Source organism: Apodemus sylvaticus, chromosome 10 (genome assembly GCF_947179515.1).
Source record: "Apodemus sylvaticus chromosome 10, mApoSyl1.1, whole genome shotgun sequence".
Classification (NCBI taxonomy): Eukaryota; Metazoa; Chordata; class Mammalia; order Rodentia; family Muridae; genus Apodemus; species Apodemus sylvaticus.
In genome coordinates this window covers 94018822-94163000 of record NC_067481.1, presented here as the reverse complement: position 1 = coordinate 94163000, position 144179 = coordinate 94018822, and positions in this window count along the sequence as shown.

Here is a 144179-nt window from a genome sequence, read left to right as displayed (position 1 = left end):
TGGTAATGCCATGGCCTATGGGTTCATGGTGGGGGACACCGAGCTGGGAGGGAGAACTAACAAGAGTCCCATGAGTGCTACACTAATTCCTTCTAAGGACAATAACTTCCCATCAGGCCTCACTTTCAGATTCACCATCCTCAGGCTCTGTTCCTATACATGAACCCTTAAAGTACATACACCAGCCATAGTCTTTAAATTGCAACAGTCTAATAGCTCTGTCTCCTCTTCCTCCTCCTCTTCCTCCTTCTCTTCTTCCTCCTCTTCCTCCTTCTCTTCTTCCTCCTCTTCCTCCTCCTCTCCCTCCTTTTTTTTTTTAATTTTAGTTTTAGAAATACAGTGTCTCTGTAGCCCAGGATGACCTAGAATTTTCTATGCCCCTGCTTCAGCCTCCTGGGTGCTGGAGTTACATTTGAGCTCCTGAACCCACAGTCTCGCTTCAGCCTTATAGCATATGTAATTGATGCTCTCCTCCAGGTGAGAAAACTCAATAGTAGAGATGCATATAACATTTGCCCAACATCACCTAACCATTTAGCAGCAGAGCGGAACTGTGTGGTTCTGGTGTCTAATGCTCAGAATTGTTCAGTTAGGCCGTGGATCAGCCTGTTGTCAATGCTCTCTAGAGAGGGCAATGGACATGTGATTGGTTGGGCCTGTTTGTCATAAAAAGTCCGGATGAGGGAAGAATCTGATGGCTCGGCAGGCAATCATGAGGTCTTGAGCTCAGATCACCAGAGCCTTGTAAAGCCAGATGTGGTAGCAGGAGTCTGAAGTCCCCACAGAGAGTGAGGCGGCAGAGATGGAGGGCCATCAGGAAGCTCACAGGCCAGCTAGCCTGGCCTATCCAGCAAAGAACAGCAAGAGACTCTTTAATAAGTTAGAAAGTAAAGACTAACTCCAGCTTGGTCTTCCTCTGACCTTAACAAGTGTGCAGAGGCAAAAATGTCAAATTCACAATGCAGCATACACACACATACATGCACATACATGCACATACATGATATGTATAGCTCCCCCCACACACACACAGATTCAGATTCAGAAATTCAGAGCGAAGGATGGATAAATCTGTGACCCCTTCTTTTTAAAGGTGTCTGTCCTACAGATGAGCTCATCCTAATTTCATTTTGCCTCAAGTTTCGGTTGATGTGAGCCTGACAGTAATGAGGCGCCCAGTCATTGTCATATGGTGAGCTTACTTTCTGGATGACATGTTTGACAGGGACGGAGTTCAAGGTCTCAGAGTTACCTGGCATCAAGGTAGATGAGAGGCGCACAGCACTGAGAGACAGGAGAAGGAGCCATCTTCTCTGACACCGAAACTGCCCTGTTGAAGGCTTGACCCCACCTTCCTGTCTCTGATTTCTTCTGTGGCCCGGGTCCTTGTGAGGCTTCGTTCGCCCCCCTTTCTCCACACGCCTCCCTAGATCTGGTTTATGAGGATCACAGAGTTGGTCACAACAAACCAGGGAAAAGCTTTATCCAAATCTTCATTTCTTCAGCATGTGGCTAGAAGTGACCGACTCTAGGGAGTCAGTCTTTCACTGAGGCAGTGGACACCTCAGATAATCAGGGGTAAGGTTCATTTCAGCTCGTGGTTTTAGAACTTTCAGGCCAGTTGTTCCATTGTTTGGGACACTGTGTGCACATGTGTGCATGCTCTCACACACTCGTGCATGTGGGTGTGTTTGCACATGTGTACAAGTCTGTGCGGGGCTACAGCCGTTGTGAATTCATAGCTGCGGCAGCCATGTTATAACTAGGAGACAGCACTTCATAGCACCCCTCCTTGTCCAGCTCTCAAAATTGCTTCACCTTTACAGTGGCCTTGGGCGGGCCAGGATGCTGTTCTCTGTCATGTCAGACTGTTCAGCGTTCCTCCCAAAGAGCATAGCATGTCTGGCTTCTGGATCATTCTCTGGCCAGATCCCCCCTTCCTTGCAATGTCTCTCTCCTGTCTTCATCTGGTAAGCCCCTATTCAGCCTCTACCACCCAGCTCTGGGTTACCATCTTTCAATATCACTTTTGCTCGCAATGTTGAGTAAATGTATCTCCCCTATATAGACAAAAAGTGTCCATGTCCTAGAGTCTAGCATTCGATCACACAAACAAGTATTACAGATTTTTATTGAATAAATGAAGAAAAATAGTCACTACTTTCTAGTCACTGTGAAGTTGAAAATGAGATAATATATGAAAATAATGCATATTTTCTCAATAGTAATTGAAACGGATACTTTTGACTAGTTTTTACTGTGTACTTTCTTATATGCCGGCCATTGTTCTAAACATCTTACATACCTTATATTGAACTCTAAAAATAAAGCTGTATGAATAAGCCAGTAACTTATTTATTCATAAAGCAACAGTGATCAAATCTCAGGGATTTAAACACGATCAATGCGTGTTTAATGTCCTTTATGATCTGAAGGGATCTCTAGGCACTGTAAGGCAGGTTGACCATCTGGTGGCTCAAATACCCAAGGTCTGTGCTGTGTCAGTTAGCTTTCCACTACTGTAACAAAATCCCTGAGCCAATCAATTTACAAAGAGGAAAGTTTGTTTTGTCTCAAGGTTCTGGAGAATTCGGGACACTTGCTTTGGGGCTGCAGCATGGCAATGCACCGTGTGGGAACATCCGTCAGAGGAACCCCGCCCACCCTCTGGCTGGCAGTGAAGGAGAGACTAGGGGTCACCATAGCTTTTGGGGTCACACTCTCTGTGATCTAAGGACTCCTACTAGGGCCCCAGAGCTCCTAATATTACCAAGCTGGGAACCAAGACTTGACTCACATCCCTTCGTGGACACTTGAGAGCTGAACTACATAGTGCACATCTGGGAACTCAAGTTCTGTCTGGAAGTGACTCATACATGCCCTGCATAGTTCCTATATCCAAGGTACGGCAAGTCACAGAGCCATACCTTTCCAAGTACAAAGGTCAAAAAGTGAGGGTTAAGTAATTTAAACATGGCTTTTGTAAAGTAGGGCAGCGACCATTGATCTGGATCTCTAAGGGGTCTAGGAGTGAATATTTAGAGTTGGAAGCTACAGCCACTCGCTACAGGCAAACAGCCCCAGACAAGGTATAGATAAGCAGGCCTGAGCATACTCATGCCACAACTGCATGGTAGGTCCTGGTTGGTCAATCCTTACCTGAGAGTTCTTTGCTCTTGACCTCAAGGTCACCTGAAACCTGGAAAACTGAGAAATGAACTAATATGCATGGTAACCGTTCTGTTAAATACCCCTCTGATCAGCCCCCCTTCTGGTCAGGGTTAAAGGATTTGCATAGACTCCAATGGGTCACTTCCCTGTCCAGCAGCCCAGGTCAAGGGTGACCGGCCTCTCACTGGAGCTTGGCTAATTATTACTCTACAGGTTTAAGAGAGTGAAAGACCTATAATTCTCTTCCTAACAATGACAACAGAAGCCCTAAGCACTAAACAAGCCACTGCTGACCCCTGTCAACTACATGGCTTCTAATGGCACAGCTACCAAGGGGCCAGTGCTGACGGGCCTGTGCCACCCAGCTGGTGAAGCCAGTGGGAGCCTCTGGGCCACACAACCCAGACCTTGTTTGTCCAGCTGATACTGCTTGTGTCAGCTAATTCCTGTTTAGAAATGCATTCCAGGGCAGCTGGGTCTCTAAAGTCACACTGCTTGCTCACCAAGTTATTCAAACCCAATGGCTTTGCGATAACAGGACTGGGAGATTGCTGGCCTGGCTTAGAAATTGCTCCAATGCCACAGAATCTGGATTTCCAACTGGGAAGGATGAGGCCTGGAGTGTGTCTGTGGCCTTGTTGTTCCTATGTGACTCTAGCTCTACAGTGGCAAGGCTGTGAGTTGGTGTCAGTGCAGGAGAAAATGGAGGCCAGGATCTTACTGACTGCCACGCTTCTGAGAGGCATCCTTTACCTTTACCTTTACCTTTACCCTCACCCATCCCTCACTAGCTGGGCATGCCTCCGGCAGCCTCAGTTTCCACATGAGGAAAACTAAGCCAAGGCCAGTGTCATATGGTGTTGTCAGGAGGGTAGCAATGTGTGGGCCTCTAAGATCTCTCTCTCTCTCTCTCTCTCTCTCTCTCTCTCTCTCTCTCTCTCTCTCTCTCTCTCTCTCTCATACACACACACACACACACACATACACACACACACACACACACACACACACACACGAATCAATGGCAGCCATCATGGAAGCAGGAAGGCCTGAGAATTAATCAAACTAAAAGTAGCTGGCACCTGGCTGTGGGGGAACTGGCAGAATCCTACCTAAACTGGGCTTCCCAGCGCTAACTGGGAATTAATTAGGAGAAACTATATGCAACTTGGAAAGTGTGGAAAAGCAGCTGGGGGAGCCAGTGCTAGGCCTTGCTAGGGCACTGGTCTCCCCAGGAGCCTGCAGGGGATAGGGCCACTGAGGCAGCTGACTGCACTATACAGGGAAGCTGAGGTACCCACCAGAGGCCTGGGGAGACCCATGGTGGGGCAGCAGGCTAGGCCATGGGGTCCCTGGAAGGGCTCACGTCAGCTAGCCCATGGGTCCTCAGCAGCTGAGTAGTAGTCAGAGGCCTGGAAGTTTACAGCCAATAGTTTCAAAAGCGTGGGTGGGCTCTGGGGACTCCATGAGGATTTCCACCCTCTTTTTAGATTAGAAAACTAATCCAGCCCACCTGCTGTGGTTTAGTGATAGAGTCATTGTCACCTAGATCCTACTTCAAAACCAAGACCGGACCATTTACAGTCACATAATTAAAAGTGGGTCATGGTTAAGTAGACCATGGTAAAGACGGTAAAGCACTCAAAGATCAGAATTAACTCAAACCAAGTGAGCCACCGGCCTGCGGCGTTTCTGCCGACGCCAGAAACACCTCGGCTCGGGTCTGAGACCGTGTGTTCTCAGGTTCCGTGTTCATACTGGGTACAAAGCTTTCGTCTCTCACACGAGCAAAATGGTTTAAGTAAACAAACAAACAAACAAAGAAAGGCTTCAGACGTGCCCCACCACCACTCAGCATGCTCAGAACCAATCAGAACAGCTCTGGCATGCACGCAGCCAATCAGAACAACTCTGATATGCACGCAGCCAATCAGAACAGCTCTGCCTTATGAGCGTTTGATTATAAAGTTTGCTATTTGAGTTACATTACACCTGAATTTCTTTCTTTCTTTCTTTTTTTAATTATTCAATGAATTTTGTCTTGGGTTTAGGCCAGAATTCCCAGCAAGCTATGAAATAGCCCTAAACATTCTTCTGCCTTGTTTTATTAACAACTTGTGTGGATTTTTGTACTCACGAATACAAAATCAAAATACCGACCAGCTCTGAACAATACTGAAGGGGCTCTGTATTTCTTGGCATCAGCACTCCAGCCGAGAAGCCGTTTTCTATGTAAGAATACACAAGCACGTCTTTAAGCAATGGAAAGTTGTTTGTGTATAACTGGTAAGAATTGTTTTAAAATAAATTTACTTATGATTTATCAGTAAATGCTTGATTTTTAACCTAATCTATATACCTAGGGTTTTTGCAAGTACAGGGGTTAAAGGGATGGCTCAGTTGTTAAAATCACTCGCTGCTCTTTCAGAGGACCCAGGTTCAATTCCCAGCACTCACATGATAACTCAGAGCCATTCCTAACTCCAGTTCCAGGAGATCTGACACCTGCTGACTTCTGAGGACACCAGGCATACACACAGGATACATACATACAACAAATCTAAAATGTGTGTTTATGTATACACGAGTGTGCACATCTGTGTGCACCCCCAAAAAAGAGGGCAAGTAGGTACTGCATTTGGAAGGGCTGTGGCTATAGTTAAACAGAAGGTGGAGGCAGTGTTCAGAGCTGCCTCCAAGGTGGAAGCCCATTGGTCCCTCCCCTCCAATCCTAGACCAAGCCTCTCTACCCAGAGGGGAAGTTCGTCTCCTGGGCTGGAAGACCAAATACAAGCATTGTTTTTGCCTGACTTGCTTGTAGAAAAATGTCAACTTCTGACCCAGACATCTCCTGGCTGTGTGTCCTTGGGGAAGTCACTGCTCTCTCTGAGCTTGGACTGCCACTCCCACTCTCCCAAAACTGAAACTAGGGTAGAATTGGGAATCTTTTTGAAGATCGTGAAGTGATAGATGGGTGTAAGGTTTTAAGCAGAAAGATATTATTTACTTGTTAAGGAGATTAGGACAGAGAACTCCGAATTGATAACAGGTATGTATGTCTCTGCTACTCTTCAAAGGACAGAGAGAAATCACCAGCAGACACCACGGGGACCTGGGAGCCCCTGGTTGTTCATAGCTTCACTGTAAACAGTCGGCATAGGTCAGGTGCGGTCGCTAAGGCTCTTCTGAAATGTGCGGCCAGTTGTGTTCCAGGCAAACTCAACAATCATTAGCCATGCACTCTTGTTTATTCTGCCCCAGCCTGGAATTTGGCCTCTTACAAAACCTCAGCTTCAGGAGAACAGGTTGGGCCAAAGTGTGTGGAGGTGACCTCCCAGGAAGATGCTGCGCGTTTGCTCAGCAGCCGCCAAGCCGTGCCCAGCACGATGAGCCTGTTGACCTCTGTTGACACCTATCTGAGAGCTGGGATCGACCCCCAGGACACCCTCCACAGCTGCATCGGATGGCAGGGTGCCATGGTAACCACAGCGGTTCTTTGGCTAAATTGCCTCTCATTGAAACATCTCATGCAAACCGAACTGTGGAAATGGAGCAGCCGCCTGCCGAGTTCACCTGCCACGTAGGGCTTCACCCTCTGCCCTTCCTTGGGAGAACAGAGGCGGAACATCCAAGGTCAGGGATTTAACGTAGATTTTGAGGGACATGTGCACCGCTGGAGGCATATCCGTGTTCTGGCATGGAAAAAACCGGCTCCCTGCCTACCCACGGTCACGTGACCTGCTCGGATTTTTTTTTTTTTTTTTAAACCAGGGTGGGGAGTGCAGCCTCGCTGCTGAGTCAGCCTGGCTCTTGAGCCTGGCTGATAGAAACTCTCCCAACCCCCGCGTGTCTCAATGTTCAGGGTTTGGGCAAACTGGTGTTTTCACACTCAAGGGCTAGCTCTGACCATCTGGCCCTTTTCTGACTACAGTGTTGGGTACTGCGCCTTTCTAATAAGGCTGTCAGGGCTGGGCACTCAACCTCAGCACTCAAAGGCAGAGGCAGGAAGATCTCTGAGTTCAAGACTAGCCAGGCTACAGAGTAAGTCTCTCAAAAGACCAAATAATAATAATAAATCATAAAAAAAAGAATAAGGCTGTTGGTCCCCAGCAAATGTAGGACGTGAGAATATTCATATGCTATCGGGGTGAATAGCTGAGCCCACTGGAGTTGAGGGATAACAGAACAGGTGCCCAGTTTTCCATCTTTCCAAGGAACAGGCATTCAGAAACCTCATCAAGGCAATTTTGCCGGCAAGTTCGGTCTCATTTTATGAAGCTAAAGCTAGGTAGATGCTTTGTTCAGCGTACAGTGTGTTCAGCTGTCTTCACCGGGCGGCTGGAAAACAAGGGGCGGCCGGGACCTGCTTCTCCACCTGTGGCATAAGCCTTAGGAGGTTTGAGCTAGAACCCCTAAGTAGTTGATTTTTTGTTGGGGATTTTGTTGTGATTCTCTTTGCCTTTCTTTTCTTTCTCACCATCTTTTACTGCGTATAATCTGCTCTGTGCACCCCCTGCTCGGTCACCGCCTGCTAGAAATGTCTCCCTGGCCACATCCCAGCTTAACTGGGTCAGATGCTGGGGCGAGGCCAGCAGTGTGTGGCAAGCGTTAGTGAAGAGAGAGAGAGAGAGAGAGACAGAGACAGAGACAGAGAGACAGAGACAGAGTGAGAGAGAGAGATAGAGAGACAGAGAGAGACAGAGACAGAGAGACAGAGACAGAGTGAGAGAGAGAGACAGACAGACAGAGACAGAGACAGAGAGAGAGAGACAGAGACAGAGACAGAGACAGAGACAGAGACAGAGACAGAGAGAGAAGCCTGTGGTCTCCAGACACAAAGGCAGGAACATCACAACCCCCATTCCTCATGCTGTACAAGAAGCAGCCCCCACTCATGACAATGGATCCTGTGAAGGCAACAGGGTTAACCCCACACTGTGGAAGAGGAACCCAAGTGGGACCAGCCACAGAACTGGAAGGCTATCGCGAAACCACTCAAGGCCGTTGTAGGAATCCAGAAGGAAAGTGGCAGCTGCTTGCCCAATGCAGTTCCATCTCATCGTCAGCTCTCTGAAGGTCGACAGCTCAACCCGCAGCTCTGCTCCTGCTTTCAGGAGGATGCCTGCATCCACTTATTGTACCCTCCCATCCCAGATCAGGCTCCTAACCCGTGCCAGGCCCTAGCTGGGCATCGAGACTATCAAGGTAACTAAGAAGTTATTGTCACTTGCAGGAAGCTCATGCAGTAGTCACCTTGGGCCTCAGGGAGAGACGCAGCAAGACAGGGACAGTCTAGATTAGGTGAGCAGAGGCCCTTGGAATCCTTGGGAACCAGGTGGGAGTCAACTGCCTTAGTAGACAGAGGTGTGATGGGATTTTTTCAGGGTTGCAGCATTGTGGTTCAACTGCCCCCCTTTCCTCCACTGCTGTTTCTTCATTGTCGGTTTCCATGGAAACCACATTCTAGACACTTACTTGAATACTACTGTGGTCTCACTTCCTTCTAATCAGCTGAGCTCTGATAGGCATGGGGGAGGGGGTGATTCCCCGAGTCATCTCTAAGGGATGATGATGTCAGGATGCTTTGGGGGAACAGAAACAGATCACATAATTTTGCAGGGTCTGCTAGCTGTGGAGCCTCAGGGTCTACCTGAGCCTCTCGCTCCTTGAGCAGCCTGGTGTTGGATCTACTAGGAATGTCTTTGGCTGCAGGTAGCTGAGGCATCACCTCATTTATAGCCAGAGTCTAGAGCAGGCAGCCGGTAGCCTTGCTTCGGGGGCGTACAAATGCCAGGCCGCTGACTCAGATTCCCTTGGCCTCTTTCCTCATATTTATCTCTCAGAGCCACATGTTACCAGCCAGGGATGCCTGGTGGCATGAGTAACCATTGCTACTCAGGACGAGGTTGAGAATAGCATGTTCAAGGTCAGCCTGGGCTACAGTGCAAGACAGGACAGATCAGTGAAACCCTGTCTCTGAATAAAAAGCAAGAAGTGCTGGGCTGGGCATGGGGCTTGTGGGTGGAGCGCTGCCTGGGTTTGTAAGGTCCCTGGCAAACAGCAAAGACTTCAGTGCCCTCTTGGCACCCATTCCAGGCAGGTTGAAGGTGGGCGTGTTACCAGCGCAGGGCTAGTTTTTAAAATGAGGTAAAGAAAAACTTCCCTGCAAGCTCTCACAGCACACTTCCTCCTGAGCCCCACTGGTCAAAGCTGTATCACATCACCTTAAGGGATTGCTGGAGGAAATAGCAGTGGCAGGCAATTACCTCCAACTCACAGATTCACCAGCAAAGCTGGGCCTTCCGCTGTTGCTAGGGAACAGCAGCTGTGGCAACCGCAGAAAGCCAGCTCTGGGCACTCCGCCCACCAGCACCACCTCTAGCATTGTCACGAGCTAGCCCACACCTGTGCTGTGGTGTGGCCTTGTCTACATGGCCGAATGGTCCCAGGTACTCAGTGCTCTAGCTATTCTGTGCCACTCTGACCACAGGAAGAAGGTTGTGAAATCAAACGGCCTGCCCAATGACGCTGGCTCCAAAGTGGGCGAAGAGAGAGGTGGATGGGGGCTGTATATTGCTGGGGCCCTGCTAGGGCTGCTTCAGGACACTGACACAGAGGGATGGGTGTGGCCAGGAAAAAAGCAACCGTGTGACACAGCCCTTGGTGGGTTGTTTAGGATACTACCTCAGGGTTCCCAGCTGCCATGTGGTTGCACCCAATCTATCCCCACGGCAGTTCAGGATGGATCTGAGTTTTATTTTCCACCAAGCATGTTCATGAGTGGAGTGGCTTTAATAGTGGAAGTTGGCGCAATAGAGGAAGAGAAACCACTTCCCTGGACACACCCACCCACCATCTTGCTTCCTCTTAAGTCATCCCTTTCCCATCTCTGTGGCTTCCTCCCTCCTTCCCAAGTCCTCAGGGATTTCATATTCTTTCCCCTCTGTGATGCAAACGTTGCTATGGTTTAGGTGTGACCAGACTGTACCCCAGGGGTTCTTACATTAAAAGCGGGGGTGGGGGGGCAGAATGAGGACATTAAGAGTCAGGGGCCGGGGCGGGGAGGTGTCAGAAGGAAGCAGGGTACTTTTTGATAGTTTTTGTGAGAGTGAATTGTCCCTCCCTGTGCTGTCTTCCTGTCTGTCATATGGGTCCCATGGCTGTCCCAATGACAGGGACATAGCCAGAGAGGCTGTTGTCAGCACTGTGTCATTCATACTTTCAGCCTCTCCACTGGGAACTCAATGAACCTCTCTTCTTTATAAAGTACCCAGATCCCATCCTTTCCTCGTCGCGGTGGTAAATGGACACGGGCAGCATATAGTAGCAGCTGGTGTTTCAGATGGGTGGAAACCGAGGCCATGATTCTGCTACATTCTTCATGTTGTAGACTGCCTGGTCTAGTCTGGTACCCAGACGGGGGTGCTTGGTGTCATCTGGCTTCTGTGCACAGTGTGGCCTCCCATCACTTAAATCCACAGTTCTCAATCTACCCTCACTAGTCTTTCTCAGGCACTCGGGCCCCACGCTGGACCCGAGGTGTCTCTCATGCTGTGCACCACCGCCCTCCATGGCTTCTTCCTCCTACAAACACTGTGCTACAGCTCCTGCACCGTGGTGGTCGTGGGCAGCGGGCACCCGCTTCCCTGCTTCCCTTTCTGCCCTGCCAGGGCCATGTTCTCAGCCTCTCCCTGATGCTTCTGCCTTGCCCCCTTCCAGAGTCCCCACCCCAGAGCTGGAAAAGCCAGACCCTGTGTGGCTGGTTAGCCTTGTCATCCCGCTGCCGCCATCTTCTCTGAATGGCCATGATGTGGAGGGTTGGGGCACACAAGAAGAGCAGAGCCTTTCCCCCACCTCCCCTAGCTCAGGACTTGCCCCAGGTTGACTCTCCCCCTCTGTCCTGGGGTGAGTTTCCACCAATGCTGTGGTGTGAATGTGTCTGTTCTCCCCACACCACCCCCATCCCCCACTCTGCCCCGTCCCCACTCCACAGTCATGTGGTGGAAGTGTAATGTGCAACAGGCATTCACGGTGTCTGGATGTGTCACCTGTGAGATGAGGTCATGAGGGTGGACCCATGATGGCCAAGTGCAGGAAGACACACCTGGGTTGGCATACCTGTCTGATTTATGTCACTGAACCAGGAGAGCTCCCCACATGTTAAGTGGGTGCTGGTGCCAGGCTTCTAGACTTGCAACTCCGAGAGGCATGAGCCAAACGAACATTTTTTTCTTTATAAATGGCCCAGGAATTCTTTCACATCATCAAGAAAGGCAATAGGACAATAGATTATAGCCAAATAACAACAACAAATCAAAGAACCCAATCGGACCACTCTGAAATGGAAGACCAACAAATAACATGGTGTAAAGGATGCCTGGTTAATAGTTTCCTTCTGACAAAAAGGAAGCAGTTGGCCTAAGAAACAATGATTTCCCCTGAGCATGCTCAGTGGTGATTATTACTCTGTTAACTACCTGTGCAGTTAGCTGTGGACGAGGTACAAACACGGCACCATAAACACACTTGGTGTCTGCTTATAAGCCTGGTACTTCAGGCCATCCCCTGACCATTTCCTTTTCCCCTTCTGCCTGGTGACCGGGCACTCTCCCCATCAGACAACACATCAAAGTAAGTCAACACTGAACAACAGCGAAGTTCTACTTTGGCCCATTCTGACAAACTGCATCAAGTCCTGACACCTGTTGTGTGAACCCATTGACAAGAACTTGGCAGGGAGCTGACAAGAATGCTCATAGCCCTTGCCCCCCCCCCCCCCCCCCCCCCCCCGCTGGATGACCCGGAAGTAATTCCTGAGAGGAAGAACTGTCAGGCGGATGTTTGTTGTAGCGATGCCTGTGATAGCTCCAAATTGATAGCTGAGAAATCAAATGACAGGGAAGGGTGAGGGAGATTACAACACCTGGAAGCCAGGTGATGTCATGCAGTCATTAGGAGTTATAAGAAAAGTAGGCAGTTGCGAGCGTCGGGGTGCTTGGAATGTGGTACTTAGTTACAAAGGCGGAGAGTACTAATTCTTCTTGCTACAAGTTCTCAAACCCCCTCCACTTCTGGCAGCCAGATCTGTCTTCATGATCCAGGCCTGTTCAGGCCTCACAGCTTGCTGGTCTCGTGAGATGGAGTCCTTAGTCCACAACACTCATTGGTGGACATGCTCCCATCTGGCTCTGTCCACATCTATTCCCTGCTGCCTGGCACTTAATAAAGACTTGCTAAACTCAGGAGTCCAGGGCAGGAGGTCAGCCACTGTTCCATGAACACCCACTAGACAGCCTCAGTTGTGACCAGCATAATTCTGCATGTATGATTTTGCATTATTTTATCCTGGAATAATATATGCAATTGATACCATTGGTATTCTGCTCATATTCATGAAAACCGGAGCTCAGAGGATCTGTCAAAGGTTCAAGTTGGTCTAAATTCGTGCACTCGTTAAAGGGAAGAGAGGAGATGGGATCTGAATCCAAGTCTGATCAGGTTGAATTGCTCTATTTCAAGCTGCCTTTCTCACGAGCTTCCATCCTCCTTCCCTCTGTCTCCGTGTGTGTGAGTGTGTGTGTGTGTGCTTGTACACCTGCGACAATACTGAGAGGGAGAAAATGTGGCAAAACTAAACTTGATATTTTTCTTTTGAGCAAGAGGGTAGATTTCCCCCTTTTGTATTTCTTTAAGTGTTAGGGTATGCTGCAGAGAGAAATAGCCAGCTAGGTTCCGAGGCTTTGTGGAATTCCAAGTAGCACTAAGTGTCTTAAAGGAAGAGAAGCCATGTTGGTCATTGTGATGGTTGGTATAGGTTTGCCCCCCCCCAGACTCACGTGTTTGAATGCTTGGCCATAGGGGGGGCACTATTAGAAGGCATGTTTGGGTAGGTGTGGCCTTCTTGGAGGAATTGTGTCACTGGGAGAATAGACTTTGATGCCCCCTACACTCGAGCTCTGCCCAGTGTGGAATCAGAGCCTCCTCCTTCAAGATGCAAAGCTCCCTGCTCCTTCTCCTGCACCTTGTCTGCCTGCACCCTTCCCTGCTTCCCACCATGGTGACAATGGACGGAATCTCTGAAACTAAAAGCCAGCCCAATTCAATGTTTTCCTTTTATAAGAGTTGCCTTGGTCATGTTGTCGGTTCACAGCAATGAAACCGTGCCTAAGACAGCCATTTAACGCCCTTTCTGTCTTCTCGTCAGGGCCCAAGAGGACATTCCGCCCCAAGATGTGTTCATGGGTAAGCGAGCTTGCTGCAGACCAGGCCTTTGCACAGGCACTGCCCCTCTCACAGGCAAAAAAGTTCTTACTGCCTGTGGGAGGCTGTGCTGTGCTGTCTGGAGCTGGCTGAGGCGAGGCACGTGAACTCAAGTGGAGGATGTGCAAAGCCACTGTCGTTATGGAAATCCTGGCGCTGAAGGCTAATGCTGCGTCTAGATGAGGCGAAATGAAATGCGAAGAACACATCCATCACTCAGGTTCACCCTGGCTCAGCCTCGCATCTCATTACTGTGCTGCTCTGCCTATGTATTATGAATTAATAGAGTTAATAAATCCTGTAATTATCCTGTGAACAGTACACAATTATATTGCTTTGTGTTTGGTTTTCAGTATTGAAAACAAGAATTTGGTAAATGTAAATCTTTAAAATTGGCTTTAATTTTCCAAAACTTTGCTTAAGCATGCTTTTGTTTAAAAAAAAAAAGATAAATAAAACTCTTCTTTTAAAAATCTTCAAAACTTGAAGAGCCCCAGACTCTTCAGATCTTGAGGAATGGAGATGCAGGATCCAAACTTGCCCAGGTCACATGGGGTGGATCCTACTCTTTATACAGAAAATCAAATAAAAAGAGGAAATCTGAAAAGAAGATGTAAGAAACAAAGCCTTGTTCCAAAGGCAGTGGGGAACTTCTATTTAAAAACCTGCTTCTTCCCTAAACCCCACAGAAATGATCATGGGATAGAAGCGGGGATACATTTATAAAGACAAAGAACATGGGGGTGTAGCTATGCCAGGGAACTTCTGTAAAGGGGGAAGCAGGTGGCTGAATAATAATGCATTTGCTGACTGGAGAAAGCAGTCACTTAATCTCTAAGAGAATAGCCAGAGCTGTCCAGAATTTGGCAGGAGGTAGGAGTGCCAATGGTTTGTGTCAGGGTGGGGAGTAGGAGACAGCAGGGAGGGCGGAAGGAGCAGGAGCTACCACCACCATCAGCATCAGCATCACAGTCATCACAGCATCAACATCACAGTCATCACTGAAGCAGCAGCAGCACCCACAGTCATCGCAGCATCAGCATCACAGTCATCACTGCAGCAGCAGCAGAAGCAGCAGCACCCACAGTCATCACAGCATCAGCATCACAGTCATCACTGCAGCAGCAGCAGAAGCAGAAGCACCCACAGTCATCGCAGCATCAGCATCACAGTCATCACTGCAGCAGCAGCAGCAGCAGCACCCACAATGATCACAGCATCAGCATCACAGTCATCACTGCAGCAGCAGCAGAAGCACCCACAGTCATCGCAGCATCAGCATCACAGTCATCACAGTAGCAGCAACAGAAGCAGCAGCAGCAGCAGCAGCAGCAGCAGCAGCAGCACCCACAATGATCACAGCATCAGCATCACAGTCATCACTGCAGCAGCAGCAGCAGCAGCAGCACCCACAGTACCACCATAATCAACCACTGCTGCCAGCTCCACCATAATGGCTGCAGGTTCGACCCCTAAGACTACTGCCACCACCATCTCTACTACCAGCTCACCACCACCACTGTCACCAAATCCATCATTGCTGCTGGCCCCATCAGTATCACCTCCATCAGTATCAACACCACTCGGACATCACTCCTTCACCCTGACAGGGACTCCAATCACATGTTCCTCCCCTATCACACTCAGATCCAGGATGCCCTTCCTTGGGAAAGGTGAATTAATGGTACTAGGAGCCATGTTGCATAGGAGCTATAAAATCCAAAGCTGTCTTTCACAGGACCATAGAGTGAAAGTGTTCCCATGGGCTGCCAGGGGAACAGATGCCAGGCAGGAGCCTGAATAACTCCTTAGTAGGGAAACTAACAAGAACAAAGCCAGCTCGCCATGTTTTAACCCAGTCGTGAGACTGGTCAGCCAACATGCCCACTCAGGAGGCAGTAGACAGCTCCTCCACTCCCAATTAGAAACCTCAGCCAAAGTCAGTAGATAATCACAGCCTCCGTGAGCACCACCACAGCAGTGAGGAAACAGATGCAGAACCCAAAGACAACACAGAGGATTTGTGGAGCAAAAGAAATCTCCCAAGGAAACAGCCAGCTAGTTACCCGGGTCAGGAATTGCAGAAGGCTGGCTATTATATGTGACCTAAGGCCAAAGCTATGAAACATTAAAGACAAGTCTTCGGCATGCGGGGCTCTGGGCATGCTGTGTTTTCGTGACAGCCCTGGATCTAAAAGGGAATGAATAATGTTTTTGTAGTAAGTGGTTGCTGGGGCTCTCTTTCAATTTATAGCAAAGTCGCACATCAGCTGTGAGGGTGCTTGTGCCTAAGTGACAGAATCTCACCACTGCATCGCTCCAGACCTTAAAGCAACAGCGTGTGTGCGTGCGTGTGTGGGCGGGGTGTGGGCTGGGAAGAAATCTCGATGCTGGCTTGGCTGCTGGGTGGCTCCATGCGTAGGAAGAACTCTCTGCAGAATGGCAAAATTCCTTGGGTTCTGAGCAACAGGGAACTTTAAAACAGCTTTTTAAAAAAAAGATCCACTCTGTCCTTGCAAAACGCTAGCTTGGCTACTTTCTGTACTCCAAACCTTTGAGGTGGGGTACAAGGTTAGCTATAATCTTTTTTTAGTTATTCATCTTATAGACCAACGACTTCTCTTCTTGTAGAACCTCAAGAAGGCTCTCATTTACATAATTACAATTTCCATTCTGAGTAAGGAATGTGCACAGAAAGGAAGACGTGTGTGTTCTTGCCCCCCTCCCTACCCCTCCCCAGGTGCAGGCTCAGGGGAAGGAGAGAGGCTCCATCCTCTCCTCTCTCATCCTTACGGCCCTTCTGGTGCTCTTGGTAGCACAGCTGTGGTAGACATGATACACATTTGTCCTTCAACCTACATGGAAGGAGAGGCCATGTCGGCATAGGTCAGAGAGGAGATGCCATCTTACAGTTTCAAAGAATCGAATTGGCTGTTATTTGGGAGATTCTTTGTTTAGAGGTGAGTTTAAGCAAAGGCTGGGAAAATCATTAGGTACCTGTTACTAGCACAGATTGGCTATCAGGGCTTGAAACAATTTGGCAGTCCTAGGACTGGATGAATGGATCCTAGATGTGGTGCAAAGACTGAGATTCCAGGTGTGGTGCAAAGGCTGACCAGGTAGAATTTGTTGGTGTATTGACTGTGAGGTGTGAGAGAAATAGAAAATAAAAATGGTGCTAGTTTTTTTGTTGAAGCAATGGGAATCTCAGTTGCTGGGTGTGGTGGTTTGAATAGGCTTCATCCAAGGAGTGGCACTATTAGGAAGTGTGGCCTTGTTGGAGTGAGTGTGGCCTTGTTGGAGGAAGTGTGTCACTGTAGGGGTGGGCTTTGAGACCCTCCTAGACATGTGAGAGCCAGTCTTCTCCTGTCTGCCTTTGGACCAAGGTACAGAACTTTTAGGTCCTCCAGCCCCATGTCTGACAGGACACTGCCATGCTCCTGCCTGGATGATAATGGATTGAACCTCTGAACCTGTAAGCCAGCCCCAATTCGATGTCCTTTATAAGACTTGCCTTGTTCCTGGTGTCTCTTCACAGCAATGGAAACCCTAACGAAGAGGCTGGGTGTGGCCTATTGATTTGGTGTATGCTAGGCTCATCCATCAGAATGTTGAGTTAGTAGACATCTCTGTGACATCGTTGAATAGGAGGATAATACTGAGTCCAGAATGAGGAGGTGGCCAGGGTGTAGACAGGACAGTTCTGGAGGCATTTGTGGTAGGGGATGACAGAAGGCTCACTGAGGTCTCCAGAATGAGTGGGAAGAGAAAAGAGGCCATTGCACCTTGGAGTTCAAAGGGCAGGCAGGCAAGGGACAGCCCACAGGGAGGCTGAGAGGTTGACACTTGGGGGGGGGTGGGGAGTCAAATAAGTGGTGTCCCTGGGGACAGGTGAAGGCAGCGTCTCTGGGAAGAATGATCAATTGGGACAGCTGAGGCGTGCTCGTTAGGCAACAGGAAGTCACTTCAGGATTAGAAAGGGGGCTTGACTTGCACGGGACAAGACTACAGGCTTCCTTCACAAGTAGGCCCCGCTGGCTCTGTTTATTCCAACAACTGTAACAGGGAAGATTTCACCTCCATCCTGTGTGTACCATGTGCAGGTGTGGGGGGTCTCATGACTACCTTACAGGGCACTCAGCAGCCATCCCAAGAGACAGGAAGACCTGCCTGCATTCATGTGGGAATCCAGAATTCTCCCCCTGGAGGTCTGGCTCATCCTTCTCTCCCCGTCATATTCTCTCTCTCTCTCTCTCTCTCTCTCTCTCTCTCTCTCTCTCTCTCTCTCTCTCTCTGTCCCCCTCTCTCTTCCTTTGTAGAAAGGATGATAAAAATAGCCTCATCCAACATGCAGTCTGCCACAATGACTGTCTCAAATGTGGCTGGTGGTGTTGGCGTACCCCATGCTGTGCCCCGACCTGCAGAACTTCACGGTGCCACCATCAACCCCCAGGCAGCTCCTCCTCACTCCCTTCCCCGACTCGGCAGCAGCTGCCACTCCGTTTTCTGTCTTTAGGAATCTATTGTAGAGACTTCATTTAAGTGGAACAATGCAGTTTTGTCTTTATTTTTTAGAGGAGGTTCTGAAGCCACATAACCCAGGCTGGCACGGAACTAGCTATGTAGTCCAAGGTGCCCTTGAACGCACCATTCTCCTGGCCCAGCCCTCCAAGTGCTTGGATTAGAAGCACACACACCACTGTACCCATCTGCTCTTTGTCTGTACACTGATTGACTGATCTCAGCATCACATGTTCAAAGCTCAGGTGACTGGGTCTTATGGACGGCAGAAGCCATTCTGTGTTTTATTTCATTGCTGTTGATGGTCACTGACTCACTTCTAGCTCTGTGCTCTTCTAAGTAGTGATGCTGTGAACATCTGTGTGGAAGTATCCGTCAGGGCTTCCTCTCTTAAAGCATTTGTTGTTAGACACCTTGTGTTTTGCCGCTTTAGCCACATGAACTTATTTTGCTTTTTATTGTTTTCAATTCACTCTCCCTCTCTATCCTGTAGTCTAAAATGTTTTTAAGATTATTTATTTATTTGTTTACTATTTTCTATTTGTTTTGAGACAGGGTTTCTCTGTGTAGCTCCCACTGTCCTGGAACTCAATCTGTAAACCAGGCCAGCCAGGAACTCAGAGATCTGCCTCCCTCTGCCTCCCAAGTACTGGGACTAAAGTCATGAGCTACCACACCTGGCTAGTTTGTTTGTTTTTTCTCATTTATGTGTATGAGTGTGAACCTGTGTGAAGGTATGTGCATCACATGCATGCAGTACCCTCTGAGGCCAGAAGGCGGCATAGGGTTCCCTCAGGAAATGGAGTTATAGGTAGTGCTGAGTCACCTTGTAGGTGCAGGAAATGGAACTCAGGTCTTCTGCAAAAGCAGCAAGGTTCTTACCTATTGAGCCACCATCTCTCCAGTCCTGCCCTGTGGCCTGGTTGAGTATAGGGATCATGCCTATTTGGTACATAATTATTCTCACAGCACTCCAACAGTTCACAGTTCCTGTAGTTGCTCAATAAATACTTTTCAAATGGATGAGTGAATGCTAGGATGTACAGGCCATCAGGCCTGGCCGTCACCACCTGCCAGCCGAGGATATGTTTTAAACCCTGGAATACGTACACTGTCATCGCTTTAAATATTTTTCCTTACCAGATTTACTGCAAAATGTACAGACTAACAGGTGCTCCACAGTCTGTGGGAATAAAAGGTAACCACGCAGTCACGAAGCCACAGGAACCAGAGAGTGAGGCCAGATGGAGGGGAGGTCAGAAAAAGACTTCCCAAAAGTCTATGTGCAGCTTGCCAGGTCATGTGACGGTCAGAGTGCCTGAGATAAGGGACCGGTCTTGGCCTCAGCCCACGAGAGAACAGATCTGCGTTCTTTGCTGGGCCTGACCACTGCGACTGCTGTGAGGAGAAGCCTGTCAAGGAGACACAGCAGCTCCCAGGCCTGATGAAATGCCAGCGTGCCCCTGGTCCACACTGCTGATCGGTACAGTAGGCCAGCAGCAGAGCTTAGACACTGAGGTTCCCTCTGTGCTGATGTCTGTGGTGGGGACAAGTGAGTGACAGTGACCTCTTTGCTGGTTTTCCCCCCTGCCTCCCACCTTCCCAACCAGTTTCCTAGATATTGTGGTATGCATGTGTGCCTGTGTGCACTTGTGTGTGTGTGTGTGTGTGTGTGTGTGTGTATACGTGTACGTGTGCATGTGTCTGCTCTGTGTCTTCTAGTTTGTTTTGTTCTTGCTGTGATTAACTCCTGTTCAAAATCAGTGTAGGAGAAAGTGTTTATTTGGATTACATATCCAGGCCATAGCATATCACAAAGGCAGGACGGGAATTTAAGGCAGGAACTTGAGGCAGAATGCTTCTTACAGACTCCGATTCCTCTCATTTATGTTCAGCTTTCTTACACAGCCCAGACCCACCTGCCTTGGTGGCACTGCCCATGGTGGGTGGGTTCTCCTCTATCAGTTAACAATTCATGGTTGCAGGCCAGTCTGACGAAGGCAACTCTTCAGTTGAATAAGTGGGAAGCACCAGGAGCCACACTCAATGGCAGAGGACACTGCATTGTTGGTCAGCAGGAATCAGGACTGACTCCAAGTGGCAGCTGACTGCTACCCCTCAGCTCCAGAAAGAATCCTCAGGCTCACCACTAGCTCGAGACACAGGGAACATTCATAGTCAAAGGCAGTTTTTATGGAGTCCTTATCATGGTGGCCTCATTTTAACATTGAAAAAAAATCATAGCCTTCAATAAGTTGGGCTCAGCCAGGTAAATAAATTACAAACTTCCCACTAATGGATTTGGGGATGAAGCAGATTAATGTGTTTAAGCATTCCACGTGGTGCCTGGCAGAGAGCAAATGCCAGCAAATGTGACCGCCACTCATATCCTCTATAGGGTATCACGCAAAGTCCTCGAGGAGAGTCTGGCTGCCCATCTCCTTGATGGCTAAATAATGTATGCTCTGCTTATTCAGCTGAGGGTTGTTCAAGGAGGAGATGCTGGATGAAGGGATGGTATACCTGTCTTCTCGCTGGCTCTTCACTGTGGCCCCGTGAGGCTGATTTTATGATGGCCAGCTTAGAGATGAGACGCCCAAACCTCCGAGAACAGCAGGCCGCACACCAGGCACAGAGCAGAATTGTTTTGACTCAGGGCCCAGGGATATTTGACTCTAACACCATAGAAGGCCTGAGATAGCTGAGGAGGGAGGAGGGTGCACAGTCACTGCGGACCAAACACCCTGGAGAAAAGAGAGGAGGATGTGAGACTTGGAAGCACACGCTCTCAGGGAAAAGAGGGAGGTAGAGGATCAAGGCTGAAAAGACAGTCACAGAGGGTCACATGCGGCCTGAGAAGCAGAGTGGAGGAGCTTGGGTTTTAAACAGGAAAACAAGACAGGCCAACTCTAAGTCTGTGTGAGCCCTTTTTGCGTATCCAAGAAGCAAAAGCCTAGAGCTACCAAGGAACATTCCAGAAGGATTAGCTACGGCCTGGCCTGGGTAGCCTTCTGAGAGGGTATCCAAAGAAGCTTTACTGGGAGTAGCCTGTACCCTCACACGACCAAAGCCATATCTGGGGCGGGGGCATGTGACACACACGCAGGATTCCTGGGGATGGAGCTTCAGGGTCTCTCTTAGGAGAGAGGCAGGGGCGGGGATGGGGGAGGAGTATAGCCACTAGGAGCACCTGCAGGCCTCAGAAAGAGCTGAAGGCCTTCCTCCATGCTGTGTGCCCCTGCCTGCACTTTCTCTGCTTTAACATTAATAATATTCTAGCCTTCTAGAAGGTTTTCAGTACAGGTTGCCGTCCTGTCTCCAGGAAAGTGAAAAGGCCATATGTTTTCCTGGGCCATGCGATGGAGGGAGGTTTCCCTGGGACTGGGCAGGGGGTGGGGGCTGCAGTGTCCAGCAGAAGTGTCCAGCAGAAGTGGCCAAGATATGTGTTTAACTCAGCTCAGATCCAATCTAGCTGTGAGGGCGACAGTGGGCAGCAGGGACCCTAGGGACCAGGCCTTCAGCAGCGCGGCTGAGGGAAGCAGTGGCCTGTAGGTGAGATTCAGGGGTAGATGCCAGACAGTTCTATTGTCCTGAAGAAGGTCCTCTCCACCTCTCCCTCAGGGAGGGGTATGCCTGGCCCACATCAGCAGGAATGTCACTCAGGGTCACATTTCTTTCAACCTCCAGGAAATGAAGTAACAGTAAGGTGGCATCTCTGGGACAGTTGGGTGTGTAGAGTAGATTTGTAACCGAGTATTTCTTAGTTGGCCTTATATCTCAGACCTTTATGTAATGTTTGCTATAACAGCTTAAAGCTCAGAAAAGGTCGCAGGGCAGAACAGCTATGCGGATGCAAAGCACCTCAGGGGACAAGAAGGTGCCAGACTTCAGGGAAGACAAAGGCGGCTCTCCTTATTCTTTGGGGGTCCAAACTGTTTCAGTTTCCTCTGTAGACTGCACTACATCACAGCCCCTCCCCCTCCGGCAGGGATGCAGCCTGGAGTTGAGCGTTTTAGGGCTCAGCACCTTTCCAGCCCTCCACCACTTCCCCTGGAGGAAGCACAACAAAGGACAACGATGAGGTGTGGCTCATCACATCTGAACCAGCCACTGCCCTGACAGAGGGGACATCCTCAGGCAACCCCCACCTCTGCACTGAGTAGGCACATGTCCTTATCACTGAGCCACCCAGGCTGCGGACTTCACACTGACATGGACGCCAGACGGAGGCCCGGCCAGAGCCCAAGCCCGCGTCTTTGCTTGGATCTTACATTCTTCTGTGTGTCGGCTCTAGGAGACCTTTCTGAACCTGTGGTATGCAGCATGTCCGCCAGCAAGACACAGCAGTCCCCTTATGGGCGCTTGCATGCACCTGGTGTGAACATGGGTCTGTCTCATAGGTAATAAAGTATTCTAATGTTTATTCCTTTTTTTTTCCCTTGAAGAACAGAATTGTAGCACAGCCAGTTTCAGGAAAGGGGTCCCCATAACAATGTTTTCTCTACATTAGAGTGTCAATCAGACCTGACAGCTCAGACTGACATAAGTCAGGCTGGAATAAAGCACACGGGAGAGTAAGGGGTCAGCAAGAGTGCTCGGTATGCCCTTGTCACCAGGGGCTGTCCCTGTCTAATTGTTCTGGTCTCTTGGTTTAAATTCTTCAAAGGCTTCATATCCTTGAATTCCATAATCAGGTGGGCTAGGGGAAGGCTGTTATGAAACAAACAGGACTCACCTTGGGGCTGCTGAGAGAGCAGAGGTGACTGCCAAGAGGGTAGGAGGCCTGTGCTGGGTCATCTGCCCAGAACAACCAGGAAGAGGATTCTAGATGCCAGAACTAGAGAGGCAACTTTAGACATTTAGAGAAACACAGTGTCCTATGCTGGTCATCGGTGAGCTAAAGTGGGGTTCCTTTCTCCCCAGCCCTGTAGGGACAGGAGGCCTGCTGGGTGGGGAGGGACACCCTTGACACACTAGCCCTTCTACCTTCCAGGCCTGTCCTCCAGACCTATGACATACCTCACCCTGTAAACACTCTGGAATCCCAGGCTGCAGGAAGCGCTGGCCTCCTGGCCTTTCCCATCCACCCATCCACCTGTGCAAGCAGGCTGTGCCCACTCGTTCTAGCCCAGCCGGTCTGCTGGCCACAGGAATTCCTCCTCCTTACCCCGTGACTGCAGTAATCTTGACCCCTGGGGGAGGCCTTTCACCCTCCCCTCCCCAATGCCCCTTCCCCTGCCCAGAGTCTGGTTCTCTCAGAGTTCCCCATAGGACAGGCCAGAGGAAGATCATGAAATGTGGTTTCTAAGATGGAAATCTGAGAGTCAGAGAGGCAAGTGACCAGACTAAGGCCTCTCAGCAGATGGCGAGACTCCTCCTTCAAAGCCACTTCCTCCTCTGCTGTGCAGGGGGACATCAATCTGAGTCAGCCCTGGACTCCCAACACGTCCACTTTGAATAGCTGCCCAGCCTTCGCTCAGCCAAACTGCCCGTGCTTGAATGCCAGTCCAGGCCAGAGTTCTCTTTAGTCAGCCCCGCCCAGCTCTCGCCTTCTCTCAAAATTCCCCATTACGCCCCGCCCCCGGCGCCCCCTCCCCGTTTTTCTGCTATCTGAACACATCACCCAAAGACTTCCTATAGCTCACTGAGGCTGAGTGCCTTTCGCAAGAAGGAAGTAAGAGCCCGCTATGGCGCCAGCAACTTTGCATGGAATGAAGGTCTAAATGAAAGAGTGAATAAGTGATGGATCTCTCTGCCGAGCCTTCGATGTGGCTGACAGGATTCATCTGAGTGAGAAGACACAGGGAGGACCCAGCACACAGCTAGGCAGGCGGCCCCAAGTACTCAGCGACCGGAGCAACCTGAAGCAATGCTACCCTCCACGCCTACCTGCTGGCACAGCTGGTCTTTAGGCCAGATACCTTCACATAGGCCCCAGTGGCCTGATGCCAGGGGACTGCCCACTGGCCTCTAAAAAGAGCAAAGTCTGCCTCCCCAGCTAATCTGCCAGCTCAGCTGCATCTGCACCACCTACCCAGGCTCCCAAGCCTGCAGTGTAAGGAAGAGAAGGAGGGAAATCAGGTCAAGCCAGATGGCAAAGCAGTTCTCGTGGTCAGTGCTGGGAGAGGGAGGTCCAGCAGCGGGATGTTCTGCTGCCAGGCAAGGCAGAGGGGCTGCTGGGTAAGGAGCAGCCCTGACTCGGGGATTCCAGCCCTGGTCTGTGTGTTGTGACTGGCCAGCGAGGCTCCGAGGCTTGGATTGGCCACAAGCCAGGACAGTTAATCAGCAGACAACAGCAGGTCCTCCATCTCTGGGTTGTGGGTGAACCTGTTTCTATTTTATATAACATATGCGTGTGAGTTTGCCCTTTGTTCCACAGTGGGTCCAACCAACCACAGACTGGAATGCTATGAAAACCAAAAGCGGAATCTACATTTAACATAGACAGACTTTTTCTCTGTCTCTCTCCTTAGGTAATCCTCTACAACTATTTGCATAGCATTTGCCTTGCATCCCCACGATAAGTGATGTGGGTATGCCTGGCAATGTATAGGAGAATGAGCCTCAGACGTTCTATGCAAGCCCGAGGCCACTTAATAGAAGGGGCTTGACCATCTTCAGATGCTGGTACCCATAGAGGGATTTCCATTCATGGCGGATACAGTGGGACCCAGTAACTACTTGTCAACAGAATACAAAAATGAATAGATGAGTTGCCCGACAAAAAGAGAGTGGTCTTCTGGCCTCTTCCGAACTGGAGCATTGAGAGAGGCACAAATGAAGCCCTTGGAGAGCTAAGAAAATGTAGGTAAAGTGTGGACATCATCAGGGCTCACTTGGGAAAGTCACTGAGTAGTTATGTTTACACTGTCCCTTCCCTTCTGCCCTCGCCTCCTCGGGACTGCCTGGCCTCTCCAGGGCTGTCTCTGAGCCCTGCAAGACTCCTGGCTTCCCACCAGGCTTTCCCTACGCTTCATTAGGAATCTGCTGCCTACTGAACTTCCCCAATTTACTCATTTTTCTTTTAGGATATCAGGGAGTGACCTGGCCTACCTGGGGGACAAGGAGAGGCTTGCTAGGCAGGGTTTGCTTGCTTTTATGATCCCAGGTCATAGTTGGAAGAAGTCTAGGTTGAATGTGACGGTTCCTTTCTCAGTCACTGAGAAGCTCAGATATTCCGTTCTGAGGGTCGCTATGGTAGGGTAACCTGGGAACCAAAGCCAGTTAGTGGCGGATGCCCACTGGCCAGGACCAGACTCAGCAGCTTGTGCCCAAGCTTCAAAGTAGTTTCCAGATGTGAAGGCCAGAAAGGATTGGACACAGATTGTACTTGAAATACTGAAACCAAGAATCGGTTTGCGTTCCCCGGTCTCACCATTCAGCACCTCCTGGCCAGGGTCAGTGGGGCTCTGCCCCTGGGTCCTGCATCCCAGAAGGCCTTGCTCATATCTATCCAATGTCAGGAGTCAGGAGTCTTAGAGACGAAGGGATGTTTCCAATGTGTGAACTCTAAGCCCTGGGGCTCTAAGGATCCAGTTCTGATGCTGTTTTCCTCCTAGGCTTTCCCAGTGTAGGCCACATAACCCAGAGATGCCCCAGGAGCAGGCCCCGGTCAGGGGTAGTTACTCTAAGGAATGTGCACAGAGCTGTACTGAGAGTTTGGTGTCCAGCTCTTTCCTGGAAGTCAGTGTAGGTTCCGGGGGAATGAAGCAGCTGTCTTCTGGTGTGGCACCCCGAGAACTGAGCAGCACCACTGGGCTCTGGGTCCTCAGGAGGCTCTGTGGAGAAGCTAAGACAAACCACGTCTTCCACTGTACACTTGGTTGCTGCCATTGGTACTGTAGCTTATGTTCTCGCTGCTCCTGGGAGCCACACACGGTCCCAGCACAGAAAATGGAAAGAGAGGACCTTGTAGGCCTGGCAGAGCATCATGTGGGGCAAGCACGCTATCCCATAGCGCAGCTGTGCTCACCCTAGACCTGGGGCCACCAGACTTTTATAAAAAAAAAAAAAGATACATTTACTTTTAGTGTGTGTTTACCTACAACTAGTCAGCGTGCATTCCTGGTGTCTGCAGAAGCCAGCAGAGGTGTCGGATAACCTGGAACTGGAGTTACAGATGGTTGTGAGCCTCCATCTGGGTGCTGGGAACTGACCCCCAGGTCCTCTGCAAGAGCAGCAAGGGTCCTTCCTTAATCACTGAGCCATCTCTTCAGCTCCAGGTCATGTCACTTTTGAAGCTGATAATGAAAAACTCTGACAAATCCAGCTAGGAATCTATGGGAAAAAAACATGGTTTTCACGTGTCTCCTGATGATAAGTTTGAAGTGTCAAAAGAAGAAGGGAAAGAAAGGAGTTTTAACCTGGGGGTGGAGGTGGGCACGGCAGGGATGTTTGGGATCTGTAGCCTTCCTCGCTGAACAGACTTCAACCACTCTGCCACATAGCTTGCGTGGGTGGAGGCTATGCTCTGTCTACTTGACTGTGGCTACCGTCCAAGAGCCAACCGCCATCTTAACTTCTCAGAAGAGACCTCGATTTAACAGTCATGAAATAGGCTCACATAATGATTGTTTCCTAGAAAGCCAGGCTCCCTTTACTCCTCCCAGGAGGCTGGAGTCCTCCCAGAGTCTGTCTCAGAGGGAAGGGGCGTCTCATTCAGGACACTCCATTTTGGGAAAGAAGAGGTGATCTGGAGGACTCTCTCAGACCTCAGCGTTCCTATTTGGAACTTGTAAACAGTGGTCTCGCCGCTGCCCCAACGTCCTCTCCCCACACCCCAGTCTCCACCTAGCCCTTTTGCACAGCGACTTCTGCCAAAACCGCCCTTTCCCTTTTTACTGTCAGCTCCTCCCAGGGAGGCTGCTGAGTCTTGGCTTATCCTGTTTCTGTCTTCATCCCTAGGATGTCTCTAGCTTTGGCCTGCAAAGGATTCTGTCTTTCCTCCTGTGCTTCAGCCAGTGTGCCGTTCAGACCACCAGAGCTCAGGGGCATCCAGAAAAAGCCTGCTGTGGGCGGACTCTCCTCTCATGGCATAGCCTTCAACCAAGACCACCCTTGTTCTCCTCCAGCTTCCGGGGCTACCTCTGTGGGTGTGCAGCCATGTTGAGCATGGTCAGGGGGGATTCTGCTGACACCTTAGGCTCAGCCTCTTTAGTTTCTGGTCTCTGGAGCCTGACTGGGGTCTGTGCCAAGCTGTCCTGGTCTTTGCCTGCCTGAGTGGGGACAGGGGCAAGACAGCAACACGATGGTCTTGACCTTTCACCGGACTTTGCCCTGGGCAGAGAAGGACTAGGCAAAGGAAACACTGCAGAGAGAGTAGCAGAGACTGGGGCAAGCGGTATTTCTAAGCAGAAGCTGGGCAGCCGCAGGGACACGGAGCAGTGGGAAGCAGAAGGAAGCTTTGTTGCAAAACCAAGCATTTCTGCTGAGTCACGGTCATGCGGCACAAGGAGCCTCAGCTGAGGCGGCAGCTCAGGGAGCTCGCCACTCTGACCTCCCTCCTGCCTTCCCCACTGGAGGCCATCACCGCAGGGCACACCTGATGTTCTTATTTGCCCAGCACCCCACCCTGGGTTTGAGTGTCACACCCGTATTTCCTAGAGAGCCCTTTCCCCCACTCACAGTCCATTTGTGCTTAGGGTGAGGTGGGGGCTTTTCCTGCCCTCTGCCCTGGCTTCCCGCTTAGATGGACACATGACCCAGGCTTAGCCAGAGCCCTTGACGGCCTCTAGAACTGGAACATTCTGGAAATAAGTTTCCTGACCATCAGGAAAGCTGGTAAAGACACTTTTTTTTTCCATTCCTACAAGAAATCCACTAGGCCTGGGTGTCTGGGACCAAGGTAGCTGTGTGCGGGGATTAACTGAGAATGAGACCACCCCACGGTAGGCAGGAAGACAAACCACGAGCCTCTGACCTCTCCAGCTATCGGGCTGATGCTTTCTCTGCTTAAATACATTTCAAGTTGAGTTTCTCTCATTTCCAAACATAAGACTTTCGCCCATATTGCCAGCATCCCTCTCTCTCTGTGTTCTCCCATTGTCTGAGACTCGCTGCTGCCTGAAGCCACCCGCCTTTCCTTATTTTACAGACCATGGCACAGAACAGAGAGTAGTGGCCAAGTGCCACCATGTGCACATGATCTGTAGCCTTTACATGGCCTTGCGAGTTGCTAATCCCATTTACTGAAGAGACTGAAGGCTATGGAGACAGAGACTTTCTTTAGCTTGGTTAGTAAGCAGCAGAGCTAAGGTGCCACTCACTCAGACCTTTTGATGCCCCTTGGATGCTTCTCTGAGAGCCACCACCCACTGGGCTTGCTAGTGTTGCTCCCTCTTGGTAGCACGAGTGTCACATAGCCTGGGCTTCAAGGGGACATCTTTGGTTCTTTGTCTTTCTCCTTGTCTTTTCCTGTCCATGCTCATGGCTAACATGGCGATGCATTTCCGACGCTCAGGCTCAGCTACTAACCATGGCTGGGCCCCTCTAGGGCAGGAAAACCATCTGCTCAGGTTACCTTGGGACAGTGAACCTGTCTGATATCTTGGTTAGTCTGCTTAAACTACACAGAATTGGCAGGAGCAGGGCAGTGATACCCCAGAGGAAACCACAACACTGTTTCCAGGAAGGGTACCGGCTGCCCTAGCCCTCACCTGGGTCTCCAGCATCCCAGACAACAGTCCTCTGTGTGGCTCCTGGTGTGCTGTGCCCTAGGCCCGGTTGCCGGAAGGGCTCAGAGAGAATGAGCACAGCCTTGTCCAGGTGCTGGTGAATCCCTGATGTAGCTCCAGAACGCATGGGACCCTGAAAAGTCAGAAAAACAGGGAGCATGCTGGGAGCCCTCGGCTTTCCAATGAGGTGCGGGGGTTGGGGTGGGAGGCCTGTGGATGGGAGTCATGCTAAGGATGAAACATGGCAACTGGGCTCCAAAGAGTATGTCAATTTCTACAGGACGAGACAGTGGGAACACCATCTCTGCCGGAGGCGAACAGTGCTGCAGGGGGCAGGGAGAGGGCACGTGTGTGGGGAAGAGAGCGTGGCTTAGTAGATGATGCAAGGTAGGAGTGGGAGGGAAGACGGGGCTTAAAGGAGAAGAAAAAATAGAAAAGCAATCTTCATGAGCTTTCATCTGTTTCTGGCTAGCCAGGGGAAGTTACCACTGCTTGGCCCAAGGCTTTCCTTGGAAGCAGAAGGGTTAATTCAGAACAAGAAGAAATGCTTGGGGGGAGCAGGGGGGAAACAGGGGGTGTGGGTGATGCAGTAGCAGGGGGAGGGGAGCAGGGACTGAATGTGCAGGGAAGACAGGGCTGTTAGGACAGGAGCAGCTAACTAAGGGGCGGGTCAGCAGTCAAACCAATAAAACCAAGCTTTGCCTCACATGGACCTTGGAGTCCAGGGATCGGGCTGGCTCCAGCCCAGGGACTTGAAGTTACTTCCTGGAGGAGGGGACACTACAACTAGGTTTTAAGGGATGGTTAAGAGTTTGCTATATAGAGATGGAGATGAGATGCTCTCAAAGCCATCCCCCCCCCCCCCTTCGCAGAGCTGGAGAGCACTATGACAGCTCACCAGGGACTGTGTGTGTTCTGCCCAGTGTGTGCCTAGGGTCTCATTTGTCTTGTTAGGTCGCCTGCTGTACATCAAGACCCTGTTCCTACTTCCATGAAACAAAAAATCCCAGAGACAAACAAAAGCTAAGTTTTAAATAGCCTGTGTGGTGGCACACTGTGACAGTGATCCTGCTTTGGGCTGTCACTAAATTCTTATTAAAATAAAATAAAGGTCAGTCAGGGGCAGCCTTGGTATCGCCTGCAGGTCCATCCAGCAGGGTCTCAGAATTATCTTCATGGAAAGAGGGGGGCACTGTGCCTCAAGAGTGTCAGGCTTAGAGTTTGTCCTAATGCATGTGAGAGGGCTCAGTGCCAGGCTCACTGGAGGGCACCATGGGCAGAAGTGCTGACTGGGGTGCTGGGTACAAGCCAGGGCCCAGGAGAAACCTGGGGTGCCCTCTGAGTGGTCTGGATTTTCTCTTCCCTGAGAGAAGTCCTGCGATGTTTATTTGACATGGCTGTTTATTTGACAACTATTTATCAAGCTTTTACTATGCGTTAAGGGGACTCTGTTCTCCCCTGGTGTCTGCCTCTCTGCAGGAAAACAGAGGCTAACCTGAAAGCAATTAAAAAGACTGTCTTCAGCAAGTGAGGAAGACTTAGCTTTTAAAAAGTAAAAAGCAGGAGCAGGTAAGAGGCGTAGGCAGGGGGCTGGGAGGAGAGGAAGTCCATCGAGGTGAGGGCTGCCAGACATGTGTGGGTTTCAGGAGCACAGTGACTCACAGTGGCTGCCACACCAGACTCTACCTGTGTCTCACAGAGAAGTGCCGGCCGCTTCCAGGTCTAAGAGTTGATCCCAAGAAATTATTTCCATTTCCTTTCTCTCCCTCTTGCCACTTTAATAAAGAAAAAGAATCACGTGTTTCCTACTGCTTTAAAAGTCCATGTCTATAGTTAGCAGTGGCATACTGTGTATTTCAAAATAGATGGTGGAGGGAGAGGGAGAGGGTTTCGAAGGCTCTCATCGCAAATGATAAATGTTTGAAGTAATGGATAAGCGAAGTGTTCAAAGAAGATGATGCCCTGTTTACAACGTGTGTGGGAGCGTCCCACGGTGGACATAATAAGCGAGGACAGTAAAGCTCGTGTGACCCCAGAAGATGATGCCGTCCTGACACACGACTTTCTCCATCCAGGAGAATGAGGCATCCTGATGCTTGCAAACACGATGTTTGTGAAGGAGCTTTCCCTGGGTGGGGAGTGGAAGGAGAGCTGCTGTGGTCTGACTGCGACTTCCTTCAAAAGTTGTTGGTAGTCTCAGTCCCCATGGTGACACAGTGGGGGTCAGAGCCTAACCTGAATAGCTTAAGTCACAGTGCTGTTTGTTCCTACAGAACCGATATTGTTCTAGGGTTCCCTTGCTTGCTTTCCTTTGAGTCTGTCTGTCTGTTTGTTTGAGGCAGAATTGTGTTATGTAGCTCAGGAAAGCCTCCTGCCTCAGCCTCCCAAGTGTTGTGAACTGGCTTTGTTCTCTGTGGAGAGGCGTGTTAGAAATTGCATCTTTCCATCACGTGTTTTTAATGTTTGTTTTTTCGTTTGTTTTTTTTCCTTATTATGCATGAGTTTGCTTATTATGCATGCTGCCTTCTACCACATTAGCAATCAACTACAAAGAGCCAGGGAGAGGCCACCAACAGGCTTTCAGACTGCCCAGCCTTCAGAACACAAATCGAATGCCTTGGGCTTCTGTGTGGGTGGAGGGGCACTTGTGTTTGTATGCATTGTGCATGTGTGTGTGTGTGTGTGTGTGTGTACAATATCATGTATGTACATGTAAAGGCCACACAAAGACATTGGTTGTCCTGCCCATAACTCCCTACTTTCTCCCCTTGAGACACTCCTCTCACTGAGCCTGGAGCTCACCACTTCTCCACTAGGCTACTGGGCAGCCATTTCTAGGCCTCTTCTGTGTCTTTTCCCCTCCTTGGCCACAGGTGGACACATAGCCAAGTCCAGCTCATTGTGCAGGTGTTAGTGTTTCAAAGTCAGGTCCTCAAGCCCTCTTAGACGCTGTGCCATTTCTCTGTCCTAACTTCTATGCTTTCTAAGTTTGGGCTATTCTGGCATAGAGGTAGACTGAGTTAAAAAAAAAAAAAAAAACCACCTCAGATGACTTGCGCATCAGTTGGCAGACAAGAGGATGACTCTGGGAGTAATGGGTATTCAACGCTAGAAATGGCCGCGTGAGGATACCTCCTCTCCTACAAAGAAAGGCAGGCTAATTTAAGAGCAAGCATTGGGTTTCCTGAATTTCATCTCATGAGAGATTTGGGACAAGATTGGAGATACCCTTTGGTTAATAATTACTCTGGGACAGTGGTGAAAGAGATGTGTAGGGAGGAGGCTAGAAGCAAGAACACTGGGAAGAGCCAGCAACACGATCCTGAGGCAGATGGTGTCATAGTGAGCTTCAGGTGTTTAACTTTTCAACTGCTGTGAAAAGACTCCATGACTAAGGCAACTTATAGAAGAAAGAGTTTATAGGGGACTTGCGGTCAAAGAAGGTTAGAGTCTGAGCAGGGACCATGGTAGCAATCTGTCATGTTGCAGGAACAGTAGCTGATAGCTCCCTTCTTGATAGACAAAAGGCAGAGAGAGAAAGCCCACTCCAATGACACACCTCCTCCAATAAGACCACACCTTCTAATCCTTCCCAAACAGTTCCACCAACGGGGAATTAAGAATTCAGCTATATGGACCTATTGGAGCCCTTCTCACTCAAACCATTACAGTTATCAACTTAACCCACGTGGGAAGACAGAACTTCAATTGAGAAATTACCTTCATCAGATTGGCCTGTGGGCACAGCCCATTGTGCCTACAACGGAGGCTCAGCCCACTGTGGGAAGTGCCATTCCTAGGCAGGCAGTCTTCAGCTGTGTAAGGAAAGTGGCTAAAAATGTACGTGGGTCTAAGCCAATAAGATTGCTTTGTAATTGTTGTGCTTTATAAAAAGAAAGAAAAGCCAGGGATATATTTGGTGGAGGAGGGGTATGGTGTGGGGGAAGGGGGTGCCTCTGTGAGCCTGTGCTTAGACCTTCTCTGTGAGGGACCAACCACATAGAGTAGAGAATAGAATTTATTCAGGGCATGGGGCGGGGAGCTGAGGAGGGGGAGGCTGGCCATGAGCATGTGGAGAGAGAAGGGAAAGGGGAGTGTGGAGAGAAAGGGAAAAAGGCAAGGGAGCAAGGGCAAGAGAGTAAAAATGTGAGGAAGGGGCAAGAAACCCCTTTTATAGTGGGTTAGGCACACCGGGCTGTTGCCAGGTAACTGTGGGACCGAGTCTAAACTAAATGTCAGGAGTAATCTCTGTGTCAATTTCTGCCTCTGGGTTCCTGCCTTGGGGTCCTGCCTTGGAGATAGACTGTAAACTAAACGTCAAATAAGTCCCCTGCCTCCAAGTCAGTGTTTATCACAGCCACAGAAACCAAACTAGGGCACATGACAAGCTCTGTGTAGGGACAGTGATGGAGAATTATCACTAATGATGAAAGAATGAGAAGTCAGTGCAGAACGTCAGGCAGGGCCTGCTGGGATGTAGGCCCTGAAAATAGCTGCCAGAATGGGACACCAGGCCCTCTGAAGCTGCCACCAGGTGAGCCCAGGATGACTCCGAGGTTCTTCTGGGGGTTAAGACATTCATTCTAGCAGTCTGCCTGCAGTTCCTGTTGGCGATGCCCTCACCACAGACTCCACATACTCACCGAGTCATCTGTGCCTTGTGGCCCACTGAGTTTGATGTGGTTTGTCCTCCAGGATCTCATGTCTTGGGGGGTTGGTTCATAGGCTGAGTGGTGGGACTCTGTAGGAGGTCACTAGGGACAGAACATTCTGGAAGGAGTTGAAGTAGTTCTTGTGTGAGCAAGTTGGTTCACAAGAGTTCCTCTCTGGCTTCGTGCCTTGCTCTTCCTCATATATGTTCCTGCAGCTGTGACACCATATGCCACAGGTAAGGAAGGTGTGTGTGTGTGTGTGTGTGTGTGTGTGTGTGTGTGTGTGTGTGGAGGCGGGAGACTCACCAGGGCTGGTGATGTGCCTGCTGTTGGGCTTTCAGCCTCTCAACAACTCACTATATGGACACCCTCTTTTTATTTATAACATACCCAGTCTCGAGTATTGTATCATAGCAACAGAACACTGACAAATACCAGAGCCACGGAAAATGTATTAAAGACAAAAAAGCACAGCCTCTGATCTATGGAGAATTTTATGAGTAGTCAAAGTCACGTCAGCCCTGGTCACTGAGCAGTTGTGACTTGGAGTGGCTATGGAAGTCCTGCTTGGGTTTGGGATAAATTACTGTAAACAAAGAAGTTATGACTGTGACTCAGCAAAGAAGGGAAGTTGATTAGCTCCGGAAAGTCTCCCTTGATATAGATTGTGAACGTATACTTATTTGTGGGTGTTTGTTTGCTTGTTTTGAGACAAGGTCTCATGAGACAGGCCAACGTGCAGTCACTCTCTACGTATGACTCTGACGATCATGGTCTCCCCGCCTCCAATTTCCAAGCGATGGGGTCAGGGATGTGAACCACTGTGCCTGGCATGCATTATTTCTGCTTATGTTGCTAATTAGGCTGGTTCCAGTTAATCCAATGTTCCACCTTTGGGACGGGTGGTGGCACGATCCTGAGTGCTGGAGAACAGAATAGACCCAAATCCCTCCCCTTACAGATTTCATCCATACACAGCAGGTCAGTTGTCCCCTGGGGTTTTCTCATGTCAAGCCAGCTTCAAGAAACACCGGACAGTTAAATGTGCAGCTCAAACCCACTAACAAGTTACACTTCTTATTTCTCCATGAGGAGTGAATAATCACATGGACGTTTGATCTATACTTGTGCCAGGCAGCCAGAAACCTACAAACATTAGAGAATCTTAAAGGTGAAGTGGCAGATAAAAGGCCCAAGTGCCCTCCTCCCTGGCAGGCATGGTTCATGTTCTGTCACACCCACTTCAAGACTGTGTTTGTCACAGGTTCTATGAGCATCTCATGGCAAAGATGTTAATAAGTACAGGGTCTTGGTGGAGGCAAAAGCACACTGATTTCCTTGCTCCATACTCGGCATGCTGGAAGGGTTATTTAATTAATGAGTAAAGTTACAGGACACCCAACCAAATATTAATGCAGTATTTGTGACATACTTATAATAATAAAAAAATTGTCTGAAATTCTGAACTACCATGGCATTCTGCGTTTCATCCGGTAGCCCCAGAGGCAGATGCTGTTCCCACATGGGATCAGTGAGGCTCCACCAGAGCCCTTCCCCACCTCGCTGGTCCTGGCGGGCGGTGTGTGTGTGTGTGTGTGTGTGTGTGTGTGTGTGTGTGTGTGTGTGATTCCTGGATCTCACCTTCAGAGTGCAGAGCATATGTACTCCAGGGAGGTCAGAGAGGAGAGAAAGCAGCGGATGCAAACGGTGTGCCCTGCCACAAGGCTGTCCAGTGGAGAGCTGGGCCAGGAGGGCTCTGACGCTTCCTTGCGATTATTAGCGCCCAGCCAGCCAGCGGGGCTGGAAGTGCACAAAGCCATCTGGAGCTGTGTGCTGAGTCACAGGGCCTGGAGGAAAACAAGAACATTGTGACTCCAGAGCAGCTGAGAGGCATTTCCCTAGAGATGGCAGTGGGCACCAGAAATAGAAACTGCTCCTCGGACATAACACTGGGAGGTTGAAGTCTCTAATAATCCTTGATGTAGTGACCACAAGGCCTCACTTCAAACCTTAAAGGCTTTGACTGAATTGGTGAGAAGGCGGAGCCACCCCCCTTTATGCAAAGGAGAACTGTTACTGTTTCTATGTTCATGGACCCTGTCCAAACCCTAGCTCTTCATTCTCCTCACACTTCTACCCTTGGGTTGTTTCCAGAACATCCTGCCTCTGTGTTTCTTCAGAGATAAATATTCTTGTCTGCTCAAGAGAACAAGATGGGGGACCCGAGAGACAGCTCCGCCTCTAAGAGCAACCACTGCTCTTGCAGAGGACCTGAATTGATTCCCAGCACCCAACAGGTAGATTGCAACCACCTGTAACTCCAGCTCCAGGGCATCTGACACCTCTGGCCTCTGCCCAAACCTCCACTCAGGAGCATGTCCCCCACAACCACTCCCCATATACATATAATTTAAAATAAAAATAGAACTTAAAAAAGTAAAGATAGCATAAGGGACTAAATAAGTCCTGCAGAAAACCCTCTTGCTCCCACAGACTGGCGCACAGGATGTAGCCAATGAGTGGCGGCTCTCAGTAGCCTAGGGATACTAGGACATCTCTCTGGTAGGTGAGTGTGATTATTATGTGGGACCATCCATCTTTTTTCTCCAGTGAGCATTAAACAAAGCTCCCAGGAATGTCTGAAGGTGATGCTGGGAGCAATCTATATGTTGAGGCTACACACACACACACACACACACACACACACACACGGATGTTAACAAAATAGCCATTTTCCTATCCCACAAACACTTCCTTTCACACAGAACATTTCTGCTTGAATGACAGAACAAAGTTAAGACCAATGTCCCAGAGCCATTACTTTATTGCTTTTCTATATCTTAATTATAATGTTTAATTTTTGAGATTATGTCATTTCCTTCCGCCCCTCCATCTAACTCCGCCCATGCACCCCCTGCATGTGAATTCATAACCTCTTTTCTTTAATTGTTGCTACTTTTAAATACATGTATACATAATTATACACATAGATAGTATTAGGAGTTGTCAGACCTGTTGTTGCTCCAGGGTGGATCCCTGGGGAGTGAATGGGACCTCAGGAAGCAGAGTCTTGCTGGAGGAGGTGTGTCACTGTACCATGACGTAAACCATGATGTAAACTGCTGTGTTGTACTGTCTTCCCATGGTGAACCAAAACCATGAATAAAGTAAGTCCTTCTCCCCCCACCCGCCTCCTCTTCTCAGTCATCCGTCCAAGCATTCGTGGGGCAGTGTAGGGAGGGAAGCTACCACCACACTCCTACTCCACCCTCTGCTGTGATGGGGTCAAGCTTTTTAGTTTCACCGCATATCATATACATGTGCTGAATTATCATGCTGTGTCCATAAAATATGTAACAAGATTATGTCAATTTAGGTTGAAATGTAGCTCTCGGCCTTAAAACTAAACTCACCAGATAGCAGTGCCCAGCAAACAAACTAACCAAAACAAACAGGACTGCATAGCTAAAGAAACAGAGTTTACTGGCAAAAGCAGAGGCTTAAGCAAAAATAGGGTCCAAGCTGGAAGTTCTACAGACCCAGCCTGAGCTCAGGGCTCAACTGAAGCCCTTACAGCTGTGGGGTGACCTTCCCACTTGGGGGAGGGCGGGGCTGGGCCTGTAGCTCCTGGGTGCAGCTGACTGAAGGAAGGATGATGTGCCTGGCACAGAAGGCACACAGTACATATCTGCTCAAGTGATAGAGGCATTTGCCTTTGGGGAATGGGACTTGGAAGGTGGTTTGGCTGATCTGACAGTTTAGTAGCTGTGAGTTCTTTGTATGACAATGTTAGAGTCTGTGCTCTATCATTACATATCATGTGTTGACTGAGTGTGGGCTTTGAGGCCAGAAAGAAGCTCTGGGATCCACCCTATCACTTGTGGCAGGAGCCTACTGTATTAGCTTCTCTAGAGGAACAGAACTAATAGGTTGAATCTATTTTATATATATATACATATATATATTACATATATATTGTATGTATGTACATATTGTATGTACATATATCTTACTTGTGTTGACTTTTCAGGTTGAAATCTAAAATTCAAAGTACTCCAAAATCTAAAGGTTTTTTTGAGCACTATCATGATGCAACAACAGCATGCTTGACTCGCACGATGAAGTATATACAAATTTAGTTTTATGCATGAAAGTACCTTTAAATACTTGGTAAAATTATCCCAAGGCAACATATTTTTCTTTTCCTTTTGTTTCGTAAAGTATTCTGACAAATACCAACTTAAGGGAGAAAGGTTTACTTTCACAGTCCATCATGGTGGGGAAGGCAAGGAAGGAGGAGTTTGAGCTACTGATCTTATGGCATCCACAATCAAGACGCAGAGAGCAACAAATGCACGTGGCTGCTCAGCTCCCGTCCGCCACTTACAGCATCCTAGGGAATGGTGCCGCCCGTGGTGGGCAGGTCTTCCCGCTTCAATGGATGCAATCACAATAACTGCTTAGGCGTACTCTGGGGCCCGTCTCCCAGAAACCTTAGGCTCTATGAAGTTAGTGATTAACGCTACTCACCACAGGTTGTGTTGTGCACAGAGTGTACAGGAAGAAACATATGAAAATTTAGTCTTTGGACTCCATCCCATCTGACAAGTTATCTCAGCAGTATATGAAAACAGCAAACCTGAAACAGTAGTGCGGGTAAGGGCTGCTGAGAATGTGTAGGCTGTTAAAAGGGTTTAGAGAGAAGCACAGAAGTGTGTGAGGAACTCAACATAGAGACTCAATGAGCAACAGATGCCACCAATAGCCTTCCACCAGCATCATCACCACCGCCACCGCCACCGCCATCACTGCAGCTGCAATAGCTGCTCACAGGAAATAGACGCAAATGCACTGGGGCCACATTTTATTTAGAAAAGAGACATCTGGACCCAGGAGCAGGGTCCTTTGCCAAGCTCAACACTAGATCTGTTTCTTTTCCATGTTAGGAGGTCACTGTTCAAGGTCATGTGAAATATCCCCTAGCCTGCTCCAGTGTCTGTCTCTGACTTACCTAATAAGCCATCTTTTCTGTTTCAGCCTTGACATCTTCTCCAGTGAGTGTTGCTTAAGCCGCTCTTCCTCAGATTTCCTATCCTATTTCAAAACTTCAGTTGTTCAAAGCCATAGACGATTTTGCCATAGCTGTAAACCATATGGTCTAGACCTTGGTTTATTATTTTTCTTTGGCTTGTCTCACATCGAAAACTTAAAATACATTTCTTCAAAAGGGAAAGTTACTCACCACCACGAATAGAAAGCCAGTACCACCTACTGTAGATAGAAGCTGTCCATAAAAAGAAATAGCATTACATTAAAGCAATGTTATTACATTTTGGAGAACTAGGGCTGCCCATCAAAGACTCTGGGCTTAGGGCCTGGACCTGTTTGATTCCCATTTAAGAGAGAAATTTGGAGAGGTACTGTGTTTTTCAAAAATGTTAAAAATGCGTCAGAACCAAAGGGGAAAAATTCCTCTTGATAAATGAGAGTTGAAAGAAAATATAAACAAGAAAAGGCTGTTTTACCACAAGATTCATAGTTTTTTCTACTTCATTGTCTTCTTTCTTTCTAGAAACTTCTCCTTTTCTCCAATTTAGTTTTTTACTGAGAACAACTAGGGAGAAAATTACCAACCCCTGCTCACTCTCAGGAAGACCCGTGCCCTGCTTTGAAGTGGGAGGGCTCAGTTAAGAAGCATTCTTCCCTGAGTGTCTCCAGGCCCTGAAGGACTATGGGCTTTCATCTGAAGACATGTTCTTTATAGCCTAGGCCCCTTTGGGCTGCTGTCACAGAGCCCTGCAAGTGGGTGAGTGTTTGTTTTAACAACAGAAGTTGCTCTCTCAAAGCTCAAAAGCTGAAGACCACCATATGGACAGACTTGCTGTGAAGAGGACTCACGCCTGCTGTTCAGACACACCCTTTCTGCCTTTCCTTTTTAAATTTTTGAGACAAGTTCTCACTGTATAGCCTCTCACTCTCCATGTAGAGCAGGCTGGCCTTGAACTCACAGAAATCTACTTGCCTCAGTCTCCCAAGTATTAGGATTCAAAGTATATGCCACTAGGCCTGCGCCCATAGATGCCTTTCCTAGGCAAGGTCCTCACAAGGGCAAGGCTCTGGAAAGCACACTGGGTCTCTTTCATAAAGACATCAACCCCATTCCTGAGGTTCCCCATCAGGAACCAACACCCTTCCCTTCCTTATAACATTACCTAGGAGTTAGGCTTTAGGCAAATAATTTGGGGGAAGGAGACATTAGTAATAAATGATCTCTCTGCTTATGAAATTGTCTTGCTGTTACTTTCCCAATGCTGAGGATAGAACCAGAACCTTGCAAGAGCCGGGCCGACACTACTACAAAGCTACATCCTCGGCCCTTGGTTTGATTGTGTTTGAGATGGGCTAGCCCTGATCTCACTATGTACTAAGGCTAGCCCTGATCCAGTATGTAGCACGGTTGGCCTTGAACTTATTCTGTAGTCCAGGCTGACCTTAAACTCACTAACCTTCTGCTTCTACTTCCTGAGTTACAGGAATATGCCACCACACCTTGCTGGGAGCAGGGATAACATACCCAAAGAAAAGGGCTGGGCTGGGCCACTGATCCTCACAAGGCCTGAAGAGGTGGGACTCATCACAAGGCCACCAAGAAATGCACATTTTTTTTTCCTGGAGGTGGATTTTCTGCCTGCTGAACAGAGCAGATGGCTGTGCTTGAGATGGGAAAGGAAATGGCTAACCCTGTCCTCTGGCCTAGAATCCAGGAAGAAACAATTGACTAACTCACCAGGCTGGGCTCCAGCCCCTCCTCTGCAGCCTCAGCAGACTTCTCTGCTGACACTCTGCCATCAGAGAGTCTTCGAGGAGCACTGCCCCTGATTCCCTTCTCCTAAACTGATAGGGCTATGCCTCACCTGTGCACAGTACCCAGATTCCTCAGCTGCCTTCCCTGAGCCCCTTTGATCTGTTGTGAGCAGCAAGCCTACAGCATCTGGGCTGCAGGATTTCTTTCCTTGAATTCTCTCATTCTGTCCTGTGGGCAACCTGGCACATAGTAGGTGTAAAGACATGTTTTCAGCTTGCTGTACACACACACACACACACACACACACACACACACACATATTTATTTCTAGAGTGGTTGAAGTGAACAGAGCTTCGTCTTCTGTTGGCACACATTAGCAAAATGGCATTGTCCTGATTGGCCTGTGAGCCTCAGCAAAACAGCATCATTGGGTGGCATCCTGGAGGATTCCATATGTTCATCTTTATGGCTCCTTCACATCATGGAAGAGGATGACATTTAACAAACGACTCCATGAGCAAGCAATCAGCCTGACCTCTGGATTAGTGCACTCTGCATTCAGTGACTTGACCAACATCTGATGGAAAATGTTCAACAGAAACTGCATTTGTACTAAAGATGCAGCCTCTCCCCTCCCTGACATTGCTCCCTAAAACCACAGCAGTGTAACATCAGTGGTTTGTCTCCATTGGATGTGAGGGATTTGCATAGGGAGCCTGGCAGTGCGATTACATCTACACAGAGGCATGGAGGGTCCTGGAGGAGGTATGACCTACTCTGACTGAGGGCAGGACCACTCCACAGGTGGGGTGCTGGACTCAATAAAAAGGGGGGGGGGGAGGAGGAAGCCAGGTGAGTGCCAGCATCTGTCTCTTCCTATGTCCTAATCGACCCAGATGTCAGTGCACTCGCAGTGCTGCCATGATAGGCTTCATCCTCTGTGCTGTTCTGTCGGGCACTTCGCCTCAGCCATGAGAGAGGAACTGATACAGTTATTCTAACCACAGTGCACCGAGATGAGAAGCCAGCCAGCACAGGGGGCGGCGCCTTGATGAAGAGGGACAGAGCTTGTCCATCTGCCACAGAGTGATGAGCCCAGTGAACAGGAGGCCAACAGGACAGACAGCCTCTTGTCCCCGACCACGTGACACTGCTTACATGCTAGGCGTCTCAAGCACCAGAAGCTCTCTCTGGTGGGTTAAATAAAAGTCTATTGGAAGGACACTAGAAGGAACCGCTGAAAAACCAGGTCTTGACACAGAGAGAAACACTTGTTTCTTAGGAAGTTGGAGATGGTTAAGATCAAGGCCAGGAACAAAGAGCTCCCTTCATTCTGTTTTTATAAACCTTAGCTGCAGCCACCCAGTGCCCTTGGATTTCTCTGCCCAAATTTCTTTGTGTGTTTGGTTGAAGATTTTAAAAATAGGATCTCATAGCCCATGCTAGTCTCAACCCTAAAATGTATCAGGAGGAAGGCCCTGAGTGCCTGCCTCTACCTGGGTGCTGGATGACAGGTGTATGCTGCCACACCTGCCCCTGCCTAATATATTTATTACAGGAAGAGAGAGTTTGGTGCAAATGCTTGAGTCCAGTGCCAGACCCTTAGCAAGGCTAGAGAGGCACGGCACAGTCCTCAGAAATCCTAAGGCTACTTGTAGATTGGATCAGATCTTTGACCTCTTCAGAGAAGTGCTTTTGTTCAGTGGACCATGGGATGTAGAAACACACAGTGGGTTAACACGAGGAGACTAAGCCACTGTGAGGCTCTCAGCCACAAATGGGAAGCATCTCAGAAAAGGGATGGAAAGATTTTAAGAGGCAGAGGTCAGGGAGGAGCACAGAGGACACTGCCTTCTGGGGATGACTGGACCACTGGGCTCATGGCGGCCATGGCTCCCTTCAGGAGCACTTAACAGGACCAAGCGTGGTGTGGGAGGGGTTCATGATCCCCATGCCTCAGGGGCTATGGACAGCTGATGGCTGTGGGAGAAGGGAGAGTCAGTTTCCCTCAAGGGTGTAACTCCTGGGAGGCTGGGAGGCTCCAGTTGATGTCCTCCCACACCGGAGTAGACAGGTGTCACGCATTGGAGTTGACGGGTTATTAAATTAAAAAAAAAAAGGATAGAGAGGGAAACAGATCTGAGAGGAGTTAAGGGGAAAAGATGGAGTAAACATCACTAAGGGCACTGTATGGAATGCTCAAAGGGTTAAAGAAATGAGGAGGGGATGGAGGAAGAGGAGGAGAAGGAGAAGGAGGAGAAGGGGAGGGATGGAGGGAAGTAGGGGGAGAGAGGGAGGGGGAGGGAGAAAAGGAGAGGGGAAGAGAGGTAGGGGAAGAGATAGAGGAATGAAGGAAGGAAGGGAAGGAGGGAAGAAGGTAGAGAAGGAGAGAGAAAGGAAGGAGAGGGAGAGAGAGGGAGGAAGGAGAGGGAGAGAGGGAGGGATCCCAAGACCAGGCAGCAGGGTGACTCATGGCGGCTTAGCCTGACAACTGAGGGAAAGGTGCTGAGATGGAAGCCTCAGCTACCTCCTCCTTCCTCTTCCTCTCAAAAGCAGTCCAGGACCTTCTCCATGTCTGCCCCAGGGTCCCTGCCTTCAGAGTGCCTCTCCACTGGCCTTGTGTCTGGAGCACTCTTTTGCCAGAGATAGCCCCATCCAGACAGCGTCCTTCCTGGGCACGTGTGGATCCATCCAGCCCAAAGGCCTTCCTGCTCTTGTGCTCTTGAGTGGTCTCTTAGCCACTCAGCTGTCTCCTTCATGTGTGGGGCCTGCTCTCCTAGTGAGAAGCAGCTGGCTTTCCCCTCCAGAACACCTGAGCATGTGAGGAGACTGTGATGTGAGGCTGTCACCTTAGAGTAGGGAGTGCTACTGTTCTCAGGGGGGGACACTGCTGAACATCAGTCATGCACAGGACAGCCCCCATCAGACCCTAAATGTCCTCAGTGCTGAAAGGAGAACCCTCCACTCAGGTATCTCCCTCACACCCCTGACTGCCTTCTCCTCTGGGTGCTTTACTGTCACCCCCAAATGACAGCATTTGTTTGGTACCTGCTTGGGACCTTTGCCTGGACTAGAAGAGGGGACCTAAGTCATGGGCCTCACTCATGGTCAGCTTCCCTAGTACACAGTGCGTGACAGAGTGAACAGGTGCTGCTCAGCTAGTGTTGATAAGGGAGTGGCTAAGCTCCTTAGAGGCCAGGGGTCAGGGAGCAACAAGAAACCCCGCCCTTGTTGGTCTGGCCATGCTTACATGAGGCAGCCTCAGCGTCTGTGGATGGTTGTCAAATGTCATAAGCGTCCTGCACCAGCCACTGCGCCTCTACAGTGAGGCCGTCAAGACCAGTCCTCTTATGGGGAGCTGTAGCACACAGCAGATAACCCATTGGCTTAAGAAAATGCCTGATTTGGAGGCGCCTCAGCAAAGGCCATGTGTTCTCAGCAGCGTTGTCAAGATCTGCTGGGGCAGACAACGGGGATGAATGAAGGGGCTCTGGGCTACTACCCAGAGACTGGGGGATGAATTCAGTTTGCAAGGCCACAGCTGCCTGCGTTGGGTTTGGCCAGCTCTTGGTCCAGCCGTGCTATGAATGGGATGAAACCCCTCCCGATCCTATCAGCGAGCATGGAGTGAGGGTGGCACTGTCCCTGAATTACAAAAGCAGGGGAGGAAGCCAAAGTGTTCCCTTGCAACAGACATGAGCCATGGGAGGGAAGGGGTAGGGCTTGGCCAGAGAGGAAGCATGCACCTTTCAACTGGCCACTCCTGCGGGCCCCTGCAGATCTAGAGTATTCTAGGATGACTATAAGTAACTTGCGGGGTGGGGGAGGGGGCTCCTTCATCCCATATACAGAGAGAAAGCAAGCCCGAGTTTGTACAAGCATTTTCTGTGGAACAACCTGAGACCTTGATTCTTTGAATAGTATTATTTCTTTACTGACCCCAGACAAGGCCAGTGACAAACCCTGTCCAGTGACATCGTGGCTACAGGCCTTCAGAAGACGCCTGCAAACAGATACCATTATCTAGAACGAATTCAGGGCTGGGCCCAGAACTTCCAGGCATGTCCCCCATGCTAGTCTGCCTGTGAGCCCCTGAGGCAGAGTGGGAATTGTCTAAAAGGCTGGCCAGGAACCATGAAATCTCTTATTCTCACCAGGCCTAACTTTCCCTCTCTATAAAACTTGAGAAATAACAGTGTCTGCCTCCCAATTATGCATGTACATAGACATACATCAGAATTGCTTCTTATCCTCACCATGACACATAATAGATGGTTTTTAAAAAATGAAGTACTGTGGCAAGAATCAGCTTTAACACCAGCCTGCCCTCTGGGCCTTGAAGCCCTAAGGACAGTTCCTGTCCATGGATTTGCCCTTTGTTCTTGGTGTGGCACCTGACACCTGCTAGGGCCTTGGTAAATGGCACTGGCTAGTGGCTTGGGGCTGGAACCCTTAGGGACACCCGCTTCTTCATCAGCACCATGTGACACCACGGCATTCTGCCAATAAATGCGTGTGACTCTTTGTCACTACTTTGGACTTTAATCCTAAATGCATAAAGCAACCCTCCTGTCCAATAGTGAAGTAGGCCCAGTATGTTTTCCTGGCTTTTCTCTGCAGCAAAAAGCCTTTCCCCAATCACACCATGGGCAATTTGCATTTAAATTGGTTTTTGCTCATTACAGAACTCTTGTAGGTCAGCTGGCACTCTCATTCTCCAGAGGCAGTTTGGACTCTCCATTTCCCACTTGAGGGTCCCTCACACCACCTCCCTCTCTCCCAGACACTGAGATGGACTCACAGAATCTCACACTGGAGACTAGATAGCATAAGCATGCTTCTCAAATCTCACAAACACTTAAGTAAGTGAAGAGGAAGAGGCCAGAGGATCCTGGATTTAAGAACTCCGGTCTCATTTCTTTCAGCACTGTCCACAAAGTACGATGCTGAGTCCTGGGCTTGCTGGAATAAATGGGCACAACTGCTGCCCTCCAGGGGCACCCTGTCTAGTAAAGGAGAGAGAACAAAGGCTCAAAACCAAAAACATCACCTTCTATTCAATGTATTACTTAATAAATGCCGGAATGAATTCCAGCCAGACAACAGGCTTTCAGAAAGCATTGATCATGAATGGTAGTAATGTGCACATCTCTTCTAAGGCACTCCTAAGTATCTTCTAAGACAGAGCTCCTTAAATTCTCCACTTAGAACCTGTCCATGCCCAAGAAAATTTCACACAGTGGAAACACACAGAAAAACAATGGAGATCCACAAACCAAATATTTCCTGATAATAAGTCAAACAGAAATATATTTAGAGTGATTCTTACATAAATATAGTTTTTTACTTATTAAAGACAAACTTAAACTTGCATGGCAGAAGTGAGAGGTGAACTTGTTTATTGGTGCATACAAGATTGACTCTTGGGCGAGTAGATGTGGAAGGGTGGACAGTTAATTGATATTTTTATTCCATGATTTTTGGTGCAAAGAATGGCTCTTGGCCTAGATATGAAGCACAAAATGGCAAAAAAAAAAAAAAAAATGTGTTTAGGGCCACGTCCAAAAAATGTTGGGAATTCTGTCCTCGTCCCAAGCTAAAATACATTGAACAAGGCTTTGTTTTTGTTTTTTGTTTTGTTTTGTTTTGTTTTTACAAAACTCGGGTATGTTAACTCAAATAGAAAAATTTTTTAAATCAAACACGGACACAATCCAGTCCAAAGATGTACTAACACATACAAAAATAAGCAAAGTCTTTGTTCTCCATAATGAAACCTCTGTGTTTCTATCCAAGCAGACAACTTTGTATGTACAGTGAAAACACCGTAATTCATAACTGTACTGTCTGGTTTTGTGTGTCAACTTGACACAGGCTGGAGTTATCACAGAGAAAGGAGCTTCAGTTGGGGAAGTGCCTCCATGAGATCCAGCTGTGGGGCATTTTCTCAATTAGTGATCAAGGGTGGAGGGCCCCTTGTGGGTGGTGCCATCCCTGGGTTGGTATTCTTGGGTTCTATAAGAAAGCAAGCTGAGCAAGCCAGGGGCAGAGGAAGCAAGCCAGTAAGAAACATTCCTCCATGGCCTCTGCATCAGCTCCTGCTTCCTGACCTGCTTGAGTTCCAGTCCTGACTTCCTTTGGTGATGAACAACAATATGGAAATGTAAGCTGAATAAACCCTTTCCTCCCCAACTTGCTTCTTGGTCATGATGTTTGTGCAGGAATAGAAACCCTGGCTAAGACAATAACCTTTGAGAGTCTGAGCCCAGGTGTGTAGGTTAGTGTTTTGCAGCTCTTTGCGGCATGGGACATGTGCAGTGCAGAGTGCATACGCTGTTAAGCATGCATGGTGCAGAGGGCATGGGCTCTACGTTCAATACCAGGGCTGCAGGGCTGCCGCACTGAACAGGAGTACTAGTTCTAAGGTACTTCTTGAGACAATATCCTAAGAAACGTTCCACACATGTGAATATGCACATTCATGTGACACTAACTATATGCATATACATCAGCTTGAAGGACACTTTTCTGAAATGCTGAGGAGCAACAGTGTTTTAATTTTGGTTTACTGGGATGGGCAAATAAACAAACCATGGTGGTGTCAGAAATTCACTGAGCTGTGTGTGTGTGCTCATGCACACATGCTCAGAGAACAACCTTGGATGTGGGTCCTCACCTACACTTGTTTGAGATGTTGTTCACTGCTTTATAACAGGCTAGCTGGCCCACAAGCTTCCGTTCATTCACTGGTCTCCACCTCCTGATAGAGTCACACTAGGATTGCAGACCATGCTGTGTCCTTTCTCACCTGGGTTCTTATGTTCTAAACTCAAAGAGTATCAGGCTGTGCAGCATGCTGGCTGGTTTTTATGTCGACTTGACACAGGCTAGAGTCATCTGAGAGGAGGGAACCCGGATGGGGAAATTTTATTAATCAGTGACTGATGAAGGAGGGCCCAGCCCATTGTGGGTGGGGCCATGCCTCGGCTGGGGATCCTGGGTTCTGTAAAACAGCAGGCTGAGCAAGCCATGGGGAGCAAGCCAGTAAGCAGCAATCCTCCATGACCTCTGTACCAGCTCCTGCCTCCAGGTCAAGCCCCATTTAAATTCCTGTCTTGACTTTTTTGGATGAGCCAAATTAACCCTTTCCTCCCCAACTTGCTTCTTGGCCATGGTGTCTTGTTACAGCAATAGAGACTCTGACTAAAGTGTGCATTAAAGCACTTTATCCATTTAACCATTTTCCTCAGCCCCAGGTCACACTCTCAAACTCTCAACATTGTTAGCTCAAGGTACCGCTTTGCTATATAGATACCTACTCTCAGGTGTTTCTCTATGGGCATGAAAATGGACTAAAAATATCTCATCCAGAAGCCCAGGCCCTGTAACGGCTGGACTGGACCCCCTTTCCTGGCACTCCCATTGCTTATAAATGCTGCAGCATGAGGCCTAACACCTTCTCATTGAACTCCACAGAAACCCAGTGAGGGAAGCAGGTGCCATGGTGTCTTCTCCCTGCCCAAAGAGCCTCAGCTTGTCACTGCCTTACCCACAGTCCTCTGGCTAACGAGCCTCCAAAGTTTGGAACTCAGACAGTCCATTCTCAAAAATTGGGCCATGGTCACCAAACCAAGCTCGTGTTAGCCTAACACCCAGGCTGAGGCTGACAACTTGAGCCTGGGCCCGGCACTGCAGCAGGCAACAAGCAAACGCAACGTAGACACACCCGTCCAGTTTCAACCAGGTTTAACAGCATGAAGGAGTTGCAGCTCTCAGAAATTCTGCTATACAAATAGGTGTCTGAGTCACATCAGACGAAGTATATATGTGCATCTCTGAAGGCATGGCTGTCAGAGAGTACAACAAGAAATGTGAGGAGACAAATATTCCCCAGTGTTTACTCTGCCTGGGTCAAACAAGGGCTTGTGGGAGCCTTGTCCCTCTCCTTCTGCAGAGTGTCACATGGGGAGGAGCCCAGAAATCTAAATGCCCTGTGTGTCAGTTAAGCCTCCATATCGTTGTGACATAATACAGGTCAAAAGCAAGGTAAGGAAGGGTTTATGCTGACTTGCAGGTTGTGAGTACAGACTGTATGAGAACAAGGAAATGGCGACAGAAGCCAACAGCTGCCAACAGCTGCCCACACTGTGTCTGTGGCCCAACACCAAAATGATGGGCTGATAATCATCTGTTCTGGGCTGATAATCAGTGTGTGTTCTTCTTTTTATTCAGTCCAGGAGCCCAGCTCATGGCACTACCCACCTTCGAGGTCAATCTCCCCTGCTTTGTTAAAGCTTTCCGGAAACATCCTCACGAAGACACACAGAGATGTGTTTCCATGGAAATCCTGGATTTCATCAAGTTGTCATGAAGATCACCTGTCATACCACGAGAATAATGCTTGCTAAAGGGAGTCCAGGGCACACTTAGAGTACAAGGCAGGGATACCTGACTTGGCCTGGCCACAGGAAGCTAAGATAATCTAGGGGGCAGAGTAGTGACCAAAGGTGTTTCATACAGAGGGACCAGTATTTTCCTAGACACAAGGGACTAGAAGAAGAAAGATCACTTAGCAACATTCAGCTGGTAGTGTCAGGGCAGGTATTGGGTGAACCTGCCACCAACCAGGCAGCCTGGGTCACTTTGAAATGGAAGTCACCCCATTCTTAGCTCTTCTATGCAAGGAGAACAGCCTTTGAGTTCTCGATGAAGCAAAATGCTTGCCAAGAAGGTGGTAATGCCAAGAACACTCTGCCAATGCTGCATTTTGAAGTAGCAAAACCAAAAGATAGCACAATTATTTTATCCTTTTAGCCATTGATCTCGTCCATCACTGTACCATCTGTCCTGTCTGGTCTGCACCATCCATCCTCACTGTACTGCCAAGGACCATCCTTGGCTTGGAAAGGGATTCTAAGGAAGGGGTGTTTGGGAGCAGCAGAAAGAATGACTTGAAGTGAGTCATGTGGTACAAGCTGACAGCCTTGTGTTTTGCTTGAGACAACTCTCCAGAGATCTTACAGATCAAAGCCCAGTCTTTTATTTACATATCAATTTCATTGTCCACCCCAGGTTTCCTTTTGATTATCCTACCAATCAGCATCTTTGTACCTTAGCCCTTTGATTCTTAGAAAAGGACAGCAAGTACATTTCTTTTTTAACATGGCAATGAATTTAGAAATCTGTCTGCCTTTGTAAGCACAGACAATAAGCTAGCTAGGTGGGATCCAGCTCTGAGATCACCATTCCTTCCAAGCCTAGGTCTAAACTAGCTCTGTCTCAGGCTGACCTTAAACTTAGAAATCTGCCTACCTTTGTAAACAAAAACAATAAACTTATCTGGGTGAGATCTTGCCCTGTGATCACCAGTCCCTAAATCACTTGATCTCCTTCCTTAGTATCTTTCTAACAAGCTGGCTCATATTGTAGCTGCCTTTGTTCTTTTAGATCTGTGAGGCTCCTTATACAACTCATATTGCATACTTATATTTTGCATAGTTGAGAAATTATATGTTCTTAAAAATCATGCTTTTAGAGTTCTTTCTCACAGCCTTAAGGGCTGTCCTGAAGGTCACAGTGTTTAGCATTTTTTGCTGAGAAACATAGGCACACCCTTACCTTCCAGACTCATGCTGTTTCTAATTTTCATGGAGTCATTAGCGTTGGCAGGGAGAATATTTCCTGAAGGAGGAATATATATTATACAAACAAGCCCTATGTCCAGCAACGTCACCATTCTTGGAAGCCCACATCCTGCTGGATCTATTCCAGGGGCAGGAAACCACATCACACTGGCCCTTCCAAGGCCATGCAGGACTTGGCACTGCACCACCGATCCTGTACCACGCCACCCATCCTGCACTGCCCCATCTAATCCTGCACTGCATCATCCATCTGGCCCTACTCTGCACTATCCATTCTTCCCACACTGTACCCATCCATCTATCCTGTCCTGCTATGCATTATTCATCTTGCCTACATTGCATCTATCCATATATCCATCCATCCATCCATCCATCCATCCATCCATTCATCCATGTATCTATTCATCCATCCATCCACCCATCCATTGGGTGCCTGCCTGCCTGTTGCATCCATCCATCCATCCATCCATCTATCCATCCATCCATCCATCCATCCATCCATTCATCCATCCATCCATTGATCCTACCTGCCTGTCTGTCTGCACAGGCAGAACTTAAGTACACTTGTAGGAAGTGCTAAAGGGGGCAGCATAACCCCTGTGTATAACATAAACATTGCCAGTTCCCATTCTGGAGCCTCACACTGGCCAGTGATGTACTTAATGTCCTGTGGATTCTGTGTTGCTTGTCCTAGGGGAATCTGAAGCTCAGAAAGTTCAGGCATTGACTCAGGACTGTGCCTTGAGGAAAAGAAAAGAGTTAAATGTCATCTTTTAAACATCTCCTTTAGCTCCCCCAGCCATGACGTCATATAACTAAGAGCATAGATTTCTGAAAACATCCCCATTATGGTATATGTACTTTCTTACAGAATAAGCTCTGATAATTGACATGTCTTCCCCAACTTTACACAGCTTTTAAAGGAGCAGAAGGAGCTTTGAGCCAAGGTCTTATATTGCAAAATCAAAAACTCTTTCTCTTTTGTCTGGAGTCCCAAGTCCACAGCAAAGAACACAAACAACACTAACACTGCATACAAGGCCTTCAGACATCAACTCATGCTCTTCATTTCTGCATTGGCAGGTATTCATCAAGTAATCAAAATACAAATACCTTGGTGAGCAGAGCGTGCCAGGCACAGCCAGTGACATCATAAGGAACAGGTTGTGCCAAGACGAAATGTAATTTCCTCCAACAAAGTGGCAGGCTGGGCAATAAGACTAATGCCACTGACGTCCCTATTACTGAAGGACATGTCAGATCAGCTTAACAGGAAGAACTGGGTGTAGGGAGGGGGGGCAGGTGACACAACACAGTCCCAGAGACGCAAATACAAGGACATTTGCTGACGCACAGGCACAGTAACACACACACAGAAAATCAAAACACAGGAAATATACGCACACAGATCCAAATGATCCCGACACAGGTGCAGACCCACAGATACACAAACTTCCACAGATCTACAGAGAGCATGTATGCATGGCTGTACATGCAAATCCTCAGGTGTACACATGCACACACACACACACACACACACACACCAAGTATAGACATAGAGACATACAAGTATCTATAGAAATGCACACAGACATCCATCATGTGCAGACATACCTTGAGATACATAACACACACACACACACACACACACACACACACACACACCAAGTATGGACATAGAGACATACAAGTATCTATAGAAATACACACAGACATCCATCATGTGCAGACATACTTGGAAAAAGATACACAGGAACACATCCTCAGCAGTAAGCAGGTATACCCACTGCCCCTTGCTGCCAGAGGGTACTGAGTCTTCCCCTAGTCTTTGCTGTGTATACAAGAAAGTGTATCCTAACAGGAGACTCTGGAGGGAGGGGACATGATTCCTCTAGGCACCCAGGGTCTTCTTTTAACCCTGCCCAGCCAGTAGCGGAAACAGCCTTGAGAGCTGTGCGTGACGAAGAAGGATGAAGACTGTGGAGTCAAGCTGCCCTGTGCTCCTGATGAGTCTGTGCTGCATGCAGCTGCGGGGCCTGCACAGGTCTCTCAACTGCTCTTAGCTTCTGGGTTGACATCTTATCTCTAGAATGAGGTGGTAATTTTGCGATGAGCCCTACAGCCTAGAAGGCGTGAGGGTAAGGAATTGTTTATGCTACTTTTCCTTGGATGTCTATCTGGGACATTGCCTGAGTAGGAACATAGTGTGATGCCTAGCAGCACGTAGTAGGTGGCCAACAAATACCTGTGGCATGCATAGGGCCTGTAATAAAGTAACCTCACATAAACTTGACTGAGAAAAGGAATACACAAGAGTCTAACCACAGCCACGTTCAGACTCCATGTCAATGTACCCGGTACCACATTTCATCATTTCCATACTGTGAACAGGACATATGTTTGAAGATGGCAGATGGTATCCGGAGGAGTCAAAGATTTCCTAAGCTTACCAGCTTCCTGGAAGTAGTCAAACCTAGGCCTCTGGTTGATGAATCCACACTCAGGGCGTGACCACCCTGGGCTCCGTGAGCATTCCATGTGCTGGTTGCTTTTTGTCAGCTTGGCACAAACCTAGACATACCTAGGCAGAGGAGATCTCAACTGAGGCACTGCTTTCATCAGATTGGACTGCCAATCAAAGTGGGATAGCCAAGCCTACTGTGGGCGGAACCACCCCTAGGCAGGAGAGCCTGGGCTGTGTAAGAAAGGTAGATGATTGTGATCTGGGAGCAAGCAGTGCACAGTGCACCTCCATGGTCTCTGCTTCTGTCTCTGCCTCCAACTCCTGCCTTGAGTTCCTGCCCTGGCTTCCCTACGTGATGGTCAGAGCTGTATGCTGAAATAAATTCTTTCTTTCCTCGGGTTGTTTTTGCCCATGGTGTCTGTCACTGCAGCATACACTAAGACACTCCACCAAATAAATACTTTCCTAAATGACATAGCTTAATGAATGACTTCCAAGCTGGCCGCCTTGTCCAGATGGGAGAGAATTCCTTCTCCGTGTGGAGCATGAGGACCATGTGGTTCTGTGTCAGGTGACATCACATCCTGGAGCCCCACTGGGGCTGCATCTCACAATCCACAAGCTCCTCAGTCTGATCCCTCTCAGCTGACAAAACTCACATTGTGATAAATAACACCTCTTCTATGCTATTATGTATACCATACTGTATATTGTGAGAGATTACACATTTTATATATTGAAATATCCTCTATTGCCTATCTATCTATGTACCTACCTATCATCTACCCATCTATCTACCTATGGCACATATCTATATCTGTATATATGTGTACATGCTGACATATATATGGAAGATATCTATGCAGGTATAAGGTCATATATGCATCTGGCAGTTATCTCTCTATAGGCGTGTACATGCTGATATATGTGATAGATATCTATCTATATGCATGTGCATGCTCACACGTATGTATGACAGATAGCTCTCTATACACATGTACATGCCGATTTGTTTCAGTCTGGGGTCATTCTGCCCTATGATTTTTTTTCCTGGTTGTATAAACCATACAGCCCTACCCATAGTCAGTCAGGTCTATTTTTCTTTTGTTGCAGTACAATCCCTGGTTTTAAAACTCAAACCAAACTGCGTGCCAATTGAACTATTTTGCATAACAGCTGCACCTCGCGAAGCCCTCTGCAGATCCCAGGAGGCGCCTCTGCTGGCACCAGTGCACCTGTCTGCTTCAGGCCTGACAGGGAGGTATTGAGAGTCTGCCTCTGCCTGAGGCACACAGAGAATGCAGGGCACAATCCTTCTTCACAACGGAAATGAGAACATCTAAATATAGTGGCCACCTGGTAAGCAGGGACGAGGGCAAGTCACTGGGACTTGTGGACATGAGAGGGGGGCGGGGTTCTGTGCTCGCTCTCAGGCACACCCATCTCTGGAGCAGAGGAGAGGTAACCGGGTGGTTGCTGGTTTTTTCTCTGATGGTCTGCACTCAGAGGTAAAGCTGGTAGCTTTCAGAGACGTTCCTCTTGAACGGTTGGTTCTCCTACTTTCCAGTGTGTGAATGACCCCATGTGCAGGGTAAATAAAAATGGGAGAAACAGTCGCCCTTGCCACCTCATGCCCACACCCTACCAGCAACGTGGGCCTGAAATTCTACCATTAGCAACCATGGGGCTGGACCTGCTGTCCTCAGGGGCACTGTTCCTAGGTTACCTAACCCAGAGTGAGAGAGGACAGGCAGGTGCTCGCTGTATAATGAGGAGAGCTCCCGGCTCACAATCCAGGGAACACCTGACTACTCTCCATTTCAGGGGGTCCCGAAGGTACATTGCAGGGGCAGGAAGTGAAGGAGGTCACACACGGTCACCCATGTGTCCTGAGGGATTTGGCTACATCTCCTTGTTGTCTCAGGAGCCTTCTCAATCCTCCTGAAACACTGCCAGGCCATTCTTTTCATACAGGTGACAGCTAAAGGTCACCTCAGGTGCCTGTGGGGATACACTGAGGGGGCAGACCCTGAAAAGCACAAGGTTCAGGTCGGTGAAACGTTTGTCTATGTCCTGAAGACTTGGGAATATAAGCAAGACCAAATGCGATAGCAAGAGGATCAAAAGTTTACAGCTAAGGGTGAGGGTGGCGGGACAGAGGAAAGGACCTGGGCCCTGAGCTAGGCTGCCCGTGCGCTGCGAACACTGTCCATTGAGTGTTCTAATTGTTCACACTTCATAGCAACTATTGGCAAGCTCAGAAGCCCTAGACTTTTGAGGCTGCTTCCTCCCTCCGTCCCTCCGTCCCTCCCTCCCTCCCCTCTCCTTTCCCTCTCTTTCTCTCTTCCTCTCTCTCCCTCTTTCCTTCTCTCTCTCTCTCTCTGTACACACATGTACACACCTGTGCACATGCATATGTAGATGCATGTAGGTGTGTGTACAGAGGTTGAAATTAAGTACCTCGCCTACTGCTCTCCACTTGTTTTGGGGGTCAGGAGCCCTTACCAAGCCTAGAGCTCACCAACTTGCTGGACTAGTCGGCCCCTGAGCCCCTGGGATCAGCCTGTCCAACCTCCCCAACGCAGGGACTGCAGGCATGCATTGCTGCACCATGCTTCTTCTGTGCAGTGTTGGGGGTCAGAACTCCTGTGATAGGGGCTTTTTCTTCTCTAGCATCTTTAGGTGAGGTTGAGGATTGCAAAACGAAGAAAAGCAAAATTCACAGGCTCCTGACTCCAAACTAAACCTGAGGATGAACTCTGTCTTCTGCCTTGTCTGCCCTGTCCTTGGATGGCCTCCTGCAACGACACATCCTGCTCTTGCCTGGACCCCATCACCCCAGGCTGGCCTCTCTCCTCCGTTTGCTTGAAGGCTACAACTGGCTCTTTCTCCCTGTGGCTCTTTCTCTAGCTCATCCTCCCTGTGGCCCAGGGAGAACCTTCCAGAGCGTGAATCCTCTGTATCACCTCATACCTGAAAATCCTCCCATGCGTTTATATTTCCTAAAGATAAGATCCGAATGCCTCAGTGTGACACCAGGACACACAGTCACCTGATTCCTGCTCACTTCTCCAACTTGATCCTCAGCTATGCTGGGGACACAATCTGTGTCTCCTTCAGACAGACACACCGGAGTCGGAGCCGCCCAGACCTTCATAGATCCATACCCACAGGTCGGTCGGCTCCCCGGCACACTGGACCTCACCTGGCTTCAACCATACGCCAGGTTCTGTACCTGAGCCTCAATGCTCAGCTTACGGGTGTGTCTTCTCCAAGCCTCACATCCTGCCCAGCGGCTCTGATCACACAGCTTACACATTTGCCTCTACCCCCAAGGCTGCAGTTGCTGAGGACCGACAGACACCAAGTTAACTTTTTAGGACATTTGTATTAGCACATAGTAATTATTGATAATAATGGTTATACATGATAACCATTATAGTGGATTTTGTTATGACAGTTCCTTACCCGCTCTTCTCTCTCTCTCTCCCATGTTCCCTAATACCTTTCTTCCCATTTCCACTTACCTTTCTTATGTGTTCTCTCTCTCTCTCTCTCTCTCTATATATATATATATAGATATATATATATTGCATATGTGTGTATATATAAGAACATATATACACATATATGTATATGTGTGCATGTGTATATATGTATATTCATACACACACACACACACACACACACACACACACTGAACCAATATAATCCATTATGGATCCTAATAGGTGAGATAATGGGTAAGTGTTTATAGGAACATAGATGCATTGCTACTGGCTACACCACTGAAGAAAATGTCTCTCCTTTAACCTGAACATAAACTCACAGGAAGGGATTGGGCTCTCTACCCCCTCCCACTTTGACCTGGACTCTAATCAGTTGGGTAATACACTTAACTATAGAACAGGGATTGCCCTGAAGCAAGGGAAGACCTGAGTAACCATGAACTAGACACATCTGCCCCTCAGGCTCAGCCTTCTCCTGCCTCAGCATGTCCTGATATATTCTCCCTTTACATCCAAGAGCCTGTGCCCGTGGTAACAAACCAAAGGCTATGGTAGAAATGACAGAGCCTTCGCATTACTGGGGGTATCTGTCTGCTCAACAATTGCCTAATCTCCCTTGGTGGAGAAGGTGATTAATAAAATGTAACTGCGTGTGTTTGGGGGAGCAGGACTGGAGAGATGGCTCAGCAGTTGAGAGCACTGGTTGCTCTTGGAGAGGACCATGGTTCCCAGCACACACATAGCCACTCACAACCACCTATAACCCCAGTCTGTGGGCACTTATTAGCCATGAACATGGCACAGACATACATGCAAGCAAACATACACTCAAAACCAAAACTAATCTTTTTTTAAAACTGTGACTGGAAATCATTGGGAGAAACTTCTAGTAAACACTTTTCAAAGTGCTGACTCCTCTGAGAGGCAACCCACTGTGTGGTTTACCTTCCTGGGGCCTGGAATGTGGGCATGACAGCTGGAGCTGCAGCATTCTTAACCTTGTGATGGCATTCATGTTGGAAGGCTTGTCCTGAGGACAGCAGGACACCAGGCAGGAGGATCCTTGGCCTCTTGGAAGAGATGACCAGAAAGCCCCGCTTTAGTCCCTGACTGGCTGCATCAGGACTCCTCTCATAGGAAAGAAGTGCAGGTCCTTGTCTGGATCTTTGTGTGACTCATGCCACTGTCATCTGGAAATGGACCGTAGTCCGGAGTAGGAAGCAAATCCTTACAGCTATGTTTAGGATTCAGGAATTTTATCTTCAAATTCCCAGGATCTTAGATTCCCTGAACATGCACTTTGTACCTTCTAAGTTTAAAAACCAAAATGTAGCCCAGGCAGTGGTGGCGCACGCCTTCAATCCCAGCACTTAGGAGGCAGAGGCAGGTGGATTTCTGAGTTCGAGGCCAGCCTGGTCTACAGAGTGAGCTCCAGGACAGCCAGGGCTACACAGAGAAACCCTGTCTGGAAAAACCAAATAAATAAATAAATAAATAAATAAAATATAGGCTGGGACTAAAGTTCAGTGGTAGAGAGCCTGCGTGCATGCATGATGCCCTGGGTTCAGTGAAACACTGGCTTAAATTCCAAGTGCTCAAGAAGCAAAACGAAACCAAAAACATTACTATGTCTCTTAATTTGGTTTCTGGGACTGTGACAGACACCAAAGCCAACTTGAAAGAGAGGGGTTTATTTCATCTTTCAATTGATTGATTGAGTGATTGATTATGTCTGCACGTTTGGGCAGCATGCATGTCTGTGCATCATGTGCATGCCTGGTTCCCATGGAGATCAGAAGAGAGCATTGGTTCCTCTGGGACTGGAGCTATAGATGGTTATGGACTGTCATGTGGGTGCTGGAAATTTCACTAGGGTCCTCTGCAGGAGCAGTCAGGGCTGAGTCGTCTCTCCAGCCTTGAAGCCTTGAAGCTGATAATCAGGGCCAGAACTCAGCGGCAGCACCTGAAGGCAGGAACTGAAGCAGAGACCACAGAGGAATGCTGGTTATTGGCTTGTTTTCTATGACTTGTTTAGCCTGCCATCCTATATACAGGACCACCTGCCTAAGCGTGGCACCATCCACAGTGGGTGGGGCCTTTCTATTCCAATCACTAATCAGGAAAATGCCCCCACACATGCCCACATGCCAGTCTGATGGAGGCAGCTCCTCAGTTGGCAGCGCCTCTTCCCTGTGTCTCTAGTTTATGTTGACTTGTGAAATACAAACTGGCATATGTTATGTGTCCACACAGACTGGAGAGTCACAATCTCCAGGGCTCTGGCCTGCCTTGCAGGGAGATGACAAGTCTGGCCAGCCAGGTCTACAGGTACAAAATGAGGCCACCACACTCTGCAGGCTTTGTGTCTGGAGCTCTGAGTCCCAGTTCAGGAGAACTTTAGTCAGTCTCTCACTGCAGTGACAGTGAGACCTGTAGGTCAGCTCCACCCATCTGTCAGACAGTCCACTGGTAGCCATTGGCCGGGGGGCGACAAGACAGGTGGCCCGCAGGCTGGCTGGCTCTGCCTAATTCATGTCATCCTGTTGAGTGCCATCTGGCCCTCCGCTTCTTGATTCTCTAACTGTCCCTCCTCAAGGACCCTCTTAAAGGGACAGATTCACTGGGAGTGTCTTTCAAGGACCTATACTCAGCGTTTCTGGGACAAGGCTCACAAAGAAAAGAGCCAGCACCAAGCCGGCATAGGGTTTCAGGAGCCAGGCAGCCTCGGTGAAGTATCTGAAGAATTACCTGTTCTGAGCTCAGCTCCCCGCCCGCCCCCACCTCCCCTGAAATGACGGCTCCTCTGTGGGCCTTGTGGAGCAAGAAGGCTGGCCTTATCTGGTTTGTGATTCTCCTTTGCCCCCCGGAGAGACTGGAAAAACACTCTTTCTAGGAGCTGATGGGAAATTAACCCACATTAGCACAACACTGGACGGTGCTGAATCGGGGACAGGAAGGTCCATTTCAAAGAGGAAAAATAAATGTTCTTTGTAACCAGGCCAAGGCCAAGCACGCCTTTTCTCTATTGGTCCAGATCTATGCCACCTCCCACTGCATCCGTAGGTGTGCAGAAAGCAGGCTGGGGACTTTTATAGAGACTGTTGCCTTGGCGCTGAGTGCTGGACTCTGCGGTATCAAAATGTCAAAGGAAGACAGCATAAACACAGGGCCTTTCGATCTGCAGGCATTGCTGGGTGCTTCTATGTGTGTGCCTCTGCATTCAATGTCAGCAGTAATACGATCAGCCGGGAAAGCTAGCTCCTCCACAGGTCTCAGGGACTCACAGCCCCGCCGGCCCTACCCCGTGCTCTGATTTCCCTCACAGCACTATAATCCCCATTTTGTCCGTTCAGGGATTAGGGGTGCAGCTTGTCCATGTGCATCCAGGGTTTGGGAAACAGAAAGTGTGGGATTCTAAGACAAATTAATGAAAGATCTATTCCTGGAATCTGGGAGTGAGCCGAGGGAGACAGCAGAGGAGGCAGGGCGTCTGGGGCGAGCCACAGAGAAACCCTGCAGCCAGCTGTTAGCTTACCGGCCAGGACCCAGAAAGGAAATATCAGATCCCAGAGCAGAAGAGCAGTGTGGAGGGGCCTAGGCCTGCAACTGGCCAGGCTGGGCTGAGTGGCTGCCTCTGCTCTGGGTTCAGAGGTTTGTGCTGGTGAGGGTTTGTATTTCTGATGCTTACACCTGCCAAGTGGGCTGGGCTGGGCTGCAGACCGAGGTCGACTGTGGGTGGGTTTCTTTCACATGCTCTCTGTCTTGACCAACAGACTCGCTTCCTCGTGGTGTTCCTCAGTTTTCCATCTCTGTGACAAACAGTTCCCCCTTCCCCCGCAAAGAGAAAACTTCATCTTATCTCATGGTTTCAGAAGCTACAGTCTGGGGTGTCTTGGTTTTTATCACCTGGGGCCCATGGGGGACAGCACATTACATCATGGTGACAAAGGGCACATGGAAGAAGACAGGGTGCCTCAGGACAGATGGGAAGAAAACACAGAGAAAAAAAGGTCAATATCCCAATAACCACCCACCCCAAGGGCGTGCCCCAATGTCTTAAGTTCTCTAGGTCTCACCTCCTAAGAGTCCCACAACTTCCCAAGAGCCTTGCAGCTAGATGGCAAGTCACCAACACAGGAGGTTTGAAGGGATGTGTAAGATCTAAACCAAGGTCGATGGGATGGCTCACTGGGTAAGGTGCTTGCTGCTAACCCTGGTGATACGAGTTCCATCCTTGGGACCCACACCTTGAAAGGAAGAACTGACTCCTGTAAGTCATCACCTGACCTCCACAGGTGAACCATCTCTTCCCCACCTTTCCCTCTCCCTCTCTGTCTCCCTCTCCCTCTCTGTCTTCCTCTCCCTCTCCGTCTCTCTCTCTCTCTCTCTCTCTCTCTCTCTCTCTCTCTCTCACACACACACACACACACACACACACACACACACACACACACTACTCAGTAAACGTCAGTTATAAAACAAACCATACAGCTGGGGCTGTAGCTCAGCCTGCCTAGTCCATACAAGGTCCTGGGTTCAATCCCCAGCACCATCAGAAGAAAAAGAAATCCAAACCATAATAGCCATTATAAATGAGAGCTACGCAGAGGACCACGATGAGTTCCACATCAGTGCCTCAGGAGATAAATCCACGACAATGGGAGGTCACATTGAATGCTTGGAGCACATTGTCCAGGATACGAGAGCAGAGAACTGGAAAAAAACATTCCAACCCGCCATATTTCCCAGAAGAAACAGACTATTAACACAAAAGGGGAAGAAATGCAGGTAGAAACCGACCTGTGTCCCATCCCCAGAGTTTGGTATGGTGTCTGTAAACGGTGAGGAGGTTTCTGTGTGCAGTCTGTTTTGGGGATTGCTTAGTGCGGTGGGGCAGGACTGGAGGGGTGTGGGGCAGTGGGAGAATGGACAGAGAGGCAAGCTCTGCTGGAGGCTTCAGAATTCTTCCTACAGTGTCATGGTCAAGCCAGGCGGTGATGGCACACACCTTTAAATCCAGCACTCAGGAGGCAGAGGCAAGTGGATCTCTGAATTTGAGGCCAGGCTGGTCCACAGAGTGAGTTCCAGGACAGCAGAGACTACACACAGAAACCCTGGCTGGAAAAAAGAAAATGTCATGGTCAAATTCAGGGAAATGACAAATTTGGAGGTTGTTTGTATCAGGATCGGCTCCAAACCCAGTGACATCACAACTAGGGGATAGTGACCCGCACACCTGTTGCTAAGGCAACCACCACCATATTCCCAGACTGCACTTGGCTCACCTAGTTCACCTCCCACCATTACCTGTGGCTACCCAAGGAAGACCCCTCTGATCTCTCTGGCTCTGTCTCTCCCCCCCTTTCTTTTTCTTTCTTTCTTTCTTTTTTTTTTCTGAGACGGGGTTTCTCTGTGTAGCCCTGGCTGTCCTGGAACTCACTCTGTAGACCAGGCTGGCCTCGAACTCAGAAATCCACCTGCCTCTGCCTCCCAAGTGCTGGGATTAAAGGTGTGCACCACCACCACCCGCCCTACCCCCTTTCTTCTCCATCCCCTTTGCCCTCCTCTCTCCTCTCCTACAGTAAACCTCACATGGAACTGTTTGGCCTGGCGTGGTCTGTGTGCAGCCATGCTTCTAACACAACAGAGGTCACAGCCTAACTCTGGGTTCTGAAACACTCAGAACCCTAAAGTATTATGAGTAGCACGTATGAAGGACAGAGTAACATGGCAGCGGTGTCACAGGCCTTGTCCATTGGGCTCCCAAACCTGACCATGTGGGCACAAGGTCAGGGGATTTGTCTTGGTTCTAGATCCTAGACTGTCACCCCTACAAAATGAGTCCGAGCAGCAGGAAAGATGCCTCCGTGGTTAAGGAGAGCATTTGATCCCAATACCCAAGTGAAAAAGCAAGAAAGCTGGGCATGGCTGTGGGTGTGGCTGTGGGTGTGGTCTACAACAGCAGCACTGTGTGGGATGAGACAGGAGAATCAGAGGGGTGGCAGCTGCCAGCCTAACTCTGGATTCAGGAATAAATCCCTGGCTCAAGGGGAATAAGGCAGCAGTGACAAAGCAGGCTTGACATTCTCCTCTGGCATCCCTACACAGGCACTGGTGTATGTATAACACACACACACATATACATGCACAGACACACATGTACACATACATACCCAGGCAGAGACACATATACACACACACAACCACAGATTCACATGTACACACATACACACATGTGCATGCACAGAGGCACACACACACACACAAGCAGATTCACAGTGGGAGAACACTGAAGAGCTCCAAGGGCTTCGATGCCCACACTCGGTTGCCTTGGTAGCAGCAGATGTGCCCATCGGCTGCAGTTCTCACCGACTAATGGCTACGCTTTGAGCATGCCCAGTGGAGAAACTAACAGAGCCAGGGCTCAGATAGGGGATGAAATGCCTGCTAGTCCCTGCTGTAGATTGAACTGGACCATGTGACCTTCAGCATCTCACTTTGGCAAGGGGTAACAAAACTCACAGGGAAGGGCAAGCAGTGCCTCCCGTCTCCTGAGAGGCTGGGCGGCATGAGAGCGCTCAGGAAGCCAGAGGCAGGCTGGAAGGAGCGCTTTCCCTTTGGAGAACACAGGCTGGGGGTTTAGGCCCAGACATGAGACCTGACCAGCAGCAGAGCACCGCACGATGTCTGGTCTTGGGGCTTTCTGCTTGGTTTCCCAGCAGCTCCCTCCTTGTATGGCCCTGGGCCATTCCACTTCTCTGGGTCAGAGTTTTGATCCCATAAAATGCTAAATAAGTGGTGACAGGGCACAGAGGTGCTCTGGCTCAGTGTGCTGTGAGAGTCAGGTAAGTGAGAAGCGGGAGCCATGCCATGCTATGACACATGGCTGGTGGCTGTCAACCCCCCTAATGCTGCGACCCTTTATATCGCAACCTCATGTTGCGGTGAGTCCCCAACCATATAACTATTTTCATTGCTACTTCACAACTGCAACTTTGCAGGTTATGAATCATGATGTAAATATCTATGCTTGTCGATGGTCTCGGGTGAAAGAGTCATTCAACCCCAAAGGATGAGCAATATTGACTTAGAGCTTCCTCAGTTCCCCTGCAAGATTGGGGTGGAGTAGAGAAGGAAGGGGGAGGGAGGGGAGACGGAAGGGGGAGGGAGGGGAGAAAGAAAGGGGAGGAAGGGGAGAAGGAAGGGGGAGGAAAGAAGGAAGGGGAGGGAAGAGGGAAGGGGGAAGGGGAGAAGGAAGGGAAGGGGAGAAGGAAGGGGGAGGGAAGAAGGAAGGGGGAGGGGAGAAGGAAGGGGGAGGGAAGAAGGAAGGGGGGTGTCCAGATCCTCAGCCTCGTGTCCATTAGGATGGGAGGGAGGGGGATGTGGAGGAGAGAAGGGGGCAGGTTTCCAAGTCCTAAGCCCTCTTCCTTTTGAATACCCACTAAACTGGGGGTTATCACCCCTCACTCTGAGTAGAAGCAGCCTTAGTAAACTGCCTCTTGTAATTTATGAAACCGTGGGCAAGTTCCTTCACCTGCCTATGCCTCGGTTCCCTCATCTGGAAAATGAAGGCAGCAGTGAGAGCTCTCTGGTGTGATACAGCCCAGTGAACGTGAAACATTGTTATGACAGTGCAGAAGGACAACTCTGCAAACGGGAGCCTTGTCTATTCCATTAGAATATATTTTTAAAAGTCATACAGTGCATTTTTTTAAACAAATGAATAACTTCCTTGGGAGGCTGAGGCAGGAGGATTGCCATGGTTTCAAGGCTTTCCTGGGCAACAATGGCAAATGGCAGACTAGCCTGGGCTACCGAGTAAGACCAGTCTCAAAGAAGAAAAAAAAAACCCAACAAAATTCCACATTGTCAATGCCTGAAGTATGGATTCATTTCCCGTTAGCTTCATTCTGCTGAGGAGAGTCCGGGCAGTGTTAACAGGCCTCACAGTTACAGTGAGGACACTGGAATGGGGAGGTGGCAAGGAGGTGCTGGGAAAGAGGAGGAGAAAGAATTCCCAGAGAACTGCAGACCATAGGATTCATGGCGGGGACAGTCAGCTAGTCACTCTGTCAGGTCAGCATCCGGAAGTATGGTGGAACTGAACACACAGGAGGAAAGGGGACTTGGATCCTGGCATTCTCCCCTGAAAGCTTGCGGGCGATGGGGTTCTAAGACCCTAACCCAAATTCTCCCTTACGGCCTGTGGCTTCCTGGCACTGCTCTGAGAAGGCGCCATTAACAAGGGCCAAAGCTTGGCCTGTGAGGGTGAAGCAGAGATAGGCCAGGTCTCCAGGTCCCCGGCTGCCTTCCAGCTCCTCCCAGGAGCTGTTCAGGTTTGGGGCCTAGTGAAGGACTAGCTGGGGCCTCTCCAGGCTGATTCAGTTACACTCCAGTCAGGGGCACATGAGGTCAGCCTTGGGCTCTCTCCTGTCTGCCGCTCACCCAGCCCCATGTGAGGCAAATTCCAGGGGAACCCTGAATTTGTCAGTGGCTTTTGTCATTTCATTTTGCTTTTATTTCTACTGTGACTTGAGCAAATCACAAAGCCTCTTCCAAGCCTCAATATTCCTGTCAGCGTGGGATAAAAAGATACTGGAGGATGGAGGGAATTGAGTCACAGGGGTTTGCCCAGTTCTTGACTTTGTAAACATTGTCTACTTTAAGCAGTCATCCCCATCCTGTTGGTTAAGGTGTGTGTCCCTCTGAGACAGAATTCCTTGTTTAATTGGAAAAGGCTGTCTTCATCAAACCTGAATGGAATAGAGAAATGGCTTACTGAACATTCAGTTCTTCAAGACTTGGGCTTTGGGTCCAGATTAGTGATTTCTTCTGGATCACTGGCTGGTGGCGGTGCTGAACAGAACCCAGGCCTTTGAGTCCCCATTCCCCTCTGCCATTGCTCTCTCCAGTGTCTTCACATATGCCTGACCTGGTTGTGCTGAGGACCACACCCACACTCAGAGCAGAGAATCAATGCACACAGCTGCTTTTATTTGTCTTTGTCCTACCCTCCTGCAGTGCATTGTGGGAAACTCCTCTCGGCTCCAGGAAGAAGCTGTGCCAATGAACATGTTTCTTGCTTTTTAATGTCAAAAAATACATCATCTGCACCATGTCTGCCTGGATGCTGCCAAATTAAAAAAAAAAAAGATAAATTAAAAAAAAACTCATCATCATGGCTTCCTCTCCAATTATTTGGTTTGTCCTTAAACTTCAGCCCTAAGCCTCAGACGTGGCTGCTTTTCTCCAATTCAAAGGAAAACAGAAATAACCTCTCTCTCTCTCTCTCTCTCTCTCTCTCTCTCTCTCTCTCTCTCTCTCTCTCTCACTCTCTCTTTCTCTGTGTCTCTCTCTGTCTCTCTCTGTCTCTCTGTCTCTCTGTGTGTGTGTGTGTGTGTGTGTGTGTACATGCTTGCAATGTGCATTGTGTGCATACATGCTTGTGTACGTGAAAACCAAGGCAGGTGTGTATGGTCTGGGGCCTCTCATCTCTCAAGAAAGAGGAGAGGAAGAACTGATCTTAGGAAAATCATGGTCCAGATGAAGTTTGGTGCTAAATTATGAAGACCACCTCCTGCATTGCTAGAATGAATTGCTGAATTGCAATTTAGGCCAAACCTGCTTTGCCTAAAAATAAACAACATAGTGGGGTGAGGGAATCTCTGAACCAGAAAGACCAGAGTTCAAGGGCCAGCTCTGCCTCGAGCTGCCCCTGGGACCTTGGACTTCTCTGGGTGTCGGTCTTCCCATAGGATGGATGCTGCTGCTCCCTGGGCTGTTGGCTATGAAATGACTGCCTGATGTAGTGTCGGTTACCATGAGAAAACTTCCCTGGGTGGCATTTAAGGAAGGTCCAATCCCACTGTGGTTTTAGCTATCTGTTACCAGGACAAGGCACCTGAGCTAATCAGCAGAGGTTTCCCTGCAGGGCAACGGAAATACCTCAGGAAGTGCAACGAATGGACTCTCAGAAGGATCTTGGAGCTGGCCGGAGGTGCCAGGTCCAGTGAAATTAAAAGGCAAGTTCAGAGACTGTCTCCCTTCGCTTCTGTTGCTGGGATCAAACACCAGGACCCAAACAAAGACTGTATTTCCGCTTACAGATCCGTCATCAGGGGAAGCCAAGGCCGGAACCTGGGGTTGGGAACTGGAGCACAGGCCCCAGTGGAATGCTGCTCCATCCTCTTGGCTTGCTCAGCCTGCTTCCTCATACAACCCAGGACTGCCTATTTGGGGACAGTGCTGCCCCCAGTGGGATGGGCCATCCCCTATCAATTAGCAATCGGGAAAATGCCCCACAGACTTGCCCATGGGTGATTGGATAGGGGTGTTTTCTCAGGTGAGACGCTTCTTTCCATTCAACTCTAGCTTGTGTCAAACTGACTAAAACCAGTCAAGGTATCAGGAAAGCCAAGACAGGCAGGGACGGGTTCATTACAAGGCTCCTGTAAGTTACCTGGAGGGGGCTGTGTTGGTGGCCACCACCAACATCTCCTCTACCCCCTGAAGCTGCAACAAGGCCTCACAGTCAGCAAACTGGCAGTTCCCTCCCAGAGCTGGAGGAGAAGCCACAATGGGCCCTTGGCAGGGCAGTTGCAGAGCCTCTCAGGGGTGCAGAGCTCAGCGGGTTTTGCCAGTTCAATGCTTTGGGCCCCTTTCTTGTCTCTCTCTTGCTTTGATAAAAAAAAAAAGGTCTGCAATGAATGGTTTTGGCACCAGATGTATAAACTAAGGGCATAGCATAACTGCCTGGGCCCAGCTATGGTTGAGGAGCAGGGTTTTTTATTGCCTTCTCTGACTTGGAATGACATCCGATTTTAAAGCTGAGAAGTGCTTCTTTCTGGAATCTTCCATCCACTAAGTTTGGACCATGGTTCACCCTGAGTAAACCAAACACTGTGAAATGAAAGCAGACAGGTGGGGACGCAACGATACAATAACTCACTTGGAAGGTGAGTGTCCAAAGGCCCCCACAGGGACCTCTCTGTATGTTCACTTGAAAGAGGAGATGACTGAGGAGATTTCTAACCTAAGTCTGCCTGACTCTATGTCCATAGCATCCTATGCACCCACAGGTCTACCCTGCTAGTTTCAAGTGAAATGAACCCACAGTGCTATTTATAGAGGGCATCTGAGAACTGCTGGAACAATCCCAGAGAGCTTCCTAGAGGAGGTGGACCTGGCACTTCCCAGGATGAAATGCTACGATTCTGTATTTGTGGCCGGATCTGCTGCTCTAGCAATGACAGAGGGTCAACAACTACTCCAGTCTTCACTAGAACCCAGGAAAAAGAGGCAGGTCTCAGAGAGAGATTATAAACACTCAAGTTTCACAACCTGAGACAGATCAGCGGCGAGGCTCCCATTTCTGCTGCTGACAAGCCTCCAGATGGGGATAAAGACGGGTCCCACGGAGCAAAACAGCGGTGAGAATTGACCAAGACAACACAAATAAGCGCAGACAACACAGTATTTGCCCATAAATGTGGCTCGTTTTTAACCAAGGCGTTAGTGGCAAATTGGTACAAACTATTTTGGAGAACAATGGAGCCGCTCAGAATTTTAAAAATGTACATACCCGTGGCCCAATGCTTCCCCTTTCAAGAGCTTGGCCCTGTGGCTAGGGAGACAGCTCAGCTGATAAAGCTTGAGAATCTGAGATCAAATCCCCACCCCCACCCCCTGTAAAAAAACAACAACAAAACAAAACAAAAAACCAAGCCAGCAAACAAACAACAAAAACAAGGTCAGCTGACAGCGCGAGGGGGCACAGGCAGGAAGACCGTGCTCACTGGCTAGCCCATCAGTGAATTCCAGATTCAGAGGGTGACCACAGCTCAAAAAAAAAGAAAGGAAGAAAGAAAGAAAGAAAGAAAGAAAGAGAGAGAGAGAGAGAGAGAGAGAGAGAGAGAGAGAGAAGAAAGAAAAAAGAAAAGAAAAAGAAAAAAGTTGGAACAGCAATTGAGGAAGACACGTGCCGCCCACCTTCCCTCCACATGCAAAATGCACGTCTACACATGTGCACAGCCTCTGCAACACTCACTCAGCACACACAAAAGAATGTAGCTGAATGGGCAGATCAGGGTGGATGGCCGCTACTGGCAAAACCCTAGGAGAGGACCAACTCAGAGGTGTTGTCAGGGGAATGTCCAGTCCATCGCAGCACAAGCCACCAAAGACAGTGATTGCATGAAGTTCCAGAAGACATTCAGGGCGCACATGCAGAATGAGGACCAAGATCTATTGTCATGCAAAAAAGCACGGGGCGCAAGAACCATGGTACATCTAAAGCCATCTGTGTTTGTTTTTAAATAAAGGTTTAGAAAAATGCACTTAGAAATAGTCTAAAAAGATTCACGAGCAGCTCTTAGCAGTGATGATTCTATGGCATGGCCTCTTAGCAAGGACAGTTTTGCCCTGCAGCCACCCGGAGAGATTTGACCATTTCTGTGGCTATGGGGGGTGGGGTAGGGGTTGGGGAGTAGCAGGATCATTGGCATCTAAGGGCTAAGAAAATTCCAAACACAGCAACCCCAACAGCAAAGAATCATCAGGCCTCAAGTGTCAGTCGACAGAGGCTAAGAATCTTCAGGCAGTTCGAAGAGGGTGAACAGGGTTGAGTGTGGGTGTGAGACTATTTTAATCTCCTGTGACCGTGGCTCCTGGAAGCAGCAAGGAGAAAGCCTTTTTCCAAGCAGTAAGACGCACACGTGTGAATGCAGGGCCTCCACACCTGTCCTTGCTCTGAGCTGCCTCAGAGGTGTCTGCCTCTGCAGAAAGAGCTGCACCGACACCTCCTCATAGGGGCTGTCTGGCTCACTGAGGACACAGTGTACCTCAGTTACCTTATCTGTAGGTCACCCCACGAGGGCTATCTAGTGTGGCAGAGAGTGGGTGGGAGCTTCTGCCTAAGCCCAGCACCAGCAGAAGCAGGAAAGCAAGGTTTGTACTCTGGGACCCTGGAATCTGCCTCCGGAGGCTGAGTTCCAACATGGCTTCTCGGTAAATAGACCAGGTGGTCACCATGTCCTGTAACTGCGGGCCCACTGAACACTGAACGGAGGCATGCCCACCTCATACATATATGTGCAGGGAAGTCCCCAGCTTGCCTCTCTTTCTGGAAAGCATGCCCATCTGCTGGGGGAGATGCAGTTTTTAAAAATGGCTGACAACGAAATCCATGCCTAAAGTGCTGTGGTTTGAATGTATCTTTCTGAAGTGTGTGTGCTATACACTCACCTTCCACACCATCCCAAACTCATATGACAGTGGCATCGGAGGTGAGGCCCCTGGAAGACAGTTCGCATCAAATGAGGGAGGAGCTAGCAAGACAGAACTGATGGCTTTGCAAGAAGGGGAAGGCCTGACTGTGTCTTCCTACCTGTTGTGAGGTGCCATGTACCATTCAGGAGGTAGCACAAGGCCTCACCAGATGCCAGGCCAATGTTCTTAGACCATTTAGCTTCTGGACTGCGAGCCCAATAAACCTCTGTTCTCTTTGAATTACCAGGCTCAGGTACTTTATTATAGCAACAGAAAACAGAGTAAGAAACAGGGAGAGTTGCTACAGGTACCTTCCTGCACATGCATTTTGTGCAATACCATTCACAGATATTGCAAATGTCCCTGTGGAAAGAGATCATAGGAGAAAGAATTAAGATTCTCACAACTCTAGAACCTGGCTGTCTGCCTCTGGGTACCTCTAACAACCGAGGCCCTGAGTAGCTTGGGAGGCAGCAACCAGTACCTCCAAAATACATGTCTTCTCACCTCCCCCACCCCTACTCCTACCCCACACCCCCCACCTGTGCACACACTGGTTATTCTTGTGCTGAAGATCAGGGGGCCCTGGCTGTTTTTCAGAACTGAGACACATCTGAAAGAGATAGCCTGAGTTTGGGTTGCCACATTCATGCCTGAGAAGGAATTCAGCAACTCTGCTTCCCCTGCGGGGCCTTGAATTTCATTTCACAAGATTCTGGCAGACATGGATAAGGTGGACCAGCTAAATGTTCCATGCAGTATTTGGGATATACTTACTCCTTAAAAATTACTTGTTATTTGTCTGAAATTGAACATTTAATATTTTCATTTGTTTAAATCCCACAAGCTAGATGCCCGAGCAGGAAGTAGGTATTCACTCGCGTGAGTCCAAGAGGCCGGCATCAGGAGAAAAAGGTTCTTCTTTTGCTCCATTGAGAGTCTTGTTTGCTTACCATGAGAAATTGGATTCTGCAGGAAGCCTCAGTGGGAGCTGCTTCTTAAAGTTCCAGAAAGCCATTGGCTCTTGGGGTCTACCTAAACTGCTTGGGAGGGGCTCTTCTGGAATCCATTTGCCATCTCTTTGCTATAGTCCCATTTGAATTTGGGAATATAGCCTTGGGAATTTGTAAGCCTGGGAAATCATTATTAAAATGGCGCTGCAAACTGGGTGGGGCTCGGAACCCCCCCCCCAAAACCTGGGCAGAGGCTCGACTGAGAGGAAGTGCCTCCTCCTTTGGGAAGATTGACAGTGTATGCTGGTTACTGAACACCTTGTCACATACCCAGCCACACAGAGCACACTTCTCCCTGGGCCAACATCCTAGGCCAAGCCTCACAATGAGTACTCTGCAAACAAGGCAATAAGGCTCAGAGATGTGGCCTCATTCCTCTGAGGTCACCCAGCTAAGAAATGGCAGCAAAAGGATTTGAGCGTTAGTTGAGTTTCTCTCTGCTGTCAGGGTGGCAGGCAAGGTTGGGAGGCCCTGAGGCTGGTGGGAACGAGAAAGCCAGCTCTCTTTAGCCTATGCACTACAGAGAGGGACTGTCCCCTCAGGTAAGGCTGGGACCCCATCCAGAGCCAGAGCAGGAATACACATTTTAGAATTCTGTTCCGTGCCTAAAAATAGCATCAAGCACCAATTTCATGCCAGGCACGGTTGCTAAGAGACCATCCAGGCATCATCCCATTTACCCTCAGAGCTGCAGGTGACGTCTGTTGTATTATAGGCTTTTTTTTTATTAAATGAGAGGACGTATCAAAGACATCATGTGGAGGACCTCAGGCCACCTAGTGCTCAAACAGGATGAAGCCTTCCACACAGGCTAAAGGGGGGGAGGGGGCACACAGGAAGTTGTGACAAGGAGCCTGCTCAGGCAGCGCATAGGGGTTCTCATTTCCTCCTGCTACTGTCACAAATTAGTACAAGCCCGGTGTCTTAGCAACACAGATTCATTATCTTCCAGGTTAGAAGGTTGGAAATCCACAATTGGTTCCCCTGAGAAAAGGCCAAGGGGCCAGCAGGGCCACACTGCTTCCTCTGTGTGGGATGTGACTCAGGGACCCATCCTGATCCTCCACCTGCTCCGGGCGGAGGAGGAAACCTTTGTACCAACAGCTGGAGCCGGTGCTAGCTGAGGCCATACTCTTCCAACCTCTATGCCTCCAACTGGACCCCTTCTTCCTTCTCCTGCTGCCTTCTTCTCATCCCCTCCTCCGCACACTGGAGGGCTCTGGGCTCAGCCTGGGGACCTTGTCGCTTCTCCAGCCTTATTACCCACCACCCACGTGTGTGTGTATGGCCAGATGCACAGACTTAAATTCTACCGGTGTCAACGTGTGACTCACTTGACAGCGCGACGGAGTTATTTACATTTTCCTGATATCATCAAACCCAAATGACTCCATCAGACTTGAGGGAATCCAAAACGTAGATTTGTGTGACCCAGAACCACACTGGGGGTACAGCACAGTTCCAGCTCCCCGGAGTCTCTCGAGCTGGAGATATGGTTTGGGAGCTTAGCATGCCTTAGAGGACAAGGCTCAACTCTGCTTCCCAGGCTGGGCCTGCTCTCATGTGAGAGAGAGAGAGAGAGAGAGAGAGAGAGAGGGGGGGGGCCTGCTAGACTCTGCAGCTGCTAGTCACTGCTCTGCAGAGCACACCAGGATCTTTCTCTCACTGCCTGGTAAGAACTGGACAGAGCTGTCTGAAGGAAGCCCTGACTTGAGGAACCCCTCTTCTTCACTGCACAGCATGGCTGCTAATTTCACGGCCATAACTAGAGGTCGAGGAAAGGCAGTGATGCAGACAGAAAAGAGGGACAGGAGGGAGTCTCCAACTCCAGAATCTTAGCTGAGGATGATACACACCACACGGTGAGGGAGGGAGGCTTGAGGTGGCAGAGAACTTCATATAAGCTTGTTCATGCCCAGGTGAGTCAGTCCTCAGAGAGGTGGTGTCACGTTTTATGTGGTGATATTTGTGTATGTTGTTCTTCCTGTGTGCCGGCAACCTTACTCCATCTCTGTCTTTACCATATCCCAGAGCATAGCTACCCTTAATGTCTCTTTGGTACTTATGGAAAGAGCGTTCAGAAAGAGTAGAAAATATAGCCTGGGGTGTGCAGACTGAGAGGATGCCACAGCTGAGAGCTGACTGCAGACTGTCTCCAACTCAGGACAGTGAAGCTAGAGACTGTCGGAGGCCATGACGGCGTGGAAGTCATGTGCACTCGGAAGAAAGATGCTTTGTATTTGAAATCTGAATCTTTCTCCGGTCCAGTGGTAAGTGGTACAATTCTCCTTTGAGAAGCTGGGCAGACAGCTGAACAGGATACAGCTCCCCGGCAGCCTCAGGTCAGCAGGCTGTGTTACTGAGCTGGCGTTGGAAGGCTAAATGGATTTAGTGTGTTTCCAACTAATGTTATTTTCTGCTTATGATAGGGTGTTTTATTGCTGAGAAGAGACACCATGATCAAAGCAACTCTTATAAAGGAAAACATTTAATTGGGGTTGGCTTACAGTTTCAGAGGTTCAGTCAGTTATGATGGGAAGCATGGTACCTGAGGAGCTCTCCGTTTTGATCCAAAGGCAACTCAGAAAGAGGCTCTCTCTTCTGCACTGGGCAGAGCTTGACCACTAGGAGTCCTCAAAGCCCCCCTACCCAGTGACACACTTCCTCCAACAAGGCCACACCCATTCCAACAAGGCCACACCTCCTAACAGTGCCACTTCCCATGGGCCAAGCATATTCAAACCACCACATGGAGTTCTGAAGACGGAACTGCATGGTAAGTCAAGCGAGCATCTGTACGTTATGAGAGTGCCTGCTATGGACTTAGACTCTGTGCCCAGTCCTGTGAAGACCTGTGCCCTCCAAAATCCATCCAAGGTCTCCAGGGTGTCTGTTCCAAACACCCTGTTGTTCTAGATAACTTAAAGGGACCCCTTAGGCTGTTGGTTGGGCATCAGACTAGGAGTATCTGTGGACCCATTCATCCACTTGCTCACTTAGCAGACCTTCACTCAAGCCTATGGTCTACTCTGAACCACTCTGTGCCAAGACCTGACCCTGTCACAGCCTCCCTGTAATGAGGGTCTCGAGGAAGACGGAGGCAGACATGGGTGTGTTGGTGTAGCTGAGAGTGCACCAAGAAGACAGAGAGATCAGGTGGACAGTCAGTGGCTGAAGAAGGCAGAGGGGTGGGTTGCTCGGAGAAGTGGACAAGCAGGTGCTCAGCAGGTGCACAGCTCAAAGGGCCCAGGAGAAGGAGGGCACTGCTGGGCACAGGCTGCTCCAGGGGACAGGTTTGTGGCCAGTTCTTAATTTGCACACAGCATCTGTAGTGACAGGTTCACCTAGCTGCCAGCCTTTGTCCTTAAGGGCCCTGAGGCCTCTCCAGGACACGTTTCCTGGCTGGGACTGCTTTGGTTACAGTCAAGGACCTGTCCCTCTCTAGGGAGGGACATGCCTGGGTCATGGACCCAGTTCCTAAGAGCCTAGGTCAAGGACGTCTTCCTGCAAGTCTCCAGCCATGATGCACCTCAGTTGGGCCTGCAAAGTCTTCACAGCTTGAGACTTTCTTAAATCTCTTCTGCCAGAGCAGAGAAAGTTAAGTGAAACAAGCCGAGGTTACACAGCGAGTCTCCTGGGGCTCCCATTCCCTAGGTAGCTCCTCTGTGGGCTCAGTACTTCCTTCTAGTCCTGAGTCTTCAAGCCAGCCCAGCCTAAAGAAAGCTATAGGTTGACAAAGAACAAGGTTTCCCCGACCTCTGCATTTTTCCTTTAATATTTAATCTCTGCACTTATCTGTCCACCTGTTTATTTCCTTGCAGGCAAGGCATTGATTCAGCTGAGAATTACAGAAGACCTACCGCGTGAATTACCAGGAAGAACAAATAGAGGCAGAGTCTCCCTTGGTTTCATAAGCCAAGCCAAGGGGTGGGGACAAGAGGATGGGGAGCAGAAAGAATGAGGATGGGGAGCGGCTACCATAGTAACGCACGGTGGGGTTGTACGATCAAACTACTATTGGAATACAGAACACAAAGTACTTAATATCTTGGGGGAACAGGCAGAGGCTTCCCAGCAGAGGCGACATTTAAACTGGTCTTGCAGGATCAATGGGACTTAGCTAAGCAAATCATGCAAAACATTGTCATTCTAGGTAGAGAGGGACACGAGTATGGACGACTCAGGAAGTGAGGGGCAGGACCAGGAGAAAGCAAACAGAAAAGCCTCTCGCGCAGGCGTCCGTGCCCAGCTCCCAGCTAACTTTCATAAGCGTCTAGAATATGTCCCACCACTACTAGGCAGAAAGAGACTTTGAGCAGGGAGGTCACTTGTCAAAGGTCACACAGCCAGCAAGAGGCTGGACCAGGATTTGCGCTATGACACCTGCATTCTCCCCTCCACTCACAGGCTGAGACGACAGGATGATGGCAGCCACGTTCAGGAACCCTAACTGATGGCTTGGCGGCACGGGAGAGGACAGCGGTGACAGGGCCCTTTCTTTTCCCTCCATGCCAACCTGATGTCTTGGTATGGCAGGAGCCACCATTGCTTAGTTTCTTAAAGAAGCTGGGGTCTCCTCAGCAAGCAGGGACCAGGTGCTGAGGGGCACTCTCTCTAAGACCAGGCAGCCATGTAATTACAGGCCGGCTGGTAGGAAGTGCGGGTGGGCTGGGACCACAGGGAAGAAAGGGGCAGTCATGCCAGTTGAGGCCTGTAGGAGGGCTCTGTGAAGGCTACCAGCTCAGCGTCTTGCTGTCTGGAGACCACACACACACTGGCTCTGGAGACAGACAGGGGAGATGGGAAAGAGTCCCGCTGACAGCTGGCCATGGGCCAAGGGCCAATCAGGTCTTTATCCCAACTCTCACGTGTAAACCCCCAACCCAGCCCCACCCCAGAGCCTAGAGAGAAAGGTGTTCTCTGATCCATAGAGAAAAGAAGGCTTCCTGAAGGGAAGCAAATGGCCCCTGGGTCACAACACCTGAGGTTCAAACTCAGCTTCTGGGAATCTAAACATCCCAAGGGAAGGAAGAAGCAGTGATGCTGGGGACCTACTAGGGATCGGACCTACTAGGGACCGGACCTACTAGGGACCTGACCTACTAGGGACCGGACCTACTAGGGACCGGTCCATGAGGTCAGGAAGAGGGGGACATCGTTTTGAATGTCAAAGCAGAGGCTGACATCAGAAGGCTGAGGGGTTTAAGGACCTTTCTGTCTTTGCCTTTTCTTGTTCTCAGTTGCTAGGGAGATGTGCCCCCCTGGGGGCTCTGCACCAAGCTGTGTCTCTGACCACCTCCAGCCTGTCCTCTCCTGCCACTGATCCTCCTCCACTGTACATCTCTTTGATGGTCTTTTTACCAGGGCCTGGAGCCTTATCAGAAGATTTCCATCGATTTTGGCTGGGACACCCTTAAGGGTGCCAAAGAGTTCAGATGAACCTACTGGAGGATAAATAAAGTCGCTGTGGATAAAGTCCGCCAGCATGGGAGCCCTGTCATCTGTTCTGGTAGCATTAACTGTCTCCACTCACCAAGGACTCACAAGACTTCCATGTGCCATGGCTGGCCCGGTGTTCCCACAGAAACACGGGCTGGAGCCTATAAGAGCCTGGGTCTCCTAGCCTGGCAGGACTCTTCACATCTTATTCTGTGCAGGCTTAGAACTCACAGGGGCTTCCTGTTTGCGCAGTAGCCACCCACCACTAAATAGCCCCAGACTGTTTTAAACAGGCGAAAGAAGCTTGGAAAGCAACAGATAGTATGTCAAATGCTGGATCCAACACTTGCTGACCTGAGGGGTCTAACTTGATCTCTAGGACCCCGTTCTTTTCCTCTATTTGTTTTAGCTTCCAGACATGATGTAATAGCTTCTTTCGCCACATGCTCCCTGCCTGATTCTGCTGAAAGCAAGAGGCAAGAAGACCGCAGACCCAAACCTCCACCTCCAAGAGCAACCTCGCCACCTCCTAAGTTTATGAGATCATGTATGTTGTTACAGTCTCACAAAACTGATTAACACAGCCTTCCTATTCGAATCCCGGCTCTGCCACTCCAGCAGTGCACCTCGGGAGCCCTCTTTGGTCTTTTACAAGCTCGTTTTCTTCTCTGTGACAAGCTAGTGATTTTGTCCTTGTTACAAGACTGGGAAGAAGACCCGATGAAGTAGTCTAGGTGACACCTAAGGTGACAACTGCCTTTAAAAGCTCTTTGCTTAGCATCTGCTCAGAGCCCACCTGGAGATGCAAAGGCTTTGAAGACATCCCAGCTGCTGTGTATTCCTTCTTGGGGTGGGGGTGCAGGTGGTGCTCAACAATCTTTCTTATATTCTACAAAGGAGAAGAGCCAAGCTGTGATGTCATTGTCTCCTCACATCTCAGGGACTGGAGGCCTAACCTTCAAGGTCATATGATGGCTGAATTTGGAGTTAAGGTCACAAGGGGGTAATTAAAGTTAGACAAGACCAGAAAGATGGGAGACTTGTGGTGTCATGGGCAGCTGGATGTGAGAGAGAGAGAGAGAGAGAGAGAGAGAGAGAGAGAGAGAGAGAGAGATGAGTTAGTGTGATTCCTTCTTAAGATGCAGGAAGAATCCTCATCTGCTGCCTGAGCTCTGAGGTCCTTGTCTCCAAATCTACTTGTTTTCTCTAAAGATTACCTAGTCTTGGGTATTTCGTTAGCAACAGAAAAAGAACTAAAGCAGCTATTCCTACGATGGCTTGAAAATAGCTCCTTCCAAAATGGGTAATTTCCTTTGACAGTAGCCAAGGCAACTGGCCCACAGGATGGGGGCTATCTGCCAGCATCATCCTGAAGGCTGGAGCAGGGGCTGGCTCGCTAATGAGTATAAATGCCACACAGTAGGACTTTAGCACCTCATGCAAGGGCAAACTGCAGGCCTCCACTTCCTCACAGAGGGATCATCGCAGGAACTGAGTCAGAGTGGGTCAGTGGTAGAAAGGCACCCCTGGGAAACAGGCAAAGGCTGGTGTTAGAGGCAAGTGGGGGGAGGAAGGGGAGGGACTTTACTTGGACTGTTCTCAGAAGCTCTCATAGCCTCTCCGTGACCACCCTGCCTTGCTGTGGAGGCAGAAGGAGCTGGCATTGCCATGGTAACCAGGCAGCATCAACTTCCAGTTCACCTCTGAATTTTCTATGGCAACAAGAGCTCCTGATAACACATCTGGAAAGCAAGAGCCCTCAGTGGGAAATGATGCCAGGGATCTGCAGAGAGCTGGGGAGGGGTGGCCTTCTCCTTTATGCTTAATAAAATGCATAAGCTCACCCGCATCCAGGCCCAAGAGAAAGAAATGCTACCAAGACAGAGGACACAGATACTGTTTCTGTGACGTGACGTTTGTTGAAACACTATCAAGACTACAGATCAGGCTCTGGTTAGACACTAGAACCAGGAGCTGAGGAGACAGGAATGATGGATCTGGTGGACAGTGGAGGTGACGTGGGATAGTCCGGTCAGTGCAGGGATCTAGCCCAGCACTGCACTGTCAGGAGACCCCTGAGCAGTGGGCAAGGCCTCACCAGGAGGCTGCTGCAGTGCTTCTCAGTGGCTGCTGACATGTGGGCCACAGAAGGCCTGCAGGTGGGTGGCCAGCCTTCCACATATCACAGCTAGTTACAACACCCTTAGCTGTTGCCCACTAGATACCGGCAGCATCCCCTGAACTGTGTCAACCAGAAATGTGTTCCCCGAGGATGAACCTACTCCATCTTGAGAGCCACTGTGTGGTTGTGGTGGTAGCAGCGGTGATGTGTGTATGTGTGTGTTGTGAGTGTGTATGAGTGTGAGTGGGTGGATGTGTGTGAGTGGGAGTATGAATGTGTGAGTGTATGTATATGTGTGTGAGTGTATGTATGTGAGTGTGAGTGGTGTGTGTATGTGAGTGTGTGAGAGAGTGAGTGTTGCAAGTGTGAGTGTGTGAGTGTTGTGTGAGTTTGTGTGAGTCTGTGTATGAGTGTGTGAGAGTGTGTGTGTGTGTGTGTGTATGAGTAGGGTGTGTGTGTGCATGAGTAGTGTGTGTGTGTGTGTGTGTGTGTGTGTGTGTGTGTGTGATTGGCTTGTTAGAAAAAGCAGCGGTAAGCTTAAACCACAGGAACAGAAGAATGGGTATAAGGATATTAGTTAATGTCGTTGTTGCTCTCAGGCCCCCTCAATCCTGTTCTGATCTGTGAGGCTGAGAGACTATCTTCTTTCTTATCATTAGTATTGATTCCATAACTGCCCAGAGAGGGTGCCAATTAGCTCAGACTGGCTCTCATGATCACTCTTAGTGAGAGGGAGGCAGAATTCCCAGCCACAGAAGCAGGAAGAGCAGTGGATGAAGTGAGGGGAGAAGCCAAAGTTGTTATTCCCCAGGGTAGCCAGATGCCCAGAACTCTAGAAAGAGGGCTGTGTGGGGTCAGCAGTGGGCCCACTCTCATCAGAAGAACAAATGCATCAGGAGAGATGGAAAGGGCCTCGAACTTGTACCTCTGAAGGAGACAGGATAGAGATGACTCCTTGCTTAACCAGTGAGCTTCTGGATGCCAGGAGTCTTATTTACCCTGCATTCTCCATAGCCCGGGAAGTGACCTATGCAGTTAGTAGGGGTGACAGCTAAGGTTCTGTGTCAGCTGGAGCGGGGTGGGCTTGGGGGATGACTTTAACATTTTAATGATCAAACACTGAATAAACCCCACTTGCCCTTCATAATGTGGGTAGACCTCACCCAGAGGTTGAAGGTGCCAGATGTGATTGGTGGCTCGCACCTTTAATTCCAGAGCTTGGAAGGCTTAGGCAGGCAGATCTCTTGTGAGTTTCTGGCCAACCTGATCAACATAGTAAGTTCCAGGGCAGATAGTACTACACAGAGATACCATGCCCAAACAAACAAACAAACAGATCCCCCTCATAGTTGAAGAAGCCCCTGTAGAACAAATGACCATCCTCTTAGCAGCTAGCATCCGCTAGCTGTTCTGGGTCTGCAGCTGCTGGTCCATCCTGCAGAATCTGGACTCCTGTGATGGTTTGTATATGCTCAGCCCAGGCAGTGGCACTATTAGAAGGTGTGGCCTTGTTGGAGTAGGTGTGTCACTGTGGGTGTGGGCTTTAAGACCCTCATCCTAGCTGCCTAGAAGCCAGTCTTCTCCTAGCAGCCTTCAGATGAAGATGTAGAACTCTCAGCTCCTCCTGTACCATGGCTGCCTGGATGCTGCTATGCTCCCATCTTGATGATAATACACTGAATCTCTGAACCTGGAAGCCAGCCTCAGTTAAATCTTGTCCTTATTAGAGTTGCCTTGGTCATGGTGTCTGTTCACAGCAGTAAAACCCTAACGAAGACACTTCCCGACCCTCTGGCATCATGAGCCACTCTCTCCGTACACAGCTATGTTCTGGGCTCACGAAGATGAGGATTCCGCAGACTTTAACTTGCCACTGCCTGACTAAACACTAAGCAGGACATAAATGAATTCAGCTCTTACGTTTCTTGTAGGAGGAAAAGGAAAAAAAAAACAGAAAGCAAAGAAAGTGGCAAACTCTGATAGCACTGGGTGAGGTCTCTGAGTCAGGCACAGGGGGTGCTGGAATACCACCCAGAGGCGATGGGTTTAAATAAGATCTGGGCTGAGGTGAGGCACGGCCCAGGCTGGGTTGGCTGGATGAGTGAGGTCTGACCTGCAGAGCCACGATAAATTGAATCATTGGGAACTGGAGCAGCTGAGGGGTTCGGGGGAAATAAAATCAGTGTGTCAGCTAAACAGCTAGGGAGGACCCCAGGGACAGAGAGGAGCAGAAGGTTCTAGCAAACGGGGATGCATTCTTAATAGGAACTGCTTGACTGTGTATCAGTCCTTTGCTATTCACAGAGGAGAGACTTACAGAACCCTGAAGAGCTGACAGTCCCTGGTATAAGATGGCTGCCTCCACACGTGAGGTGACAAAGTCGTCTCATATGGGTCTTTACATTCCTAATGCATATAAATAGAGTGCAAATGGCTGTATGTCATGGTTTAGAAGAGGATGTCCAGCAAAGGTCCATCCCCGTCTTCTGTTTTAAATCTGTAATTGGTTGCCTCTGTGGAGGTGGAAACTGAAGATACCCAGGTGGACCATAGTCTGTCAGTCTGTCAACAACTCAATAAAATGACTGGGTGGAGTACCGTTATTCCTAATCTTGCAGATGGGGAAACTGAGGAAAGGCACGAGTGATGGAAAGCAGGCTTTACAGCTGCTTGCTCACTGGCCCGTGATGTCCTGACACCTGGTTCTGGACTCCTGGAGGGCTGTGTGTGGAGCCTGCACAGTCAGTGTCAGCTGGGGCTGGGACAAGTGCTGTACAGAGGATACCAAACACGCCCTGGGCCGCAGGACACCTTCCTTTCAGATTAGGGGTTCTGGATTCCAACAGCCTCGCACACAGGAGGACAACTGTCAGAGACCGTGGACAGGGTCAGATCAGAGGCCCTGGGAAGATGCTAGGGTCTGGCTGCTGAACTATCGCTTATGACTTTGGAAGGACTTGGACAAACGACTCAACCTTACTACTGCACTTGCTCTGCAACCTCATATAAGAACAGATCGGGCAGGTCCACGTCTGATTTGGCTCGATCTCACTGATGACTGGTCCCTACTATGTGGGCCCCAGCACAACACTGGTCCCTGCTGTGTGGGCCTCAAGCGCTGACCAGGCTGCCACTGTGGTAGGCACGCATCTAGCCCTCATGTGGGGCTCACAAACTCTTCAGTTGACAAGTGACGAGTGAGATGGGAGATGGGAGTCCTTGGTTATAACTTTGTTACAACTTTTTCTCTTGCTCTCTGGTTTCTGGCATAGAGGCTTCCTGGCCCCCGGGGCTTGGCTAGTATCCCCAGCCTTTTGGAATGATGAACAGATAGGAGGCTGGACTGTCCTAATAGCTTCAAAATGAGGCTGAACACCAGGAAGGCCAACAAGGCAGGTCTACTGTGTTGGAATGGTTAGCCCCACCGCTTACCCTCCAGGGAAACTAGGGACCAAGCTAATTACCAATGGTCAGAGATATAATCAATCACTCTTGCCCATGGGACGAGCCTGTGTAGTGCTGGGGAGAGGAACTGGGAGGAGGTGGAGGTCCCCACCCCTCCCCGAGTCCTGACCTATGCATCTTTTCCATATGGTTGCAACAGAAGAGGTGACTGCAAGAGAGTAAACGACAGATCCGCTGACAGTTACTGAGTTAACACAGGGGTTCTGAGTGGGGTGTCATGCTCTAGAATTTGAGCTATAGGTCTGACAGGAGTGTGAGACCCTTTATCCACCCCCTTCCCCTATATCTGAGCATCAGGTGTTCATCTTACGGGTGAAGTTCTCATCTATGTCCTCTCCTGTGACCTCCAGCCCAACTTGATTCCAGTCACGCTGCTGGCCAGAGAGAGATGCTTGGTGTTTGGGAAGGGATTTCCAGGTGGCTGTCCTGACCTCACTCCTGTAACCCAGGCAGAGTCCATTTCGCCAGGACCCTTGAGACTCAGGACTTCTGGCCTGAGGTCCTATCTCCAGTTAGTAATGGTGCCAACCTTGGGCACTTGAGTGTCTCCAAGGTTCTGGCTTGCCAAAGCAGCGCAGGCTTCTCCCAGCCACCTTGTTCAGGTTTGGGTTTGGTTGGGCCTTTTCCTGCCTCTCCGTCTCTCTCTCTCCAGTCATTTCAATGGTGTCCCACGCTCTCCGCCGCCACTGTAGCTCTCTCTCCCTGTGATCTTGCATTCATAGCTTCCCTGTGAACAGCAAGGCTGTGGTTAGGAGTTTAAGGCACACACAGTCCCTAAGGACTGAGGAAGGCTTCAAAGGAGACAGTATCGCGCAGGGAGGCCCAGAGGCCATCAGCCAAGCCAGTAGAAGGTCACAGCACACTCACCATCGTCTCTGGATCCGGCCTTACTGCCTGCTGTGGCCATGACTCCTAAGGAAGGGTTTCACCCAGTATCAGACAAAGACAGCCTGCTGCCCTGCTTCCCGGGAATCTTCCAGCTTCTTACCGCCTTCATCCTGGGCACATCCCAGATGCTAAGGCTGGTCTCATTCAGGGACCTGCCTGGGGACTGCAGAGGGAACTAGTTAGGCGTGCAGAGCCCAGGGCCCAGTCCATCTGTCTGGGCTTCTGCCTCCTCCCCTTTCCCTTCCCTCTTTTCTCTTCCCCTCCTTCCCTTCCCTCCTCCTCTTTTTCTCTTCTCCAAACTTCCAGTCCCTCCCTTTCTGTCACAAAGGGAGAGGTTCTGGGCTTGACCCCTGCACTGGCCACTGAGTCTCAGGGGAAGATGCTGTTCAAGGAGAAGGGAGATCGAGGCTCTCACAGAAGCATCCGTGATACAGGAAACAGGAAACACGTTTTTCCATCTGGGAGGCGGGAACTGAGGAGGGCTATGCCAGACTTGCTTGTTTGGATGTACTGGTGTCTTCCGTGCGTGCTGCATGGAAACCAGATCCCCTAAATCAAACAACCACCTTTACAATGAAGATGAGGAGTACTTCCAGGGCAATGTCATCACTAGCCGACAGGCGGTGATGCTGAGGAGCAGAGAGACAGACGGATGCCCGGTAAATGGATGTATGTTAGGACCACAAAGCATATGATCTCGTAGGTACACATGTTCATATGCCCATAAGTCCTAAAGAATGAGCAGAGTGTGGCAGAACTTACAGTGCATCGCTGTGCTGGCTCCATCGCACAGTGGAGGGACTTTGCTAATCACCGTCTGTTCCAGAGTCCCCAGAAGACAGGCTCTGAAGGATGCACAGTGGAACCGGAGGAAGTGCTAACACAAACAGCCAGAGACTCACGGGGTAATCTAATCCTCACGTAAGAATTTAATCCAGATCACTGAGGTGCATTCCCACCCATCCCTTTTATCGGCAGTTATGTCTTCGTGTGTGTGAATTAAACTGATTGAAGGGAGTAAACAGAACCACGCCAATGGAAATTCACAGGTGTCCATGTTGATGTTTATAGAAGTGTATCTATCACATATGAAAATCTTAGATCGGGATACCTAACCCCCGATTGCATAAGCACAATCTCTTTGGATAAGCTGGCTCTTCTTACCCCTGCATTAAGTGGATTTAAGGGGGAAAGAGAACGGATGGCAGGAGGCCCAGAGCGCCTTGCAGTCCTGGAATGCAGGACGCATTACTTCCGAAGGCACGTGGCAGAGCTGAAGGCAGTCCACCTGGTGAGGGAAGCCAGGTGACCCGAGGAAGGAGGTCAGTCACACCGACAGCAGCTGCTGCGCGCACATGTGTGCACATGTGCACGAGCGGGTGAGAGTGGATCTCGCATGCACACGTGCACCTTAACCTCAGAGGCCTAAGCAAACAGGCCCTGGGCTTTAGCAAATGTTGAGCCTCACCCACTGGCTGCCAGAGGCCCTGGGGCCTTCTGTCCGTGCCAGCTGGCAGTGGGGGGCAGCTAGGTTACAGGGATGGAGAAAGGCTTGTGGAGCACCTCAGCCCCTGCAGTCACCAAAGCAATGCGAAGACCCCAGGAGGCTGAGGACGTAGGAAACCGTGTGGTTCCTGCTGGGCCACGGAGCAGTCACAGCCCGCGGTCACCTCCATACACACAGACACACAAAGCACTACCCTGCCATAGAACCTCAGCGGTGAGCAGTTAGCCAGGGGTAGGTCTGCACTGGGAGGCACCTGACTTCTAGGCAGCCTGCAGAAGGGGGTGGCAAAAAGCAAATTAAAAAACAGCAAATAGCAAGACATGTGACTTCCTGCAACACCCAAGCCACACCTACGAAGATACAAAGTACACGTACCTTTTGATGGAGTAACCCCCGTGCAGTGGGTATCAAAGTCTATGCAATGCACTAAATCCTTGTGGCAAAGATCTGGAAAACAGCTTTCCTATGGCCATCAACGCCTGGGAAACAGTGAAATAAATCATGAGTCACCCACACAGTGGAATAGTATGCAGCTAATCAAAAAAGTTCACTGTGTAGCCACTGATCTTAATTAATGTTTTAGGAGTTTCTAGATTAAGACCAACAAGGATATAGAGTAACACCAATGAAAGTAAAAATAAATAAATAAATAAAACAAATAAAACTAAAACCCTATCTTTTGAGTGTGTCTGACTTTGGGAATTAATGGTACAATGACAAGTAGGAGATTATTCTTCACATATCCATGACCTCCAGGGGTCCAACATAACTTTCTCTTTGACATCAGAATGCTATGAAACAGCACATATTTATCAGGCCTCCTACTTTGAATTTTGAGTTGGAATTTTCCTGGGCTCACCATGTGAATGCTCCCATTGATGTTGACAGCAGAAGTTTCCAACCAACCACACAGTCATGAGGGGAAATTGTCCACACAGTGCCTGCTCTGGGGGCCTGAGCCTTGTTCCCCTTGGGTCAGGCGGATTAGCGCACGAGGTCTTCATCAGGTCCCACCAGGTCATAAGGGGCTTAGCATGAGCGTGTGTACTCTCTTGGATTTAACAGTTGTCTCCCCTTAGTTATGCAAATGAATGACTTTGGACATTTTTACAAGGGGATTTAATAATGAAGGGGGCTAAAAGAAAGAAAAATGTAGAATCCAGAGCAGCTCTCCAAAGCTGAGCTTTTAGGATCAGCTGCATGAGCAGCTGCTGGGTTTGTTCACCAAGGTCAACACACTTCTGGGTGCGGTCAGTGGCACAGCAGGAAAGTGCATCCCCAGGCTGAACCAGCACCAAACAGCAGATTGTAAGACAGAGCAAGGCAGAGAGAACAGTTGTGAGAAGGTTTTTAGCTCCAGCCCAGGCCTGAATGCCCTGAGAGAATCAGCCCTGGGAGGACCCCTCAGCATCCCTCAAGGGGTCCCCCGGTGGGGGGCAGATGAGTCACCAAAGAGCACCCACAGAGCAGCAAGATCAGAACCCAGGAGGAGCCGACCCTAAGAAGGGAGCTTTTCTCTCCCTGAGCATGTTCAAGACTACAGTGAGCTCCGATGCCCTGGTCATGAAAGGTCCCAATGAACTCTTGGTAGGAACAGGAATCCAAAGCCATGCAGGAGTACCCTGGAAGTACAAATTGGTGCACCTTCCCCATCCAGTGGGGAATGTCGGTGGAGTGACCCCCTGGCTTTTTTTTTTTGAGTCCTCAAACAAGCACATACCCCAACATGTCACCTCCAGGAGCTCCTGTAATCTGGTGCCAAGAGACAGGTGCATGTATACAACATGCTATTCCCATGAACTTAAGCATGAACAGGACAGATATGTACACAGAATAATGCATAAGAAAGAGGGGGCTGTGTTTCTCCAATAGAGCACAGCATGAGAGAGAAAGGGCATCGTGCAGACTCGGACGCTGGTGGGAGGGAGGTAAATTGTTAGCATCCTACGTTCATTCTGCCCTCCTCCTCCTTTTTCGGTGGTATTTTAGACTCAAAGCAAAAGAACGTTCCATAATATCTTATATTCCTTGAAGTGAAGAGTTAGCCACACTGGAGATAGGATAAGAGCCCAGATGCTGCAACCTGACCCCCGCGGCCGATGCCTCTGCAGGAGCTGCGGACCATAGCGGAAGCAGCCATAGCTGCAGTGTGGGCTTTAGTGGGAGCCGAGGGAGGCACTGGCCTGATGGGTCTCTTTGTTTTCAGGGAGGGCAGAACAATGGCTTGAAAGAAAAATCTCAGCTAGTCATACAATATACAATCAGGTTTCCTGTCTGAGTCCAAACAGCCACCCTGAGCTGTCCTCGGTCCACGGCCCCTGGAGCAGGCTGTAGCTCGGTGCTCTGTCCTTAGCTCAGGATGCTCTGCCTGGCCACAGTCCACACCCCACTTTATTGTATGCCTGGCACTGCAGCCTGTCCTCCCCGTGTTTTTCACCATGCCGAGTCTCTCCCTCGTCTTTGTGACCTGCCCTGTCCTGCAGGCGATTCTGCCTCTAGCGAGTTGCCCTTTCAAAAAAAAAAAAAAAAAAAAAAAGTCTTAGGAGAGCAGGCAATACCCAAATACCCATACGCATGCGCAGGGAGCAGGACCTACTCCTACGCATGCGCACGTACTTCCCTCGTTGTTAACTAGAGCTGAGTTAACTGTGCTCCATTACAGTCAGAATTGTGTCTGCAGATATCTCCCCTCTAAACATTTCCTGCATCTCTTTGGAAATAGAAATCTATGTCTACGGTTGTAACTGGGACATTTCCCTAGCTCCTAACCTTTCCCTCTCTCCCCTTGGATCTGACATCTCTTCTCCAGCCCAAGTCCCTGATCTGGCCAGCCCCTCCTCTGACGCTCTGGCCGGCTTGGGTGCTTGCCCTCTCTGCATCTGGGAGACAATAGCACTAACTGAGCTGTTGGCAGGAGGGGAGGGCAGAGTTCTCCACCTGCTGTTAACCCCAAGGTCTGCCCCATCAGAGGAATCACAACTCTGGGAGCTGCCAAGCCCTGCAGGATGCCCTGCTTCCCTTATACTTTGTTTTTCTGCCAGAAAAAAACAAAAACAAAAACAAAAAACCCACAACCCCCACCACTACCCCCTGCTAGCTTAGGTGTGGGGTCCACTCCCATTTCCTCCTCCCCACTCTGGGAGACCAGTGAGCAGAAGGGGTCCCTGTGGGCAGAGGTACTCCCTGTGGGCATAGGTGCTCCCCGTGGGCAGAGGTGCTCCCCGTGGGCAGAGGTGCTCCCCATGGGCAGAGGTGTCCTCTAGTCTTTAGACAGCACACTACCAGTTTCATGGGGCTGGGAGGAGGTACACATGCCATTCCCCATAGAGACAGTGCTTGGCTTCCATTTGTTACAGCTGGCTATAAACTCCTTCCTCCTCTCATGGAACTAGGATTCCCAGCACTGGGAACAGGACCCTGTGACAAAAAACCTCTTGAGTTACTGTTGATTATCATTATATCTAGACAGGTCTTGTGTTTCAAATGGACAATTTGCTCAAGGGCAAATCTGTAATATCCATCCCTCCCTCCATCCATCCATCCATCCATCCACGTTCCACCTTCTGTCTGCCCTCTACCCATCTATCCATCCCTCCACACATCCATCTTCCATTTGTTTATCTTCCACCTACCAATCTCAGGGGAGGAGGGGAGGAGGGGAGGAGGGAGGAGGGAGGAGGGAAGGGCAGAGTCCTCCACCTGCTGTCAATCCCAAGGTCTGACATCCTTGGGGTTGTACCTCCCCTCCTATCCATTCATTCTTCCATTCATCCTCTTGCCAGGCACCCATCCATCTGTCCATCCATCCATTCACCCACCACTCACTCCACGGTCCATTTATCTTCCAGCTCTGCGTCCGCCCATCCACTATCCACACATCCACTCTTCAGTCAGACATCTGATCAAGTATCATCACTGCCACCCGCCCAGCAGGTGTTGGAGAGAAAATGGACAGCAAAATCACACGGGACCTCTGCCCTCTGTGCCACTGTGTCTGGTAGAGGACACTCGTAAACTGATTACTACAAATGAACAGAACGTGTCTGTCAACTGTGACAAGGGCAGTGTGAGGTAAATAAGCTGCAGCAGGAAAGCTTAGAATGGGGGTTGATCCTGCTGTGAAGGGCAGGGTCTGCCCAGCAGACTAGAGCAGCCAGCGCTGAAGAAAGGAGGGTGAGGTGCCAGTGAGTGGCTGTAGCGTATAGAAGCTGCACCCTGGAGAGAGACCTTGGCCAAGACAAGCAGCACTGGACCCCTGACCTGAGTCCCAAATGTTTCCTTTTCATTGTGTCCTCAGACATGCTCAGTGATATGTATGTCTTATGAGAGCCTTTTCTTATTCCTGATGCCCTAGATTTCCAGTTATGTAGGACACAGGGTTAGCCCTACCATGCACAAATGCCCACATGCAAGGAGTCATGAGACCTGGGTCTCGGGATTGCCCTACTAGCACAGAAGGGCCGCACCCAGCATCAACCCCCCACAGCTGTGTACCGCACACACTGTATTTCTTTGTTATGATTTGTTTTTGTACTGGAAATCGAACCTGTGGCCTCACATATGCTGAGCAAACACTGTAGTAGTCATGTCCCACACCAGACTTTTTCCTCTTGTGTCCCATATTAAATAGCTCATGACTGGTGAGTGGCATTGCTTTCTCAGAAAAGTTCGAAGGTGGCTTAGCTTTTCCTATTCACAGAGGCGCTTAGAGGGATGAAACCAGTCTTCCAGTCATGATGTCGCAGTGTAAAAGCACCATGGAAGCCTGTCTCTCCTGCGTGCTGCCCTGCCTCACATCTTAGGGCTCAAAAGGACCTGAGAGGCCTCAGACAGCTGGCTGCCTCAGCTGCCCATAGCTTCCAAAGGGGCTGCTTCTGTTTGAAGAAAGAGCCATTCAGGCAAAGGGGACCGTGACCTTGGAAGGACTGTCCAGCTGGGCCCTGAAGACTCGGTCGAGCTGTACAGCCATCGACAGTGCCCACACAATGCCTCTGATGACCCAGCAGTCAAAGGTGACCCCCAGAGGTCACCAGCTTCTGGCCAAAGAGAAGGAGCACAGATCTGTTAACCTTTTCCCATGGACCACCCAGGAGGGTGGGGGAGCTCTGAGCTCAGAAGGACACCCTCAAGGCCCACTGGGAATGTATCCTGGGCCTCTGGGGTCAGGCTTAGGTTCATGTGTAAGCAGCTGAGGCCATGCGGCTGACATTTGACTGTCCCGTGTATCTTCCCTTAGCCTTCAGAGTAACCCTCTGAAAGCAACACCATTAATATCCCCAGTTAGCAGGGACGGGAGACTCAGGAAGGTGAAGCGTCTTGCCCAAACTCACACAGCATCTGGGGAGTAGAACACCCTCTGTAAGGTCACTCTGTCCTTTGTCCTTTCAGCAGCCACAGGTGGCATGCCAGCCATGTGCCCGTGCTTGGACGACACAGAGGAGCAAAGCAGATCGAATCCTGTCCTTATCGAGCTGATATCTGAACGCCGCGGAGCTAGAACCTGTGAAAAGCCGGCTGAGCAGGCAAGGGACCCTGAGATCCGGTGTCTGCCTTTGGGAAGCTGTAATCAAGTAAATGTGTGACATAGTGTGACATTTAGGGATGCTTTCCCTGAGCTGTGCCGATTCCATTGGTTGATCTGGATTAACAGAGAGGCTGTGGGAACAAAGGTGGCCATCAAAGAAGGCTTCCTGGAAGAGGGGCCACCAAAATAAACCCTAAAGTCTCAGTCAGAGACAGGAAAGTTCACATGGTGCGGAGCCCACAGCCTCGTCTTTGGTGGCTGTGGATCTCTCAGAGCAGATGGTGGAAGGGACCCACTTGTTCCAGAGGCACTGTCTGTGTGGGGCGGTGAAGGAGAAGGGCCGGTCTCAGGCTCTGGAACCTCTCTTGCCAGGCAGGACAGGGAATTCTGAAGCCTCAGAGTACACAACCCGGGGCTTCAGAAAGCAGGGAGTGTTAGGAGGATAAAAGGCCTAATGGTGTTTGTGGGGGCTGAAGTGGAGAGGCAGGAGATTCTACTGCATGAGCCCAGGCTGGCACAAGGTCACAGTGAGGGTCCATCTCAGAACTAGGTTTTGGAGTCTAAGTCCGGTGCTCTTAAATATAAAAAGAAAAAAATTCTAGAAGCAAAACCATCCTTTAATGGAAAGGAAACCACCAGCAGCTCTGTCACGTCTGGTGACAAGGACAAGCCCACTGTGGAAACTTTCATCATGGTGGATTTCAGGTGTAGTGCACATACGGTTTGTGCTATGACGTGGGACATGCTCTTCTCTCAGGGGAAAAGCAGAAGCCACCAACCAAGGAGGCCAAGCAGGTCCCCTCTGTGTCACCAGGCCCCACTTCATCTGGCCCTCCAGGCTCTGACCTGAGGCCACGTTCCCACCTCAAAGAGGATGTGAGCATGTATTCCAGAGTGGAACAGGAGTGACAGGGGCCCAGAGACATGGTTTCCGGCTCTGCCAAGCCCCATGTTCCGATGAAGCAGCAATATCATGACGCCTTTCTGAAACACATCAAAGAAAGCCATAAACCAATACTCTACAGAAATGTTCTCAGAAACATCAGGTGGGTGGTTACAGCAGTGCTGGGCAGTCTTAGCTGCAGGGCTCAGCGGCTGCCTGAGGACTGGCCTTTAGGTGGGTGGAAGCCAGGGTTCTTGGGGAGTCGGTGCATTCCTGAAGATTTTATCTGGTTGCCACGCAGATGTTAGATCAGACCCAGAGGTGGGCGAGGAATGGCTATCAAGGTGGCTGAAGGCAGCTCCAAATAAATATTAGTGCACTGTGGACTGGCAACATTCCAACCTCTCCATGGTCATCGACATTCCAGTAAGCCTCCTAAAAGATGGCGAGTGCTCGAAGTGGCTCCTTCACGGGTGCTTCCCTTATTACATCACACCGCAGACTTCAGTTTCATAGCAGGGCCTTCCTTGGATTTGCTGCATCTGCCAGTGTGATCGGGACCCTAAGTATGTCGGGGCTCCTGTTGCAAATTTGTAAGTTTTCCAGAACACAGTTCTGTTTCCTTTCCATGTGCTAGGTCCCTTCCTCACCAAGGGTGTGTGTCTTTAACTCCTTCATGTTCACCAGGACACAGTGGGTCCCCTCGGATGGCTGTGTCCACTCTCCTGCCAGTAGCCCTACACTTCTAACCCAAGCAAGCCCATCTGACGCCTCGACCTGTAGTGCTACCAGTGAGCACTCAGGGAGAGATAACCTAGCACACAGGACCATACCTATTCTGCCCACACTGTCTTGGGCTCTGTAGTGCTGTTGCCATAGCTTGTGGGCCCAGCCATTAATACATGAAGAGAAGGCTATTAACTATATGTGAGAATGCTTTAGCACTCCCTCTTCCTCAACACTTGGGTTAAGGGAGGCTGCGCCACAGCCCCTGGACCCAAGGGAGACACCAATATGGCAACTGGATGTATAGAATATAGAATATAGAGTATAGAATGTAGAATGTAGAAAGTAGAATATAGAATATAGAACATGATATATGACCTATGATAGATGATATATGACCTATGACCTAAGATATATGATATATGACATATGACATAATATATGATATATGATATGTCATGTGACATTGAGACGTGATATGTGACATATGACATATGATATATGACATATAATATGTGATATATTATGATATATGATAGGCTGCTCACAGCTTTGCTGGTAGCCTACGCTCTCATTAGCAGCTGTTGACCATGTGTACAATTATGAACCCATTTTACAGAAAAGAAACAGAGCTATCGATCCCATCTCAAGATGTTTCTTTCATTTGTAAGGAAAAGCAGAGGACCCTGGATACAGGAAAGCGACATGGAGACTTATTGCCTGGGAAGAGAAATATTGAAAGGATAAAGTATTCCGCAGATGTTGGGGTCCTCTGGATTGAGGCATGCAAAACCACCCTCTTTACTGTCACCTCAGTGTCTTATCTCAAGGGGACCAAGGACTGTGATCGAGCACCCACCTCACCTAACAGGTTAAGAATCCAATGCCCAACCAACAAGCCCCTAACTAGGCCCAGGGGCCAGGAGCCTGATTAGCTCATTTCTGAAGCGTGAAGGCTGGCCCATGCCACAGAGTCTTAGGGGAAGGCAGGAGTGACCATATGAGCCAATAAAGTCACCGGGTTCCCAAAGTCAGTCAGGTCCTGTGTCACCTCTGGGGATTCATAATGACCTGCAAAGTTTAGGTTTTCTCAGCATTCACAGAAATGGAGTTTTTGCCTGATATTTTAAACCCAGAAATCTGCTTCATTGTAGCCTCTAGAGCTGGGAAACAGCAAAGGATTCTGAGAATGGGGCCTGCCTTCCTTAAAAAAAAAAAAGCAGCCCTACTGTTGGCCGAGAGCAAAAGCCACAGCAGTCATCTGCTTACTATGGTGGTGCTGGGGAGACCCCAGGGGACCAAGCCATCTCACGCTGCAAGCTCATGGACCAGGGAAGTGGTCCAAAAGGAGGTCACAGGACAAGATTTGACATAAAAAAAAATACTGCATAGCTTGGCCTCGCCTTCAGCTGCATGTCCTTTCCTAGCCCTTACCTGGCCCTGAAATAAACGACCCTAGGGGCCCAGGCGAAGGCCTGAGGTGTTCTCGGTGAATCCAGGTCAGACAGCTGGCAGGCAGCAAATTCAGAAAGTCAAGCAGATGAAAATATGGACAAGAGAAGATAGCTAGCCAAGGAAACCCAATCTGATTCAGCTGCAGGGCATCTAGGCTGGCACAGCCAGGTAGCAAAAAGGGGGGAGGGGCATTTCCCCGACTTGCCCCACCTTCTGCTCAAATAGGGCCACCAGCGTCCTGTCCCTTCCCAAGAGAGGCAAAGGGATCCTGAGAGGTTCACTCCCTCAGGTCCCAGAGGAGATGAGACTGAGGAAACTTCAGGATGAGTAAGGTCACTCACTGATTGGCTTCAAGGTCACAAGGCTCTGACAATAAAATAAGATTGAAGTCAGTGAGATTTGTCCTAGAAACTGGCTCACTGACAGAGTAAACTCAGGAGCAACTGGGGCAAGTAGGGAGGGACGCTGGTTTCTTTAAGGAGCCTGTGTCTATTTAACTGCTTAATCATTTACCGGGCCAAGAGATCTGGAAGTGACTCCAAAAGTCAGAAGACACAGATAGCCCACACCATGTCCTGGCAGGGCATCTCAGGGCTGGGCACCTAGGACACAATTCTTGGCTCCAGCCCTCATTACCTCCTGAGGGAAAGAGCAAACACTCAGCTGCCAGAAGAGGCCCTCTGTGGATTCTCAGCTGCTTTGTCTGAAGACAACCATGCTTTGACCATCTCTCGTCTTAAAGGGGATCTCCTGGCATGGACCACAGTGGCTCGTGAGCAGATTCCCCTTTGCTTCCGAACACCGCCTGCTCCAACCAGTTCCAGGAGCCCTCCCTCCTCCTCCTCTCTGCTGCTCACCCACCGGGGCATCTGCAGGTTCCTTCTCCATCAACAGAGTTGACAGGGAGCTGACTTATTGGCTGTATCCTAAAAGATGCAGGAGACGTGGCAATGAGTGGGCCTGCAAGCTTTTTACCATCCAGGTCTTAACTGACTGACGTCCCTGTTCATTGCAGACTGCCGTGAAGCACGTGAAGCACGTGAAGTACGTGAAGTATGTGAAGGCTGGGTTCCGGGTGGGGGACAGGCACACAGAGCTGCAGGGCTGTGCACCTTTCCTGGTTAAAACTGTAACAGAGCTGGACTAACACACTCGTCAGAACCCATCAAACAGTGAACACCAAGAGCGAACCCAACATAAGCTATGCGTTTTAGTGACTGACAATGTATCCATGGGGGTCTCCCCATCTGGTAAAGGTCTCACCAGTGTGGGAGGCCATGAGGAGGAATGGAACCACGGTGACACACGCAGAGCGTTCTGTATGCTGCCCTGACTTTACGATGGTGTGAAGTGTTCCATTCTCCACAGAAAGCACACTTTGATTACTGAATTTGGCTCTTTCCTCGGTGAGTGCTATGCGGTCTGGTGCTCCACCATCCCGAAGGGAAGCGGCAGACGCTCCACCGCCAGTGAGCAACACTGTCAGTTAACGATGCTGGGATGTTCATTGTGGATGTTCAACCTGAGGAACTAGAGAGTCTCCTAGGAGACAAACTCCTGCATGAGTCTGTGGAGGAAGTTCTAGATCAGGTTAACTGATGTGGGCTATCTCATGCTACATGTGAGTGGCACCGTTCTGTCCACGTGCTGGAGTCCTGAACTGAATAAGAGAAAGTACATCTCAGTCACAGTGGCCTCTTTCACCTTTGAAACGTGAGCCAACATAAGTCATCCCTCCCTTGCTTCTTGTGTCTTGTTTGTCACGAGTGCATTGAGAGAGCCCCATCCTAAGGTAAGCTGCATCTCATGTCGGGAATTCTCCGCATTATTATTATTATTATTATTATTATTATTATTATTATTTGCAGCTTTTCTCTAAACCTAAAATTGATGTAAGATTTTAAATCTATCAAACAGAAAATATGACCCTGAAAGGTGTAACTTGACCACAGAGGTGTTACTTGAAACTTACCATCACTCAGACATGGGCATAGAACCTGCGGTGTTGGGGGAGCTCCTCTCTGCAGGGAAGGGAAGGTCCCACTGTCTGGCCAGTATTTGTCCTGCCCAGCACTGCCTCTCCCAACATCAGGACTGTGGGTCACTCTTTAGAAGGGTGCGGCTGACAGGAAAGGCGACGAGGCAGGAATGGGTATCGCCGGGAACAATTGAGCTGGCGCATGAGTAAGAGTTATATTTTTGTTTGACAAAAATAGCACACCCCCCCCTCATTTCATAAAGCAAACTGTGGTGAAGCCAGATGCGGTGTCCTTGGCTGCTGACAGTGTTGACAACTCGTGATCTGGGCGTGGACAACCAGAGTCTTCAGCAGCGTGCAGATGTCGTCGTCGTGTTTAGCCAAACGGTTCCCAGGTTAGAGAAGTCACAGTGAACAAAACAGAGTGGTCCTCACTACCTATAAAACCCACTGAGGTAAACTGAGATGGGGGTGCAGCCCAAAGACATGGACAACACAGCAGTAGGAGCAAATCTGTGCACACACACACACACACACACACACACACACACACACACACACACACACAGAGCGTCATACAGAGAGGTCTGAGGGGATGCCAGTGGCGTTCGTCAGGAGACCAGAACATGCTTATGAGTGAGTCAGCTGGTCAGTCATTGTTAGCCAGCACTCCATGTGATAAAATGCTTGGACTGGTTATTTTTGTCAGCCTGACACAAACTGGAGTCGCCCAGGAAGAGAGAACCAACCTCAACTGAGGAAGTGCCTCCATCAGACTGGCCTGCGGGCATCTCTGTGAGGCGTTTCCATGGTTATTAATTGATTATAGGGCTCATCCCACTGTGGGCGGCTCCATCCCTGGGAAAATGGGTGTGGACAGTATAAGAAAAGTAGAGGGGCAAGGCAGAGAGAGAAAGCCAAAGAGCAGCCTTCCTCTGTGCTGTCTGCTCGAGTTTCTGCATTGGCGTCCCTCAGTAATGGACTATGATGTCTATATATAAGCAAAATAAATCCTTTCTTCCCCCAGCATGCTTTTGAAGGAGTCAAAGCAACTGAAAACAAGCTAGAACAATCCCTGAGATCATTTAGAGGGAAAGATTTCTTTGGGCTCAGGGTCTCAGTCCACGGCTTCGGTCAGACCCTGTTGCTCTAGGCCAGTGGAGAGGCAAGACGAGGCAGAGAAATGAGGAAGGAGCCCCGTCTCTCAAAGGTGCCACCACCTTCAAGAAGAATCACAGACTGAGAACTAAGCCTTTATCATGGAGGCCTTTGGGGTTGTTTCAGATCCACAAGCGACAGTCACTCAACCTCTGCCTTGATGGGATGAGTTGGCTGGTGGTAATGGGACCCTCGGGTGTGATCTGACTCCCTTCAGAAGCTAGAGCCACCAGCACAGAAGTCAGAGATAAAGCCCAGTCGTGCGACACAGCATGGTCGCTATGGCAGCCTAGGCACCTTGTCAGGCCTGAGGGTCTCATCCAGCTGCCCCTGCGGGCTACGAAGGGTGAGGAGATGGGGAAAGGCGCTTGGCATGAAGCCTGAGGACCTGAGTTCAATCTCAGGGGCCCCACGTGATGGAAGGAGAGACCATATTCTTCCTGCACGTTGTCCTCTGTCTGTGTTCCATCTCTCTCTCTCTCTCTCTCTCTCTCTCCTCTCTCTCTCTCTCTCTCTCTCTCTCTCTCTCATGCCTGGGCACATGTGTATGCACGCGCGCAAACACACACACACACACACACAAATAAATAATTTGGATTTTTTTAAAAAGGTCTTGAACGCAAGTGCAGGGCCAGCCAGGAAGGAGAATGCATGGGATGGCTGTCCCAGCTAGCTGCACGCACTCCAAGAATGTGTTTAACAAGTAGGCACTGAGCAGATCATGTGACAGGAGACAGCCGCTGCCTCCGCCGCCGCACACCCCTACCCATCTTTCTCCTAAAAGCAAACCCAAGAGGACTTGGAGCGGCCCAGGTTTTGTGAGTGGCACACAGATGTGGAAGGGTCCACACGGCTCAGGGTGCCCGTGCTCCCCAGCTAGACTTCCCGTGGTGGTGGCCATGCCCCTGCTGTAGTAGATTCTTCCCTGTCTGGAATGCTCAGGATGACAGCCCCTCAGCACACGTGGCCGTTAGGCACCAGCAACAGAGGCTTGGCAGAAGGAGCTGAGGTTGGGCCTGAATTAATGCAGTCACTGTGAGCAAAGATGCTGAGGAGGAGCAGGGTGTGGCCTCCCGTGCTGTGACTTCTTTGCCTCCCAAGCCTACATTCTCACTGTTTTCAATGAAGCCACAATAGAACCTGTTTTCATGCCATCCAGGGGACTTGTGAGTCCTCTGAATCAGTACAAAGTCTAGAAGAAACGGAGAGAAGCCTGTAGCCCAGAGAGGATTGACTCTCCCAGGTCTTGCAGCTCTGAGTGACGCTTGGCTGAGGCCTCTTGTTTCTACCCATGTCTTTCTGTTCTAAGCATCCAAGAAAAACAGACACATACTTCCTCGGGTCTGTAAGAAGGCTAACTGGCAATGGCCCTACTATCTGTAGCTGCAATAAATAAACATTTGCCACTAACAAACAAATATATGTGGAGAGACGGTAGAAAAGAATATGGACAAAGAGGGAAAGAAGGAAGGAGGGAGAGAGGAGAGAGGGAGAGAGAGAGAGAGAGAGAGAGAGAGAGAGAGAGAGAGAGAGAGAGAGAGAGAGAGAGAGAATACCAAGCTGGCCTTGGGCTGGCCTTGGAAGAATCCTAGGCACTGAGCATCTGAGCTGTGAGGGAGGAGGAGCTTTGTTCCTAACAGGAAAAGTGGCAGGTCCTGGAGCCCTGCTGTCTCTTTCTCAGGTTCTCTATGCTTAAACATGAAAAGATAATAAGGAAGGAAAGTAGGGGAGTAAGGGGGGCAGGGAGGAGGTTCCTTCCTGGAAGCAATGAAGATATTCTGAACGGATACTTGTGCTGTCACACTATCGAGACAATGGTCCCCAAGCAACCAGACTCTGTTCAGGAGCCATCTTCTGCTCAGAGAAGCAGAAGCCGGGGCGTGTTGCTAGGTGGGCAGGGGTTTGTCCACCGGACATGGTTTTCACCCCACGGCAGAGCTGAAGCCGAGACAATGAGGGGCCGGGAGTGGCACTACTCACTAACAGAACTGCTCAGTTACCAAGCCTCTGGCCTTCTGATTAACCCTAGGCCTCTGGTCAGAACCCTAAGATAGATCAGGGGGTCACTGAGGCTCTTTATTTGTTCCTCTTCCGTGTGACTGCACTGACTAAATCTATTCTCTGCTTTTCATGACTTGTCTTGTTGGGCTGGGCTGCCAGAGCCCGGGCTCTGACCCTGACAACAGCCACAAAGAAGGGAGGGAGGGAGGAAGGGAGGGAACAGGAGGGATGGAGAGAAGGAAGGAGGGAGGAGAGAGGGAGGGAAGAAGGGAACAAAGGAGGGAGGGAAGGAGGGAGGGAGGGAAGGAATGAGGGAGGGAGGGAGGGAGGGAACAGGAGGGATGGAGAGAAGGAGGGAGGGAGGAGAGAGGGTGGGAAGAAGGGAGCAGAGGAGGGAGGGAAGGAAGGAGGAAAGGAAGGAGGGAGGGAGGGAAGGAGGGAGGAGAGAGAAGAAGGTGAAGGAGAAAGAAGAAAATGATTGCATCTCGGAGATAGGCTTGTATGTCATTGGGACCCTGCACCATCTCCACTAAAGCCTGAAGGAGGCTGTCTGTACAGAGGGTCAAGGAAGGGAGCTGAGAGTTGAGAGTGAGGCGTGCCTGGTCTCCACATGCTTGCCTGCCCACTCTTGCCCTGCCCACATCTCAGCAGGGTGGCTTTAGCAGGCCTCTTGGAAGCCCTGGAAGAAGGCTGACAGACATGAGGAGAACAGTGTATCCTGGGCCCAGCCTGAGCAAACATCCTGGAAATGACCTCTTCTGGACATCTGGTGGACATGTAGAGAGAGGGTGGTTGAACAGGGAGGACGGTCTGGCCAGCCTGGGAAGACCTTAGCTGCCAGGTAAGGAAGAGAAGCATCTCTGATGGAGTGTTGCCGTCTTCTGCACAGAGCAGTGTGTTACCCTGAGCAGAGTCCCCTAGCCCATGGTACCCTCGGCCCAAACCCTCAGAGTTTAGAGCTCAGTTGGTGGCCCTGCAGGGAAGCCCGCGGCAACTGCCAGCTGTCAGAAAGTAAGCCGGACTATGACACACAGCCTCTCGGGTCAGACTTCTTGACTTTGTGACCTTTCTGCTAGAGACACAGGCCCTTCCTTTCACAGGTAGAAATCTGGGAGGTTTTTAGAAAATAAATTGACCTGTCTGAGCCTCATCTGTAGAATGGGGTAGCAATTACCCATCGCCCATCCTGGGCCTCCCAAAAGCAGATAATGAGGGCAACCTGGGCTGGTGCTCCCCAGAACCAACCACCTGTCTCGGGAACTGATTGGAAATGCCAAATCTCAGGTCCTACTGTGGACCCAGTCTCAGGTGCTCTGGAGAAGGGCCCAGCAACCTGTGTTAAAGGAGACCTCCAAGGGCCAACACTGATTGATCTTGCTTGGTGCTGCAGTGTGGGGGAGATGGCCAAGGCTGCTAATGCTCTCCCTCACCCCTTTCCAGCTATTATGCTGGATCCACAGGGGTCCAGACCTGCAATCTTCATATCTTGGGAGTGTCCCTAATCACCCTGGTTGCACTCTGGAGCCTCAGCCCCCACAGCTTTTAAACAAGGAGCAGCAGGTGATAGGAAGGTTTACACAGAACATCTTAGAGAAAGGCCTAGCCTTTGAAGCTGGTGCCCTGGTGTTGCCTAGTAACAGAACTTAGGCTGCAGCCAGGATGCTCATTTTCCGTAAGCAAGTGACAAAGGTTTTCCTTTTTAAGAAGTATGAAGACTCTAGCATGACTCTCCACCCCACTGTTATCACCTCTGAGATAAGGTCCCAGTGATGGACAGGTCAGCTGCCAGAGGGCCTCCGCTGCCCATCAGCTGCAGCTTGCAGAGGTGAGGATCTCAATGACCCGGATCACAAAGCGGGGCCGCCATGCACATATGGCTGGGCCTGATGGTCATCCTCCCTGCCCTCCCTGCTTGTACGCAATATTAACATAATGTCCCTTGCAAAAGCGATTACAGAGTCGCAGGCAGCCGGAATGTCATTTGGCAGCTCCTTCCTGCTTCCGCCAGCGATGGTGACTAAACAAGCTAATTAAATCAGCACAAATTTGCACACAAGCTAGGCAGCTGGGTCCAGAGCAAGGTGGCTACAGCATAATCCTGCAGTGCGGGGGTGGGGACCATGGGGATCTGACTGATGTCAGGGTGTCGAGGGCAGCCCACTCCCAGAGCCAGGGCACTGCCTGACAAGTCTGTAGAGGGAAGGCTGCTTGTACTCTTGGGAAGCCAAGGCCTGTGTCCCTGCAACAGAGCTAGCAGGAAACATCACAGAGGGCCTGCACATCAGCCTTGATAGTCTTACTGTGGAGTTAGAAAAGGGGTCACCATGCGTATCCCCCGTGGTTTCTGGAGAAGGTAGTTTGGAGGTCGTCTTTATCCAAGTATCAGTTCTGTCATGTGCTGTAGCTCCTTGACACTTGAGATCTCTTAGTCAACATCCTCGTTGATAAGACAGGGTTGATGTCTAGTTGAGATCGCTCAGTCAATATCCCCATTGATAAGACAGGTTGGTGTCTGATTTTATGCTTGATGCTATGGGGATATTTTACTAAGATGGTGACATAAAGTTAACATCATCATATAATACATGACACCGCTGGCGTTCCATAAACTGGGCTGTCATTATTTCTGATCTTGTTCATGGACTGTTACCATGGACCTTCTCTGGACCAGGACCAGGCTCTGAGAATGAAACGCTCAGGATGTCCCTGTCCTTACCTTCAAGGGGAACACAGCAAAATGGAGTGACAAATGAGTCGCCTGTCCCATGGTGGGGTCTGTGGGAGATGAAGACAGTGAGGATGTGCAGCCCTGGGGACTCAGGATCTAGCCCTTAAGGAGTTGCTGCTACAGGAGTGCACTCCCATGACAGCCCTGTCCAGAAGCTGGAGTCCCCTGAGTGACAAACAGACACCTGCTGCCCAATATAAGCTGGCAGACCTTGGCTCTGAGGCACAGAAGCAGTAGAGGCTGTGGAGGAGGTTCTGCAGGGTAGAGGGCAGAAAGGTGGGAGAAATGGACATGTGGCAGTCTCTAGGACAGAGCAGCATCTACCCCTCCAGGGGGACATCCTAAGCTCTCCTGCAACTGTGTAGGAGGGGACAGACTGGACAGGCAGCTTGCTTCTCTCGTCACGTGCAATGCAGTCACAGCTACAGCACCCTGAAATGTTGATGACAACATGCTTGTCACTTAAATCTCTCACAAAAAAAAAAAAAAAGTGTAAAATGTCCATCATGGAAAGTTAGTGCCTTTGACTATGGATGGGAAAGGATGTGGGGACGAAATGAATACAGCTGAGCCACTGTATGTGTGCAGGCTCACAGGAATGGGGATGGGGCGAGGGCCTTGGGAGCTAGACAATTGATCGATCGATCGGAGATCGATCGGAGGGGGTTGGAGGGAAAGCTCACCTTCACTCTGTCCCTGGGGAGACTTTCTTCCGGATAAGCAGATGGGGAGCTGAGGAGAGGTGGTGCCCTCCCTGGTCGTTTCCGCAGATAATGGGGTGTGCAGTGCCTCCTTCATGTTCTTGTACTGCATAGGTAAATCCCTGCATGCTAGGGCGTGCACCAGCCTCTGTTCTTGTACCCCACAGGCAATCACCCACTCACCCTGCTAGTTCCGTGTTTTATGAATTCTTGATCACAGTAACCTTGACGGCCATACTCTCTCCAGATCTGTGAGTTTATCACCTCTTTACATGGGAGAATTGACCAGATGTGACTGTCTGGCCACTACACACATCCTCCCAGTAGTATATAACCTGTGTGAAAGTTCTGGAAGGCTCCATACACAGACACGGGCCCCCAGAGTGGTTCTGTGAGCAGAGTGGTGGCGACTGGCTAGCGCTTCGCCGGTGTTCGACCTGTCTCCCAACCATGTGACAGTCTGAAGGACAGACATTACACGGGCTGTGAGCCCCCCGTGCCTCCTTGTCAGTGCTCTCTTAGGCTGTGAAGATCAAACAGACCAAGGTGTGGTTCTTGCTATTTTTGTAAAATTCATTCCACAAAGGGTCAGATCTTTCTGTTTGCCCATTTAAATTTACCTAGCCATAAACAACCTTCACCTCAAGTGTAAGGGTCTAAAATTAATTATGGGGGTGGCACAGAAGTGATACAGATGGAGTTCCAGGAGCTCTATTTCCCAGTGTTCCCTACCTCTACCTCAGTGGAGGCTAGAGAACTCCATGAGCCAAGGAGAGAAGGGCCCAGGGGTTATACTGAGGGAGAAACCAGGCCCTAGAATGTCTTGGGCCATTTCCCTCCCATTGCTGTAACAAAATGCCCAAGACAAGGCACTCGATAAGGAAAAGATGTTTATTTAGTTCATAGGTCTGAAAGTCCAAACAGCCAACATGACACCACCTCTGGCTTGTCACCTCCTGGCTGATGGCACCAGGGTTCACACAGCAAGACAGGGAGCCTGAGAGCTGGAAGGGGCTTGTCTGCCTTCCATAACAGCCTTCTATGAAGAACTGAGGCCATGGCAGCAAGGCTGCCCACTGACCCCCACCCCCAGGCCCCCACCTCTTACTGTACTAAGTACAACTTCCAGCACACAAGCCGTGGGGGACACATCTAAACCTCCAGAAAGGATGGTGGCCTGTCTGCCTCCTGCCCTTCTCAGCCCAGCTAAACTCACTAGGCCCCGGAGGAGTTGCAGAAATCCCAGGTCACATACACACCCTTGACTGAGGCCCATGTCACAACCTTAACAGACAGGAGAGATCAAACACTAGGGAACGAGACACTGAAAGCCAACCTGGGTGCCGTGGGTGCTACAACTGCCCGTTCTCCAGCTGCTGTGAATGGGCTGCCTCTCCCTGCCTCAGCCTCCTCTTCTGTGAAACAAGGACAGCTTAGTGAGCCATGGAGGGAGCCGACTTACACAGTCTGCCCAGGGCGAGCCCACAGCTGGCGGTGTGTAGTCTTTAAGGGCTCGTGGCTCTCCTTCGAAGCTTGCAGAGAAACTTGGGCTTTCCTGGGAGTGAAGTCAGGAAGGCGACACAGGCTCTGGAATCCGCTCCTCTGTTCTGATAAGGAAGCAGCTCGACCTTTGGATCTCATGGGAGACTGGCTCCTGCATCCCCACAAATCCCCCAGGCGCAAGTGTCTGAGTCCTTAATGTATAATGGCACAGTCAGTTCCGGGGCCTAACACACCCTCCCGTGCACACTAACCCCTTGTGGGTGTATAATCCCCAAGGCAGTGTGACTGCTGCATAGACGACACACTGTTGAACTGTGTTGTTTTAGGAACGGTGACAGAACACAAGCTGCAGGTTCAGGTTTGCTAACAGAGAACTTTATTCCAAGTACTTTCTATCTGCAGTCTGTTAAGTCCAGGGGCTGCAGACCCCACGGGGATAGAGGGTGACTGAGTAGCATGTGACCTGGATTAGCAAATCCTTAACCTCTGCTGCACATTCCACTCAGTCGGGGAGGAAAATCCCACAGGAAGGCATGCCCCAGGCGATCTGCCTCAGGCTCCCTAGAGGTGACAGCCAAGTACAAACCCTTGGCTCTGCTCAAAAGAAGGATTCGAGGTCCGTACACTTATCAACACGGCCTTGGACAAGTCACCCACCCACCCACCCATCCATGTCTTGGTCCCCACAGCCAAAAGGCAGCAATAAATAACTCCACATCCTCTGTTGAAAACATAAATTCAGACAGAACTGGAAGAGGCAGAGTCCCTGGACGAGTTGATATTTACAAGATAACGCCGCGGCGAGGCAAACAGCATTTTCTTATGCATTTATTTTGCTGCATTTGCTTGGTGCCTGCCAAGCCCCACCTTGCCATAGGAAAATCGGAAGCATGCCAGGCACAGCTGCTTCGCAAATATGATGAAGTTATTCAAAGCAGGCCTCACCTGCAAACCCAGATGCTCTCCCGGCTCCCCAGGCTCGGCCTTCTCTGCTATTTTTGGAAGAGGGAGGGAGTCTTTCCGTGGAGCTGGGCACCAACCCAGATGGGAAGGGAGACAACCTTTGAGAGCCACCCCTTTCCAGAAGCAGCTGCTAGCCCGCCTGGGGAAGCCGCTTTGAGACCCTGTCAACCTGCCCTGGCTGCAGAGAATCTTAGTTGATAATCCCTCCTAGCCGGTGCAGGAGGAAGGTGGATGTTCCACGTTGGCCTCAGGAAGACTGGACTCCACGCTCTCATGGTGTGGCTGGAAGCACCCACTTCTGCTTCTCCAGGCCTCAGTGACCTTCTGTGCCATCAGGGAGGCCTGGGGGGGCTCTGGGTTCCTTTGCTGTGGCCCTGTGGACTGGGTGTTTGTTACTGAGTAGTTCTGGGGGCTGTATGTGTAAGTGCACCCCTGGGCGGCTCCAGGGTGAACCCTTCTCTCCTCTTGCAGCAAATGCTGCTGGCATTGCCTAGCTTGTGACTGCATGGCTCCAAGCTCTGCCTCCATTCATTGCCCCCCCCCCTCCTGCTGTCTCCTCAGGGATGTGGGGAATCATTCAGAAAACCCATGTTGATCTCATCTTCAGACCTGTCATAAGTCTATTTTCTGTTGCTATAACTGAATATCACAGACTGAGGATTTTTTTTATGTATATATAAAGAAGAGAAGTACTTTTATTTAGCTCACTGCTCTGGAGTCTGGAAAGTCCAAAAACATGATACCAGCATTGAAGAAGGGTCTTATACATCATCATCATCACCACCACCACCATCTTCACCATCATCATCATTGTCGCATCACCATCATCACCACCACCACCACCATCCTCATCATGCATATTTCATTTTATATTCAAGCATTCTGGGAGATATACACTCAGGTTGACTGTCCCCAGCCCAATTTGGTAAATTTTGATACTGGATTTCTGACTTTGGAAATACTAGCATATATGTTGAGCTATCTCGGGAAAGGGTCCAAAGTTTAAACATGAATTCAACTTTTTTCAAAGTGTACCTCATACACAGCCTGAAGATGATTTTATCCAATTGTTTTGCCACATCTGATTCGACTGAGACAATCTGGGAGGCCAGGCATGGGTTGTCCACCTGTGAAGTGACATCAATGTTCCTTTCAGGTTTGGGAGGATTTGGGGACCTGGGGATTTTGGATTTGGAGCTTTCAAATTTGAGATCACCCCATTTATAGCCTTATAAAAGACTCCCAAATGAATGTGGCCACAAATACAAGAGAAAGAAAGAAAGAAAGAAAGAAAGAAAGAAAGAAAGAAAGAAAGAAAGAAAGAAAGAAAGAAAGAAAGAAAGAAAGAAAGATGGAAGGAAGGAAGGAAGGAAGGAAGGAAGGAAACAAAGAAAGATGGAAGGAAGGAAAGAAAGAAAGTGGAAGGAAGGAAAGAAAGAAAGAAAGAAAGAAAGAAAGAAAGAAAGAAAGAAAGAAAGAAAGAAAGAAAGAAAGAAAGAAAGAAAGAAAGGGTAGAAGAGAAGAGAAGTCGTAGGGAGTGGCTGGGCCAAAGAGAAGCACTGTGGTGTCCAGAGGTTCTGGTGTCAGGCTTGGCCCTGGCTGAAACACCTCTTGGAAGATGGGGAGCAGAAAGAAGAGGGACTGCAGGCCAGCCGTTCACACCACATCTCCACAGGGCAGTCTTAATGCGAGCCGCCAGCCCAGTCGGCCAGGGCTGTGCACCGCCCTCCCCCAGGGCCAACTGCTGTCATCTACATCGCCTGTTCCACTCTCCCGGGCTCCCCACCTCACGCCCACCACAGTGATCACAGCAAGCCCTGCTTATCAACTCCTGCCCAGCCCTCAGACCTAGGCCCACCTCCTGTCCCATGCCCCAGGTAAACCTTCTGCAGCTGACTCCGGCCCATGCCCAAGTCCTCCTGATGGTTCTCCACATTGTTTTCTCCCAGATCCTCCCCAGTTAAAGCCATCCATCTCTTATCAGCCAACACAAGTTATGGTGGAACTGAAGTCCAGCCACAATGGCCCCATGTGTTAATGAGATTTATGTCACTGGGACTGCCAAATAACATGGTGGGTGGAGGAGGTCATAGAGGAGGGAGGAGGGCATGGAGGATGGGGAGAACATGGAGGATGGAGGAGGGCGTGGTGGGTGGAGGAGGACATGGAGGATGGGGAGAACATGGAGGATGGAGGAGGGCATGGAGGATGGAGGAGGACATGGAGGATGGAGGAGGGCATGGAGGATGGAGGGGGCATGGAGGATGGAGGAGGGCATGGAGGATAGAGGAGGGCATGGTGGGTGGAGGAGGACATGGAGGATGGGGAGAACATGGAGGATGGAGGAGGACATGGAGGATGGAGGAGGGCATGGAGGATGGAGGGGGGCATGGAGGATGGAGGAGGACATGGAGGATAGAGGAGGGCATGGTGGGTGGAGGAGGACATGGAGGATGGAGGAGGACATGGAGGATGGAGGAGGGCATGGTGGGTGGAGGAGGACATGGAGGATGGGGAGAACATGGAGGATGGAGGAGGGCATGGAGGATGGAGGAGGACATGGAGGGTGGGGAGGACATGGAGGATGGGGAGGACATGGAGGGTGGGGAGGACATGGAGGGTGGGGAGGACATGGAGGATGGGGAGGACATGGTGAGTGGAGGAGGACATGGAGGATGGAGAAGGATATGGTGGGTGGGGGAGGGCAGGTCACACCAGATTAATCTTGTGGCCATACACTTGGTCTCTGTGATGGGCCTGCGACAGGCAAGCATCAGTGGATTCACCGCTTCAGTTGGACTAAACCTACTTTTCTCAGTAAAGAGAAAAACAAGATGGATTTTGAGAGCACAGTGCCCGTGAGATTTTCAAAAGCACAAATTGTCCTAAGTCAGCACAAGTGTCCTTGTAATGAGGACAGAGCATTTCTCCATAGCTGTGTGCGCAGGTCGTGGGTAGGGCCTGAAGTTCTGCATTTCTAACAGGCTGGGACAGCATTACAAGTCCCTGGTGTAGCAGGGTTCCGTGACATTCCTAACACATGAGAGAGCCCAACCGCCCAGGTTACCCATGTACAGAAGTGGTGCCCCTCCCGTCCCACCAAATGGAATCTTCTAGGTCACGGGTGTTCTCAGGGGACGACCTTGTCTAGCGTTGCCAGTAGAGAGTCTTTTGTTTGGCGTCTGTCTCTCCTCTGATTCAAGGATAGGAAATATGATCAACGAGGGAACTTTGGGGAGGAGTGGGGTGAGGTGGGGGAGGGTGGGGCAGTAGTTGGGTGGGGGCCAGGCTTAGATGTTTTAGCCTTTGTAGATGCTTGCTCCCTTGCCCGGAATGAATTGTCTCACAGGGACGGCGAAGGGAGAAGCTCACAAGGGATAACAAGACTTTGGCTGGAGACCACCTGAGTCAACCCCTGAGCTGGAAACGGGCTGCTTCCAGCCTCCTTGGTGGTCGTGCTCCTGTTTCCAGTCTGCGTATTGGTTTTGCCAGCCCTGAAGGAACACCCTTTGCCTTTGCAGGGCAGGGATCTCAGAGCTGGAGCTGGCAAACCAGACTTTGGGTACCTCTCGCCTGGGCTCCTAAGCAGGAAGGACAGGTGGAGTGGAGGACCCCCTGGGGTTTGCTGGTTTGTTCTGTGGCCTTCAGCTCCTCATCCTCATCAGCTGGCAAGACAAGATTCTTAGAGGCCCCCACCCATCCAAACACACCAGGATTGGTGACACAACACTCCCTGTGTAGGATAGGGGCAGCCAATGTGATAAGCTGCAAGGAGGAACCCTCTTAGACCCTAGACACAGCCCCTCTCCTGATGCCTTCCCAGAGCACTATTTATCAGAGTCAGAAAGAACAGAGAGGTCCCCTCTCCAATGCAGCTCTGAGCAGCCCAGGACCAGGGAAGCATGGGGTCGGGTGTGACATGCCCAGTCCTAGTGGTCTAACTTATTTGGGGGGGTTGGTTTTTGGGGGGGGGTTGTTGTTGTTGTTGGGGTTTTTTTGGATTTGGTTTTTTCAAGACAGGGTTTCTCTGTATAGCCCTGGCTGTCCTGGAACTCACTCTGTAGACCAGGCTGGCCTTGAACTCAGAAATCCGCCTGCCTCCCAAGTGCTGGGATTACAGGCATGCGCCGCCGCTGCCACCACCACCCGGCATGGCCTAGCTTCTAAAGTATTCAAAGTACCAGCTTCAGAGGGTGCAGTTCAATGCAGGTACTTAAATAGTGAAAGGTTTGGGATGTGCAGTTCAAAAGGGATCCTAAGATTACTGGAGAGAAATGAACTCCATGGACAGGCCGAGAAACAGCTTGGTGGGACCTTTGAAGAATCCCTTGTGTAGCGTGGCTTCCTGGTTAGATAGCATCGGTGAGAACCAAAGCTGTTTATTCTTAGTATCCATTTCTTGCTTTAACACACACACATTTGAGCCTGCAAAAGTTGGGCCTGAACAGTCACACGCTAAAATCTTTCAATATGTATTTTTATTTTGCCCACAGACATGGTAATGTCCCCACAGCACAAGATGTATGCACGGTGTGGAGTCTGCCCAATCAGCCAGTGTAGGATGCAGGCTGAACTGTAGACGGGATGGCGCAGGAGATGACAAGGCCGCCAGCGAGGCTGCACTTTCTGTACAGGACCAGGAAGAATAGAGGGCAAGAGTCACGGCTTTCAAAGTCTCAGTGTCTACCTCTGCTCCGCTGTTCTCAAGTGACAAGCCTTCCCGGTCCAGAAAAATGTCACACAGTCAAGAGTCTGAGGGTTCAGAGCAGTCACATGAGGAAAATGGTTTTGATACACCAGACTCCTAAACACCAGCAAATACACATAGCTGGTATACCTAGCTCTGTACCACATAGAAAGGTCCTCTGGTCATCAGAATCTGTCCCAAGCAGGACTGTGGTTTCTGCCCTGCTCCCACCCCACCCTGTTCCCCCCACCACCCAACTCTCTGTTTCCATTTCTCTCTTTCTTTGTTAAGGTTCCAGGGGTGCCACCCAGGTCCCTGTGCATGCTTCCCATTAGTTCCTGCCAGCCCAGGCATTTCTCTTCCTAGTAAATGGCTCTAACTTCCACCAGCTGCTCAAGGCCAAAACTCTAAAGTTTGAGACACAACACAGCCCAGACCTTCTGAGTGCCACCGTCAGAATCCATGGGGATATGTCCAGTTCTCACCAACCCATGACTACCAGTCACTCCAACTGTAGCCCTGGCCTCCACCCTCACCCAAAGATACACATGTGCAATCAGGTGTTGGTGTACACGCAAGTGTACGCATGTAGCATGTAGAGGCAGTAATTTATAGGGTTTTGTGGGGTTTATTGAGACTGAATCTAGAGCAGACTTGTCTAGGCCAGCTGGCAAATGCACTCCCGGAGAGCCCTGTCTCTGCCCCACCAGCACCATGTTCCAGGCACATTCTGCTGCTACACCTGACTTTTTCTTGGGTGGGGGCTGGGGATCTGAACTCAGGCTCTTTTTCTTGCACAGAAGATGCTCTACCAACAGAATCATCCTCACAGCGCCCGAGTCCCTCCACGGCTCAGAACCCTCTCTGGTCTCCTATATCTGAAAACAGCATCCACACTTTCACCCAGCCACATAGCTCCATAGAACCTGAGGTTATGGACTGAATTATGTCCCTGGCCATATTCGTATGTGGAAGCTCTAGTGTGATCATATTTGGAGAAACATTCTTAAAGGGGGGGTGCAGTTCTGGTTAGATGAAGTTGTGAGGATTTGACCTTAATCTGATGGGAGTTAAGTCTTTATTTTAAAAAAAGGCACTGTCATGTTCTGACATGCTCCTTGAGGAAATTAAAGTCCAAATGGCTGTCCCCTGCTGAATCCCAGCAGCCAAAGTGACATTGACTGGCACCAGCCAGCTGCATATTTCACAGTGAAACAGACAATGCAACATACGTGTTGAGTGGCTAAGCAATCAGTAGGCGTCATTCACACTTTCTGACACAGAAGGATGTCTGTGCACATGTGCATGCATGTGGCATGAATGCATATCTGCATTGAGATGTAGTTTGGATGTTGTGTGTCCCACAGAGGCACACATTACAGCCCTGGTCCCCAACAGCTATGCTGTTGAAAGGAATGGAACCTTTCACAGGTAAGATGACATGTGTCCCTGGGACCATAACCTTAAACATCATGGGAATCCCCATCCCTTTTTTGTCTTGTTTTGTGTTGCCTAGCAACAAGGGTGGGTGGTTTGCCTCTACTACATTTCTGTAGTGATGTATTGTCTCACCAGACCCCAAAACAGTGGAACCCACTGGATCATGGACTCCAGTCTGACTCTAAAGTCAAACCAAATTAACCTTTCCTCTCGATAAGTTGGTAGTCTAAAGTGTTTTATTATAATATTAGAACACTTACTGATAGAGACATACATAGACATTTGTCTCTGTATACCTATATCCTCATCTATATCAGAATCTTCCTCTGTCTATAAAGCATAATGTAAAACACACATCTTATGAAAAAATCCAAGCCAAGATTTTTTTCTGGATCTGTCTGACTAAGGAACCCTAGAAAGAAAGCAGTGTTATTTTTGAAGAGACACAAACCCAGGGTCATACAACTACCAACTCTATTGGAGTCCAGATTCCTAGCTGTGCTAGGTTGCTATGACTACCAGCTCTGTTGGAGTCCAGATTCCTGACTGTGATACATTGCTGTGAATATTAGTGTTAGGTGTCAACTCAACACACTCTAGACTCAGTTGGGAGATAGTCCTTGGTCATGTCTGTGGGGACATTTCTTGACTACATCACTTGAAATAGACTTGCCCACTGTGGGTGGCACCTTTCCCTAGGAAGGGAGACTCTTAATTATATGAGAATGAAGAAAACAAGCTGATCACTGGCCTTCATTTTCTCTCTGTTCTTGACTGTGACATCTCTTCAACAATGGGCTGTAACCTGGAAGTGTAAGCTAAATTAAACCTTTCTCCCTTAAGTTGCTTTTGTGTAGATATTTTATCAAAGCAACAGAAGAAACTCAGGCAGTTTTCTAGACAGTTAGAATATCAGTAATTAGCTAGAGAGAGGAGTCCAAGAATGTTAGAGAGAGTTGGATCTTCAAGATTTTCTTGCCCAGAATCCACAAGAAACTGTGCCACTGCTCCTTCAGCCCCTTGGGCAGACATCATTAATCGATCACAGAACTGTCTTTCCACTGAATTTCAGTGTTTTGGATTTTTCACAAAGTCTCAGCTACACAGCTGAAGTAGCTCACCATTCCAGAGAAGGCTCGCTCCCATCATCTTCGCAATGGTGGTCTAAGTCTGTGAGGAGTGTTTGTTTTATTTGTCTCCAACTACAGAGCCTGCCACCAGGACTGGACAGCCACCGAGCTTGTGTTTGGATATGGTCAGACGTTAAACTGGCAGGATCTCAGCCATTGCTTTCACTGTTAAATCGGATCAGAAGTTATTAGTCTACGACCTTTCATTACTGCTGACTATTTTGAAAGATTGTGATCTTTTAAGCCAAAATCAATAAGGGGGTGGGGGTGGGGTACAAGAATTAGGTGAATACCAGCTGCCAGCAAGGTGCCAAATGGAATCAACTGTAGTCAGGACAGCAAGAAGCAATCCCTACCTTTGGGACCAAGAGATAATTATGAAACATTCAAATGGAGGAGCAGCCCACACAGCGGGAGGTGAGGAGGGAGACAAGCAAAACTTCAAAGCCGGAAAGTGCAGAAGGGCCTGGTGCTCCCTGTAAGAGCCCCCACATCTATATCCACAAACAGAACCTAGCAACCTCAGGTGAGGCGACCCCAGCCCCAGCCTCAAGACTGACTCCTGACTAGGCCTGAGAGCCTTCCTGTGGAGCTCTTGGGTAGTTCACTCAGTTGCAAAAAGCAAAGACACCGAAGCCGCCATTGTGCTCCCACGTGACCAGAAGCATGCAGACTGCCATGGAGAGTGCTCTCTCTCCTCCCTCCCAGAGATGGAAGGGCGCTGGGGAAAGCCCAGCATTCCCCAACTCTTAGGTGACACTCTGACTCTTTGTATTGTGTGGGAACAGAACCAGACTCTCACACAGAGGCCTCTGCCTCCACCAAAATGTGTTCCTGGAATCTGGGCCCCAACTCTAGCAAAGCGTTATTTTCGTCAATGTGAATGTGTCCCCTAAGCTGGAAAAAAAAATCCGTAACTCTTCTTCCAGTTACGTGGCAGTGTGTTATTATGGGAGAACAGATGTTAAGAATAGATATAATATAGGAGTTTAGCTTGGGGAAAACTGAGAGAGGAAGGGGGAGGAGGGAGTGGGAGAGAATGCTGAGAGAAGTCTCACTATCACACCAGGCTGCAAGACCAGAGTGAGGGGCAGGTAAGGGGTATGGGGTGGAAGCACCCCGGGCCTCCACGCTGCCTCTGTGGGGTTGATAGGAACATCCTTCAGCTAAAGTCTGTCAACGGTAAAGGCAAGATGTCTCCTGGGATGGCTGAGCAGTGTCGGTGCCATATGTACTCGAGTTAGGAGCAGCACACGGGAGGGGAGGCCTCTCTGCAGGGACCCCCAGGACTAGTCACTTCCTCATGCTGTAAGCAAATTCTTTGCTTTGGACCCCCCCAGAGCCAACTTGGAAGCCATGTTCCCGGACTGTCAGGAAGGCCTGGCAGGGGAAACAAAGACTATTACTACCCTGCCCTGCTCCATTGGGCAGGGCTAGTGGTAAATCCTTTTCAGCAGAGCCAACTCAGCCTACCTATACTTCACCAGGTAAAGATGCTTTTGCTGACAACTGGGACCTAAAGAAAGAGCCAGTTCCTGTGACGCCATTTGTATGGTACTGACCATGCTGGCATAAGAAAATCTGAGCTCACAAGGCATAGGGCTCCAAGAGCCACCCATGCCTGGATAGGGGTATGTTCTACGAGTCACCAGGTCTGTATTGGAGTAATATGAGGCCCTTTTACCTGATTCCCACAAAGTAGGAAGAACCTGATTGGCCTGTGTTACTCTGCAAAATCCTATAGCTTAGACCAGAGGGCAACTGACTGGCTTATCCCTGCCTGCCAGCACAGGGCTGACTGTGTCCGGAGCCAGAAGCCAGGAGCCAGGCGCCTGCTCTTTTCTTTCTCTGCCTTGTCAGCATGTCGTGACATAGTGTGGTCGGCAGAAGGCCAGGGAGACAGTGCTTCATCCCTTCCAGATCCCCTTCACCCTCACAATCTCCCTACAGGCCGGACATATCTCAGTTTTACAGGAACCAAAGATGTTTGAGCAGTTTCACACCCTACCCTCCAGATGACCACTCCATTACCAAGGACCAGGGAAGAATGTGAGCCTTCTCCCTCTGAGAACAGAGAGACCTCATTGGTCACATGGCCACCCGGTTACAAGGAGGGCTGAGAGATGGAAGCTCTATGGACAAGTCAGCACCTGCCTGGGGCGAGGCTCGCCCAGGCTGCCGCGATGGTTTGTATTGCCGTTCAAGGACACACCATGTCATGACTTGTGCCAACACACCTGCCACTCGGGACTCAGTTTACCCTTCCTGAGATGTTCCTACTTCTCCATGTGGCTAGGCTCAACAGCCTCTCCCTATATGTAGATCCTGGGACTTCCTCTATTTCAGCTCTTACCTTGTATCATTATAGGATGCATCCCTAGTCCCAGTACATCCTTGAAAGCATAGTTTGTTTGGCCCATACAGTATCAAAAAGAAAAAAGAAAAAGAAGGCACAAACTTCCAACCATGGGCTGAGGAGATAACCCAGTCTGTAATGTATCTATCTGCCTTGCGAGCATGAATATTAAATTCCCAGAATCCACGTTAAAAAGGCCAAGCATGATAATGTTTGGTTCCAGAACTAGGAAGACAGAGACAGATTGTTTGGGGTTTTTCTGCCCAGCCTAGTTAAAAGAGCAAACTCCAGACTAGTGAGAAAGCATGTCTCAAAAAAAAAAAAAAAAAAAAAAAAAAAAAAAAAAAAAAGCAGATGGGGGACAGCAAGGCAGCCCTAGTTAAAGGTCCTTGCTGTTCAAGTCTGACACTCTAGGTTTGATCCCAGAGTCCATGTAAATGTGGAAGTGAGAACCAACTCCACAAGACATACATGCTATGACACGAATACCCAGCATGTATCCATATATTAATAATAAATTTAAAATTTTTAGCCAAGTAGTATTGGCATACACGTTTAATCCCAGCACTTAAGAGGCAGAGGGAGGCGGATCTCTGAGTTCAAGGCCAGCCTGGTCTACAGAGTGAGTTCCAGGACATCCAGGGCTACATAGAGAAACCCTGTCTTGGAAAAAATATTATAAAGGTGAATGGTATTTAAGGAATGACACACAGCGCTAACCTTGTGTACAAATGTACTCCTCTTGTGCACCTTCACACACATGTGTGTGCACATGCATACACACACCAGCTATATGGCTCTACTTAGAACCCTAAGGTAAATAAACCCCAGAGTCGTTCCTGCACAGTAACAGTGCATAGCTCACGAATCCCTGGACAACAAGAGCGCTCTGTTCCCACGGCGGCTGCCACCCTCTAGCATCTCACGCCCCGTCCACTTCACGTCTCTGCTGTCTTCCTTGTCTCTGCAGGAAGCCCAATAGCCTCTCCCCTTGACCAGGCTTCCTTGAGAGCAGGGTGGGTCTCCCTGGGGGCATTTGACACACAGTGGACAAGCAGAAGCATTGAGTATGACAGCCATAGCTGTTGTGGCAGGAACCAAGGATTCCAAAGAGATGCTAGTGAAACAATGGTCCCCAAGAATTGGTCCCCTAGGAGTCTCAGTCTGGATGAAGGAAGAGGGAAGAGGCCGGAGGGGAAACTGGTCTCCAGGGAGAGATGTCACTCACTTCTGACAAGTGACAGCATTTTATGCAACCAGAGATGAGACAGTGATGGGCCATGATGGGTGTGGCCCCACTTGTCCAGGATTCCATACCTCTCACCCTCTGTTTAAGCCTCAGCTTCTTGTCAGGACCCCAAAGGTGGACTTGGTAGGGGCCAGTCACTGTCCCTCTTCTAATGTGGCCACATTGAATAATGCATGTTTTTTTCCTGCGTTCTTACTATTGCCTGTCTGTTTGACCTTGGGCCTATTGAGAACCAGTGGCTGAGCCAGCATGTTAGGGCTGCCAGGGCCCAGGCTCTGACTCCAACAACTCTGGTAGCAACCAGACTTCTGGGCTGGAAGGAATTATCCAGACAAACACTGGGCAGAAGAATCCCAAAAAAGCATGGAAACCACTTCACTGCTCACAAAAGGGCCCCACATGGAAGGCAGCTGACACTGAGGGGACACTGCAGGTGAGAGTGTCCCCTCGCTGTCAGAAGAACATAGAGGTGAAACTTGGGATCCTTGCCTGCCTAAGGTTCACCTCCATTGTGGAAAAGTCTTTGAGGAAATGTAACAGGAGCTAACGGACTGGGTTTATCAGGGGCCATGGAGTTGAGGCTCCCGTTTCAGGTGCTGATTTCCTGAGCTGCAGCATGGACAGCCTGCCCTGGCTTTATCTCGTGCTGTGGAAAACAAGGCAGGGACTGTTTCCTGTGTTTTTCTGCACAGGATCCAGTCCCATCCATCCTCCTCGTTGATGCCTCTGGGTAGCACCCTGTCTTTCCTGTCTCTGGCTGGTGAGTAATGATACCAGATTGCTTTCTGACACAGAGGCAGGCCTTCTCTTCTGTCATAGATAAGGGAAGAGTGGAAGAACGACCTTCTAAAATGCCTACACATCCTCTGATCAAACAGGGCGAGCAGTGGGGTGGCGAGTGAAGGGAATGGGATAGGAGGCCCGGCAGCCTCGGGAACCAGGTCAAGAGCAATGGGCGGGAGCCTGGCATTTGTCTAGTGACCGCTTATGGTATTGCTGAATCATGGGGCCTTTTGTAATACAGAACTGGGAGAGAGCCATTCTCAGAAACCCTCCATCCCTCTCCATCCAAGCCCTGGGCATTATTTGCTTTCCACTGACATCTGACTGATGCCATCATTTCGATTTAGTAAACAGGCTGCTTCCAGGCCAAGGTGATGGCAACCTCTGACAGCACCAACTACCTCAGTGGACGCTTTCCTGGGGTGAGGCTTCTGGTTTCCAGCTGCCACCCCTGTGATTGGCGCTGACTGTAAGAGATGAGGCAGGGCAGAACAAGCTGGATGGAGATCGGGAACTGAAAAAGAAATAAGGGGGAAATGGGGTAGAGGGAGGACTCAGAGGTGCTCAGAACAGAATAACAGAGCTTCCGGGGAGCTAGCGGAGGAAGCCCCGACTATTAATAGACCTGTGCACTGGAGATGCGCTGCCAGCATGTCTGATACCCACTAAGGAATGTCCAGTGAGAAACAGCTTGGAGGCTCAGACTTTCACATGCCATGTGCTGTGTATGTGTTTAAAGGGTGGGGGCCGTGTCACGGCTCAAGTCTGTGTCACAATGCAAGCCAGTCCTGGATGGTTCTTTTGCCAGATTTATTAGAGCCAGAGCCCAGATCCTAACACGGTAGTTTCAGCCAGCTGTCCTCAAAAGGCCAATTAAGCAGGTCATATTGAAAGGCAGAGAAAAGAGATTTAGCCAGTGTTGGAGGAGAAACCAGGAGTCCCACGGACCCCTCCACCCTGAGTCTGTGAGGTTGTGGTTGTAATGGAGGCGAGAGGAATCAGTGGTCCTGGTCAAGTGAGAATCTGCCAATCATGGTCTGACATTGCCTCTTTTCTGGTCTTTCAAAAGAGTCTGACCAATATTCAGAACTGTGTGAATTCTCTTTCTGAGAGTCAAATTCCCCCTCTGGCGTGCACCGTGTTTCCTTCTTCCAGACTGAGGCTCCTGGGGAAATTCTCATTTCCTGGGGACCACAGTTGCAATGGTCTGGTATGCAAAGAGGGCGTTACTCTAGAATAATCACTAACATTCATTCCTGCCAGACCGGAGCCACTGCCCTGCTCATCTCAGAAGCTAGGCTGCCCTGTGACCTGGCACAGTTGTTTCCGGCTAAAAGAACAAGATTAAAAATCTTCACCTCTTACCTTTTACTGCAGCTTAAATAATCACCAAACCCCAATGGCGGTCGGCTTCTGGAGAGCAATTTTAAAGTTGTAGTTTCATGTTCTTGCCACAAAGTGGGAAACGGAGGAAAAAAGTATTAAAAAGCCACCCAGCTCTCCCCAAGCCTCAGAGCAGAGTTTAAGTGTCTCCTGTCCCCACTGTGTAAACAGCTATTAGGGGGAAGCCTGGATTCTGGCAACCCCCAATGAGAGTGCCAGTCACCACCAATATGCCAAGGAACTCTGAGAAGCGGGAAAGGGGTATTTAGTCAATGTGGCCACAGCAGGGAGAAGAGAGACCAAGGAAACTACTATGCTAGCCTTGGAAGGTCCCCAGGTAGACACCAGCAGGCTTGCAGGTCACGAGGCATAGCCCCATCCCTTCCAACCAGCAGCTCCTAAAAGCAGAAGCTGAAGTCAGGATACCTGTTTGCTGGGCCCTGAGATTCTAACGTCTGTCACCTCTGCAGGAACAGATCCGGAGACAGAAGTAGCAAAGTCCTACCGAGGAGCTGATGTGAGAGGACAGGGCCCACAGAGAGGACCCGGCAGAATCAAAATTCACATCTAAGAGAACCTAATGGCAGAGAGCTTGTCCCAACCTGTAACAAACTTAAGCCTGCAGCCTCGAAGAGCAAGAGAGGAAGTGTTCTTGCACACAGGGCTCAGATCACACAGGGCTTTCCTAGGTCCTGGCCTTCCTGAACTCTCCCTGAGCTCTCCCTGGGCGCTTCCGCTCTCAGGCCGGGGTGGGGGGCGCCTTTTGCTGTGTTAATAGGTTATCCCCAGCTCGGGTCTTTGTTCTGGGACACAAGAACCAGGAGATGTCACTCAGCACGTGCCTTCTGGACCCCAGTATGCACCTAGAACTCAGGCTTGGGGAAATGGGATAGAGATGTCTGTCTCTGGTAGTTCATGGACACTGGTCACTTTCAGAGGCCAAACTCTACAGCCTGGTCAAGCCAAGCTCCCCCAGACCCTTCTCTCATGCCACACTATAGCGTCACAGCCCCTGAGTCACCCAGCACCTGGCTTCTCTGTGCTGCTTGTCACTCGGCTGTCCCAGACTAAATCATGTGGTGTAGAATGTCCTGCCACCTCATGGGAGGATAGGAGCTGGCTACTGTAACCCAGAACTTAACAAGCACCACAGTGAACTGTGGGGTACCTCAAACTGCACTGTTCTCTTCGTTTTCTAAATCTATGCCCGAAGTCCAGAGCTCTTCCACAGAATCTTGTGTGAAGTCGCTCCCTGCCAAGGCCCCAGCAGGTGTTCCTGATACAGCAGCTTTCCCTCTGTGGTCTGAGCTTGCTGCTGCTGCTGTCCATACTTCACATAGACACAGAGCCCTTGACTGGACAGCAGTTAGGCCCCCCATTCACCTATGACTGTGACATTCTATGTTCAATATCTCTCTCTCTCTCTCTCTCTCTCTCTCTCTCTCTCTCTCTCTCTCTCTAAGTCTATCCACCTCAATGAACAGCTGTAGTTAGAGTAACCATTCTAAAGCATCACATAGAGTTTTATACTTTCATTATCAGTTACATTTTTATGCACTGGTCCATCACATTAAAAAAGCATTGAAAAATCAATGACAGAGTTAAAACCAGAAAAACAATAGGTGTTTTTCCTCTCTCATGACTCATGTGTCTGTTACCTAGAGGAACAAATCTGTTGGTGTCTTTACCATAGGCATATGTTGTATCTTGTGTCTTAAGTTACATTGATTACAGAGTGTGAGGTGTACAGTGTTTAAAGGGTAAGGAATGCCATTTTGCAAACAGATGTAAGGTGGGTTTATGAGGGTCATTCTTTGGATTTAGGAAGAAGAGTTACAAGCTCAAGGTTACAGGCCACCCCAGCTCTAGTAAGCACAGTCCAGCTGTCACCTGCAACATGGCCGAGGTGTCCTTAGGGAAGCACTTCCTGCATCTGCGGGCAGATTACGCTTTATGAGCAGTGCTCCGAGTTTCCTGACTCTGTCAGTCATGAAAGCAAAACATTTTCGAAGGCCTAGGGCTCTGCCCTCCCATGCCCCCGTATTCTGCCGTTCTGCTCTGCCTTGGCCTCTGCACACAAACTCCCTCTGTTCATTAACTCACCTTTAGACTCGACAATACTGAGGACATGGTAAACACTGTGTAGAGAGCTGGCAGATGCTCCGCTCAGGGAGTCGGGTTTTCCTAAGTATGTTCACTCGGCACTTGGCTGACTCCAGGGATACGGAACTCGTAACTGATGGTCACTCTGGAATTCTGGGAAATACGTCTGGTGTAAGTATCTGACTTGCTTTGGTTTTGTTTGTTTTAGTTTATTTATTTATTTTGGTACAAGTGTTTCTTTTGTCCTCATGTCTGACTGTGCACCATGTACACACAGTACTCACGGAGGTCAGAAGAAGCCAATGGATCCTCTGGAATTTGAGTCACAGACGATTGTGAGTTACCATGTGAGTGCTGGAACCGAACCCCGAGTCCTCCGGGAAGAGTAGCCAGTTCTCTTAACCACAGAGCCATCTCTCCAGCCCCCTGAGGTGTTTTAAATTCATCTGTGATGATGGATATAGACAATCGGCCATCAAGCCCTTGGTCTGATGTCCAGGGCATCCCTGAAACCAGGCACGGGAGTGCCATGCTCTTTGCCTGACACACCACCCCCCGTTGTGACCTTTCACCCCTAAGTGAACACTGCAGAGGGGTTTGCTCTGACTGTACATCATGCTCTGTCACTGGCTGGTCACTGCAGGGCAGTCAGCGGTCGAGGAACGAGACCTCTGACACAGAATGAGGCGCTTCCTGAGACCTGCCTAGCAAACTCTGCTTGGATAAATTTGTCAGTCCCTCACAGATAACTCTCCGTGTTCAGAACAGGCTCAAGAGCCGTTTCCCCTCCGTTTTCCACATACGTACAACAGTTCTCTCAACACTGGTTTAGACCAACTGGAAGAGTTTTACACTTTTCTTAACGTGCTTATATTATACTGGAGTGGCTGGTGCTAATGGAGAAATGTGGTTGGTTTTTTTTTTTTTTTCCTTCATGACACATTAGTAAGTTCTGTCCTATAAGAGGAACTCAGCCTACACAGTTAACACAGATTACCGCGGGTTCTAATGAGAGCGGCCGCTGGGTGGTCTGGCATTGCTGCCTGTAAGATAGGCAAGTGTTCCCAAGCAGAGGAGCATTCTCCCGCTGTAGCGGAGATCCTCAGGGCAGGAAAGCCGCCTCCATCCTTGAAAATGGCTGCTCCAGGTGGTCTAGCTTCCAGAGTGCCTCTGATGTAGCAACAACATCGTTTTGTTCTGTTTTGTTTTGTTTCGTTTTGTTTTGAGACAGGGTTTCTCTGTATAGCCTTGACTGTCCTGGAACTCACTCTGTAGACCAGGCTGGCCTCGAACTCAGAAATCTGCCTGCCTCTGCCTCTCAAGTGCTGGGATTAAAGGTGTGTTCCACCACCTTTAACAACAACATCTTAGAGAAGGAAGCCCAGGTTCTTTCACAGACCATGCCTCTGTCTTTCAAAGATACAGTGAAGACTTGCAGTCGCTTTCCACAAACAGTCCCTCCTCCCCCAATCATCTCCCTACCAAGGGGACCTTCAAACAAGCCAGCTCAGTCCAGACCTCTAATGCTGTCACTGAATGTTCTGACTAACATTCTGGAGCCCTGCTGCCTCCCCTCACTAATCCCTTCCAGCTTCCACGCCATTCCTAAAGGAACCTCAGCCCCTGGTCCCAGGAGGGCTTGCCTGGTCACCTCCTCAGAGAAGCCCTCCAGCCTTTTCCTTTCACGTTATCTGGTCCCACTTTTTATCTGAGCACCTCTGAGTTCTCAGGACCTTCTTGTCCATGAACGTCCCTTCCCTTGCAGGAAGGCTCAGGGCACTGACCTGCCTCATGCAAGTACAATCTACCAAGCCCGGATTCCTCTCCAGTGGCCCCCAGTCTAGAATTACAGCCAGGGCACCAGCCTGCTTCTGGAACAAGTATTAGCATTTTGCTCACATAAGCTCTGGAAATTAGATGCTAACCCCAAACCCCGTGATTCAGTCAGCAGCCTGAGAAGGCTGGGTCAGGAACACAGGGCTCTCCTTTCTTCTGAGAGATAGCAGTGTTCCAAAGACTGAGGCCACAGAAGAGAGCTGAGTGGCAGGCCTGGGAACTGACCTGCATGCTGGAAGCCGAGCCTCCCCGGCACCGTGCCAACCGTGACATTTAACCAAGCAGGCGATCGCCCAGCTTTGGAAAGGAGGTGCCACCTAGCTCTGGGATTGTCGTGTAGCTAGTGCTGGGATGGAACTTGATTTCCCTTTTCAGAACAAAGACAAACACACTCCTCTGGGAAGCCCATCCCGGGAGAGGCTGCCTATATCAGAGGCCCCACTTCCGTGCCAAGTATTCAAAGCCCGCAGCCCGACCCGCTTGCTTCAGCAGTTCCTGGCAGAGGACGGACACCGGCATTCTCCAGCTTTGAAATGTAATTGCCTACCATAGCCATGAAGCCCATTTCCAAGGCAGAGAAAGAAAATTGAAAGGGGAAAAAAAAAGAATAAGCAAAAAAGAAAAGCCACACGAGTTGTAGGAGAAGTTCTCACGGAAGCCGCTAAGATGAGCTGGCTGCAGCAGTTGACGGTCGGCCTTGGGGGAGGCCAGTTTCTTATAAGCCAGACGCAGAAGCTGGCGTTCAGTAGAGGAAGGGCAACAAAGACAGCTCTGTCAGCGACGAGAAAATGGAAGTCACGGGCAAACCCAGAAAACGCTGTCCCCTGGAATCACCGTGATCTGCAGGATAATCACACGGCAAGCTCTCACGTCCAGGAGTGGACGCTGATGGCCGTGCCAGGGTCAGGTGGACTCATGTGGACTCATGGGTTTATTATTGGTCTCATTTCTAAGCAACAAACTTGTCTTAACCTCTTTCCTGTGGCCCAGTTTTTTGTTTTGTTTTTCTCTTTGCCTCCCTCAGACAAATTTATCTTCTCAGTGAGCTACCTTCTCCCGCAGACAGACCTCTTAGCGCAGGCCGGTCCACCCTGGGTGAGCTTGTGCTTCTTTTGCTTGAAGAGAACAATTTCTTAGAGAAAGGAGGGTGGGAATGGAGGGGGTAAAACTGCTTGCTGCCCTTGCTTCTCATACTGGTGCCTCAGTCCCCGCCTCAGCTTCAGAAAATACGGCAGGGCTTAGCTGCGAGGACCAGGTCCCAGGCTCCACGCCACAGTAAGTGTTTAGGGCTTTCAGGGTGTGTGTATGTGTGTGTGTGTGTGTGTGTGTGTGTGTGTGTGTGTGTGAGAGAGAGAGAGAGAGAGAGAGAGAGAGAGAGAAGTTGTCAAGCATCTGTCTGCAAGAATTTCTTAGCTCTTTGGCAATGTTAGGGGTTCATCGGGCGAAAGGTCACTGTCTGCTAACATCTCAAGCTCAACAGCAATAAAGAAGTTAGGCGACTCGGCAACTATGGCGGAATAGAAATCAGCAGGCTTCATGTGGGGGCTTGAAATAAGGAATGAGAGGTGATATGAAGTAAAAAACGAGCCTTGAGATTCTTTTTTTTTTTTAAAGATGAAACTTTTCTCAAAAAAGTCCAGAGTTGTGGAAAGGGATGGCAGCCAGCGGCAGATGCAGAAGGATATACTATAAACCCACCACAGTGGGAATGAGGGGGCACAGAGGACATGCAAGCCCCCACATCCAGTTCTCCGAACACAGAGATAGTGGATCCCAAGAAATTAAAATTTCCCTGGGAGCCTCTGGCTGGGAAAGGGAAAAGGCCAAGGAGGAGTCCTTCTCCAGCAGGACACTTCTCTCAGTGCTGACAGAGCTGTCAGACTGCCTGGGAGAGGGCGAGATGGAGCAGAGGCAAGGATGGCTCCGTGAAGGCAGGACCTGACCTTCGCCAGGGCTGCTCGGTTAGTCAAGTCTCTGCTCTTTGTTTAAACTAAAACTTCATCTCAAGACCCCAAAGATGGACATGGAGAAAGGGGGGGAACCTGACACCCTCTCCCACTAATGTAGCTGCACTGGAAACAAACAAACAAACAAATGAAGGAACAAACACTTTGTTTTTCACTGTGGCTCATTTTCTGAGGGCGGGTCACGGGGCTCGATGTGAGGGCCACCAGGGCGCGGACCGTCCCTCGCTGCTCCAGATACAGTGCTAGCTGTTTGGTAGATGTTAAGCATGCCATGTGGTCTGAGGTCACCGCAGGCCTGTCTTAGGAATTCTACTTCTTGTCCCGGTTCTGACTACCACCTTCATTTTACCTGTGGGCTCAGGTACCACCAAACTAACACAGGGAGCAGGCCTCCTGTTGAGGTCAAATGAAAACAGGGAAGAAGGAGGGTGTGGAAGGAGAGAAGGAGAAGAAACTACTGTTTTACAATCAGTCATTCATGTATAATGTTTGCCGTATCCCACTCCGTGCCAACCCATGCTAGGTACCAGAAAGATACCTGTGGGTGAAGTGTCCCTCCACAATGGGTCTTTCAGAGCCTCTGGGATGATGTGGTCCACTCAAACATACCGCTCAATGCAAGGACAGCGTGAGACCTAGGTCCCAGAAGGGCTACTGGGAACGGGGGAGCTTGGGTGCAAGCGGTAATGCCTTGCCCACTTCTGTGCGCTTGGCCCTAGGATGAATTTTATGAGTCACCTAATTCTTCATGCAAACCCGATAGAGCGGAAGCTGCTATCACCTTATCGAGGCTCAAGGTGACAGGCCTTCCCAGGAGCCCAGAGACCATGGCCCTCCTGAACACAGCAGTGTTGCCCCACTGGGGATAGTGGCTATCTCAGTTGTATTTCTATTGTGGTGGTAAAATACCAAAACTAAGGCAACTTCCAGAAGGAAGAGTTTGCTCTGGGCTTACAGTTCCAGAGGGTTAGTGCCCATCATGGCAAAGAGAAGGCCTGGCAACAGGAACAGCTGAGAGCTCAGAGCTCAGGCTGTAAGCAGGAGGCAGGAAGCACACTGGAATAGCATGAGAGTTTTCAAACCTCCAAGTCCACCCCCATTGGTGGACTTCTTCCAGCAAGGTCACACCTCCTAATCCTTCCCAAATAGTTCCACCCGCTGGTGACCAAGCATTTGAACATATGAGCCTGTGGAGGCCATTCTTATTCTATGGATCACTATGGGCACAGCCAGGCTCACCTAACTACTATGCTCTTGTTCCCTCTCTCAGTCAGACTTGTGCCTTCATACATGGATGCAGAATGCATGGATCAGCTGTCTGGTTCATGCCTCCTCTCAAGTACACACACAGATGCACAGATGCACACAGCAAGTCATATATTCTCATATGTTCCCACTCTCACAGTGCATAAGTGAGGACCTCCTTCAACTATGTTCTCTCCTAGTCACACTCTCTCATTATATCTCATACCTTTATACACACCTATACCCTCACACACTCCTACACACTCCCACACATCCTCATACACTCCCACACACCCTCATACACTCCCACACACCCTCATACATTCCCACACACCATCACACACTTCCACACACTCCCACACACCCTCACACACTCCCACATACCCTCACACACTCCCACACACCCTCACACATTCCTACACACTCCCATACACACTCAAACATCCTCACACAGTCCCACACACTCCCACACAGCCTCAAACACCCTCACACACTCCCACACACCCTCAAACACCCTCACACACTCCCACAGACTTCCACACACTCTCACACACTCCCACACACCCTCACACACTTCCACACACTCCCACACACCCTCACATACTTCCACACACTCCCACACACCCTCACACACTTTCACACACTCCCACACACCCTCACACACTCCCACACACCCTCACACATTCCCACACACCCTCACACAGTTCCACACACTCCCACACACCCTCACACACTCCCACACACCCTCACACATTCCTACACACCCTCACACACTCCCACATACCCTCACACACTCCCACACACCTCACACAGTCCCACACACCCTCACACATTCCCACACACCCTCACACACTCCTGCACACCCTCAAACACCCTCACACACTCTCACACATTCCCACACACCCTCACATACTTCCACACACCCTCACACACTCCCACATATTCTCACACACTCCCACATGCCTCACACACTCCCACACACCCTCACACAGTTCCACACACTCCCACACACCCTCACACATTCCCACACACCCTTACACACTCCCACACACTCCACACACCCTCAAACACCCTCACACACTCCCACACACCCTCAAACACCCTCACACACTCCCACACACCCTCACACATTCCCACACACCCTCACACACTTCCACACACACCCACACACCCTCACACACTTCTATACATTCCCACACACTCCTATACACTCTCACATACCCTCACACACTCCCACACTCTCACACATTTCCACACACTCACACACATACTCCGACACTCCCACACACCCTCACACAGTTCCACACACTCCCACACACCCTCACACAGTTCCACACATTCCCACACACCCTCACACATTCCCACACACCCTTACATACTTTCACGTACTCCCACACACCCTCACATACTTCCACACACCCTCACACACTCCCACATACCCTCACACACTCCCACATGCCTCACACACTCCCACACACCCTCACACATTCCCACACACCCTTACACACTCCCACACACTCCCACACACCCTCAAACACCCTCACACACTCCCACACACTCCCACACACTCTCATACACTCCCACACACCCTCAAACACCCTCACACACTCCCACACACTCCCACACACTCTCATACACTCCCACACACCCTCACGCACTTCTACACACTCCCACACACCCTTACACACTCCCACATACCCTCACATACTTCCACACACTCCCACACACCCTCACATACTTTCACACACTCCCACCCACCCTCACACACTCCCACACACTCCCATACACTCCTACACACTCCCACACACCCTCACACACTCCCACACACCCTCACACACTCCCACATATCCTCACACATTCCCACACACCCTCACACACTTCCACACACACCCACACACCCTCACACACTTCTATACATTCCCACAGACTCCTATACACTCTCACATACCCTCACACATTCCCACACACTCCTATACACTCTCACATACCCTCACACACTCCCACACCCTCACACATTTCCACACACTCACACACATACTCCCACACTCCCACACACCCTCACAGTTCCACACACTCCCACACACCCTCACACAGTTCCACACACTCCCACACACCCTCACACATTCCCACACACCCTCACATACTTCCACGTACTCCCACACACCCTCACATACTTCTATACACTCCCACACACTCCTATACACTCTCACACATCCTCACACATTCCCACACACTCACACACATACTCACATGCACTCTCACACACTCTAACATTCCCATGCACCCCCATTCTCACATATTCTCTTACACTCACACATCCCCACACATACACATTTCCACTGTACACATTATCTCTTTTATCTCTATATTCTCTCCCTGTCACAAACACAAAGGGGGGGAGGCAGAGAGGGAGAGGGAGAGCATACTCATGCTCCCACCTCTTACCATTTTGTTCCCAGACGTTTGGGTGACTCTCACGCTCAAGCCCTCCAAGCTTTGGCCACCTCTTTCCCTCCCGGTCTAAATGCTCCATCAGGAAGTCAGCCCTGCCCTCTCTTTTCATGTGCTCAAGTGGCATTCAATTTGGTCCCTAAGTTCATCAAGTGTTTGGTCAAAAGCAAAGGCACTGAACCTGTAGCATAGAAAGCTGCCTGCTGACAGAGAGACTTTGAGATATGGAATCCTCTGCCCTTGCCCTCTGTGATACCTGCTTTCCGTATCTCTCATTCAGGACTCCTTGTCTCAGGGGTACCACCAGCTCTGGGTACATAGGCCAGACACTAACAGGCCCCAGAGCTGCCCACTCATTCTGTGAAACTGCACTAGCCTCCTTTAATATAGCCAGAGCCACCCGAATCTCAGCCCATCTTTGCTACCAGCACATGCCTTCTCTCTAGGCATGCTGTCTTAGCCTCCCACTGTCCCTTCATAAGCCAGAGTGCTTCTACCTACATATTCTCTAGTAGGGAAGCCAGTGAGAGCTTTTGTAAGGGATTACTTAACAGATATGAACACTCAGACACAGTCTATTGCCAAGTAGAAGTTTTTATTCCAGCTGATTGAGATTATACACAGGTATTTAGGACCCAAGTGTAAAGCTGAGGGTTTAGGGTAAGGAGTTTTTAAAGGCCAAACCACATTCTGGTATCTCTCTTGGCAGCTACAGGGGGAGACTTTATGCAAGCAAGCAGTTGAACAGAAGATAAGATAAGCAGCTAGCTGGAGAGGGAAGTTTGCACAAGCCTGCAGTTTCACAGAACCTAAGGTGAGTTAGCTGGGGCATCTTGACCTTGGGTTCCTAGAACAGAGTTGGGTAATTTTCCATGGCATTCTATCAGGGAAATCTAATTCTAGTCAAACCTGAAATGGCCTCAGCAAAAATCCAAGATGGCGGAACCCCTGCACTGTCTTGCCCTGTCACACTTGGACTCTGCAAAACAGATCATGGGACTCCCTGCTAAATATCCTCCCTAAGAATCCACTCAGACTTGCATGGCGACCCACCAACAACCAGACTAAGTCAGATACCATGTTTCCCCTTCCTGGCACACGGCTCTTTCCCTTCCTAATGCTCATCAAAGTCTGTGCAAGTTCTTGCTTCTGGGGTTACTTGAGTTGACCCTTGAAGCTTCGGGAGGGCAGGTACTGCCTCCACTCCCACCCACCCCCAACTTCTGGTTTGTGGCAGACCTGCTGTAAATGTCTGTCCAGTGCCTATGCAGATCTGACACCACTAAGAGGTGTAGCAGTGGTGGAGCCATGGAACAGGGAATGTTGGAGTTCTGGGGTTTCCACGGTGTTGAATGAAAAGATCAGGAATGGAGAGGGCAATGCTGGCTGGCCCCCTGGGATGGATGGAGTACAATGATTGTACTCTGGGTCAGCTTGCTGCAAGGTCCCCTGTACCAGTACATGTAAGCTGCTATTGGAACAAGCTGGTTCAAGGAAGGCCAGATATTTGGGAGACATTGATGTCTCCCGCCCAACACCTGGTGCTCTTAGCCAGGAAGTAGCTTGGTACTTCCCATGTGCTGGCTGTCCATGAGAGTCTCAAGAGCCCATGCAGTCAGGAAGTTAGCACCATGGCCAGCACCCTCCTGGACCCCAGAAGGCCTGGGAGTCAGCTAAGGAAGATGCATGTAAGTCAATATTACCCCCAAAATGGTGGACAATGAGATGGGCTGTAGGCTCAGGCCCTGCTGGAGGACAGCCGCAGAGCATGTCCTTCCTTAAAGGTCTATGTGGTAAAAGCATGTGTGATCATTTTCCATTACTTCCCATCTGCATTTGGCAGAGTCCATGAACATGGTGGTCTGACTATATACTAACCACCATTGCTTCTGCTGGTAACTACCTGGGTGGGTGGGTGTTCTCAAAGGGCTGTCTCTTCATTTTTGTATCTAAAATAACCAAAAGCTCCCTTGAAGACAAAGCTGGGTTCTCTCCATTTCATCTGCAGTATGCCACAGCACTGCACACTGAGCTGCTCTTTATCTTTTGACTCACCTGTAAAGAACTTGGTGGGCCCCTAGGACTCTCCATCCCTTAGCAGCTGTGCCTGGGGTCAAGGTGACATCCAAGCTTCAACTGACTAGGAACCAAGAAGGGTGTTTAATAGAGACTTTGTTATTGAAATGTGGCTTTACCAGTGTGGGAGAAGAAGGGCCTGAGGCGGGGAATAAAGGACCCTTGGTGACACCAGCCAGTTGATCCTGGAGACCAAGAGGTTTTCCAAGGGGGAGCTTGTGAAGGAACATCCAGGATCTTCAGTCTCAATAGCTGCAGCGAGCATCTTGGAGACGGCAGCAAAGGCTCTGGATACCACAGCAAGACCTTGTCTGTGTCTTGCTGTCACTACAAGGCTGGCCTCAAGGGCTGATGGCTGCTGTCCTTTCTCCCTCTGGGGGTCCTGCTGCTTGCACCTTCTTTTTTCTTTTCTTTTTTTTTTTTTTTTTTTTTTTTTTGGATTTGGTTTTTTCGAGACAGGATTTCTCTGTGTAGCCCTGGCTGTCCTGGAACTCACTCTGTAGACCAGGTTGGCCTCGAACTCAGAACTCCACCTGCCTCTGCCTCCCAGAGTGCTGGGATTGCAGGTGTGTGCCACCACTACCCGGCCTGCTTGCACCTTCTGATCAGCTTAGACCTGCGGCCATTTGTGGAAATGGATTATGGGCAATGTGGAATTAATTCAATTCAATAAAAACAAAACCCAAAACACTAGAGTCAAGTGGTGGACCCCTCTGAGCCCCTGTTTTCTCTTCTACAAAATGGAGATAAGCACGTTTGGTCCATAACCTGATCTAGAATGGGCACCCAACCACTGTTCACCAGCCATTACGACAATCTTCATTACCTGAGGAATCTGCAGCCCTTCCCTCTTGATATGGCAGTGTCTTTAAGAAGTTCCATCTTCCATCCCCATGGCTGTGGCCTCTGAGGGCCACCAGGACTAAATTTAAGTCTGGGGCTTAAAACAACATGAAGTAATGCCCCGTGGGAATGGCTTCGTGTCTGCAGTGCTTCGGGGTTTTACAGAACCAAATTCCTCGGTGGGCAGGTCCATTTGGAGAGCCTTCCCTTGTCCCACCAGGCCTGTTTCTATGGTTACATTGGGATGAGGATGGGGCAGGTGGCATGGATATTTGACCTTTCAGGCATAGACCTAGCTACCACCAATAAAATGGGGAGCATTTTGCTTCCCCAGGGAGACCAGACATCTTGACACTGACACTTGGCTTTCCCAGTAGAGAAATTAGATGAATGTGTGCCAGGAAGCAATACTCATCCTGTAGCTTCAGAGTCATCTCTCTCTCTGAGGGCTGTGGAGCTAACTATCCCTTTAAGACCAGTGAGCCTCCTGGGAAATAGCAGGAGGGAGCAGCAAACAGGAAGGGATTCTCTGCTGCCTAGGGGACCGAGAGGAGGCGGTGCTGATGTCACAGCAACGCCGAACACTCCAAAATAGCTTTGTCTAATTTGAAGGGAAACCGGGCAGCTTCCTCTGATTCTCTGAAGGCTTGGTAGGTCGGGGCCTAGTGGAAAAGACACCTCTCTCCTGGGCTGCCTGAGGCTAGGAGACAGCACCAGGTTTTAACCAGATGTCAGCAGCAGCATTAGCCCAGGCCTCAGGGATTTGTCATTACCGAGTATCCTAGGCTCTGTTATACAGGCTAGGGATAAAACTCAGAATGAGAGTAAGGGCAGTTGATGCTAGGGAGAATTTAAAACTTGATGCAGTTTGAAAGTGGACTGACCCTTGCAGTCTTATGTGTTTGAATGTGAGGTCCTCAACTGGTGGAGATGGTTGGGAAGTTTGTTAGAACCTTTAGGAGGTGGATGTTTGCTGAAGAAAGCGGGTCATAGGGGGAGGGGCAGGCCCAGATGTCTATAGTCTGGTCTTGCTCTGATCCAGTCTTTACTGGGATATGAGAAAGCAGTTGTCACCTGCTCCTGCCACTGCACAGCCTCTGAGAGACAAGGAAGTCCCGAAAGAATAGGACCAAGACCTCAGATTCACGGAAACTGGCAAAGCCATGCACACATGGATGTTGACAGATGTAGAGAAAGCATTGAGGGGCAGCTTCCCCCCAGATGGTCACAGCTTGAGACTGCTTCCCTACAAAGATGTCCCATGGGACTACCTACTCCCTCCGCCTGTGCTGTGCGGGAGGAGGTTCCGGGTTGCTGTGTAATTGGTGTCGCTCTATCAGAGCAACCCCAGCTTTTCAGTATGTGCATCTGCGCCTGACCTTTCCTCATTCCCTTGTTCCTCTGTCAAGTTTCCAATGCCAGGCAACGCTGGATGCGGCACAGAGCCACCTGCCACCCATGTCTCTTTCCTCCCAAGTTGGGTTGGACCCTTTTAAGCTATGAGCCCAAATAACCCCTTCCTTCTCGAAGTTGATTCTTATCTCATATTTGGTCACAGAGATGCAAAAAGTATCTAACGCAGAGAATAGGTACCGAGTGCTGGGGCATGCCGGTTTGCCATGATAAACCGGAGCAAGTGTGTCTTGGACCATGTGTGGACTTTGGGTTGCAGCAGCTGTAGGGTGCTATAAGCTGAGCTCATTGGGCTCTTCTGGTGGGAGTTTGGGAGACCAACATCAGAGAGAAACGCAGATAGTGGAGGGAGCCCTCATGAGGTTTCAAAGGGTAACAGGGACTCTACTAGGAGCTGGGCCAGGGGCCATTCATCGTATATTCTGGTAAAGAGTCTTGCTGCCTTTTGCCTATGCTCAGAGAAGTTGTGTGTGGCTTTTCGATGAGCCTTGAAAATGTATTAGGCCAGCTCCACTTCCTGTTTCCTCTCTGCTCTGTGTGCCACGGAACAAGTCATGTTCACACAGTCCTCTGCAGACATGTCTTCCCCACTGCGATCGACTGTATCCCTGAAAACTGTGCGCCCAAACAAGCCCCTCCTCTTTTAAGTCAATGTCCGTCGGGATTTTAGTTAAGGTAAGGTAAGGAAAGGAAAATGATACACAATCTAAATTTTAATTCTTAAAATACAGTTAGACCTCCATACCCATAGCTTCTCTATCCCAGAGTCAACCAACTGAGGATCAAAAATATCAGAATACGAACATGCCAAGCTGGATAGGGGCGGGGGGTGGGGGAACTGACAAGGTTTCAATTCTACACAAAGAACCATAGGTAACTGAGGGAATCTGAGAGCAGCACAAGTGGTCTTCCCCAAGGATGAGCACACAAGTTAGTTGTCTAATGCCAAAGAGTCAGCCCTGAAAACATACATACAGGTAATATTACACGGGCTGGGCAGGCTATATTTAGGAATAAATATGCATATATAAACACATGTGCACTCATTAACAATTAGTGAGGAAAGACAGCTAGATGTGGCTGCTACAAATGGGCATAGGAAGATGGGAAAAGCAGAGCCCTGAGGTTGAGGCCAGTCACATACAGGACAGGGACAGGCTTCTCCGTGGTTTCCACCTCCTTGTGGGACACTTGGTCCCAGATCAGGAAAGTCACTCAAGTGGGTGTCCTCTGTGTCTAGTCATTGCTTGGAATGGAGCTATGGGGCCCTCAGACCCCGTCAGACTCTGTTAGACTCATCACCTACCTGACGACGGCCAACCAAGTGTGGTTAGAACCTGGCATGGCGGCCCATGGCCAGTCAGCCTGTGTGTGAGAGAGGCACCACCTGCCTGTCGACTTAGGCAGTCCTGGCTGGTCGTGACCCTGAATGACAAGAGTTTAGGGGCTGAGGGTGGACAAGAGTCCCCCAGCATGTCATTTTAACTGTGGTGGAAGAGATGGAACATTTTGCAATATTTCTGTGAGAACAAAAATAGCTGCATTTCTCCTCTGGGCGCTCCTAAAGTGGGTGGTTCTCTTGAAAGGAAACCCCAAACATCCAGGCACACAGGGGACCATGCCTCCTATGCAAACATCATTTCTACCCAACTTTGCTTCAACTTAGACCAGGGGCTTTGAATACTTAGTGCTTTTCAGTTATCAAAGACTTGGGCGCCCTGGGGAAAACATCACACCCCGGTATCACCACCTTCACAGCAGCTGAGTCTTCCTGGGGAAACAGGCTCTCTGCTGTGACTTATACAATAACCAAGAGCAGCTTGGAGAAGGAAGGGTTTGTTTGGCTTGCACATCTACACTGTAGTCTGTCATTGAAAAAAGTCAGAACAGGAACTCAGACAGGGCAGGAAGCTGGAGGCAGGAGCTGATACCGAGGCCATGGAGGGGTGCTGCTTACTGGCTTGCTTCCTCTGGCTTGCTCAGCCTGCTTTCTTATAGAACCCAAGACACCAGTCCAGGGGTAGCACCACCCACAATGGGCTGGGCCCTTCCCCATCAATCACTAAGAGAATGTCCTACAGACTTGCCTGTAGCCTGATTTTAAGTAAGCATTTACTCAGCTGAGTTTCCTCCTCTCCAATGACCTTAGCTTGGGTCCAATTGGCATAAAAGTAGCCAGCACAGCTGCCTTGGGAAAGACTCTATGGAGATTGGTAGCCAAGGGGCCAGCAGTATGAACTGGGGAGATCTACTAGCTCTGGGCGTGGGGAACTGTTCTCACAGGGCTGCAGCAGAACACCAGGGTTCCTGGAGCTAGGATCCCATTACATGGGATCTGCCACACTCGTGACTTTGTCAGTCTCTCGCCTGGCCAGGCTATCAAACAGCCAGCCGACCCTGAAGGCTGACAAAGTCAACACAGAAAAACAGATGCAAGGCATGGAGGTGAGACTCCTGCCACAGACAAGGCCTCTGTCCAGCCACGTCTGAGCCTTGCATTTGGACTCTGGTTCTGTGAGCCAAGGGGCTTTCCTTTTGGGCCAAAGCAGCATGGGCTAAGGTCCCCGGTCCCTTCTGACAATTGTTCCCAAGGGGCTCAATGAGTCTCTTACTTCTTTTGCATATTTCTATGGCCAAATACCTGACCAGAAGCGACTTGAAGGAAGGGGGTGTGACGGTTGGGGGTTTGTTTGGCTCTTCAGTTGTGAGTATAGTCAACCGTGGTGCGGAAGATGTGACAGCAGGTGTGTGAAGCAGCTGGTCACACTGGGGACTCAGTCAGGAAACCCCGAGATCCATTAACCTTCTTCTTTGTATTCAGTTCGCAAGCCTAGCCCACGCACTGGGCCGCCCACGGCAGGGTGGATTTTCACAACTCAGCTAACCCAATCTCGGAACTCCCACACAGACGTACCCAGAGGCTTGTCTCCAAGGTGATTCTTGAATCTGCCATATTGATGGTCATTATTAACCTCCACAAGGTGTAATGACCTACACACAAGCAGATATTTACATTTGCTATGAGATATTATTAGAAAGCAGGTGCAAAGAATATTAGGGAGGGAGGTAAGAGAGGAGGAGGGAGGCTGAGAGAAAGAGAGGAAGGGAAGGAGAGAGGGAGTTAGAGGTCTGAGAAGCAGATTAAATTCTGCAGTTTCCTCTAGGTACCAATCACTTGGCTGGTCATACTAACAGATACTGTTTTTGTATCAGCAGAATAAAGGGCCACAACTCTCAGCAAAGCTAGTCAGTTTTAAACCTTACCTACTTCTTAATGACTCCAAGAGTTTTAGAGTTAACTGTCCTGGCATCCAGAATTTCCTTAGCCACCCTTTGAACAGGCCTCCAGAGGTTAATGGGCTGACACATCTTGGACATTTATTGGATTTTACAAGGTAGTGGATCTGACTATGAAAGCTGAGCAGATATTCTAAATCGGTGGCCGCTTTGGGGAGCTGTCTTGGAATATAGAGTTGATAAGGTGACCTTGAATGCCTGAGCCCAGAGAGACGCAAGATGTCAGAATGCAAGAAATTGCAAAGTGATCAAGGTCTCTGCCAAGGACCCTCAGGGTACCCTCTAGTGCTTCTGCTTTACCCACAGAGTCTGTGATTCACATTCTCTCTGCCTCACCCTGTCTGAATAATAACAGGCATTGGTCTCTTGTTTAAAACAAAAACCTTCGCTCAGTCAACAAACAATCGTGGGAAAAGCTTGGCCATAATGACACTAAATAAGCAACTATTTCCCAGCACAGAAATCCCAGAGATAGTGATGTATCATTTCTTCTCTAGGCTTAGAGGCTTACGGGGCATTCCCCAGGACCCAAATGAGATCTGTGTTCCATGACAAGTCGGGCAGAGAGGACCGTATGAGTCTAAAAGAAGGAAGGAAGAACATTGGAGCTGGGCTTGGAACTTGAGCCTTCCGTGAGCCAGATGTGGAGCGTGGAGGAAGCCTGGTTGAGCCTCGGCTCCTCGGTGTAATTCTGGGGGAATTAAGAAACCCTGTGAAAGCTGGGCGTGTTTTGTTTTAACTGGGTCTCGAAAACCATGTAGAAGCTCAACAGATGAAGGAGAAAAAGAACGTCTGGGTTGGACATGCGGGTAACATGCAGAGACACACAGAGATGTTGCTGTTGTTGTTGTTGTTGGGGGTGGGGTGGGGGATAAACAGAGAAAGAAGAAAAGCTGATGTCCCAGAAAGGTGTCTGTGAGTTGTTCCGAGATCGTTCATGGAGAATTGGAGTCCTGGCTGATAGAAGTCACAGGTACACATCACACATGCCAACATGCACAAAGGGCATTCTTGGAAGGCCAGCCTCCAGTGCACACACCTTCAGCTCTGCGTTTACACACCAGCCTAACGACTTTCCTCTTTTCTCTTACAAGGCCAAGTTGGAGTGCAGCCAGGGGAATGACGGATGGCTTGTTCTGCCGTTCACACAACTTTGTGAATAGAGTCAAAGCTATTTGCAGGTACACATTTAAAGGGGACTGGGTGGTTTGTGAATGATATTTCAGTCAAGCTGTGACCCTGCCATCTGCAAAGTACCCCGAACATTGGAGCTGGGCTTGGAACTTGAGCCTTCCGTGAGCCAGATGTGGAGCGTGGAGGAAGCCTGGTTGAGCCTCGGCTCCTCGGTGTGATCGGATGGCGGTTACGGCATGGAACCCTAGGCAGGGAAAGTGAGAGCATGCACATGGAGGTTACTGACCTGCAGGATACAATTACAGAATGCGTGCGCTGCATGACGTCCCCGTGGCCCCTAGGCACCTGGGATGCAGCGGTGCATCAAACTTCATTCCTGACTGTGTGCAGAGAGCAAATCAATAACAGGGAAGCCTGCTATTGTGAGGACAGGAAGCATGGCAGTGTGCTGGCAGACATGACACTGGAGAAGGAGCTGAGAGCTTTATGTCTTACTCTGCAAGGAGGGGGGGGAGAGGGAGAGAGAGGGAGGGAGAGAGAGAGAGGAAGAGAGAGAGAGAGAGGTGGAAATATGAGTTTTTGAAACCTCACAGTCAACCCCAGTGACAAATGTCTTCCATTAAGGCCACACCCTATTCCAACAGGGACACACCTCCTAACCACTCCAAACAGATCAACTGGGGACGGAGCACACAAATATGTGAAATACGAAGGTGAGGAGGACGGTGGACACGGAGAAATAGGTGCCCCTCTTTGGGCACAGCTCTCCCCAGCACACAGTGCCTGCTCCCATCTTTCCTCAGCTCGGGATGTTCTCCTGCATTGACTCAGGCGCCTCCGTAACACTGGGATCCTTCCAGCCTAGCTGGGAGTTCCCTGTGGCCAGAGACCTGGCTTGTCCGTGTTCCTGGAGACAAGTGTCCTGTACTTGAAAGAAAGATGTGTTGGGATAAAAAAGGTAAATCCCAGAAGCAGCAGCAGTCCAGTAAAGAAGGCACCAGGGCATCCAGCTGTTTGACACTTGAGAGTGTGTGATACTTAAAAAGAGGGTGGGGTGAAGAAGGGATGGGCAAGGAAGATGGAGTACCACGTGTGCGTAGCTCCAAAAGGAGACTTGGCCCTTGCTTCAAACTCTAACTCCAGGGTTCCTCCTTCTCTATTGGCTCTCACTTAGGACAAACCTCACAATCCCCTGTAGGCTGGCTGAGTGCAGCTTGTGAGTTTCCATAGTAACTGTCACCATAGCACCAGAGGCCTGGCTCCAAATTCCAGCTCCACCGAGACCCTGAGCTGCTGTCAGCTGCTGCCTTCCTAGCATCCTTCATTCCACAAGGCAGAAAGAAGACCCAGGCTGGATCTGCACATGGGGGCTGACTAGGGCCTGCAGGGAGGGCGGGGACAGGGATTCCTGGCTCAGGGGGGCAGTGCTAAGCATGGCATCTACAAAACTGACCATCCCTGAGGATCTCATTTTGTATCATTTTGCTCAGATAGGGGGGAGCATCAGATCTGAATACACAGCAAATGTGGGGCAGGGAGGCCTCTGTGGGACCTGGCAGGTTAAAGTGTGTGTGTGTGTGTGTGTGTGTGTGTGTGTGTGTGTGTACTGAGTTCCTGTGACTCCCAAACCTGTGGCCTCTCTGGGCCTCCTGCAGACCTGGGTCCTCTCTGGGCCTCACTTTCTCATTCTGTAAAATGGGAAGAGCACATAACGTTACTACCATCTACTTCTGCTGCCAAATAAGCCTTGTGCCTTGTATTAATGGGCGCTGGGCTCTTGGTAGTAGAGAGATGGCAGGCAAGCACAAGTCTCTGGGTTCATCAACAGCACTGAAAGCACTAAATTTAGATAATGTAGTAGTAGGTGATGCTTTAAGTGTTTGTGTGTGTGTGCCTGAATACATGTATGGACAGAGTTGCTGTCATTTATGGCCTTCCATGTACGCAGTACCCACAGTGGCCAGAAGAGGGCATCAGAACCCCTGGAACAGGAGTTAACAGATGGTTGTGAATTGGCATGGGAGTGCTGGGAACCTCTGGAAGAGCAGCCAATGCTCTTAGCCATTGAGCCACCTCTCAGCCTCCAGGGGATATTGGAAAAGTCATGTCACCTCAGTGACCTCAGCTGTCCTCCACTTGCTGTTCCCCTCCTACCCTGGTCCAGCATTCCTGGGAGCCTAGGAGACAGAACAAGACTTCCTGAGTCATGAACTTGACTTTCTTTCTGACTGCTGTGATTTGCTGGCCTTCTCACCCTGGGTCTGATGAGTTCTCTGTGAGCCCCAGTTACCCAACCACCAGTCTTTAGCGATTCCCTTGGTTTTACAAGACTTAAACCCCACCAGGCTAGTCTAACCCTAGTGAAGGCAAAAAAAAAAAAAAAAAAAAAAAAAAGTGCCAGATTTAGCAACGAAAAGGGAAGATGTCAAGGAAATTTGAACTTCAAATTAAGGCTTTTAAAAATTATTCTAGGCATGCCCCTAGTATTACATATGCATACTTATAAAATAATAACAACAACAATAATAATAATGGTTGTCAGAAGTCCAGATTTAACTGGATAACTTCTATTTTCTCTGGCAGCCCTAGGTGGCCAGATCTCCCTGCTAGGTAGCATTGTGAGCACCCACCACCATCTCTGTAATTTGCTTTCTGTAGTCATCACAGGCAAAAATAGCTCGCAGCTGCTCTCCCCACACCCAGTCTCACATGATGTTGAACGGCCCCGCCTCAAGGACCTGGCCTACCAGCCTGCAATGGGCTGCTTGTTTCTTCACAGCTCTTCTGGCAGGTGATCACACCAGGGCCCAGCAGGCTGTCCTACTAGGGTTCTCAGATAGCAGACTCTGGTCTCTGCCCATACAGGACGGCTGTTCATACTGAATGAAGAAACAAAGAAACAAAGAAAGAAAGAAAGAAAATAAAAAGGAAAGGAAAGAAAGAACAGGACTGTTTCTAGGCATGGTGGAGGAAAAAGCTTATTGTAGATATAAGGGAGACACAGCCAGAGGCAGAGACATCTGGAAGAATCCAGAGTAGTCAGTCCTTGAGCCTTGTGGTGAGGGGGTGGGGGGAGGGAGAAGGGGAAACTGAGTCCAGCAGCCAGGAGGCCAAAGGAATAAAAGAAAGAGCAGAAGACAATTGGTCACCAAAATGTCTGGATTACATAAGGAAAAGCCTCTGGCGGAAGGGCAGACCAACCCTTGGGCTGAAGAATTCAGGGCAGAGGGTAGGGTACACCAGCCATATCCTGTAACAGCTGGGGACTGAGGCATGCTGGGAGAACCCAGAGGCCAGGGCCGGTTTGATATTAAATAGGCACCTCAGCTGCTTGTCCTGGGTTTCAAACGTAACACATTCCTGGCTCTGCAAGCCTGTGGCCCCGTGCCTCTGGACTGCAGCTTCTGATGTGTGGGATGAAGGAAATCACAGATTAAATGATGTCAGAATTTACGCCAGGGCTGCAGAGGCAGCAGCCGCAACTGCTGCTGAAGACTGCGGATGTAAGGACGGGCTCTTGTCGTCCGCTGTCAAGCAAAAAGTGGGCTCAGCATTGCCTGGGCCTGGATGCTTTCAAAAATGGAAATCTGGAGATGTATGGGGAAGTCTCTTGATCTGGGGAGGTGGTTTTCCATCTGTGATCTCCACAATAGGACATCTTGCCCTGAAGTCCTAGGGGGTCCTCAGGAGGTTGCTGCAAAGTCCTCAGGAGTGTTTAAATGCAGATTCTCTGGCCTGCAGAACCTCAGGGGCCATCTCCATTTTAACAGCCAGCCTCAGAAGGTACTAATGACCTCTATAATTTGAGAATGACTTTCCAGTTTCTCCATCACCTTAGGTCACACCCTCACCTACACCGGGGCCGGGGCACCCTCTCTCTTTATCTCCATGGTGCCATCCTCTGGCCTACATCAGAAGTGGGTTATACCTCGGAGCATAGCAGGAACCATAACTCTCTTTGCAGAGGTCTGTGCTACTTGCTCAATAGTGTAGCCAGTTGTAACAAGTCAACTTGAGGGAAGGAACCTCAGCCCTGTTTGACAGGTAAGAAACCCGGGGCTCTCAGAGAACAGGTGATCTGGCTGAAGCACGGGACTTCAGTGCCTACCTCGTGTGACACCAGAGGTTCCGGGGAGCCTCCTGGTCCCACGTGCAGCTGTCACCAAATTCAACCTGAGTTATTATGATTACAGTCTTAAACCACAGGAAATCTACATCAACGGCCAGGGTCTCTCTGTCTCTATCTCTGTCTGTCCCTGGCTATATTTAGCTCCATCACTGAATATCTTGATCTCTCATCATGATTAAGCAAGCTGCAGATTCAGAATAAACTGCCCACTGTGTGCTCCCTGGCACCAGTGTCTGTATTGCAGTGGGTGTGGCTGGCTCCCAAAGGTCTGGGCATAGAGCTGTGTGAATCCTGACTGTTCTCCACAGGCTTTGTTCCCCACTGTAGCTGTACTCAGAGGTGGTGGAAGTGTTCCGAGGCAGGGGCCTTGTGAGAGGTCCTCAGATCCCAGGGGGTGCGGGGTGTGTCCTTGTAGAGGACAGTGGGACCTCAGCCGCTTCCACTTATTCTCTCTGTGCACCCTGCTGCTAGTAAAGATGACTTCTCTCACCACCCTGCTCCCTCACCCCAGGCCCAAAAGCCAATAGGCAGGCTGACCGTAGGCTAAAATCTTCACGGCCCTGAGCCAAAGAAAACCTTTCCTCCCTGTAACTCCGAAGTCTGTGTACATTCACAGAAACAGAACGCAGACTCTGTACACTCACTGGAGGTGACTTTCCCTCAGGGAGAGAACTGTGGGGAAATTCCTTGAGGTCAAGCCCTTGAGCCGAGCTGGGCGGAGCCACATGCAAATGAGGAGGGCAGGACCAATGAGGGGCGTTCAGTGACTTCGACAGGGCAGGCGACAAAGAACCGCAGCCTGGCTCCAGTAGTCCCATCTTAGCCTTCCGGACGGACACTTCTCCAGGCCAGGGCATCACTGACTAAACTTCTAGCATCTGCCATTTTCAAGCACGCCTCCTGCTGTCCGTTATTTGACAGTCATTTGTGCCCGTTTTATTTTGAAGCTGTGGTATGAAGGAGAATGTTTATCCTGTCACATATACGGAATAAGAGGTTGTACTTGCTGTTTTAAAAAAATGTCCACGGTAGTAAGGAGAACAAAGAGAATGGAATCATGGTAGTGAGGGCCAGCCTGGCCTGGCCTAGGGAGGTGTGAGGAGACCTGCTCTCCTCAGGGACAGGGAAGGGCATCAGGACACACCATCCTGAGCTCACCCTATGCAAGCAGAAAGGTTGAGCCGTGACTATTGGAAATAACCCCTATATTCCTTTATCTGTGCCCCTCCCAAAGAAACCATTAACTAACAGTACCTAGGGAAACTGAGTCTCCGCTGAAACCTAAGGCCAAAGTCCAGTGGCTTCTGTGCCTATATGTTTCCTCTGCTATTTCACATCTGCTCTATTTGAAACCTGTTCTGAGGCTCCATCTGCAGGATGTGGGGGGTGGGGGGTGGGGTAGGGGTGCACTTTCACAATAGGTACAAGCACGTGGAAACTTGCTAACACAGACGACAGTTATACGCATGTAGGGTATTGTTCTCAGCCTTTACCTGGAGCAACTGTGACACTTTAGAGAGGGACCTGTAGAAACAGCTTTGTTAGCATTCCCATTCCGCACACGAGAGAATACTGAGGCCCTGAATGGTTAAATGCCTACCTCAGCAAGTTATACACCAGATTTCCGCATATAAACTCACTTATTCATTCACCCATCGAAACACTTACTCGGCATGTAGACATTTAGTACTTCCCGTGGGCTTTTTCTTTTCTTCTTCTTCTTCATTTAAAACACAACTTCTGGGGGCTGGTGAGATGGCTCAGCGGGTAAGAGCACTGACTGTTCTTCCGAAGGTCCTGAGTTCAAATCCCAGCAACCACGTGGTGGCTCACAACCATCTGTAATGGGATCTGATGCCCTCTTCAGGTGTGTCTGAAGACAGTGACAGTGTACTTAGATATAATAATAAATAAGTCTAGCCAGGTGGTAGTGGCGCACACCGTTAATCCCAGCACTTGGGAGGCAGAGGCAGGCAGATTTCTGAGTTCAAGGCCAGCCTGGTCTACAGAGTGAGTTCCAGGACAGCCAGGGCTACACAGAGAAACCCTGTCTCAGAAAAAAAAAAAAAACCAAACAAACCCAAAAATAAAATTAAAATAAACAAATAAATCTTAAAATAAATAAAACACAACTTCTTTTAAGGATGAACATAAAATGTCTTTGAGTCGCAGCTTCCTGTGTGCTTGGACTAGATTATTCTGCTCCCTAGATCCTTAGACGGCTTCCCATTACCCTCTGTGGTCTGAGAATGGCATACAATCTAGACTTCTTTATGGATCCAGACACCCATTTCTCTGGCTTGCAGGAGTTGACTGTTGAAGGCTTGTGCCAAGAACTTTACTGCCTTGGGCTCTGGCCCTTCCTGGAGTGGAGGTTGGGAGGGAGGGTTCTGACGGAGGCAGGGTTGTTGGGAGAAGAAAAACTGAGGCCCTTTCACGCAAGACAAGTACACAAAGTCACCCTGGCTTCCCTAGAATTGGCCAAGGCCTCAATCACAGCTGCATCTCAGCCCCCTCCTCCCTCTGCCCAGTTCTGGCTCCTAGTAGTCCCTTCCAGAATCCTCCCTCACCACGGTCCTAGAAGCCCCAGGGTATCCTCAAGTTCCACAAGCCCTGAAAGCCTTGAAGGTCGTTGGATTTCTTCTTTCTTGTATTTTACTACATTAGCTAATGAGCTTCTTTCTCTCCAGGCCCATTACTGTTTCCTCAAGTGCTTAGTGACCTCAGCGCTAATGACAGGCAGCCACTCAGCACAGACAGGGAAGGGGATCTCTTTCAGGCCAAGAGAGGGGAGATCAGATTACATTAGGGGTGGCAGGAAAAGGTCACTGCTCCCCACTTAAGTCTCCCATCAGTAAGGAGAGCACAATGAGCAGTTCTCCTGAAACTGGGTGTGTCACGTACAGTCAGGCAGAGGAAGGCAGGATGGGAAGCATCCACCTTTGCTCTCCTCTGAAATGGCCTATCTTCAAAAATAGCCCACAAGCTGCCCCAGACTTGACCCATAACATCTCTGAAATTTAATTTCAAATGACGGTCTCAGCGATTCCATATGCCACCCAATCTGGCTTGAACCAGGTCTCAAGGCAGGAAACAAAATGGATTGAGAGCCTGCAGTCTGAGGAAGCAGTTTGGGACTTGGCTGAGAGGGCCCCTGGGTAATCCTACTTAGGTAGTAAATCAGGCTGCCAAACTCCACTCAAAGGAGCTCCAAGGTCACCCAAGGTCACTCACTGGTCCCGCTCCTGCTACAGCCTCCAGTGGAGCTGACCGGAAAGACCCAAGACTGATGGGTGAGGAGCAGACAGAGTTCTGTGGTCTGTGAGCTGTCTGTCTGTCCATCCCAGGCTCCTTGCAGGAGGCTTGGGGGTGGCACAACACAGTGAGACCTTCAGAGGGGGAGTCTAGCGTTCTTAGGAGCTTGCCTTCAGAGGGGACTGGCACTCCAGCCTCCCTGTTCTGGAGATGTGATCTCTTCAGCCCCTTCAGACACCAGGCAAAGGAAGCCTCCCTCACATGGGCCTCATCTGGGGCTGCTCTGTAAACTTCCAGTCTCTAACACTGTGATCAGTGATCAGAATATACTTTTCTCTGCATAAATTTAACCTACATTGGTTAAATTTAACTTACATCGGGTGTCTGTTTCAAATATCACCAACACCCGGAGTGACTGCAGGCTGAGGCCGCCTGACTGGTCACGAGTCCAAAAGTCTGGGACCCCAGACATCTCTAGCGAGAGCTTCATATATACTACACCAACAACTCTCCAGGTCTTTGTTCCCAGGAACTTATACACTCTTAAAAATAATTGAGGAGCCCAAGGCAGGCACAGTGGCACAGGCTATAATCCCACCACTGAGGAAGATGAGGCAGGAAGGTCACAAGTTCAAGGCCAGGCCTGGGCTACATAGTGAGGTTCTGCTCCAACCTGAGCTACACAGTGAGACATAGTCCTACAGAAACTAAAACAACAAACATTACTGAGAACCCCAAGGACCTATTTATAAGAAGTAAAACTGAACACACCTATTTATTCATTCATTGTTTAATGTAACAAATGCAATCCAATACATATTCATGGGCAACAGATTTTCATGGAAATAAACCTCATTTTACAAGAGCAGAGATGTTGGATGAGAAACACCGTGATACATGTTTTCAAACCTTTTAAATGTTGGGTTTAATCAAAGACACCTGGGTTCCCACATCTGCTCCTGTATTCAATTTAGGGCCATAAATTGGGCTAGCCTGATATACCCCAAGCAGATACTCTGAAAGCTTGGGAAGAATTCTAACAGCCTGTGGGCATATGTCACAAAGCCCTTGACAAAAGGGTTAAAGGTTGTTGTGAGGGCAGATCCAAAATGGCTTCACCAGCTCACACAGACCTTTTACACAGCAGTGTGTCTTATCACCCATGAAAACATCGTGCCCGGCCGACCGAGAGTTTGGCAGAACCACTAAGCTCACAGTGGCTTAACAAAGTTATGCTCACAGTCTATCCTTAGTCATTAACACCATCAGCTGCTTTTATTGCAAAGGCAGACTCGCTTTGCTCACTTCTGAGGAAACTCCGACCGGTTACCTGTGTCTAGTGGACCGTGCCCAAGTCTTCCAGGCAGAAATGGCGTTCTGTGAAGGGCAGCTTCCTCAGCTCAGAGGCAAATGGCGCAGAGCTTTGGCACAAAGCAAAGCGCTTTCTTTATCCCTGCTTACTTTGTCACACAGGTTGCTAAAAAAGACACATACTCAGGGTGAGTTCTACAAGCGAAACATTTTCCTGCTTTGATGAAGACGTTGGGGGATTTGCTGGAGATCGAACAGAGGGCCTGACACATGCCTCATCTTGCCCTCATTAAGGACATTCTCAACTGACCCTGGCATGCAGGTGAGTGCCAACAGAGACCTCAATGACTGCACCCTGCTCCGGAGTCACTTCCTGTTACTACTAAAATGCCAGCAGTTTTATTCACTGGCAGAGCAAATACCAACAAGATGAAAACCGTAGGGATGGTGAGATGGCTCAGCAGTTAAGAACACTGACTGCTCTTCCGAAGGTCCTGAGTTCAATTCCCAGCAACCACATAGTGGCTCACAACCATCTGTAATGGGATTTGATGCCCTCTTCTGGGTGTCTGAAGACAGCTACAGTGCACTTACATATAATAAATAAATAAATCTTTTTTTAAGATGAAAACTGTAAATAATATCCCAGAGGCAAAGACCTAGTTGTGACTTTTAGGATACTTGAAGGGGTCTGGCATTTCCCTGGACATGCTGACCACAAGTGGAGAACCGTTACTCAAAGGGAATGGCCCAGTTTTGTCGTCACGTATTAACATATCTCATTGTCTCCACAAACCTGTGAAATACGGGCAATTTGCTCAGAGAAGTTGAGAAACTTCCTCAAGGACACATAGCAAATCCATAAGCAACGTCAGTGTTAAAACTGGGCGTGTCTGCTCCCTAAGCCCACACTGGCTCTCTAACTCCCCTCCCTAAGCCAGGACAAAGGGCAGCAGCCTGGCACCTTTGCTCAGACCTCAGTTTCCCTCTGGGATACAGCTAGAGGCGCTTCATTCCCTTCAGTCTTCCAGAGCTCCACCTCTGCCCTGAGACACACTCCCACCCACCACAG